This window comes from Corella eumyota, chromosome 2 (assembly GCF_963082875.1).
Source record: "Corella eumyota chromosome 2, kaCorEumy4.1, whole genome shotgun sequence".
Lineage (NCBI taxonomy): Eukaryota > Metazoa > Chordata > Ascidiacea > Phlebobranchia > Corellidae > Corella > Corella eumyota.
The window spans coordinates 3,650,024-3,754,286 of NC_137491.1; the positions used below are offsets into that span (position 1 = coordinate 3,650,024).

The following is a 104,263-nucleotide window of genomic DNA, read 5'->3' on the forward strand; positions in this document are numbered from 1 at the left end:
AATCTTAAAAAAATAAAACGCGGAAATTCCGTTGACTGTTTATTTGTATTTAAGTCAATATTATTTTAGAAATAAACGGGCATTTTATAGAAGAGGGTTGGGGTATGCTGGGGTAATAAAAGTTAACTTATTATCGCTCATCAGTTCTTGAATAAATGACAGTAATCCTAAATAAACAGTCAATGGTATTTCCGCGTTTTAGTATTTAAGATTCCGCCCTCTCCTTTTTTGCTTTCCTTCATTTTCCGGTTCCTTCATTTTCCGTTTCCTTCATTTTCCGTTCCTTCATTTTCCGGTTCCTTCATTTTCCGTTCCTTCATTTTCCGGTTCCTTCATTTTCCGTTCCTTCATTTTCCGGTTCCTGCATTTTCCGTTCCTTCATTTTCCGTTCCTTCAATTTCCATTCCCTCATTTTCAGTCGACCCGCTGAAACACGTCATAACTGTTCGAAAACACGTCATAACTGTTTCGAAGTCATATCAGCTCGAAATATGTGATAAAAATATAAAAACTTCTTTAAAGTAATATCAAAAAATTCTATTTTTGTATTTCTACCACCATTTGATTACAGCTTTATCCACGGATGATTTTAAAAATAAGAAGAAGGAATAACTAGATTTTAAATTAAATGTACATATTATGAATTTGTGTTTTTGTTTTTTTGTGCGTTTAAATATATTACGTTTAATTCGATATAAACCGCACTTTTATTTACTGTAGTTTATTGTCTTATTAATTATATATATATAATGTGTATATTTTTTATTTTTGAAATTTAGTTTCACTTTTTTTGCTTGTTTTTTTTACCATTTAGAAGTGATTTGTATATTTATGAAACCAACAAACAATTTGAAAAATTTTCGTTGGGGCAAAAGTTGATGAATTAAAAAAAAATAATTTTACAAAGCAATAATAGTTATATATTGTCATCAGTCATTGTTTGTAAAGTTACTGTTCAAAGAAACAATATTAAACTTGCGAGTTAGTATATTAGTGTAAACACTCGCCTACGCGCAAAGCGAGTTGTGTAAACCTAGCTTTGTCTTCGTTGTTTCTTTCAAAAAATCGCTATAGCGATTAAGCGAGCTAAAAAGCCAAAACGGAGCTAGCTTAAACGCCCATGTAAAAAGGCTTAACGACACGAAATAAAAACTTGTTTGGACACGTATTTTGACAAAGATTTAACTTTGTGGAGGATATAAAACATATTGTTTTATATCATAAAACATATTGTTTTATATCAAATAAGTTTAAGAATGATTATACAATACTTAAACTTTCTTTTTATTCTCGGTTGTTGAAAAAGTAATAAAATGTTGTTAATTTAAGTTTATTTATTCTGATTGTAAAACTACTTTTATAAATTCGGACGTCTTGTATTTTGAAAGCGCGCTATAAAATATAATAATATTTTCAGTCCTCTATTTTGAAATCTTGGCTTGATGAGATCATTCAATATGCACAGGACGTATACACAGGACGCAATTCAATATGCACAGGACGTATACAAACTTGTGTATACACAGGACGCAAAATGTATTGACTTTGCCTGCATTTAAAACAGGGAAAAACCCAATTCCATCTTTCTTTACATTACCGTATTCGCACGAGTAAATAACCGTTAATAGATATACCAGGCTTAACTTTTTTTATTCATTTAAATACAATTTTATAATAATTAGTAAATTTTAATTTTTTTAAGCACATACCGTCTAGAAAGATATATGTTTAATGAAGTATTTTACTAAAAAATACATACTATAAATAACACTAGTTTAATGTATTTTTGGTTATAGAACACTGTATATATAATTTTTATATAATTTAGTTTCCTTCTTCACGCATACGATTGGTTATAGAATCTCACCGTACATTGGATCCTATTTTTTTCTTTTTAGGATGGGTTTCAATGTCTTAAAACATCAAGTATATTTGAGTTACTTAGCAAGTGTTTTTTCAAGTAACAACATTTAGTAAAACTAGTCCTTATTATTAAAAATCTTTTTAAACAAAACTTACATTTAAAAAAAAAACACTTTGATGCCAAAATTATTAACTCAAAAAGTATTTTAAATGTTGTGGATAAATTTATTTATTTTTTTAATCCAACAGGGACATGAACATAGTTAATTAAATAAATAATTTATGATAGTTACAGCTTAACTTTTATTTGGTAAATTTTGTAGAATTTTTAAAAGCTTTTGTTAAAAGTCAGTCATGACAACGACATTTAAACTTAATAAAACAGCCACAGAAGAGCAAAATAATTTATTATTTTTGTTTATATCTTTAATATTCAATACTTTCACATTTTTCCTTAATATGAAAAAGTATCTGTTTTTCGAACATTATTTAAGGAGCATTTTTTTATAATTTTAAACCAATTCTCTGACCAACAAACTATTTGGAAAATATTTCTGTTTGGTGTAAAAGTTTAAAGAATGAAAGAAAGTTGTCCCATAAAAAATTATGTAACGACACTATATAATTGGGTTTGAGTAAAAAGCATATCGTCGTCGGGTTATCGTATAGTTCAGTGAAAAGTCAATTATTAACTTGAGCGTACTTAAATTAAAAAGTTTTTTCACTTACACGCGCTGAAGTTTTTGTTCAAACAAACCTTCTTTGGCAAAGGCATCAACTTTGTGAAACATATTGTTTCAGATCAAAATAAGTTTAAGAATGATTATACTATATTTAAACTTTCTTTTCATTCTCGGTTGTTGAAAAAGTAATGCAATGTTGTTAATTTAGATTTATTTATTCTGATTGTGAAACTGTTTTACAATTGACACGCGAAATTCGCGACTGTCGCTTCTAGAGCGACTCTCGGGGAATCCCCGACATAATAGAAGAAACGTAAAATTTTGCGTTGCGCGCGGAGCACGCGGTTGGTTTAAAAACGGTCCTTTACCCTTGTGTTCTTTCCCTTTGATAGTAAAGCAGTGTTTCCCTCAGAAATTACGACGCTATTGCTTACCGTTTCTTCAAAAAGGCTACCGTTTCTTCAGATGTTTATTGCTCACCGTTTTTTAGAAAGACTACCGTTTCTTCAGATTTTTTTTTGGAAATCCCTTTTTTTATTTATTTTATTACGAGTTTATAATTGTTAATTTTTTTAAAATTTTCTTAAGCACATACCGTTTGAATACATGTTTAATTAAGTATTTTAGTAAAAAGTATACATTTTGTACTTGTAATATATTGTCTTTGTGGTAATAGAGGTTTGTATGTTCTTTATTTTTCTTATTTAATTTTCTTTTCATTCTCTTTTTGTCTACATTTTATTTGTAACAATTTATGCTTCTGAAATTGATTATTAAATTTCATTGAATAACAGATTTTGAAATTTCATACTTTTTTATGCTTATAAATTTAAGAAACATTTAACGACTTTTGCACGCGTTTTTTAAATAACAACATTTAATAAAAGTAAGGTTATAGTTTTAAAAGATTTTTTTTGCTAAAATAAACATTTAAAAACTCACATTTTTAAAGAGATGGTTCGGTCGCAGAGTTTTTTTTTAATTATGTTGGAAATTTTCCAACTTGCACGAGGATACCTATCGGGATTTGCAGTTCCAATATTGTAAATAGGGAAAGTCACGTGACGCACAATTTCATCGTCGTAAGTTCATACGCTGGCAGACATAGAAAAATATTCTTTTTTGCCCTTTCTGAGCCGTTCGTTGTACCTTTTTTAAAATTTTTTTTGCTAAATATTTTTTTTAATAAAATATATTTTAATAAGGATAAATATTTTTTTACAAATATAATGTTTACAACTTGGTTACTATTTTGTTAGTTTTGTAGAATGGTGGCATAAAAGACGACATTTAAACTTAATTAAACAGACGTAGAAGAACAAAATCATTTATTATATTCGTTTAATAAATAAAAGAATTCATGCGCTGATTTTTAAAATAAGCGTGATTGTTTAATTTAAACAGAAGTAATGTTTTAATTAATTATTGATTAACAAATACAATATCGCCAGTGTACAAAATTTTTATCTCGTGATGTCACAAGGGGCGACATTACGAAACTTATTAAGATAACGATCTCGTTAGTTTTACGTCATTAGCGAGCGAAAACGTCACAAACGTCACAAATGCTTAAAAATATCTTAATATTGGTATTTAAATTTATTAACTAATCTATCGGTCATAAGGGATTTAATTTATCTTTTGATAAACCTAATGAATGTAAAGGTTTTGGTGACCATGCCATAAAATAATTAAAATCTTCATGTAAACATTAATACTTTTGACATTAAATCATTAAATTGATTCTGTCATTTTTTCCCGTCGCATTGTTGTAATATTAATTGTATATTGTATTCATTATTTACTTTTATCAATGCGCGAAAAACCAAAATAAAAAAAAATAAAAAGAAGTAAAACATGTATTTTAAAATAGTTTATATTAACAAGGTGCAAATGTATGTGTGGACTATAATATCAACAAATGGTTTCCTCTTTCAGCGTTGCTTTCTAGTACAATTTTTTTATAAGTTGTTAAAAACAAAATATTTTATTTGTTTAAGTGAAAACAAGTGTATAAACACCTATATTTTGTTTTGTCAAGTAATGCGTTCTTGAACATCATTCTTACCATAAAATATAACAATCGTACGGGTTTTTACCGTCATTATGAAAACGACAGTATAAAAGAACCCCTGTGGATATGATGTAATATTTAGTTAAGAGCGAGATAGCTATAGCTAAATTTTGACGAATCAGCGAGATCGTTAAATTTAACTTAACGAGTTTTGGTATGGAAATAATGCCACCAAAGGTATTGTTCTAATCCTTTTTATTAATTACAAGCGATTTTTTAATAACTAAGTTTGGTAAAACTGCCTTTGGTTCTTAATAGATTTTCTTCTGCCAAAATAAACATTCAAAATATTCATATTTTAATGCCAAAACTAATAACCTAAAATGTATTTTAAAGTTTGTGTGTAAATTCACATTTTGTGAGAACCCAACGGAAACATGGGCACAGTTAATCGAAAAAGTAATTTTGTTAATATAATTTTGTACAATTATAGTAATGGCAACTATTTCGTTAGTTTCGTAGAATTATAAAGGTTATTGTTTATAGGTATGGAAAAACAACGGTTGAATTCAATAAAACAGCCGTGGTAAAACAAAATCTTAAAGTACAGTCGTTGGTGTAAAATAATGTTTTATGGATTTTAAATAGAAAAATCGCATGTTGAAATTTATGTGATATTATTTGAACTCCTTCAAACATTTATTCGTTTTCATTCGTCGTTAATTATTAAAGTTAAAAATTTTTTTCTTAGCCAAACTGTAACTAAGCCAATAGCTTTATAACACAGGTACACACAATACGTAAGGGAACAGAAAAAAATCACGAGCTGAAACACGTCATAACTGTTCGAAAACACGTCATAACTGTTTCGAAGTCATATCAGCTCAACATATGTAATAAAAATATAAAAACTTCTTTAAAGTAATATCAAAAAATTCTATTTTTGTATTTCTACCACCATTTGATTACAGCTTTATCCACGGATGATTTAAAAAATAAGAAGAAGAAAATAACTAGATTTTAAATTAAATGTACATATCATGAATTCGTGTTTTTGTATTTTTTTGTGTGTTTAAATATATTACGTTTAATTCGATATAAACCGCACTTTTATTTACTGTAGTTTAATGTCTTATTAATTATATATATATTATGTGTTTATTTTTTATTTTTATAATTTAGTTTCACTTTTTTTGCTTGTTTTTTTTTCACCATTTAAAAGTGATTTGTATATTTATGAAACCAGCAAACAATTTGAAAATTTTCGTTGGGAGTAAAAGTTGAAATCAAAACAAAATAATTTTATAAAGCAACAAAATATATAGATTGTCATTGTTGCGTATAACTTATGTAAAATGATTATAAATGGTATATAAATGGTACTGTTTAAAGAATTATTTTTGAATAAAAATGGTACTGTTTAAAGAATCAATATTTAACTTGCGAGTTAGTAAACAAAAAGCCCATGTAACGAAGTGGTGTTCGCGTCTGGTGGAAAAAAAATGTTACAATCAGTACACACATCGCAAAGAGAGTACTGACTTCGCGATTTGTGTACTGATTGTAATAAATTGTTCCGCGTTGCCCTTGTGGGCCACCGTAGTAAACACTGCAACATGTAATAATATTTTCAGTTTTATTTACTGCAACATGTAATATATTTTATAACATGTAATAATATTTTCTATTTTGAACTTTGGCTTGATGAGATCATATATCGCTTGTGTTTACACAGGACACAAAATGTATTGACTTTGCCTGTAAGTAAACTAGTACTAGTACTTAATTCTGAAATGTGAAGTTATATACGTTTACAAACTTATATTATTAAAAAATACATTAACATAGATTAATTACGGGAATATTTTTTACTAAATACCTACATTAACATATATTTTGACTGTGAATGCACCCAAAAAAATAAAATACTATAAATTTTTAAAATTTACTAAAATAAATGCATAAAAGTTATTTTTAAAGAAAAATATAAAAAATTATTTAATATAAGAAAAGTTTATAAGCGCAACCCGTTCGCGTCTGGTGTAAACACTCGCTCACGCGCAAAGCGCATTCCCAAATTTCGCGTTGCGCGCTTCGCGTCCTGTGTAAACCGGCCTTAATTACGACGCTATTGCTTACCGTTTTTTTAGAAAGACTACCGTTTCTTCAGATTTTTTTTTAGGAAATCCCTTTTTTTATTTATTTTATTACGAGTTTATAATTGTTAATTTTTTTTTAATTTTCTTGAGCACATACCGTTTGAATACATGTTTAATTAAGTATTTTAGTAAAAAGTATACATTTTGTACTTGTAATATATTGTCTTTGTGGTAATAGAGGTTTGTATTTTCTCTATTTTTCTTACTTAATTTTCTTTTCATCCTTTTTTTGTCTACATTTTATTTCCAACAATTTATGCTCTTGAAATTAGTTAATAAATTCTACTGAATAACAAATCCAATTTTTAGAATTTTAATCGGACCTAATTTTCGGAACTTCTTTCTTTTTGATGCTTATAAATTTAAGAAACATTTAACGAACCTTGCGAGCGTTGTTTAAATAACAACATTTAATAAAAGTAAGCTTATAGAAACATTTAATAAAAGTAAGCTTATATGAAGCTGTGAACGGAAAATGAAGGAACCGGAAAATGAAGGAACGGAAAATGAAGGAACCGAAAAATGAAGGAACGGAAAATGAAGGAACGGAAAATGAAGGAACCGGAAAATGAAGGAACGGAAAATGAAGAAACCGGAAAATGAAGGAACGAAAAATGAAGGAACCGGAAAATGAAGGAACGGAAATTGAAGGAGAGTGAAAAAAGGAGAGGCGAAATCTTAAAAAAATAAAACGCGGAAATTCCGTTGACTGTTTATTTGTATTTAAGTCAATATTATTTTAGAAATAAACGGGCATTTTATAGAAGAGGGTTGGGGTATGCTGGGGTAATAAAAGTTAACTTATTATCGCTCATCAGTTCTTGAATAAATGACAGTAATCCTAAATAAACAGTCAATGGTATTTCCGCGTTTTAGTATTTAAGATTCCGCCCTCTCCTTTTTTGCTTTCCTTCATTTTCCGGTTCCTTCATTTTCCGTTTCCTTCATTTTCCGTTCCTTCATTTTCCGGTTCCTTCATTTTCCGTTCCTTCATTTTCCGGTTCCTTCATTTTCCGTTCCTTCATTTTCCGGTTCCTGCATTTTCCGTTCCTTCATTTTCCGTTCCTTCAATTTCCATTCCCTCATTTTCAGTCGACCCGCTGAAACACGTCATAACTGTTCGAAAACACGTCATAACTGTTTCGAAGTCATATCAGCTCGAAATATGTGATAAAAATATAAAAACTTCTTTAAAGTAATATCAAAAAATTCTATTTTTGTATTTCCACCACCATTTGATTACAGCTTTATCCACGGATGATTTTAAAAATAAGAAGAAGGAATAACTAGATTTTAAATTAAATGTACATATTATGAATTTGTGTTTTTGTTTTTTTGTGCGTTTAAATATATTACGTTTAATTCGATATAAACCGCACTTTTATTTACTGTAGTTTATTGTCTTATTAATTATATATATATAATGTGTATATTTTTTATTTTTTACAGTATATAATGTGTATATTTTTTTTACTTTCTTACATTTCAGTGTAAGAAAGGTGGAAAAAGTGGATTTTAAAAAGGGGATATTAAAAATGGGAGAGAAAAGGGGTAGGGGTAAGTTGTAGATTGAAGGATGAAAGAAATCAAAAAAGTAAAAGTTTAAGCTAGGAAAGGTGGAGTAGGGTTACGTGGAAAAAAGTGTTCGGTAAAAAGTGCAGGGATGGGAGTAAGGTTGTGTATGAAAACGAGGTCAAATGTTAGGTAAAAAAATTAGAAAGAGAAGTCGGGGTTTAATAGGAAAACGGGCTGTAGTGTTAGGTAGAACGAGTAGGTTAGGGTTGTAGGTTGGGGTTGTAAAAGGTGTAGTGTTACATAGGTAAACGAGGTGTAATGTTAGGTAGAAAAAGGGTAGTGATGCAAGTTGGGTTATAATAAAGAGGTTTTTTCTGCTAATCATGGTGTTTTTTTTGTTTTTTTTAAATAAGTAAAATGATCAACGATATTTTATTTATGAAATAAGCTTTGTCATGCAATTATGTATTTTATTAAAATGTTTATAAAATTTATTTATCTGGCTAGATGACAATGTGCGAATAAAGGTTTTCCTTAAAAGAGAGGTCATCTTCCGAGGTGAAGTTTTGGGCGATTTTGTTGCTGAAACTGTGGATAAGATATTACAAGATATAAGAGATGATCTCTTATTTTGGGTATTTTAATTTGCTTACTCTGCTTGATTAAATAGTATTTAAACGTAAAAATATATTGGATTCTTGTTAATTAAAAAAAGTTTTGACAATATAGCTTGTTTTAATTTTTTTAATTGCTGGACTTAATAGTATTTATTAATAAGTATGTTGCAAGAATTGAACTTAGAAACATGCTTTTGTCAGTCTGCCATTCTTTCAAACCGAACTCTCAAAAAATGTTTGTTTAGGTATTGTAATGTTTTTTCCTTGTGCTTTTTGTTTACTCGTACACTATAAAGTAACACAATCTCTGGCCAGTCTTTTCCCGCCAAACTGTTTTTTAAAAGTGGAATGCCAGACTGAGTATAAAAGTATATAAAAATCTTAACTTGTAACAGATATATATTTATTTTTTGATAAGCTTTTTTTTAAAGGTTTAGGCATAGTGTTTAAAAAATATTTAAAATTTATTCCTTTTTTAGGAAGCAACAGAGAACAGAATGGAATTTACTTTTTTGCTGTTTTCTCTATTTGTTGTTCTTTATTTTATAATCTTAGTTCTATTTAACATCATATTAATGTAAGATTTATATATTTTAAGGTATGCAGCCTGGTAAAGTTTTTTTTAATACTGTTTTAATATATTTGCTTGCCTGTAATCCAATCATAATTTGTCACTTGGTGTTTTTGCTAAAAACTTTGTTAAGTTGCTGCTATACAATTTTTTTTTGAAAAATTTAAAGGGTTATACTAAATATTTACAATTTTTTTTATATAAACTGTTGGTGTATTTATAGATATTATTTGAAAATGCTTAAAAATTTAAACAATATTTTTTTTGTTAAATAAAGCAAGTTTGTTTAAAAAGTTCATATTGTTGTTCTTTCTTTCAATATTAATTAAAATATTCTGTTGGTTGTATTTTAAAATAAAGTTTTAACTGTAGTAAAAAGTGTTCATTATTTTTCGTTTGTTTGCTTAGGCTGTAAAATAATCTGGTGTAAACGTAAAGTAAGGTTTTATGTTAAATAGTTCAATAGTCTTAGTTTGCTGTCTGTGAGTTTGAAGTATAATTTAAACTTTGTCTGTCTATAGATACATTGTTTTAAATTGCTTCTATACATCTATTACAATAAAAATATTTTAGACATAAAAGGCTTGCTCATATTAAAACGTTAACCGCCAGTGGGCGCAGCTTTTAAATTACTGAGATGTTGGGTTAGATCTGTACGAATTATTTGTTTTTGAGCCCTATGTTTACAAACTGCTTTAGCACGTCACAATATCAAGATACTTCCCAAAATTTATATTTATTTCACATGGATTTTTTAGTCATTTTGTTAGTATGGTGTAACGATTATTGCATATGAGCCACTAGGTTGTAGGTTTACATCAAAGCCATACTATTGGCCCTTGGATTCAGTGTTTACGAATAGGTCAAACACGTCACACAAAACCTGTCAGTTTAAAATAATATGAAAAAAAAGCCTTGCCAAATAAAAAAGTTTATGCCAAAAAAAGCTTTTAAACTTCAGCGTTGGGATTTTGCTCAAGCACTTTCTATTATGTATTTATAATAAAAAAAAATTCTGATGAGATTTTACACACATTAACAAAAATACCAAAATTAGAGTAATATTAAATAATTTGATATGTGGTTAAAACGAAAAAAGTTATGCTAGAAGAACTCGTACAGAAATAACCAGTATGGTAAATTTGTCTAAGCTTGATCCTTTAGACTAAATCAAATGGCGGCGCGCCGAAGCTTTTTGTAGTGGTTAGTAAGCCAGTGGGAAATGTGCAAATATGTAGGTATTTTAAAGAACTAAATAAACAAATTCAAGTTGATTAACATCTATGTTTAAGCCTTGACAATCTTATAATGTGATTGCAAGGTGAAAAACATTCTTTAAACTAACCTAGCAATGCTTAACTTTGAACCAGCAGCGTGGTGTAGTGGTAAGAACACTTGCTACACCAACATGGGGTCGTGGGTTTAATCACCACTGCTCTCATGCCGTAGCGTTCTTGAGTAAGCGATATAAACGGTATGAACTTCTCCTAAGCCAACATTTAAACAGCAGCATAATTCTCGTGCAATTATAACTATATATATGATATACCAAACTGTTAAAGGAAACTTGAGACTGGGTCGGAGTAACTGATGTTACTCTATGTTTAGGTCGCGCATTTGACCTTTCCACATCGAGGATAAAAATATATATACAAAAAAAGGATTGTGTGGTCCCTGTTTTTAGATGAAAATTTAGCGTGTTAGTTTTATCTGTGTTAATCTAGTCTAAAGGTATCTTTCTTTTTATGTACATTGTGTATATTAAATGTAAATGATGAACTGAATTACCAAGCCAGCAAGATGTTACCATACTAATTTATCGTTCTACTGGGCTTCGTTTCACTGTTGATTGAAGTGTTTTTTGATGTTAAATGTTATCTTAAGATAACTGTGTGTGTTATTTTAGATTATAAGTAGCTTAAATATGTTTCTTTTGTTTTAGAAACCGTGCTTTCATTGACATAACTGCTTAGTGTGTATGTACATCGTTTCCTTTTTAAAAGTTGTGTTGAAAATAAAATTGTGTTTAAAAATATTTAAAAAGTAAATACAGCCCTACATAACATAGCAAAATATTTTTTTATGCCAAGTTTATTTTTTGTAAAAAAAATTAAAAAAAAGTGCAACAAACACTTAAAAAAGGGCAGAATAAGATTATTTTTCCATGACTGCCAGCATATGAACTTACGACAATTTATCGTGCGTCACGTGACTTGCGAGCGTAGGGATTTTCCCTAATTATAATATTTTATATTCAAATCCAGAAATCTTGAAAACTACTTGATCAATTTTTAAAATAATGGTATCCTTATGCAAGTTGCATTAATTTCAACATAAATAAAAAAAAAACTCTGCGACCACACACTCTCTTTAACTGAAAATTAATGCAAAAGCACAAGACATGATCCCCCAACACAGTATATAGTTTGTTTAGGTGTAGAAGAATGTGTTTTTTGCCAATATTTAGGTTTAAATCTTGTTGTGCCACACCTGAATCGCTTAGTAACGCCAAAAAATGAAATGCTGCACTTAAAAATTGACGTAAAATTAGAATTAACGTGAACGTAAGTTCTTAACTCTTTTAAAAAAATCAACATTATCTTTAAAAAACAGACAGTGACTTATGTTAATTAGGGTTACTAGTTAGGATTTATATATCTAAAGGTGGTGAAAAGGGCAACTGGCAAGTGCTACAGTTATCTGTTTAAAAGTAAAAATACTTGTATTTTACAGTTCTTAAACGAACTTGTTGACTTTAGGCGACTTGCCAAATCTGAGAAGACCATAAAGAACTAGTGATAAAAAAGAAGTTTTTAAAAAAGAGAGATAGGAACTTGTAAAACCAGAATTTGTTCCACCATCGGTTGCATTTTATGAGACAGTAAAATCCAACAATGAGGTAAACGTGGCGTTTCAAAGTAAGGTTGTTTACATTTAAGCGCTACACTGGGTTAGAAAATTTTGATTTACATAGCCAGTTTTATTAATTTTTCCGTAAGTTATCTAAACATTTGTGCGTCCACTGCGTTTTGCCCTTTTTTTACACAATTCAAGGTTATGTAAATTAATATTGATGTCGTGTTTCCATTTTGTTAAAAACTAGTGAATATAAAACAAATTTTGGTATGAAAAAGAGTCACGATTGTCTTAAACCTACAACCTTCAAAAACATGTTATTCAGGATATTAAGAATTTAAAAAACGAATCATAACGGGGTATGTCATTTTATGTGTTTTATCGGGGTATGTCATTTTACGTGTTTTAACAGGTTTAGGACTTTTATATGTTTTATGGAAAACCTACGATTTTTGACAGGTAAGTTGTTGAAATTTGCAAAAAAATAAAAACATCTTCAAAGTTTATAAAATATTTAAGTTAAAATAACTACTACTTGTGACATCCAACAAATTAGGTTACTAAACTAAAAAATAGTTATTTAAAACAATTACATATAATAAGTCATGGCTACATTAACAAAAATAAATTACTTAAAAAAATTATAAAATCTGATTTTTTAAAAGAGCGTCGATATAATGCGATATAATGAGGAAAACGCTAAAAAATAGCAACATGTGTGGAGAATGTTTGGGATAATTTAGTTCAATTTCAACGCGTCATAATTTATTTAAACCTTATTAAATTGTATTAATTCTTTTTAAGTTAATAATGCCTTAAAATAAAAAAACAACGGTTATTTAAATTTAGTTTGCTAGAAAAAATTTTAATACATAGTTTTCAATTAAACTAACCGCTTTAACATTACTAGGGCAAAAATTTAATTTGATTACAAAACGCTGCGATAAAATTATTTAAGTGAAACGAAACAACAAATTTAAAAATATAATAGGCCAAAAAAAGGGAATAAAGTTAATTATTTATTTAATTCTTACATATGGACAGTTTTAGTGCAATTGTTTTAGTGTAAGTAGTCCTAAGTTGTTTATATTAAAAATGGCCAACCAGCCAAGGCATCTAAATGCTTTTTTTAATAATTTATTAAATCAGGAAGAACAGGTTAGTCGATTTATTAAACTCTCTAACTTCATATAATAGCCCATGTAATTTACCATGTTATAACAAGATAATGTTTTTTAAAATGGTGGTTTTAACAAAACACGTTGATCAAATTTAATTAGCAATTATATTTTTGTGTCTTTATACTAGAATATATTTGATTTTAGTTTTTACAACAACCAAATAAAACTTTTATAACAAATCTTGTTCTAGTTAAATAAAAAATGCAAAAATTATTAATAACTTGTTTTAACCAGCTTGCATAAAGCTAAAAAAATAAAATTGAAACAGTTTTTTTATAAAAGTGTGTCTAAAAATTTGCTCTCAAAGTTTAACTTTAAAAAACTGGTTATTGATTTTTGTGTTTTATTAAAATTTCGGTTTTGAACGTAATTTTTAGCAATCTAACTCTTTATTGCTTTTTTTTAAATAAAATAGCTTGTTTGTAGCCAGTTGTTACATTACAAACTTGTTGGGCGTTGTTACATGCAAAGCAAGAAAGTTCCTTGTTCAAGTTTTCAGAACCCAAACACTTTTTTATTCTTTTAACGCTGTTTCAAAAGTAAAACAAATCAACATCGATTAAAAATGTTTTAAAGTGGTCTGACTTTAAGAAAACTTGATTGGAATGAAGTTAAAAAATTGAAATAAATTTTTTACTTCTCCTACTACTTGCTTAGTTTCTGTTAATATTTTAAGTCTTCAACGCTTATTTTGGATTTATAAAACAAAATTTAATAAAAAATTTGTTTTCTGCAAATGCAGAAGCACGAAATATGTTATTTCATAGACTAGAATAAGTCTTAACATAAACCTTTTATTTTATTTTTAGGTGGATGCTTTTCGTGACCATCTCACCAACAGAATTCTGCAAGGAGATAAACATTTGTCTTTTCAATTCGGATTTAGGTAAAACATTATTATTTTTACTTTTTACTTTTTAATAACAAGGTGTAAAAAATATACAAATTTTAGAAGACAGTTGATTCAACATGCTTCTAATGGAAGACTTTTCATTGAAGGTAAGATTTAGTGATTGTATAAAAATTTAAAAAAAAACTAGTAAAGGTTCTAATGAATTAGTGATTATATAAAATTTAAAAAAACATAGTAAAGGTCTTAAATGTCTTAAGTAACCTATGTAATAAAAAATATAGCAATCTGTTTGCTGAAAAATGTTTAAACGGGGTTTAAAAAAATGTTTAAAACGAATTTTAAAAGGATATATTTAAAGCTTTTTTTGAAATAAGAAACAATTAAAACAAATTTAGTTTAAACAGATTTAATTGAAGGCTTTAACGTCAAGTTGTTTGACATACAATAAGAATGATGGACTAAATATAATTTTTAACTTTTTTTAATTTCATTTTGTTTCACTAAAATTGGGTTTCACTAAATTCTGTTGTTTTTCTGTTAAAGATTTTCCGCTTGATTCAGTCTATTACATTGTTTTTGGTTTGTTTTAGTTTTTTTGTTTTTTTTATAAGTTGTACTTTGTTTAATGCGTGTATTTTCATTTGCCAAGGTGACGGAATTCAAGTTCAGGTTTACCTGAAGAGAGAGATCATCTTTCGAGGGGAGGTGTTGGAGGACTTTATTGAGGAAGCTGTGGAACAAATCCTGGATGATTTTAGTCGGGGGCTATACTTCATGGTAAATATTTTAATAACAGTTTAAAGTTTAAATAAGATCTGTAAACAACTTACGTAATGGTTAAGTACACAAAGTTAGTAAATAGTACAAATGCTGTTAACAAATTTTAGTTCAATTTCTAGTCATTTTCAAAAAAAAAATTTTAATTTAATTTGTATTAATACTACCTAAGTTTGTTTATTAATTTGTAAAAATACTATTGTTTGTAAAAATACTGCTAAAGCTTGTTTATTAAGACAAATCCAAGTATAACATTAGACAGCTAGACTTGTAAGATCCATGGCTAGTAAACGCATAGGCAAAGCGATTTTTTTAGGCTAAGCAGTATTTTTAAAAAAAAAACAACATTAAGTTACCAATACATATGTTTAAAAAGTGGGGCTTGTGTCATACAACTCGGTTTAACATTAACAACATATATCTTGATGTAAAACCAAGTTTTATAAGCCTAAGCCCCATTTTTTAAGACATATAATAATTGCTAATTCCATGCTATAACTTGTATGTTTTTATACCTTTAAACTTAATTTTTACAATATTTTGCTATGTGTTTAAAATGGCTTAATTTTTATTTTTTGATTAAACACTAAATTTTATTATTAATAAAGCATAAAATAACTATGACAGAATAATATATTATTTTTTTTAGGATTAAAAAAACAACTATATTTTGCGTAAGCCCTTAAAATTTTTAATTGTTTTAACTATGTTTGACTACTATTGTTAATTAAATTCTGTAAGCTGTAATTTTTTAATTAAATTCTGTAAGCTGTAAAACGACCATAAAAAGTGTCCATTTCAACCATTTCAACCCCCACTTTTTTAACGTGGTATGTTTTTAATATTATTTTTTTATGAGTGTTACTTTAACTTATTACTTATCTTGGTGTATCTAATTTTTTATCGTCTTAGTTTGTCTTAACTAGGTTGTTGTACAAAAAGTAAATAAAACTTCCTAATTATGTTTTTCTCTTTTTATATTTCGTTTAAATAATTTGTTTTGTTACGATTTTAAAATAACTTTTAACTCAATGGCTGCAAACCGAGTAAACTGTTTAAAAAACTGTTGTTAAAAACTTACAAAGAAAATATTTTTTGTACAAAAATGGGATTATACATCGTTTTTTACAGCCATTTTACAGAAAACAGCCTTTATCAATTGAGGACAAATTAAGTTGTTACGTCATTTGTTACAATATGTTAAACAAATGCAAATTATTTTAAATATAAAAGTTTACGGAATACATCTTAATTTATAACAGATATATTTTTATTTTTGATAGGCTTCTTTTTAAAGGTTTAGGCATAAAATGTTAAAAATATTTAAAATTTATTACTTTTTAGGAAGCAACAGAGAACAGAACGGAATTTACTTTTTTGCTGTTTTCTCTATTTGTTGTTCTATATTTTATGTTCTTAGTTCTATTTACTATCGTAATAATGTAACAGAGAAATTCCACATGGCTCTTTTTCTATTTAATCGTAAATATTGTAATTATTAACTGCCAAACTTTCAGGTTCCAGGTATTTTGTTAGCCATACCTACTTAGCAATAAGATTTTTATATTTGTTTCTAATCATAATTTGGTTTCTTGTGTCAAATTTGTTAAATTACTGCTATACAATTATTATTGTTGCTTAAATATTTAAAAGGTTATACATGAATAAATTAGATATTTACAAATTTATTCATAAAAACTGTTGGTGTATTTATAGGTGATATTTGAAAATGCTTAAAAATTTAAATAATATTGTTTTTATTAAATAAGGCAAAGTTTGTTTAAAAAGTTCATATTGTTGTTCTGCCTTTCAATATTAATTAAAATATTCTGTTGGTTGTATTTTAAAATAAAGTTTTAACTGTAGTAAAAAGTGTTCATTATTTTTCATTTGTTTGCTTAGGCTGTAAAATAATCCGTGTAAACGTAAAGTAAGGTTTTATGTTAAATAGTTCAATAGTCTTAGTTTGCTGTCTGTAAGTTTAAAGTGTAATTTAAACTTAGTCTGTCTATGAATACATTGTTTTAAATTGCTTCTATACATCTATTACAATAGAAATATTTTAGACATAAAAGGCTTGCTCATATTAAAATGTTAACCGCCAGTGGGCGCAGCTTTTAAATTACTGAGATATTGGGTTAGATCTGTGTGAATTATTTCAGTATAGAATGGAATTTAAAGATGAAAAATCGTTTGTATGTGAAGAAATCAGAAACACTTATAAGGATTTAAAAGCAACAGAAAAGCAACTGCGAGGATTATACGACCGGTCACAAACCGCAACTTTTCAACTTAAATCTTCTTTCGATGAAATCGTAAAGGCTGAAAATGAAACAAGTTTATTGCATGAAAGATATTACCATATGCTCGAGAGAGAAAAATATGATGAAACTCATAGACTACTTCATCAAAAAACAAAGTTTAATTGACATGAAAGATGTTTACATCACAGATTTCCAAAAACTGACACATGGAAACGCTAATTACATTACAAGTTCAATTTTTTTTTTTGAAAAAAGAGAAAAATATATCAGGTCAATATTAGACGATTCTGATAAATATTATGCAGCTTGTACAAGACTTCAAGCAGAACGAGATACCTTTAAACAATCGAAACATGAATTGGAAGGCCAAATTAAAGATTTACGACATTCTATAACAAATCTGTCGACTGACAAGGAAAATCTGATTCAAAACACAACTAACCTAAAAGAAGAATGTGATAAATATGTCAAGTGAAGTGAAAAACTTACAACCAGTACAGATAATTTAGAAGAAGAAAAAAACCCGGTTAACTGTAGTTATAAGGTTTAACGACTGACACCGCTAATCTAAGGCAAGATATAAGCGAATCACAGACAACTAATAAACAGCTTATGGAAGAGGTGAAAAATTGCAATGCTGAAGAAAAACGACTGGTTGCTATTATCAACCAACATAAAACAGGAACAAATTAAACTCAACAAAACAATTAATGACTAAAAGGTCCAAGCCAGAAAGCTTACTACGCAGAGAGATATTTACATTAGCAGGTATCGAGCTCTTTCTATTGAGGTCGAAGAAACTAAAAAACTGAATAAAAAGTCGAAGAACAAAGGGATTTGTTTAGAGAAGCTTTTAAACAAGTTAAAAAGGAAAAAGATCAAATTCTGCTAAGCTGCAAAAAAATAAAAAAGGACAAAGAAAAAAAGTTTAAAGAGCAATTTATGGATCTCCAAACTGAACGTGGAATAGTTGGTAAAGAGAAGGACAGAATTGTTTCCAGGGAATATCGAACTAGATCCAGAAACCAAGATTTATCAGAAGCTCACAAATATCTTGTGAACGAATTGGAAAAAGTGAGAATCGCATACAGAAAGTCGGAAGAAAGGGCAAAGAAGGATATTAAAATTAAACAAGACTTACGTGATGCGATAAAACGATTGCACCGCGAGATAGAGGAAGAGAGACGGAAATGGGTAAAAGTTACTCGTGATGTAAAATTCAAACCGATCCTGATTTAGCTTGTAAGAACCGAGATATTGCAATCCAGCATGCTCGTTTAAAGATGAACCTGTCTTTAACGGAACGAGATCGAGCTTTAAAGGAGAATGAGAAATTAAATGCTCAGTATAATAGGCTACAAGCAATCGTTGAAAAGCGAACAAAACATTACGACCGATGTCAGGCGGAACTGAAAACACAAACCGAAAAATATCATGGTTTAGAAAAATATGTTAAAACAATTGACCAACAAATCTTATACACTAAAAACAAAGTCAAAAAGAAACAAAATCAATTGGAAGTAACGCAACGAACAGTCAAGAGTGCTCGTGCAAGTGAAAGGATGTTTAAATCTCCTTCTGATTTTGAAGAAAAACCAGTTGTTAAAACAAAAAGCAAGCACGTTCAATCTGACAATGTTATCATTTTAAATGAACACCAAAAAAGTTGGATGAATAAAATTCAAGAATCCAGGAATTAAAAAACTTGATAACAAAACAAGAAAGCATAAACGAAAAAGCGCAAAAAACAGAAGCACAATTACGAAAATCCAACTTTTTTCTAAAAAAAAAACTCAGCTACCTAGAAGACTCAATGACGTCACAAAGAAGTTACGTCAGGTCCTCGCTCTATTCTGTGACACCCCCTCCAGCGGAAAACACATCGCGGTCAGGATTGTTGTCTCCATACGATAGTAGTTGGGAAAATAAGCAGAGGATTCAACAACTTTCAATTCGTTCAGGACACAAAACCCGATAAAAAATAAAACATATTACAAAAATTAAATAGAAAAACAAATTAGTAACTTAATATGTTAAAATAAAACAAGTCAAGAGTAAAAAAAAAAGATCTGTATAAAATATTTGCTTTTGAGCCCGACTGCTAAAGCACGTCACAATATCAAGATCTTCCAAAATCTATATTTGTGTCACATAAATTTTTTAGTTATTTTGTTAGTATGGTGTAACGATTATCGCATATGAGCCACTAGGTTGTAGGTTTACATTAAAGTCATACTATTGGCCCTTGGATTCAGTGTTTACGAATAGCTCAAACACGTCACACGAAGCCTGTCAGTTTAAAATAATATGGAAAAAGAGTCTTGCCAAATAAAAAAGTTTATGCCAAAAAAAGCTTTTAAACTTCAGCGTTGAGATTTTGCTCAAGCACTTTCTATTATGTATTTATAATAAAAAAAAATTCTGATGAGATTTTACACACATTAACGAAAATACTAAAATTAGAGTAATATTAAATAATTTGATATGTGGTTAAAACGAAAAAAGTTATGCTACAAGAACTCGTACAGAAATAACCAGTATGGTAAATTTGTCTAAGCTTGATCCTTTAGACTAAATCAATTGGCGGCGCGCCGAAATTTAAAGCACTAAATAAACAAATTTAAGTTAATTAACATATATATTTAAGCGTTGACAATCTTATAATGTAGTTGCAGGGTAAAAACATTTTTTTAAACTAACCTAACAATGCTTAACTGCGAAGCGGCAGCGTGGTGTAATGGAAAGAACACTTGCTACACCAACATGAGATCGTAGGTTTAATCACCACTGCTCTTATGCTGTAGCGTCCTTGAGTAAGCGATATAAACGGTATGAACTCCTCCTGCAAGAACAGTATTACAACAAAATAGCATAACAAATATATCAAATTAAGTTCATAAAAATGTAAAATTTATATAACTCATTTGTACCGATTTTGGAAATTTTTATATATGATGTTTAATAAGTTTTGTATATTTTTATTTTAGTCTTTATGTAGACATATTGACTGCCTATACTTTTACGTGTTCCTATGTTTAAGCATATGTAGTATATTGTGGATAAAGTCATATAACCTCACTTTATTTTTTAAATGTATATAGTTTTTTATGTTGATTTAAACTGCAGCAGTTTTTAATTTGCTACAAGCGCTGGCGTATTTTTATTCCTAAACGCATTATTTTACTTAGAATAATATAATTTAAATTCTCTAAAATTAAATTAAAACAATTTTTGGGGATTTGTATTATTATAAATGTCACGCTTGCTCAGTTTTTTACGTCATTTTTCACGCTTGCTTGCTCAGTTTTTTAAGACATTAGCAGTAAACACTTTTTTACCTATAATACAAAGCCTTCTAATTTGAAAAATATACTTTCCAAAATTATTGGGGAAATATCAATTTAAAAAAAAATGTAAATTTTGTTAGTCTAAAGGCAAAATAATGCGTTTACTTCCTTTATTAAAAAAGTAAATTTATTTCACAGCTTCACTTGAAGTATAACCGTTGGTAGGCAGTAGAGAGAAGTCCTTCCTATTCGCTTTCACCAAACAGTCCGGTAATGTGGTGAACCTTGTTACACGAGCTGAAACACGTGATAACTGTTTCGAAGTTTTTAAAGACTCGAAAAGTAGTAAAAATTATGAATATTGATGTACTGTTTATTGATTAAATGTAATTGCTATATATGATAATAAGTTAAAAACATAAAAATTCTTGTATGAATTTGTTTTTATTAAATTTACAAAAATCTATTTATCGGGGACAAAGTAAAAATAACTTTTTTGAGGCTTTGTGTGCAAACTTTGTTTAGACGTTCAATACGTCATAGGCAGTAAACACTTTTTTACGTATAATACAAAGCACTTCAATTTTAAAATATACTTCCCAAAATTATTGGGGTAATTTAAATTTAAAAAAATATTTAGAGGCAAAATAATGCTTTCACTGCCTTTATTAAAAAAGAAAATTTATTTTACAGCTTTGCTTAAAGTATAACCGTTGGTAGGCAGTAGAGAGAAGTCCTCCCTATTTGCTTTCAAACTGTTCAAAGACGCACTATTATTTTGGGTATTTACCGAACGGTGGTTCCCGGAAAGTTTTAAAAAATGAGGTGGAATAGTTTTATTTCTATTGCAAATATCTAAATAAGAACAAGAAACTAGTGAGCATATAAACGTACTTGTTGTAACAACATAGAAAATGTCAGGCTTCTTTAGAAGAACTATTACGTTGCTAACTGAACGGTACAAACTAAAACCTGCCCGCAATTGCACTGGAAAAGATTTAGAAGGCAATTCATATTACGAAATTCCTCCTCAGAATTATTTTTTTGGCTTAAAATATTTTTCTAAAAATCATAGATTTGTAGAACCCAAAACGGACATTGGGACAAGAAGCTCCTTTAAAGTTACTCCAGAATGGGATTCGTGGTTGAGAAAAAGAAGAAATGATCCTCCAACTCTCGAAGAACTTGAGAACAATGTCCAAAAAGCAAATTTAATTCAGCAAAGAGTTCAAATGTTGGAAGAGAAAAATGAAGAAGAAAAAATAAAACAAAAAACTCTTATCCAAAATAAAAATATTAAAAATGAGCAATCTGATGTAGAATCCTGGGAAACAAAGTCCTGATTAATTTTTTATCTAAATTCTATATGCCCTGTGAAAAAATTAATACTATTGATACTTATTTTCTAGTATGTCTCATGTCTTTAAATTATACATAAAAAGTATATATATGTATATATGTATGGAAAAACCATAGTGTTTTTTATTAGTTTATTTTTTGAGATTTTTTACATTCACCCATGATTTGATTTGACAGTTTTAAAGTATACGAAGATATGAATTTGTTTAATTTACCTTAATGCTTTTATGTATTCTCAGAAAAAAAAAAAAAAACTGTTCAAAGACGTAAAAAAAAAAAAAAAAAAAACTGTTCGAAGACGTCGCCATTGAGCCCAGCGTTTACGAATCGCTCAAAACACGTCATAACAACACACCCTTCCCCAATAAAAAATATAAAACATATCACCTTAAGGTGATATAAAAAAAAAACTGTTCGAACCCGTCATATCAGTCCACATATTAATAGAAATATAAAAACTTCTTTAAAGTAACATCAAAAATTTTTTTTTTGTATTTCTACCATTTGATTACAGCTTTATCCGCGGATAATTTTAAAAATAAGAAGAAGGAATAACTAGATTTTAAATTAAATGTACATATCATGAATTCGTGTTTTTGTTTTTTTCAATTATATATATATATTGTGTATATTTGTTATTTTTGAAATTTAGTTTCACTTTTTTTGCTTGTTTTTTTTCACCATTTAAAAGTGATTTGTATATTTATGAAACCAACAAACAATTTGGAAAATTTTCGTTGGGGGCAAAAGTTGGATGAATTAAAAAAAAAAAGTATATACTTTATGTAAACCCGTCATTGATTGTAAAGTTTATTGTTGAAAATGTTTAAATCACTGTTTAAATCAATATTTAACTTGCGTGTTAATATATCTAGTGTAAACACTACGTGCAATGGGTAGATGTGTAAAACCTAACACTAACCCTAGCTTTATTTTCGTTGTTTCTTGCTTAAACGCCCATGTAAAAAGGTAAAAAGGCTTAACGACACGAAATAAAAACTTGTTTGGACACGTATTTTGACAAAAGTTTAACTTTGTGGCGGATATAAAACATGTTGTTTTAGATTAAAATAAGTTTAAGAATAATTATACAATACTTAAACTTTCTTTTTATTCTCGGTTGTTGAACAAGTAATAAAATGTTTTTAATTTAAGTTTATTTATTCTGATTGTAAAACTACTTTTAAATATTCGGACGTCTTGTTTTTTAAAAGCGGGCTGCACAATATAATAATATTTTCAGTCCTCTATTTTTAACTCTTGGCTTGATGAGATCATTCGATATCGCTTGTGTTTACACAGGACGAAGAATGTATTGACTTTGCTTGTCGTTTAGAACAGAGAAACTACCTAGTTCTATATTTTTCGTTACATTACCGTATTTCCCCAACTAAGTAAATAGGGTAATGGATAATAACTCCAGGCTTAACTTTTTTTATTCATTTAAATACAATTTTATAATAATTAGCATATTTTAATTTTTTTAAGCACATACTGTCTAGAAAAATTTATGTTTAATAAAGTATTTCACTAAAAAATACTAAACACAAGTTTTTGGTTATAAAAGTTTCTATATATTATTTTTTTTATAATTTAGATTTCTTTTCACGCACACGATTGGTTATAGAATCTTTAATGTCTTAAAACACCAAGTATATTTGAGTAACTTGACGAACAGTCCGGTGGTGTGATGATAATAGCTCAGACACGCCCCTAAAACGTTCACGAATAAATCAGACACGCCCCCAAAGCGTTTACGGTTAGCTCAAAACACGTCCCAAACCTTATCGAAATTTGCAGTTCAAATATTGTAAATAGGGAAAGTTCCTATGCTCGCGAGTCACCTGACGCACAACTTCATCGTCGTAAGTTCATACGCTGGCAGACATAGAAAAATATTTTTTTTTGCCCTTTCTGAGCCGTTTGTTGTACTTTTTTAAAAATTTTTTTTGCTAAATATTTTTTTTAATAAAATATTTTTAATCAGGATAAATATTTTTTTACAAATATAATGTTTACAACTTGGTTACTATTTTGTTAGTTTTGTAGAATGGTGGCATAAAAGACGACATTTAAACTTAATTAAACAGACGTAGAAGAACAAAATCATTTATTATATTCGTTTAATAAAAGAAAGAATTCATGCACTGATTTTTGAAATAAGCGTGATTGTTTAATTTAAACAGAAGTAATGTTTTAAATCCTTCTTTGTCATTCTAAAGTTTTCAGCCCACTGACTATTGGTAAAACGTGAAATCACGTTTTCCCAAAAATCGGAAGATCTAACAAAAAATATAGCTAGGTTGTAAAACACTACAAAAATAATCAGCTGGTGACTGTTCAAAAATTTAAATAAAATTTTGGTTAAGTTTTTGTTAACCATATACCTAGACAGCGTCCATGGCCTTCCTATGCGCTTACAAAGTTTTCTTTAAGTTAGCATTCGTCGCTGTTGCCTAAACTTTATTCGCCGACATTTACATCGTTTTTGGTATTGAATAAATAACAAAATGCAGCTTACTACATACTGAGCCGTAATAATTACACTAAATTCTATCCTACTTTGATTTTCCATCTCTCGAGTATTCTTAAAAGCTTAATTAAACTTAAATTAAATGTTGTAAATTAAAAGCTGTCTTCTTTGTTGACAAAAGTTTGCGCCAAATTAAAAATATCGACGTTTTAACTACTTTTAAAGTTCCGCTTTGTTTATATCATGTAAACAGAACCAAAACTAAGACATGCGCGACAATTGCGGTGACGTCAAAAATACCGATATTAGTAGCGATATAAAAATTGTCCATGTAAACAGGGTGTTCAAAATTTTTATCTCGTGATGTCACAAGGGGCGACATTACGAAACTTATTAAGTTAACGATCTCGTTAGTTTTACGTCATTAGCGAGGGAAAACGTCACTTAGCGAAAAAATCGGTATCACGAAACAAAAAATGTCACTTTTAACGAACGAGAAAGCACAAAATTTAGCGAGTAGAATTTACCGTCTGTTAACTTAGCGAGGAGTATTTTGCCTTGATTATTGCCATGTGAAACATTGAAAATATTTTTGCGTTACATAAATACTAGCTAAATAAATGCTTAAAAATATCTTAATATTGGTATTTAAATTTATTAACTAATCTATCGGTCATAAGGGATTTAATTTATCTTTTGATAAACCTAATAAATGTAAAGGTTTTGGTGACCATGCCATAAAATAATTAAAATCTTCATGTAAACATTAATACTTTTGGCATTAAATCATTAAATTGATTCTGTCATTTTTTCCCGTCGCATTGTTGTAATATTAATTGTATATTGTATTCATTATTTACTTTTATCAATGCGCGAAAAACCAAAATAAAAAAAAATAAAAAGAAGTAAAACATGTATTTTAAAATAGTTTATATTAACAAGGTGCAAATGTATGTGTGGACTATAATATCAACAAATGGTTTCCTCTTTCAGCGTTGCTTTCTAGTACAATTTTTTTATAAGTTGTTAAAAACAAAATATTTTATTTGTTTAAGTGAAAACAAGTGTATAAACACCTATATTTTGTTTTGTCAAGTAATGCGTTCTTGAACATCATTCTTACCGTAAAATATAACAATCGTACGGGTTTTTACCGTCATTATGAAAACGACAGTATAAAAGAACCCCTGTGGATATGATGTAATATTTAGTTAAGAGCGAGATAGCTATATCTAAATTTTGACGAATCAGCGAGATCGTTAAATTTAACTTAACGAGTTTTGGAATTGCAATGCCACCAAAGGTATTGTACGGTGAACATACAGAATTGAACGATTTTTTTATTGTTTACTTCTAATCCTTTTTATTAATTACAAGCGATTTTTAAATAACTAAGTTTGGTAAAACTGCCCTTGGTTCTTAATAGATTTTCTTCTGCCAAAATAAACATTCAAAATATTCATATTTTAATGCCAAAACTAATAACCTAACATGTATTTTAAAGTTTGTGTGTAAATTCACATTGTGTGATAACCCAACGGGAACATGGGCACAGTTAATCGAAAAAGTAATTTTGTTAATATAATTTTGTACAAATATAGTAATGGCAACTATTTCGTTAGTTTCGTAGAATTATAAAGGCTGATGTTTATAGGTATGGAAAAACAACGGTTGAATTCAATAAAACAGCCATGAAAAACAAAAAAAAAAACAACAAAAAGTACAGTCGTTGGTGTAAAATAATGTTTTATGGATTTTAAATAGAAAAATCGCATGTTGAAATTTATGTGATTTATTGTAAGGTTCTTCAAACATCTATTCGTTTTCATTCGTCGTTAATTATTAACGTTAAAAATTTTTTTCTTAGCCAGAATGTAACTAAGTCAATAGCTTTAGCATAGGTACACACAAGAAAAAGCGAACGAAGAAATTGCACATAAATGCAAACAAAAACAGGGTAACAAAAAAAACCTGAGAGATTGATGATTTGAGTTTGTTAGTAACAGTGATCAGTTATTATTTCTTATTTCTATTTTATAATATTAGCTTCTAAATTAGAAAAAATAAAAAAGTTAATGAAATTAATTTATTTAATAACTAAAAAATTTATTTAAAAAATACCTGAAAACCTTTCAAGAATGTTTTACAAAATTGTTAAATCAAAGAAGAAAAGAATATTTTACAGGTAATCGTAAATTAAGATAAACTTTTTAATTATTGTTAATAATGAATGACAATAGGGTATTTAAAATAAACAGTATATAACAAAAAACAAAGAATATAAAAATGTTTATTTAAATAACACAAAATCAAGTAAAATAATTCATAGGTATAAAATTTTTATAAAAATCTGAAGTTTAATGGTATAATTAAAATTGTGAATATTTTTACCGAGTGCTCAAAGTTAAACTTTTACAAAGATAAAGTGAAATGCTTAAGGTGTGTTGAACAAATCAACGGGGCACCAAGCACCAAGCGGCACCAAGCACCAACACCAAGCACCAAGCACCAAGCAAGCACCAAGGCACCAAGCGGCACCAAGGGGCGTTTAGCAATAGAGGGGGGGGATATTATGACTCTTTAGCGGCACCAAGGGGCGTTTAGTAATAGAGGGGGGATATTATGACTCTTTAGCGGCACCAAGGGGCGTTTAGTAATATATTAAAATAATAAAAGTTGCTACTTTTTATCATTTTTAATAAAACAAAAGGCCTAAAAAATTTCATGAAGTTTTTGTTAAATAAATTGCAAGTGATAAATTGCAAAGTGATGAGTCGTGAATCAATTCAATCTAATGATGTTATCTTGGGGTTATTTGGCCAAGACGAACAGGTTACTTAATTAATTTAACTATTAATTTTATAAAATAGCATATTTAAATGCAAATATTAACTAACTATTAATTTTATAATATATCTTATTCGAGTTAAATAAGAAATGCATTTTTAACGACATAAAAAACTTACTAATTTAATTAGCTTGACCATAATGCTATATAATATGATTTAAACTGTTTTTAATAATGCATATTTAAAACGCAACTTCGCGTAAAAGAACTTTTTCAGGTTTTAAAGTTAAAAATATTGATAAATATTTGCCACCTAGTTTTTTGTATTATATCACTACTTTGTTTTAAACATACTTTTCTAGCAATAAATCACTTTGTTTTGTGTAAATGAAATATCTTAGTTTATGTTTTTTACAACTGTAACCAAATTTTAACCGGCAGCGTGATGTAGTGGTAAGAACACTCGCTACACCACCATGAGGTCGTGGGTTCAATCCCCACTGCTGTTATGCTGTAGCGTTCTTGAGTAAGGCGCCATAAATGGTATAAACTCCTGCTGAGCCAGCACTTATTCAGCAGCATAATTCTCGGGCAATTATAATCTATATAATATCCCAAACTGCCACAAGCAGCTCGAGACTGGGTCGGAGTAACTGATGTTACTCTATGTTTAAGTCGCACATTCGACCTTCCCACGTCAAGGATAAAGATATATATTTTTTGTAATACCGAATTCATAAAATTAAGCAATGTGTTTTGTACATATGCATAAAAAAAAGCGCGGAAACTTTGACCATGTAAAATAGATGTTAGTTATGGTTGTCGTCCACAAATCAGAATTAGTTGTAACATAACATGTAAACACATTGTTTTAATTTTAGTGGGAGGAGTTTCGTGACTATTTTAGAAGGGGAATTCTTCAAAGGGAAAAAAATTTTTCCATTCAGTTCTTCATTCGTATAAGCAGGTACAAAATTGTTACTTTTTTGCATTGTTAATAATATAGGGCTCAAAAACTTGTTTTTAAAATTGTAATTTTTAGGGGACAGTTGACCAGCAACGCTTTTAACCACATTCCACCAATTGAAGGTAAGATTCGCTGTCGATAGTTAGGTTAACTGCTAAAAACTTAGTGTTTAGTTAACTAAGTCAGGTGTTTAATTTTCGGTGACCTTTAGGATATATAAAAAAGGGTAATAACGATTTTAGTTTATAACAAAATATGCATATCTATTAAAAGTATATTTTTTTAATTTTAATTTTATACTTAACATGCAATATATTAAATTAAATTTTAATTTTTTTAATTTTAATAACAATCGAATTAAGAAAAAATCATGTTTCTATATTTGGGTTTAACTGTTTTTCACTACTCTATAGGTAATAGTATCCTAGTTCGAGTTTACTTAAAAAGAGAAATAATTTATCGGGGTGAAGTTACAGAAGACTTTGCCGAGGGAGGTGTAAATCAAATCCTTGATGATATAAAACATGGATTATATTTTTTGGTAATTATTTTGGCAACACATTAAACATGTTTAAAAATTAGTTTATGATTTATTTAATGGCAAAATTATTGATTAATTGCAACCTAAACTTAAGACATATACAGATTGGTAACTCTATGTCAAGACTAATATATCAGATATAACTGTACTTAATTTTGCAAAACGTATTGCTTACAACGTAATGTGTAGACTTATAAGTTTTTTAAATAATGCATAAAATACAGGTATGACAGAATAAAAAAAATTGTTTATATATAGGAATGAAGCCAACGTCTATATAGGAATGAAGCCAATAAAAAGCCTTATATTTGTATATATTTCTAAGAGCCTAAAAAGCCATATATTTGTATTTTGCTTAAAAAAAAATTATAAATAACAACAATTTAGCTTAAATTATGGCTTTGTTTGGGTATATATATTCTACTTTAGCTTGATTGTACAAAACGTCTCTTAAAATTTTCCTTTTTTAAAATTTATATTAATAATCACCCTACAATCCATATTAATGTAATATATGCAACTAATTATTAATTATAAGACTGCCATACTTTAATTGTTACTTTTCTTGTTTTTATTAAGTGTTAAGTCTATTTTTTGTTTCGTTCAAAACAATATATTAATTGTTATTTTTGTTTATACAGTTGAGTTAGTGAATTTGTTTTTGTGCAATATGTTTGTATTTTGCTGTTAATTTATTGTTAATCTTTTCACCATTAAACGTACATAGCAAAAAGGGGCACTTTAAATTACAACAGAGCTTCATTGTACTGAGAAAATTATAACTTAGTTGTTTGTTAGTTTAGAACATGCTATTTAGTAAATATATAAATGAAGCGTTAGAAACTAATAAAAAGAAACAACTAGAGTAGAAACTAATGAAACAGAAGTTAATAAAATGGAATTAAGCACATTTTTTACATTGAAAAATTAATTAAACTGTTCGCTTTCAAAAACTATATCTATAGTTTTAGTTACCGGCAGCGCGGTTTAGTGATAAGGATACTTGCTACACCACTCATGAGGTCGTGGGTTCAATCCCCACTGGTATCATGCTGTAGCGCTCTTGAGTAAGGCACTATAAACGGTATGAACTCCTGCTTAGCCAGCACTTAATCAGCAGCATAATTACTGGGCAATTATAATTAATAATATCCCAAACTACCACAGGCAACTCGAAACTGGGTCGGAATAACCGATGTTACTCTATGTTTAAGTCGCGCATTCGACTTTCCCACATCCAGGATAAAGATATATACGAAAAGAAATTTTATAAAATCGTTAGTGGGCGCCTTAAAGTTATATTCATTAACCCGTTAGTGGGCGCCATGGGGTAAATGGTAAACATTAATCGGTCTAGCTTAACACTTGTCATCTATTTATTTTGAATTTATTAAATAAATACTGATTTAAAATCGAATCAAAATCAAAATTATTGTATTAAAATTAGTATAGTTACTTTTTAACATTTTAACAACGATAAACAATTAGGGATTTTTTTCAACAATTAGGGCTGTCAATTCATAAGAACCTGAGTTTACTTACTACTTTTTTAAGCATGAATTTTTAAAAACAATCGACAAGTTATGCGACAATACAATATGTTTATTGTATTCAAATGTCAAAAACAACTTGAGACTGGATCGAGGTAATACAAGTATTCCTATGTTTAAGCTGCAGAGTCGTGTTTTCACATTGTGAGTCCTAAAGCAAAAAATAATGCTATAATAGTATTTATTTAAGCGTTGCATACAAAACTTCTTTTGCAACAATGCAAGTTACTTATTAACAACAAACAACATGCGCCCCACCGTACCAATGTTATAACTACTACCAACAACTTAACGATATTAAATTATTCTGTAGAAATAGATATCAAAGTAGGTTACATTGTTTATCATGAAGCTTTTAATTTGTATTTTTCTGGTTATTTTGGCTTTGGTTTCAGGTTATGAAAGAACTGTGATTTTACCGAATAACTTAGATCATAAAGGTAATATACAATTTTGTTTTGTCATTAATTATATAACTAAAATACTTATTAAAACTTAAGTGCCAGTAGATAGAAATATATTAATGTTTTAGGCGCTTATTTTAATGAAATAATCGATGTTAAAATATTTTTTTTATTATAGAGTTGGCTTACTACAAAACATGGACTAAAGAATTTAATGTGACTGCCCACCCCGAGCATAAGAGAACCCAAAAAATGAACAATTTTGCTCACAACTTGAAGCGAATTCAAACTCACAACCAACTAACCTGGCAAAGTAAGTTTTAGTTAAAAAAGAGTAATTTGTAATTAAACTAACAGCGTTGCAAGTTAATAAAATACACTAGGTATTATCATAACACAAGGATTAGAGTAAGATTTTTATTGCTTTTACAGTTCGGGTTATAAAAGTTAACTTGGCCAAGGTTCTAATGCCTGGTTTTCTTTTCACTGCTGTGAGCTTTTTTTGCATTGCATTAATATGATAAGTTTTACGTATTTAATTAAATAGTATGCTACTAAAAAGTGTTTAAGCTACCTGTAAACTCTAAAATCGAGGTCAAATAGTGTGGTTTTGGCGCGGTTCGAACCAGGAACCTTCAGGCTCGCGACATTACCAAAAAAATCTTTTAAAGAATAAAATTAATAAATAGCATCAAACATAAAACGCTAGACATAATACAAACCCTATCGCTTGAACTTTTTTAATCTTAATTTTTTTAAATTTTAGTGGGACTTAACAAATTTTCCGAGATGTCATTCGAAGAGTTTTCACGAACCTACCTTATGGTGGCGCAAAACTGCAGCGCAACACGTGGCAATCACGTGATGTCGGGTAATCAAGATCCACCGGAGCACAAAGATTGGAGAAGAGATGGAAAGTTTGTAACCAAAGTTAAGAACCAAGTAAGAACTAAAAAACCCGATTACTTTTTACTTGATAAGGATAAAAAATATTTATATTATATTCATTTTATTTTCTTGTACTGAAGTTACAATAAATACTTGTTTTCAATTTTAATCTATACTGGGTTGTGCTATAGTGTTGTTTACCTCAAAAAATGCAAATAACTGTTTAAAATGCATACAATTTTATATGGAAAAGTCTCTTTATTAAATATAGTCAAACATGTGGTAAAGTTATTATAAAACACAGGGTAAATGTGGAAGTTGTTGGACGTTCTCCACCACTGGATGCTTGGAATCAACAACTGCTATCCACAAAGCTGGACATCCTCTTACTTCACTTTCTGAACAACAACTTCTTGATTGTGCACAAAACTTTAACAACAAGGGCTGCGGAGGGTAAAAATTTAAACTTTAAAAATTACTTTTTTTTATATTTTTATTCTTGATGTGGGAAGATTGCCTTCACGACCTAAACATAGAGTAACATCGGTTTTCCTGACTTAGTCTCAAGTTGTCTTTGGCGGTTTAAGATATTATTGATTATAATTCTTGTTGAAATGATTTCAATCTTGTGTTTAAACTTAAAATCACGTAAACACTCCGCATTGTTATATAGTAGTTAGAACACTTTATAACACCATTTATGGTTCTAAGTTGGAAATTTAGTGTGTTCGTGTTGTAGCGCTCTTAGGTAGGCGGTAGCCATGTACTTATTTTAGCCAAACCCAAATCCCAACCAGCAGGCTAACAGGTTGTGTTTGGCAATGTTATAAGGTTAATTACATGCCAACGTAAGACTAATAGTTCAGTTACTGTATAACAAACTGTTATAACTTTTATTCTCAGTCTAAGTGTTTTTGATATTAAAAATTTTTTAATAAATTATTATTTTTTTAAATATAAAGTTGTTTTGTTCGTTAACTTAGAAATATTAAAATGTTGAACTGAACATCGATAATACTTACAGTTTTATGTTCTCGTTAAAAAGGTAGATATATTGACTTACTGCACAGTTCTGCATTTTACAACATTTTTATTGTTTATATAGGGGCCTGCCTAGTCAAGCCTTTGAATATATCAAATATAATCCTGGGTTAATGACCGAAGCAGGTTATCCATATCTAGGAAAGGTAAAGCCTCGTCACTATTATAAAAATCGTCTTAACGTTTTCTTTTTTACACTTATTTGTTCTTCGACTATATGATCTGAACATAGAGTAACATAAGTTAACCCAACCCAGTCTTGAGTTGTCTTTAGCAGTTTGGGATATCATAAATTATAATTACCTGATAAATAAACTGCTGATTAAGTGCTGGCTTAGCAACAGGAGTTTATACCGTTTATATCGCCTTACTTAAGAGCGCTTCAGCATGAGAGCAATAGGGGTCAAACCCAGAAAGGGGTCAAACCCAGAACCATGTAGTGAAAACAAATGGCACCACTCTGTCGGTAAATAAAAATGTTGAATTTTTATTTAGGGTATTGTTTAAATGCGCAACAATAAAATATAATAATATACTATATATTTTTTAATTTTTTTTAATTTTTCTAGAAAGGAGTTTGTAAATTTGATGAATCAAAGGCAGCAGCTTTCGTTAAACAAGTTGTCAATATTACTATGGTAACTACATTGACTATTTACAAATTAAATGCGTAAAAAACTTACATAGATTTTACTTAAGACTGCTCAACAAAATATAATGTTAAAACAAGTGTGTAAGTTATTTCATTAAAGCATGTTGAAATATATCATTTAGGCTTAAAAACCTATTTTCTACATTTTTTTTATATATCTTTATCCTCAATGTGGAAAGGCCGAATGCGCGACCTAAACATAGAGTACCATAAGCTACTCCGACCCAGTCTCGAGTTACCTGTGGCAATTTGGAATATTATATAGATTATAATTGCCCGATAATTATGCTGCTGATTAAGTCTTGGCTAGCAAGAGTTTATATCGTTTATAGCGCCTTACATAAGGGCGCTACAGCACGAGAGCAGTGGAGATTGAACCCACGACCTCGTGGTGGTGTAGTTAGTGTTTTTACAACTAGACTACGCTGCCAGTAAACATACATTAAATTACAATATATATTATTTCTACTTTTTTTAAAATTGTTTAAAAGTTAACATTTTATAGGATGCTGAACATGAAATTGTTGATGCTGTGGCGTTTAAGAACCCAGTCAGTATTGCTTTTCAAGTTACAGAAGATTTTCAACATTACAAATCCGGGGTTTATTCAAGGTTCGTAATTTCTGCAACTTAAACTTATCAAGACCAATAAAAGTAATAGGGCATTATAGAGTCACAACTTATGTAACTTTGTGCGCCAAAACAATTTTAAAAGTAACTCTTTCAAATACTAATTTTTATACCTTGTTGTAATCACTACAATTTAATTAAATTATCATTTCATGTAAAAGCGTTGTGTCATTATAATTTACTGTTTTTTACGATTTTAACCGAGCAGTTACCATGATTAAGGGGGTAATATAGTCGCACCACAACAATATAACTTACTTTTTCAAAAGTATTTATATTTTTATCTTGTTGTGTGAATTACTATTTAGCCAAACAAAAAAGACACAGTCATTTTTTTGCAATTTTTATTGATTTGGAAGGTTATTATTAAAAACACGTTAATCGTAACAGGGTCGCAACACATTAAATATTTCGCACTACAACTTTTATGGTTTTTTAATACCACAAGTCGAGCAAAGACTGTAACTTGATGTTCTATCATCAATAATATTTTATCATTTTTGTTTTAAATTAGCCCAAAATGTGGGACATCCCCCAACCAAGTCAATCATGCCGTTTTAGTGGTTGGTTATGGGACTGACGAGAATGGGATGAAATATTGGATCGTTAAAAACTCGTGGGGGGCAGATTGGGGAATGGAAGGGTAACATTTGTTAATTTTTGTAATCGTATTTTTAATTTAAGTAAAAACTAGTGGGGTTAAATAGAAGTAGTGTAGTAAATTAAACCTTGAATTTGTTTTTATATTTATGAGTATCGTTAAAATTAAAAAGGGAGTATAAATTTTAAAATAAGTTGTTTTTTTGTTTGGAATAAAAATTTTAAAGTTTTGTAATAATGGCCGCATGATGTCTCTATTTATAGTAAAATTTATAAAACATAATTGGCACATTCTAATCTTAACTTACTGTCACCAAAGCATGAATGATTTTGCACCGTTTTTTTATTTACCCATATTTAGATTTTAAATAGCTGGCAAATAAATTTGATTTTACTCTTAATTTTTAGGTACTTTATGATCGAAAGGGGAGTTAATATGTGCGGGTTAGCAACATGTGCTTCTTATCCAGTAGTTGAATAAAATCCATCGGTTTAAATATAAAACATTTAAAAATTAATCAATATTTTTTTATGATTATTCTGTACATTTTTCATTCCTTTTATGATTTTTATCTTTAGTGTTTTTTGAGTACGGGTCATGTGCAATATTGTAAATAGATTCTTATGCATTTATATAAAAAAATTTTAACAATTAATTTAAAGCTAATAAATATAGTAATAATATGTAACTACTTTTGAACTGTTAAAACTTAAATGTTAAAATTAAAATTTTATTAAATCAATCTTATGTTGTTTATTATTTCTACATTTTAAACACAACAGTGAAAAAGTATGGCAATTTTAAGTACAATAAATTTTTTTTTTAAGTAAATTTCAAAAGTTTAACGATAATATTTAATATTGGCCTTTTTTAAATTACAATTATTTAGAATTGTAATTAGGCTTCGTACATACAACCACTTAGTCTAAAAAATCAGTTGACTTATTGTTAAGATAAGAATGCTTTTACCTGATAAGTAAAAGGTAAGGCCTGCTTTACGTCAAACTAAACCTAACAACTAGCTGTCAGTTCCAGAACAGGAGGTAAATTCTCGAATACCTGGCTTTTCTCAACCTCAGGCATCTGCTGTTCTAGTTTTATGACGTCACAAACGGTGAAATTCCAACGTTTTTTTTAAACTGTTTAAGCGTTGAAATCAAGCAACTAAAAGAAGGCAAGGTTGAAGTAACTATGGTGTAATTTTACGTGGATTTTATTGCGAAATCCTGTGTTAAAAAGAGATACTTTACTTGCTTTTTTATGCGAGAGGTTTTTCCAAAAACCAATAAAGGTTTCAAGCGCTGTAAAGTGCCCGCTTTGCCTGTGTAGTCTTGTAGTTCGTTTTATTAAATACTTGAGCTCAGTAACTTGCTGAAAAGCTCAGGTTTGCAACCTGTCAGCACGTATATATAAATATTGATTACTGAAACAGTAAAGAACGATGTGTTACAGGTTAACCAAGGTTGCAAAGATATATTGCTGACTTTTTTGTAAATATGTTTGTTGTTTATCTCAAAAATGGACGATTTTAAACTTAGAAGACGGAAACAAATTGCACCACAGAAAAAAGGTTTGTAAATAAGAGCTTGTAATAAATATTTATTGTTTTGTAATAGACATTCGTTGTTAAACTATTGTGTTGTATATAATACAATGTAGCAACCTAATTTAAGCATGATACGATATCTGAAAACCTAAGGTTAAAAATGGTGAAATAAAATTATCGAAAACTCAAGTTTTTTTTGTAATATGTATATATATATAAAATGATATGCCTGTTTTAAAGGTCTAAGATTTATATGCATCTGGAATTTTGTGCACCTTTTAATTGAATAAGGCTGTATTTTGTATTTGTACTTACCGAACTAAAATGTAATTGCATTAATAATGTATTTAAAAGTGTAGAATTTTAACTATGCTTCAGCGCAAAAGGCTTACTTTAGAAAAGGTAAAACATTGTAGTGTAGTAAATGTGTAACAAAAAGACAGGTTACTTGTGTATATCAAAAAGGTACATTAAAAAATGTCAAATAATTAGTCATTAGGCCAATTTAAATGTATTTTTTTGGGTGAATAGCGCAATATTAGTGATTTTTTAACAGTCCTTATTAATATTTATAAGTAGTTTAATTTATAGAGCAACATTAGATAGGGATTAAGTAGCTGTTATGCATTTTATCAATATTTAAAGGGTAAAAAAGGGCGTTTTTTATATTAATTAATTAAATTCGTAAGTAAATCGTTTTAAATTTGGAAATAATTATAATTGTCAGCATTTGGCATTAAACTGGCCAATGGTTTGCCCATTTTCTTATTAAGAACGTGAAGTTTATTTATAAGTTGAGTTAAAATTGGGTTAAATAAGGAATACAGGGCAAGTGACATTTACAATTTGCTTCGACATATTTGCATATAAGTTATTTATGGCAATGTTATTGTTATTCCCGTAACTATGACGTCATAGCACATAATTGTTATCGAACAACAAGTAAGTGTGAAGCAAGGGAGAGGTCAAAGAAGTTTCGAACCTATTTTTAAACGATTTGTTGTACGGTGAAGATGCATTTGATTATGACGTCATAACCAATAGCGATTATCGAAAATAAAATTTTGTTATCTTGATTTGCACCTGCTTCAAATTATGACGTCATTAACAGACTGAACGGGAAGTGACGTCATTTTCAGGTTCGCTCCAACACCTTCGCGCACTTCCGACGTCGCGATCACCTGCCTTCATGACGTCACAATGCCTAGGTAGGATCCAAACCTAGACCAATCGAAAAGCAATGTTTATTTGGTTCCATGTTAGGTTGAACTTTTAAACTTGGTTAAATATAAACTGGAATATGATAATGTCAATGAAAGTACCAGAACTTAAAAAAGGTGACCTTGTCGTTTTTTACTATAAAACAATGCGTGTAAGGGCAAACACAATGCGTTATTTTAAAAAAATTTTAAAACATTGGACGATTTTTTTTATATTTCTTTACTACTTTATTTCATAAACTACTAAAATAAATTAATTATATACTAAAATGAAGCAAGTTTTAATATATCTTTTCGTGGTATATTGAGTGAGGTTGTAAAAGCGATTACCTTGTTTGAAAATCTGTTTGCAAAATAGATATTGGCTTTTACAAAATGTAAAATATAAATACTAAATGATTTTAAATGTTTTGCCTTTGTTTATTGGTGAAATTATTAGATCATAGATGGTCGCTAAAATAGCAAATTAATTTTTTATTTGTTTTTTAAACAAAATAGTTTTAGTTTGGTTGTGAAATTTTCTTACTTTTTTAATCGATTTAAATGTTTTTACGGCAGAAATATTCCCATACGGTACAACACATTTAATTTAAGAGCTTTCAAATGATTCACTGTCCCAGTTCGTTTGATATAAACCGAAACAAAAACTCAAAAACCAGCGAATTCGACACAGCTCGCTTTTACCTTTATACGCACCGTTCTTATATCATTATGACATCACAAGGTCCCAGCGGGAATCGAACGCGATTCGTTACACCGCGGCGCTATGTGAGCCCGCCTACACCTGACCACGTTGCTTATTTCTTTTAGGAAAATAAACGATTTTCGCCTTTTGGAAAGACTCGCACAGTTTTAATGTAATGAAAGCGGTGGGGAGTCCGTTTTTGTTAACTAAACTCAGTAGAAAGGTATTTTTTATCATCTTACCGTACTTAAAAGGAGTAATATCGCCTGTTGGTTATAATTGAGCCTTAAAGGAAAGTACTTTATTTGAAATAAGTTAATGTAGTTATTCTGAAATTTAAGAGAATTAGTTTTTAGAATTTAAGATGGAAGGTAATAGTTAAGTAACTAAAAAAATTAGAAAAAAAAATTAAAATTTGTTTAAAAATGAAATAACCTTTTAAGTTTATATTTTGTTGTATATATTTAATTTTACAAATAGACAAATAATAAATATAGGACTGCAAATGTAATAGACCACGTGATATTGCATATATAATTAATTTTCGTTTAATTAAAGTAATTTAAACTTGGTTTTTGTAAGACTATAACGATTTAAACATAACAATTGTTTTTTTTGTATTTAAACCTGTTATTTTCGTTTTTTCCAGTTGTTGTTCAAGAAAAAAATTTAATCAGTTAACTGTTGACAGGTACACCAATTTGTCACGTGACTTTGAGCACGCCTTACTGATCACGTGACGAATAATCGATATTAAGGTTTACGGTTGTTGAAATAAATCTAAATTTGATAACTAATTAAAAATGGTTGATTTTTGGCGTGCAATTAATTACAACTTTTATCTTATTGCCAAAAATATTTTTTTAAATTAAATTGAACTTTTAGAAATGTAAAAAAGCTTAAAAATTGCCTTAGAATAATTTTTGGTGGTTTAATTTATTGCCTAATCTGAATTTTATTAATATTTTTTTTTAATTTCTTTATTGTTTAAGTTCATAAAATAATTTTTCATTTAAAAATAACATTTTTTATATTTAAAATTATACGCAATATTTTTATTAACCGAATTAATTAAGATTTTCTAAATAAACCCAATCCAAAATCCCGTATATGCTTCCTTGTTTAATTATGACGTCATAATCATACATCACATGTCATTGTCACGTGTCACAATGTTGGATTATAAGCAGATTAATATTCGCAATATAATAATGTGATGACGTTGCGGGAGTTAAAAATTATTAACCAATCAAATGAAAGGAGTTTATTGTTCGGAAGGTGGTCTGAGGTGGTTTCCGTATTTGTTTTTAAAATTTTATAAATTATTATTTTGGTTGAATTAAAATTTATTTTAAGAGTTATGTTTGTAAAGTTAAATTTAGTTAAAGTATTAAGAATGCTAGCAATATTTAGGTATTTTTTAAGTTTAAAAAATAGTAGTCTTCCAGTTATTTTAGGGTAGTTTAAGTTCTATATCAGAAAATATGTTTTTTTGTTATTAAATATATATATTCAGCATGTTTGTTTAAGTGAACTAAAACATATAAAGCGTACAATATATATATTTATAACTGCTAATAGCATATAAAGTATATCACCAAAAGAGGGGGTTTAATTATTAATTTAATAGCCACTATTTAAACTAAAAAATGTGAAACTTATATATATGTCAATTTTAAAAAAAATGGCATAAATGGCACAAGAAATTCAAATTACAAATAGTTAAGTATTTTTTTTTTTTGTAAGTTAAAACCCGTAAACTAGATAAACCAATACACTACTCTTGTATTTTTTAAACCCACGTTAATTTTGAGCACCTTTCAAACGATGTAGGGTGGTTTGTTAGTGCTCTTATCCGAGCCAATTTAAGCTAGGTAACAACAGGTGAGAGCGGGTCCACCTTTGTAGGAAAAGTACTTGAGTAAAAACACCTTGTTTGCCGATGCTCTTCAGCCTGTAATAGCTTGTTTTTTAGGCCTAATTTCGTGCTGTTTTTAAAGTATATCTCACAGGTATAATATGTGGAATTTTTTTTAGAATTTTAACGCCTAAATTTTAACCTTTTTATTTATTACTTGTCGACAGCAATTTCCACAGTTGGTATTTTAATTGTTGTAATATGGTCGCAATTCTTAATTAATATTTGCTGGCGATTATTTACTCAAGCATCGCAAATGGCATTTTTTTTGTAGAACCATTAAGTTTTAACATACATATGTATAAATATAGAAAAGCTGTATTATAAATAAAATTGTATTATATTGGTATTGTTATCTAAGCAAAAAACTTAAAAAGTGCCTTAGTTTTAAGACTCAAAAAACAATTTTAATTTAAGTTTGAAATGAAATTAAAAGAAGTAATGGTGTTAGAAAATTCAACTTAACCTTTTAACAAATTGTTTTCAGGTCATTACCGTTCTATAATTTATTTTGGGGATTTTTTGCTCGAATAATTAAACTTAAATTAGTTCGTTTCAAATTAAGTTACGTTTTGTTTAAAGGTACCTGCGGAAACAATTACCAGTGTGACGTCATAAATAAAACGATTTAAAACATTGTGACGTCATAAATAAAAGATCAAAAAAATTAAAAAAAAAATGTTTACTTTTTTGCAAAAAAAGGCGTTTTTTTCAAAATAAGAATCACCACTGGTAAAGTAGTTAAATAAAAAATTCGGAAGCGTTTAAAAATAAACATTTACTTAAATAACAACCTCGAATTTGAAAGGTATTTAACTCCTTGGTAACCTACAGCAGAAAGTTTTTTTTATGGAGGCCTGTTTTTTATCACAACTATTTACGTGTTTGCATTTTTTGCCAGGTTTCTTTTATCTTGGTTCTGCGTCACGTGACGTCAACACATGACGTGGTAACTATCACGTGATTAGGTAATTTGTTTATGTCCTTAAAGATAGTTGCTATCTAATATTTAGTAAAATATTTTATTAAATTATTTAAGTGTATTTTTGGTTTATATTTCTTAAGGCAGAGTTTAATTTCTTACTTTTTTTTTTAATTTATTTATTTTATGCGTTTTGTTACTTCGCTTAACTTAAAATTTTTTAGTTCAAATAGTCCTTAAAGTGATAAATTTATTTCTTAAACACATTAATGTTATATTATAAACAACTCTAGGTAAAGATGTAAAAATGGTTGTTTTTTCTATGACAATCAATCGCACTTTTAAAAATAATAAAAAATCGAAAATAAAAAAGTAAATTCATTTGGGTTATTAAAATAATATTTTACTATGTTTATATTATTTTAAAGGTTTATTAAAAATTTAAATATTTTTACATTAACATTTATCAGGTTAATTTTATTATTCAAGATTAACTCCTTAGCGATAAATAAAATATTTGCTTAAAAATAGGCACTAAATGGCGCAATTTAATTTTTATTTTATTTTAATTAAGGTGATGTTTAGAAAAATGTTTGAATTTTTGAGTAGTTTTAAAAACGTTGCAAATTTTTTTTAAAATTAAAAACAAGTTAAAAAAGATCGAAAAAAGATTGTTTTTTTGTCAAACTGTTTGTGGGAAAACTTCAAGTCATTTTGCAATTCTATTTCGGGTGTTCTACTGAACTAACCTCAAAAAAATAAATTAAGATCACAATTAACGAACGTGTTTTTGAAAACTTTGCTTTTTTAAAACTAACAGTAGGGGAGTATTAATTGCTTTATTCTATATAAAGGCTCGCGCGAGGTATTGTGACGTCATTCGGCTACTTGTGATGTCATATTTAATGTTTGTGTATTTATATTTATTTCTAAAATTATATTTTAAAAAATTTGAGATATTTTTTATTAGAAAATTGGCAGAATTTATTTTTTAAAAATTCAGGACAAAATTTTAGGCTTAAGTATATATTTAAATAAATTTTAGTTATATATTAAGTCAGCACAATCGATTTATTGTTTTAACCTTATAATATTAACATATAAAAAATGTTTTTTTTAGTTTTTTTTTTAATTAAACATTAATAAATATTTTAAACTATTTAAAAGATTTTGGATATACCAGGATATATATATATTTAATATAAGCAAATAGGATATATCTAACGTTTTTTAAACAAGATAAATATATTTTTTAGATTATTCCTTAAAATTTTTGCTTATACCTGCGTACATATATAAAATCTAAGTAAATTGGATAATTTAAATGTTTTTTTAAGAAGCAAAATTACAATTTTTGTCCTTTTTATGGTGTTTAGTTATATAAGCTATTAATTTTATAATTTTATTTAATTTTTAAAAACAGTAATTATTGAACGTTTTTAATTCGATAATAACGCTGATTACACACCTTCTGCATTTAAATTAAACTCGTTTTGACTTTGAATCAATGTCGTTTAATATTAATGGATCATTTCCAAATGGTTTAGACATTTAAAACGTTCGATTATTTGAAGGTTCATAGGTTTTTTCTTGCTGGAAAACTCGATTAATTAACTGTACCTGTCGTATTTGTAATCGATTAAGGAGGTTTTCGTGACGTCACAATGCTTAGTTTATTATATTTGCATTAGACAATAGGCTAACATTTTCATTAAAGATATTTGCTTAATTTTTTTCGGTGCAATTTTTTTTCATTTGTTAAAACAAATTACTGCTAATGGCATTTCGAACCGGTTTAAAAATTAGAATCACTATAACTTTACTATCTTCGGACAAACTCTTGTGTATATATGTATTTTTTTTTGTATATTTTTATTCTCGATGTGGGAAGGTCTACTTCACGACCTGAACATAGAGTAACACCAGTTACCCCAACCGAGTCTCGAGTTGCCCTTGGCAGTTTGGGATATTATAGATTATAATTACCGGTCAATTATACTGCTGATTAAGTTTATATCATTTATAGCGCCTTACTCAAGGGCGCTACAGCATGAGAGCATTAAGGATTAAACACACGACCTCATGTGGTGTAGCAAGTGTTCTAACTACTACACCACGCTGCCGAATAAAATGATTATGTTCTTGCTAATTCTCTCTTGTACTTCACGGTCCTAACTTTTTTCGAGAACCATAAAGTACAAGTGACCCAAAAATTCCAAATTTTTTTAAATTTAAAAAAAAATTGTTCTAAAAACGATTGTGCAATATGAGAGTGTCAATTATATCCGCCACAGTTAATAACGGAACCTATTTTCCCGCTATAACCACCCTCGAAGTATCAATCAAAAATTTGTTACCAAAAAATTTATAAAAAAGTTGCAAAAATAAATAATTAATATTTGAACGACGTGGTTCTTTATGACGTCATTTGACACGTGTCTACAATCAACAAGTTGTTAATAAACCAATTATTGCAACGTTTGTTAACCTTGAGAATTTGAAGTGTGACGTAATAAGGGGTTGAATAGCTTTTAATTAATTTTACAGATTCAAAAAAAATGGATTTAAAAAAAAGATATTTTAAAAATATGTTTAAAAGGTTTTTTTTTAGTTTAATTGCAAAAGATAAAAAAAAAACATTATTTAGCTTTTTTATAATATATTCTTAAAAAAGGACATTAAAAAAAAGAATTACGTTTGTTACTAAAAATAGAAGATAAGTTTAATAATTTGAAAACTGCAATTCAAAAGTTCACAACCTTATTACATACAAATCAGTGCCAAAAAATCACTTAAATATAATCTTAAAAAAATTTTGAAACCGCAAATATTTTGCAATATTTCTCAAATCAAATTGCTCAATTAATTGAAATTTAATTGCTCAATTGTTTCAAATACAATAGCCCGATTGTTCAGTAACAATTACACTATACCAGGTGTATTGCTACGTTTAACAAGCAATCTAGAATATGAATAAACAAATATTATGACGTCATTTAAACAGGGGTAGGGCAGCCTGACACGAGAATTTAAAATTGTGGATTTTTTTAAACTTTCAAACTTCAAAAAATTGCTCATTTTCTGATGTAGATTTGAAATTAGCGATAGCGGTTTTTTAATTTGTTATTGTAGAGTTTTTATTGTTGTTTTTTAACGATAGTTTTTATTGCAATATTTGTTTATTTAATATTTTTAGCCAGAATGTAGCAGTTTTTACAAATAAAAATATTTTTTTCAGTTTATTTTACGAAATATTATTTTATTTAATAAACAGCAAACATTATAATATTATTTGATTAAATATTTAGAATTTAATTTTGTTAACTTTTTTATTTTATAACAATAATTTATGTTTTTAGTTTAACTTTAGTAATATTAAGAAAAAAAATTTATTATTTTTTAAATAAACGCTTGAATTATATATTTAACTTTTGATAAAATTTACCAAAGATTCAGAATTAAACTTTTTAAAATTTAACTTTGACTAATTAGTTTTTATATTTCAGACCATAACTTAAAACAACAATATTGTGAAAAATATAAGGGCTTGCAACGAAGCAAAAACAACAAAAATAGCGAATTCTACAACAACAACAACAACAACAACAACAACATTGTATCTTTCAACAATTTATTTAGTGACAGTCTTTACAACAACATTGAGCATATGAACAGCAATAGCAACAATAATAATTCCTACAGAAACAATCAAAATCATCTTGATTCCACGAATAAATTTAACAACAACAATAATTTTTTAATTAATTTCAACAAATGCGTTTCCAATAGCAACCAATCAAACTCACTTATCACTCAAATGGAAAACAAGCACGTGGCCGAGAATTCTATTTCACACAATGACGTCACAATACCTTGTCCCGATCAATCGTGGTTCGAATCAATAATCAAACGTCATAAATGGACACCGGTGACGTCACAATCAAACTCAAAGAGCATTGTTGCCGATCGCTTGTTAAAAAAGATCGCAAAATCTCAAAGCAAACTTTCATCGAGTGACTGCGTGACGTCACGTGACTCCATGACGTCAAGCAAAAGCGTGACGTCACAAACTGTCACAAAATTTAATTTACGACCACTAGTTTTCAATCAAAATCAACCTGACCAAAAAACAAACGACGCAAAGACGAACTTGGGTCCTACGATCGAAAGAGGGAATTCCCCGGGTCGAATGTTCGAAAACTTGCTGACGTGTCCTTATTGTGACAGGGGGTACAAGCGTGTGACGTCATTAAAGGAACATATTAAATACAGGTAAGGAAAAGAAAAAGCTTAACTCATATTTTACTAAATTCTAAATTTTTGCAAAATTTTTAATGTAATATTTCGCTTTTACTTCACTGTTTTTTATTGTGACGTCATAATGTTTTATTGTTTCAGACACGAAAAGAACGAGGACAACCACGTGTGTGGAATATGCAAATACACATTTGCATATAAGACTCAACTGGATCGACACATGGCATCTCATAAACCCGGCAGAGATAAAGTAATTATTTTAATTTTTTAAACTATTTAATGATTGATTTATGACGTCATGTTTCGATGACGTCATGTTTAAGATCGTATTAAAGCAAGGTTTTTAGATATTGAGTCATTATTGTCTGGTAGATTGTCGCGTCATAATAATTAGTCGTCTGATTTCTCTGATTTGTTTTTAACTTAGAAATTAATCATTCAAGATTTTGCAAACAGAAAAAAACAATTTTTGAGATTTTATTTTAATTTTATTTTTTGTTATTATTGGGTTAGGATAAAATTAATTTTTTTTTATGTTTCAAATATTTAAAAAAAATAAAAAAAATTTTTTTTACAAATTAGTTTTTGTTTTGTTATAAATTACAATCTATTTGTGACATCACACTTACAAACACACTCTTAATATGACGTCATCAATTTTGCACGTGGCAATGCTGACGTAATAAGCCTCGACAGCTGCGAAAAAACACACATGTAAGATCTTGCTCACGTGGGAATCGATCACGTGACCACGAAAACCCGTAACCATAACAACGCGCGGGGAATTTTAATTAAGCTTTGTCTGGGTGATTAAAATTCAAAAACTTTGTTAAAATGTTTTTATTTTGAGTTTTTTAAAAGGGATTTTTTTTTGTATTTAGGTATATTTTTTCTTAAAGGTTAATTGTATTTAAAATCTATTTTTTAGAATGTTTTTTTCTTTTTTTTAATATTTAAAATAATTTAAATAATTTAGTTTTGACCATTTTAATAACTTAAAACTAGTTTATAAGATCAAAAAAAAGTAGTTTTTAAATTAAAATATCTAAAACTGATTTAAATTAACAGAATAGTGTGTATTTTTAAAAAGTTATTTTTTTGGTTTTACGTTGTTTCAAAATTTAATTCAGAGTTGAAAATTGATAAAGTTTAAACACATTTTATAGTTCTTAATACTTTTTAAATTCTCAGTCATTGCGTTTATTTTTTTCTCTAATTTCTCTCACTCATACTTCCTTGTTAAACAACCTATAAGATACCACAACTCTTTCACATTCCACAGTCTCAAAACACATATCAACGTTACATAAACATACTCATTATTGTCGCTTAAGAGTTATATAGGTGCGGTATATTCAATTAAGAGTCTCAAGGGTAAAAATGAAGATTTAAAAGCCTTGAATTATTATCACTTCGTCCCAGTTGCATGTTATATTGTAAGATCGTTCATTTTTTGGCTTCAGCTATGTTTCAATTCATTTTTTATGTGATCAATTCCATGAAATATTTAGAAAATTCAGAGTTATTTTTACCCGTAATTTCTACAGGTTAGGATCAGAACTTTTAGCAACAAAATTAAATTTAAAAATTTGTTTGTAATAGTTTGTTGGTAAAAATAATGGTTTAGTGTATATGTAGTTGTCAGTCTGTTAGTCTTAGTTTTTTTGTAGGTCATTCGTTCATTTTTTCCATATTTTTCGAACACTTTTCGTATCTACACGTCGTATCATTTGTCGTAAAATTTTGTCACGCCGTGTACGCACTATCTTTTAGCACTATACCTTTTAAATATTTTTTTTATTTTGTTTATTCGTTTTTATTCGTATTTTTGCATGCATTTAAAAAAAATATAAAAACTGCACGCCTAAAAAAATTACAAATCTAAAAAAAAATATAAAATTTTTCGTTTGTTATTTTTTGATTGTTTATTATGATTTCTATGTGCCAACTACCACGTGGAGATTGTTTTTTTGGTTTATTTCGTTGGAGCAAAAAAAATCAAGTTCTTAAGTTTTACCTAAGAGAGGTTATTTCTTTTTTTCTTTTTTCGTTTCATTTTGATTTTTTTAGGATTTTTTCTCAAAATTTTGTTACTATTTTTTTATAATATATGGTTATTTTTTTTATTTTTTTTTTTTTTAATAATATTTAGTTATTTTTATTTTAAATTTTTTAATAATATTTGGTTATTTTTTTTAAATATTAGTTTATTTTATTTTTTTTATAAAGTAGGTACTATTTTATGTACTTACTAAATACATTGTTAAATTCTTTTTAATATCCATAAACGCCTAGCTTAAAGGCGAATAGTGTGACATTGGTGCGACTCGAACCCGAAACCTTTAGGCTTTTGTTTTAAAACCATGACCATTTAAAACCATAAATTTTTTTTTATAAAATTCCTATTTTTTTTTGTTTTCAGGTTTGCAAAATATGTGGAAAAGCTTTCATAAATGTTTACAGACTACAGAGACACATGCTTACTCATAATGCAGGTACGTGCGCCCACTACCGGGTTTAAAAAAATCATTTGTTTTTTTGATTTATATAAATTGTAAAAAAAAATATTTAGACAGGTTAAAAATAGAATAAACTGACTTAAATAAAAATGGATTGTCACAAGTAATGTTTTTGACCGTAAGGCTACAATCATTAAAAATTTAATTTAATAATGTTAAGATTAAAGTAAAAGTAATTATGAATTTATATATCTATACTACTAAATAGGACTAGTTTTTAAAATATAATGATAGCCTTTAAGATCAATTTTGTTTATTGAACAATATTTTTTTTTTTTTTTATTTGTAATATGTGTTAAATATAAACATATTAAGTTTTGCCTACAAGATAGCTTAGGCATGTTTATTATTATAATTCAAAAACCTATTGTCACTATATATTTAATAAATGTAAAATAACTTATTTGCAATAGGTAAATGTTAATTGTTTTGCTATAAATATAATATTCTTAAAATAGAATTTATTTCAATTAAAATTTCAAGAAATTAATTTAAAATGCCAACCGTGTAAATTCAAATTTCATTCAACGAAATTTAATAAACTTTCTAAGTAAATATCTCAGGTCATATTTGGATACCTTATATCGTTATCAGTAATAGGTTAATTAGAAATTTTCTAAACGTGAATTACAGTTTATTTCCTATTAGGGTAACTTGTATTAATATATACACGTTTTTGTCCTTTTGTTTAAAACACGTTTTACATTTATTTTAAAAAATATGATATATTATTTAATTTCCTAAAAAAAAAAAAATTAAAAAAAATATTTCAAGAAAATTTTACAACTAAAAAATTTAAATTTTGATCACACTTTTTAAAGATTTTTATTTAATTTTTTTATTTATCCTCAATTAGTAAATATAATGGCGTTGTTGCAAAAATCTAATAATAAATATTGATTGCATAACGATATGACCCCTGCGTTTAATATCACGTTCTAATTTATAACAGTATATTTATAAATATTTTTATTGGGAACGTTTTTAGAAAAATATGCTGTATCATTTTTCTAATAAATGTCTTCTTTTAATTGGTCCAGTAATTAAAATTTAATAAATTGTTTTACAAACTACTTTTATTTAAATAATTTTTTTTTATAAAGTAAATAAAGGATTAGTTTTTACAAAATTGACAAATTTTTAAAGGAGATTAATGAACGTTAAATACTAGAAAATATTTGGCTTTTAGCATGTTTAAAACCCTATTTTTCCTTTGCATGATTATTACATTTATTGTAATACTAAAATTATCGTAAAATTATAATTAACAAACTTTGAATAAATTTAAATAATTTTGATTACAGGAAGCCGTAAATTTGCTTGCGAAATTTGCAGCAAAGCATTCAAGTACAAACATCATTTAAAAGAACATTCTCGAATTCATAGCGGTGAGAAACCCTACGAATGTCCTAATCCTGATTGTAATAAAAGGTTTTCTCATTCAGGATCTTACAGGTATTCAAATAAAAATTTAAACAACAATTTTACACCAAAAAAAATAAATTTACATTTTTGTTATATTTTATGCTTTTAACGGTGTAAGGGTAAAATAAAACGTTTTGGTTGTCTAATTGTCCATATTATCTCTATAGTAAGTACCATATAGTCAACTTACCTATTATTTATTGAAATTTTTTTGTTATAAAATTTGATGTAAAAAGTAAAGGTGCGAATGTTATTACATAATTATATTTTAACACTATAGACTTATGATATAAAAATGGGTTTAGCGCGACTTGAACCCACGACCTTTTGTACTGTAATCCAGTTCTATTTTAACTGACCGTAACTTTATGATTAGCTATATTTTGCATGTAATTTATAAATATAATTGCATTTGTACTAAGAATTCTAATTATAATTGGAGTTCATGCTATATATAATTAGATTTTGTTGGTTTCGGGTAGTTAAAATAAACTTATATGGTATTTAATTAATTAAATAAAATATTTAAATGACTACAGTTTTACTTAATTTGTGAAATATCTTGTATTTTTACCCTAAAAACCAAGCAAAATTAGGTAATTGTTTAACAGACGAATATTTTTTTAACGTTTTTTTATCATTTTTACCAAAAATTTCGCTCCAAAAAAAGGGAATTAAAAAAACGTTATTCCAAATTCGTGTAAATTTAAAATTTCGTTCACAAACCTTAAGATTTTAAACGTTTTAAGTTCATATAAGGCATTGTACGTGAACTGATTGCAATTAATTTAATTCAAACGGTCGACTCGTCATAACAAATTAACAGGCAGCGCAGCCTTTTTTGGAAGCAATCAGGCCTTTCAAATGCCGAGTCATTAATTCTGGAATTTTGCGCAATTCGAAACTCGAAAAATGACGAAAAAGATGAGCCCGCCCTTTTCACGTGCTTGTATTCTGATTGGCTGTTGCGCTTCGTTTTTTGTCAAGTGACCTTGCGTTGTAATTTAGGTTTGCAGCATTCGTGTTTTTAGTATTTTAAATTATTCTGGTTTTTATTAAATTTTCGATTACTTAATGCTTCATTATCAAAGCAATTTGTGATTTTAAATATCTCAAAAGAAAAAATGTTTTACTTTTTTGAAGATATAATTATTATACAATAATTTTTTATGTTTAGAAGTGTTATATTTAACACATGACGTAATAAAATTAGAATAAACATTTATTTCTAAATAAAGGGGTTTAGAGAATTGATTATTCTAAAATGCAAAACATCTTAAATTACAAATGCTTAAAATTAACATTTTACATGTTTAAAATTAAAATAAAAATTATTAAAACTGCAAAAACATTTTCGCAAGCCTCAGGTCACCAATTGATCGTGATTTTTTCCATCTATTTGTAACCGTTTCACGTGTTAAATTAGAGAAAATATCATTAAGGCATTCTCCATACCCTTTCGTGCCATATTATTAAGGGAATTGCGACAATTTAATTAACAGTTTAAAGGTCGGAGCTAATTATTCTTTTAGTTTCGTTTGCTTATTAGGTAAAGTTAAGTATCAACATGCCCTTAGAAATTTTTCATGACATTTTTTATACGTGATTTCTTTAACTTAATGTTGAAATTCTAATATGACAAAGCATAATGCTTTCCCAACAAATCGGCTCAAAATTGCACCCAATTATATACTGTATAATGATATATAAAAATGAAAGGGTTGGAATGTGTTTAATATTTCTTATTCCTTAATTACTTCTTCTAACGATAATCTAATGGAATATTAAGTTTTTTAATTGCCTCCACCCCTTGGAAATCGTGCGTCTAGACAATATAACGTTGCCATATTTGTAGATGACGTCAGCATCACGTGGTTTTGTTTTGATATTTTTTTATGAGTTCATCTGCTGCAGACAGGTTATGTTTTAAATTATGTCTGCGAAGGTTTTATTAATAATATTTTATGTCGCATTTACACCTTTTAATTAATTAATTATTTTTGTAATTTGTCATTTTAATTAAAATTTTTGCTCGAAAGTAAAATTTAAATATTTTTTTTTCTGTATTTTTTGGTTTTCAAAAATGATGATAAATTTTTTTTAAATTTTTTTTTATTGCAAACAGTTTAAAAAGGTAACGAAATTTAATACAACACCTGAAAAATTATTAATTTTACCTTTATAGTATATTGGCACATTATACAAATATTCTAAACAAATATCTTTTAATTCACGGCCGATGACTAAATTCAAAATTTGTTAAAATGTAAGCGCGCCATTCTTAAAGACAACATTTTGTTTGTTATATAAAAATACCGCCATTTTTAAGGCTACATTATTTTAACCTTATTTTTCATAATTATAAAAGTATACAAAATTTTGTATAAATTATATATCAAAATTTTTCCATTGCCTAATGCCTAAATACCTAAAAACCTGTAAAATAAAACTGATTTAAATATAGTGATAAAGATACACGATTATTTCGCAAATTAACAAACTGATCCAACTTCTATTTTTGTCTATTTTTTTGTTTTTGTTGTTTTTGTTGCCAAATCACGTTGTTGTTATTACCATATTTGTACCACGTGTTAGTTTGGTTTTCCAATTTGTGTCTGGCTAATTAAAATCTAATTAATTCGAAGTAATTACCGTTCTGAATATTAATTACTTCAAAAAAATGAAAAAACTCAAAAAACGAATTTTGTTTCATTCCAAATTTTTTTTAAATTTTTTTTTTGAAAAAAATATTATTTAAAATTTAAATTCTTTTTTAGCTCCCACATTAGCAGCAAAAAGTGCGTTCTACACTCTAAGAATCACGTGACCGAAGTGACGTCACAAATAAAGCCACCTGACAAAAACAACAACACAAAAAGCACAACTGAACTAATAACCAAAAAGCCACAGGTATTTTATTTCTATTTTTCCTGATTTTTTATTTTTTTAAAAGTACTTTTTAGACTTTCAAACTATAATGCACAAGTTAAATATTAAGATTTTATAAATTTTATTTATTTAACATATTAATTTATTTTATACCCTAGGTATGCTTAATACTAACGCGCTATCAAATTGAGAGCAGTGGGAATCGAACTAAAGACCTTTAAACTACTGAAGTTTTTTACACTTTCAGTTGAATCGAATATTTAAATAACAATTTTTTTAGGAAACATTTCAATTTACTACTCTGCCTACTGACCACGTTGTTAAGAAGTTTGTGACGTCATCGCCACCAATGACGCAACCGGCATGTGACGTCACGCTGGAAAAGAACCAAGTTGTTGAAAGTGAAAAGCTAGTGAAAGCCGAAATTAAAGCAAGGTAATCTAAGTTTTTAATAAATTGTGACTATTTCTCTATGACGTCACCGAACTGATAACGTCATAATTGTAACAATTTCTCTATGACGTCGTTGTATTAATGAAGTCACTATTTGGCTTACTAATTTCTTAGGTGTCAAAACAATTCAAAAGTTACTAAATGTTAGGTGGAGTTCCTAAAACAGAGGGTAATGACGTCACATTATCTTGACGTCATTAAAATTTTTTGAAAAGCATTCAATTTTTGATTTTCGGTAAAAAATATTGTTTTTTTGCAATACCAGAAAAATTGTTTTACGTTTATTTATTCTTGGCTATATAATAAGACAATATATGGCTGCACCGTTATGTTGGTCACGTGATGTAATTGGAGCACTTTTCGTGGCTTCCTTGAAAAAGTAAAAATTCTTTTCCGATATTGATGTAACAAGATGCTTGTGTTAATATAGACATTTGTATTAAGGTTTACTAGAAATTAACTGTTTACGTCTTTGCAATAAAAGACAGTTTAAATTAACGGTAAATTAATTCGTTTGCTTGTTTTTTGAATAACACAATCTGTAGATTAATAATCTTCTACCTTTTTGAATATTATAATATAGTACATCATTTTTTTAAGTTTAAAAAAAAAAATTTTAACAACTAAAGAAAACCTAAAAATCCACTACAAATTGGTATATTTGAAATTTTTTTTTTAATCTTGTAAAGTTTTGTTATGACCCTACAAAATGTAAAGAAAAATTTTAAAAAGTAATACTAACTTCACACTAGTTAAATAAATACAAATATATGGTTAAAACTTAAAAATGCAACATTTAAAAACTCTTATTATAATAAGTAAAAAAACTAATACATTTTTTCAACAAAAATATACTAAAACTATATAATAAAATATTCCAAAACATAAAAAACAAAAAGAAAATTTTATAAAGGTAAAAAAATTTTTTACCCGTACGTTTCATAGAAAAACAGGTTTTATTAAAGTGAAAATGGCAGAGACAGAGATATCTCTTGCCTATTTTCCGGCCCTGTATTTCGTGATATCCGATCCAGCAGCAAATACCTGTTTCCTTAGAGCGCCTGTTTTTTGTATTTACAAGCCGAAAACATAAGGCGTATCTCTCTTGTATAGAACGTGTGCTGTTTTTCTTTTACTTAGCTAAAAAATTAAATCCCTTATATTTAAATGAAATTTGTAGTTTTAAAAAAAAATTAAGGTGTTAATTGTAAATAAAATTGGTTGTATTTTTTTAAACTTAATAAAAGGTAGTATAGCGATGAGAATTTTTTAATTTTTTTTTTAAATAAAATTTGTAGTATTTGTTTATTTTAATTAAGGTGTTACAGCATCACTAATTTTTTGAATATTTTTGAGACTTTATTAGAAGTTTAAGGGGTGTATCGATTAGGGGTACTTCTGTTTAGATTAGGGGTACTTTTTAGTAATATATTCCAATGTATAATGTTATATTTTGAAATAGAAACCTATATTTTTACTAAAAATATTTGAATTTTATCAGATAATTAAAAAAATAAATTTTTACAACATTAAAATTTTTTTTTTTTAATCAAATTATTGAATATTTGACTCTACGGAAAATTTTAGTAATATTTATATAAATATATTTATTTTTTTGTATGAGAATAAGTGTATATCTATAAACTGTTAGATCACAATTAGGCAATAAATTATTTTTGCAATAATAATTAATAAAAATAATGTACATACTAAAAAATTTCGACTTTCAAATGGCAGTGGAAATTTATAGTAATTTGAAATTTAACGCGGTATTAGTTATGACGTAATAATGATAATTCGCAACTAACAGACGACCGTGTTATGATGAAATCGAAAGTTGTGGAATTTTTATTTTCGATAAAAATGTCAATTTGTGAATTCGTTATAAAAATGTCAATTCTGTAATTTTTTCAAATTTTTTTACTTTTTTAAAAAAATTTTCAATCATTCAAATTAATATATTCATAAAAGTTACAGGAATTTAACATTTTTAAATCATTACAATTAACAATTGATATCGTATAAGGTTAAGAAAACCTAATTAACAATACCCCAACAGTCAGTTAATTCAGTTTACCGATTTTGGCCAAATTTATAAATTTTTTCGGCTAATTAAATATATACGGAAATGCTTTCGTTAAATATCAAAAATCATCGGGCAAAATAAACGACAAATATGGTTATGGGAAAGTTGTTACACATTTGCGTATTAACGAATCGGACTAGTTAATTACATTTTTATTGGCACGCTTAAAATCTATTTTAAAACTAGAAAAAGTTGCTTTTTCCGCAGAATTAATTGACATTCTTACAGTAATTCTTACTGCGTTGTAAAATACGGTGTTATTAATATATTGTATCGTTGTATGATGTTATTTTATTCGTGATTTTTGTCAGTTTTTGTTAGTTGCGAACGCACGAAACGAAATAAATTACGTAATTTGATTTTTATACATTGTATATTACTAATAATGGTTTGACTATTTTTAAAAAGATATATATTGCTAATGCTGTTTTATGAGCATTTTTGGTCGTTTAAAACTGCAAGGAAATAACTACATCCTATTAATTTCTATTTTTAAATCATGTTAATTTATTTTTAATATTTTTTCACATTTCCAATAACCCATAAAAGCACACTTGTGCAATGAATAAAATACTAAGTTTAAAATAAATCTAAAAATTAAAAAACTAAAACTTTTCAATTCTCCATAAAATTTTATATTATATTTTAAAACATTATAAACACTGTATTATTTTTTAGTTATAAAACGTGTGGTAACAAATAAAAACCCATCCGGTTTATATAGGTGTTCCTTTTCCATGTAATGTGTTATAAGATATTAATATCAGGCATATTATAAATGTATACACTACTACTTATACATCATATTTGTAATACTTTAATGCACCTTGTAATATTTATATATTTCACGAATTTCTAAACCGTGCATTCAGTAATTTTCGATTTAGGATTCGTCATTTACACCAGAACGAAAAGAAAAATAAAATAAATAAAAAAATACAAATTTTTTGCGAAAATTTTTTTCTTCCATTTTTGTTTAACTTTATATATACCAACCCTAACAGTAACATACGATCCTTGATCACGTGACCAACACCTTACGAATTAACTGTGTTTTCGTATAACAGGATATTGTAGAGGCATTATATCCAGGTGTAGAATTAATGCGACATATTGCCTTATTGTATTCCCTTCTTCCAAGTAATATTTTGCGAGCTTTTGATAAAGTGCCACGTTAAATCTGGTTCGGTGTAAATGGTTTTAGGCTTACGTATATAGGTATAGATACTAGTATATATTTCAAATGCGGTGTTTTATGGGTTAGAAAGTGGAATTATTTTTGTATTTGTTGAACCAGGTTTGGATGTTCAAAATATGATGTATTAAATTTGTATTTGCAGGATTAATTTAACTGTTTTTCTACTTTAAATAATTGTTGTATAATGTATTAGCAATAGATTTAGTTAAAAGATTTAAAGAAAACGTTTAAAATGGGATTTTCTTATTCTATCGCTATACTTTTAATAAGAATTTACATTAGGATATATATCATAGGTTTGGTGGTAATAAATGTTATGCTTATGTATAACCAGTGGTTTGGTGTAGTGGTTTGAACACTTGGCTTCTCTACATGAGGTTGTTGGTTCGATTCCCACTACTTCCATGTCGGCTAGCGCTTAGTAGGATGCTATAAACAGTACAAACTAGACAGACTTATTATCATGCTCAATAATATTTAAAACCGCAAAAAGTCAACTTGAAACTGGGTCAGGGTAGCAAATGTGACTCTATGTTTAGGCCGTGAAGTCTACCTTGCCACATCAAGGTTAAAGATATACAAAAAATTAAAAATAACAACTTTTTCTTATTTTTCATGTTAAGGTTGTTGAAAATGGATAATAATTTAAAGAATTGTGTCGAACGAAATAATTTTAAAATGTGGACGTCGACTAATGATAGAAACTCTTTTCCTGGTGTTTACACACCCGGAACGGAAACGAGAGAAGGTACGAGATCACGTGACCATAAACGAGAGAACGTGGAATACGAAGAAAAAAGGAACGTCGCCGATTTGATTAAAGGTAGATTATAACTCACGGAAACTTAAAAAAAAATTTGATTTTTGAGCTATTTAAACGTCTATTGTATTGGCTCCATTTTTACTGATTTGAATTTAGGCCGCGCACCACAAACGGCAGTTTTTGTCTATTTTGAAGGCCTGTAAATTGGACTATGTTCATGATTTTAACACTTTATTTTTTACTAAATCACGAAAGACCAAACCCAAATGAAATACTAAAAATCTAATAGTCTAGTAAAGGTTTCGGGTTCGAGCCGCACTAACGCTACATTATTTGCCCTTGATCCCGACGTTTACGGATAGTTTAAACAAGTCCCAACCGCACACCCTTACCCAATAAAAATATCAAAAAACCTATTTCTTTAAGGAAATATGAAAAAAGAGTATCTAAGTCTATTAAACCTATTTTTATGTTTTATTCAAATAAATATTGCATTGTCAAAGATATAAGGCAAACATTTTTTGTTAATCAAACGGTCTTGGGTTTGATTCTTACCGTTGCAATGTTCCAGTATTTTGTAAATTAAGTTGTCTATTTTATAAATTGCACTAAACTTGTGATTTTAGTATTTTATTTCTTAATGAATTATCTAATGGTTATGTGTTATACAAATAAGCTATATAAAGCGTTAAGGCAAACGTTTTTAGTTAATCCGAAGGTCTTGGGTTTGATTCTTACCGTTTGCAACGTTGCAGCCTTTAAGATAATAAGACCTGTAATAACTTTTTAATAAAATGCTTCCTTAATCGACAGTGAAAAAAGTATATGCTACATTTATTTTTATTAAAAAACAAGTACAAAATGCATTAACGCAATTTTTCGAACAAACGGTATATTTTCTGCAAAGTTAGATTTTGTAAAATTAGCTTGTTTGCAAAATTTCGTTTTTATTATATCGTTCTAAACCGCCAATGCGTAAATTTCCTTATATTGTGTTGTATATAATTGACGTGTATTTCCATTCAACACCGAAACAAAAAAACGATCTTTTTTGCTTTAATTTTTCGATGAAGCCTAATTATAATCTTTTTACAATGGGTTTCGCTTAGCTAAAACCTTGATTGTTATTCGGTTAGAAGCTATTAAAATAAGCTTTTGATGAGGCCTTTCCTGGTTGCACTGTAAACTAATAAAAGTTACTTTTGTTTACTTCTATGCCTGGGCTATTTAGTTGAAAGGTAAATTTCCTTTAATTGTATTATATATTGAAGGAGCTTGTATTATATTACACTTAATCATTGTTTGATTGTATTAAAAAATTGCGCTAAAGTTGCGTATTTTCTTATTGTATATTTTCTTTAAAAATTGGTAATAAACAATAAGAAAAAACGTATACTAAAAATGACAGATTTTTTGGAATTTTTTGAAAAAGGTTATTTTTATATTGTTAAACTTTACATCGCATATCTTTTGACGTAGTATATTAAAATGGTGCAACAAATTTTATTGTATTTAAATTTAACCTTTTTTCCTTTGCTTTCGTGACGCATTTTAATTATTAGATTGTGAGGTCGACAATTCAAAAGTTTAAAATATCTTTAAATAACATTATAAAATATTCAACAAAAATATTGTTTTTTGCAAAATTGAAGATGACGAATTTGCATTTAAATTTTTGAACTTTTGTAACAACCTTTTCTGAGTCAAATTATTTTAGTAAATTTTTTGAATTTTTATCTAGTTCTAAAAATAAATTATTGCGTTTTAATATAAATTCCCAGAAATGACATTAATTATGCTCAGTTTTATATATCATTGATAATTTAATATAACGTAACACACAATTTTTTTAAATTTGTATATTGTTTTTAAATGACTGTGATGGTAATCGAACCCAAGACCTCTTATTTTTTAAACAAACATATTACTTTACAAATAGATTTACGTCGCAACGACTGGTACAGATATTATTTTACTTATTGATAAAAATTTATTTTATTTTTACTAGATGTAAAAACCGAGTTGATGACGTCACAAAAAATGCATTTTCAAAACCAGGTAAAAAAATAAAATTAGTTCATAAATTAAAATAATATTTAAACTAAACACGACCTAAACAGAGGCAATTTTTATTGGAAAATTAGTTTAATCCCTTTTTATATTTTAGACAAAAAATGATCACGAAATTACGAAAAATCATAACCTTAACCAAGATAAGGAAGACAACGGGTAAGTCACGTGACTTAAAAACAGAATCACGTGATTGAAACGAAATCACGTGACCAACGCTAGCAAACGTAATAAAATACTTTTTTAAACAGAGAATATTTAGTTTTTAAGACGCGCAGATGTTCTCTATTAAAATGGCTAGTCAGTAAATTAATTAAAACTAGGTTTTCTTTTGTGACAAATATTTCTATTTTGAGCCAAAAATATTTATTTTCAATGCCTGCAAAGTGGACTTTCTTCTGCTAGAAACAAATCATATTTTAAAGACACAAAAAATGCCTGAACACAGTCTGTAAGTTTCCACGTTTGTCTGTGAGGCTAAAAATAGAAAAAATCGATCATAAAAAGTTTAATTTGTGCTATTTCTGGCCTCAATTTTCAACGTATCGGGACACCTTTTCCGGTCAGCTTGAATTCCAAAAACACGATTTTAACAAGAACCACGTGACTCCCATTAATTGTGACGTCACCTTAGCAACAAGCACCTGTGACAATGTTGACCTGATTTGGGTTGTTTTAATTAACCTTAATAAAGTTTTATTATTTTGGTTTCGAGACAAAAGAAAAACAACTTTCAAACAAGTCACGTCGCGGACAATAAAAAGGCAATAGATCACAATCGCGGTCATTGTGATGTCATAGTGGGTTGCAGAAGCGTCGTAAACTTTGGAATAAAGCCAACGCGGCTCGACGATTTTAGGCTAACCCAGCGGGAGGTCGGATTCTTTTTTACGGCCGAGCGAGTCGCCGATCTCCGGGTGGCTACACCGTTCGTTTCACAATTAGTCAGGCTTTTATTGTTTGTGACGTCATAATGCATGGGAAAGTGATGCGGTGACGTAGCTCGGTGTGTGACGTAAGCAGTCTTTGCGCGCGATTAGGCGAAAGCGGTGCGGAAATAATCAGTCAAGGTATTCGCTGATCCCATCGTCTTTGCCCATTGTGAGGTAACAGTGTGTTACAATGTCGAACGCGATTTTCGTGGTAATCGATGCTGAGAAATTCGATTTTCGAATTTTTGGATTTCTCCCGCCGCGGATGGATGCGATTACAAACAAATAATGCGATTTCCCAGATTAGGTATTCATCCGCGGGTTTAAACAGTTTAATTTTTGGGTTGAACGTTTTTTTTTTAATATTTTAATGAAATATTTTTGACATCTGATATCCTGGATTAATATTGAATTACTGGATCTTAAGAATTTGTATTTTTTTATTTTTATTTTTATTTAAAAATATTTCTACAAATTAAGCATTTACTGTTTTGATAAAAAATAATTTTTAATGATGTAAAACAATCACAAAAAGTTATTTTTAAAAACTGAATTGTAATGAAGAACAAAAAACATAATTCTTGGATTGAATTTTCCATATTAAAACACGATTTATGATTATCTGACAGTTAAGTTAAGGTCATACATTGTTTTGTGGGTTATTCGATTCAATCACAATCCACCTTAACCTGTATTGAAATTAGGTGAATCCGACAACGAAAAACGACTGTTTTTTTCCACTAAATCGATTATGAAATCAACATTAAACAGTTAATATTGCTAAAAAAGTCATGAAAATTTGACCAGTTGGTTAATTGGTTAATATTATACCCAACAATAAAGTAAGAAAAAACTTTACAAAAATGAAGGTAAAAAAATCAATATTTATCAAGAATTAAAAAAAAAGTATTTTTTTACTGTTTTTAACAAAAAAAATAAGTTAATTTTGAGTAAATTTTATACAGTATTTAGTTATGAAACATAAACACAAAGTTATGCACGTTTATGTAATGTTTTTGGTAAATTATAGTTTTACTACCAGCCTATAGCAGACATTGGACTTAGGTTAAAATTCCCCCCAAAAACACAAAATCTTTTTACACCACTTTTTTCCATTCAAACACAGTCCAAATTAACACGCATTTTCTATCACAATCGAAGCATTGTTTCGTCACAATTGTGGTATTGAAATGAACGCAGGTCACCAGGTCGTCGTTAATTAAATTTTCAATGAAAACCCGAAACAAATTTTTACGCTGAATTTTTAAAATAGGTCATTTTTCTTGTAAAATTTTATTAATGTAAAAATATATAAGTTTATAACTAAATGAAATTTGTTTTTTATAGCATTTATTTGACAAATTTTCAATATTTAATTAAATAATTTTTCTTTTATCATTTTTTTATTTTTTTTGCCAAATGACATAAAAATTAAATTGCAAAATTTTTTTGAAAATTTAAAATAAAACAAATACGTTCTAGAAAACTTCCACAGATTATGACGTCATAATCAATTGATCTGTTGTCCACGAATTCTTTAAACCTTGGTGAACTGCAAAAATCAGCATAATTGTTGTCGCGAACCAGCGTGTTATAATTAACCGTTCATGCAGGCTGGAATTAAGCTTATGCAGCTTAAAGGAACTTAAAAAGAAAGTGCAAGTACGGAAATAAGGGTTTCGCTTTAGAATCTGGCAGGAATTTAGGAAATTGGAAAGCGATTTGTTAAAAAAATGTCCGACGCTTATACTTTAAATACGCATTAAATAAAGATTATTCCAAAAAAGGTTAAGGTAAATATATGTTAATGTTAACCAACTAGTTAACTGTTCCTGATTTTTTTCTATTTTTACTGTTCATTTGTTGATTTTATATTCGATTTAGTGGAAAAAAACAGTCGTTTTCCGTTGTCGGATTCACCTTATTTCAATACAGGTTAAGGTGGATTGTGATTGAATCGAATAACCCACAGAACAATGCGTGACCTTAACTTAACTGTCAGATAATCCCGATTCATTTAAATTCAATCGATTTGTCAGAATTGCAATTTTCAAACCTGTACAAATAATTGTGTAATAAGAGGAAAACAGTTTGTAAAAACATCTTTTAACAACTTACAATATTTTTATTGCGGCAATATCATAAAAATAGGCGCGATGTTTGCTTTGATGACGTCACATTTTTGTTATGACGTCATCAAACGCAGATGCGTTACATCGACAAGGTCAAGTAAATTTGCCAACGCAGCAATCAACCACGTTGACCTCTCAAAATCGGGTCACGTGCCAATGAACCTGTTACGTCACAACCTGAAACAGCGTGACGTCATCATCTGGCGACATGTGACGTCACGGACTTCATAACATTGATATTGAGAGATATAATCTAGTACAAATCTCCTTTGTTAAGTCATAATCAAGGAAAAGTAAGGATACTCTCTCAGCTGGACTTCGTTTTCTCCTCTCTCTCTCACTTTCCCTCTCTCGTTAGTTTCTTTATTATATTTGCCTTCTTCTTGTGGCGTGGTATGTAACAGAGTGGTGTGAATATGAGAGGGTGTGAGATCTCGGGTTCTACATTTAGGTAGTTGGCGGTGAGGTGTAACTAGCTAAGGTACTTCGCACTTTTTACAAGTTTTTTGGCTTAGAAATTAAATACGAGTTTTAATTTGTGTTTGGGATAAGTAGTGTAAAAATTAAGAGATTGTTTTGCTAAATTTCAGTTAATTTTTTCTTAATATAGAGGTTTTGCGTTTGCAAAGTTGCAATAGTTTTGAAGAAATATTTTTTTTTGAAAAAAATTTGCAAGTTCAGTTTAAATATAAATTTTTCACCGAAAATGTATTTTTAATTAACTAAAACCTAATATTTTTGTATCCAATTGACACAAAAACTTTTTTTAGACTATCGGAAATTTTAGACTATCGGAATTTTTTTGAATTTTTATAACTCAACTAAGAATCGCGTTTTTAGTTCACTTGTTTATAAATTTTAAAGCTTGTTTATCAGGTAAGCCTTTTAAACGGAAATAATGTTTTTTAATATTACTTAAGTATACGATATTTAATGATTAGTAATTAGTGAATACAGCATATCAGGACCTAATTCATATCACGATATTAGGTATTTAAATTTTAGGTATAATTAGAGGGGGGACGTAAACAATTAAACCTTCGCATAAAATTAAACCTTGGGTATTTTTTTAAATAAAAAAAAATGTTAAAATTTTTTTTAATTTAAAAATGTCATTAAATTAACATTATAAACTCTTTAAAAAACTAATTTTGTTTCCATTACATTTTACAAACTCGTGGAAATATAATTATTTCTTGCGTCGCGTTAGTTTTCGTATGTAATAATGTATTTAGTCATTATCGGGCACCCATATTCGTTGATTGGGTTTTCCATATTCGAAATATTCTATTTAAAAAATTGTTGATACCGTTTTTTGCGCAAATTAACAATAGTTTATGTAATATAAAACTTCGCCGTTTGACAATGTTTATTAGTTAGTTATAGTTTTCAGTTGTAGGAATGTGAATAAATTAAAATTTTGTACTTTTTAACAAAAAAATATAGTTTGTAAATTGCCTTTGTGTTTTTAAAACAGCTAGAATTAAAAAGAAAAATTGTTGTTTTTAACAATTAATAGATTTAGTTGTACTACAAATTAATTATATATATAGTGTTAGGTAATTCTTATCTTAAAAATTAGTTTTTTTTTACTAAAACGCAGTAAATTAAGATTTAATTAATTTATGTCGCATTAATTTACGAACCGTAATAATTGATTTTATTTCAACGGGTCACTTACCTCTAGTATGGTCCTAATACGCCCGATTTAATGCATCGCAAATTTTAACGGTAGCCCAACGTGAAATTTAATTGTTTAATAAAAAAATAGGTTAAAGAAGTTAAAAATTGAAAGTTAAAAGAAAATAAAAACAAAATATTTTTTATTTAAAGTATTTTTACATATTTTTGGATATGCACTTTTTTTATTTTTTAAAAACAAAATTTTTCCGTTCAAAAAACTACTAAAAAAGCTAAAAATTTCTATCTTATTTGTTTGACGATTTATATATTTTTATATCCTTGTGACGTCACCCGAGCATGAGTTGCAATTTTAATCTGATGACGTCATTAATTTCGAGCAAATCGCAAGCGTAAGAAATGAGGTCTCATGACTTCAGAAATTTCACCACAAAACCTCAAAGTTATGAACTAAAAAGTTTTATCTGAAAATTTCCTATAATGCGATATCGTAGTTAAGAATTTTGCATAAAACGCGTAAGGTATTATCGCACTCACGTATGTTTATGACGTCACAACGAGCCTTTATCGTGTTAAGGCCGGCGTTATATTGGCAGTCGCGAATGAATTTTCAGTATTCGGTATGGGAAAGTTGAGATGTTACTTAGGTCTAGAAGCTTATTAGTATCAATTTTTTAGGTTATTTTTTAAGTTTTATTTAATATTATGAGGTTTAAAACAAATTTTAATTATTTTTCAGGTATTTTGAATGCAACAAAAGACCGTTTATTAATAATAAAAAAACTGAAAATCATTTCGGAGATTTTAAAGCCTCAATACCGGAAATAAGTTCTCATATTTCGGCGAAAAAAGGTGATTTTATCCCGATCCCCAAAAACATCGATAATTCAAAGATATCTGAACACCGCGAAAATATGAAAACCTCCCCGGTCAACGAAAACCTTTACAGCAGGAAGAACTTTACAGGTTAGATTCTCTAAATTTTTTTCTTAAATTTCATTTTCACCTTAAAAAATCGAATTTTTATTTTATTTTAAGACTTACGTCCCATTAAAACTTGAAATCAAAAACTTATTGATTACATTTGGTCTGTTAACGCCCGAGTTAAAATTTAAATTATTTTTCTAATTCGAAAAACTGACAAATTTACTTTTTTTACGAGTTTTGATTTTAATTTAACGAAATTTTATTATTAACTGTTTATTTCGTTAGATTTTAATTGATTTCCTAATCAGAAAAGTGTCAAAAATAAGATTTTAAAAACTTAATTTTTTGTTTTCTTATAAAAAAGAAATAAAAATAATAAAAAACGTCAAAAATTTGTGTTTTAAAAATTATGTAAACTAAACCGGAATTTTTGTATTGAAATTAACGAATTAAATTTTAATTATGACGTCACATAATCGAATTGTTACATCACAATAACAACTTCATTTCGCTTTCGATGTAAATGTTTCTTAGAAATAATTTTATTAGCGAAAAAAAAACGAAATTAAAATAATTAAAAGGCGTTAATTACATATATTGGGGACTTAAATTTAAATGAACCGCGTATAGTTAAGGGACATAAATATATCTGCGAATGTTAATACCTATACAATACACAAATATATTTAAATTTGTTTTTTAATAAATAAAAAAAAATTGTTTTTTTTTTACCTTTCTTGAATTAATTAATTAATTAATTTTTAACTTAAACGCTTGCTTGCGAATTTCCTATTTGGCTTAAATTACCATCTCATTAATTATGACGTCACACGAGGCCCTACCTGTTATGTCATAACTGTTCGAAGTGATTTGAAAAGTTTTCGCTACTAAAAATAGCTACGTTTATGTCTGGAAAATTGGAAAAACCCAACAAAATATTTAAATTAATTGATCCGTGTTATAAGTCACATGCATTACAAATTAAAACGTAAGAAAATAAGGAATTAGTTTGTTGTTTGATTGTAATTTTACGTGATTAAGTTAATTTGTAATCGTGATTTTGCTTTTAATATAACATTTGTTATTACTCTTTTATTTTTTTTTAAATAAAAATAAATTTTTTGTGTTTTTTGTCTTTGAAAATATACTAAAAATGTTGCTAATTTTTTAACAGTTTTAAAAAAGTATTATAAACCCAAGTTAATCTTTTGATCAAATTTTAAACCTTTTTTAAACAACAACTCAATTTTTTTTTCAACAGTTAAGCAGCAAGTTCCTCGTTTGGACGAAAATATTCTCCAAGAGATTAACTGTGGAACTCTTGAGTCAGTTAACAAGAATCTTATCATGCAGAATTATCTAAACAGCATGCAGAGAGCTTTCAATGTCGCCACTGGAGGCGATAGGGAACAACAACAATGGGTAAATATATTATCATGCTATCTGGGGTTCGAATCCCGGCAAAACCCAATTATAATTTGTTTAATTTACTTAAAGAAAAGTGTTTTTTATCATAATATTTTGTGTAGGACCATAATGACGTCACAAAGTCACCCGTATCACGTGACTTAGTTCTCAAAACCAAGGCGTTGGAAAACTGGCCAAATACCAACAGCAACAACTCAGTCCCACAATACAACTTTCTTATACAACAACAACTGATGCAAGCTGCCCTCGCCAACGCTGCTGCTGGGAGACTACAAGCGTTACCAGGCAACGCTTTACAGGCCATGGCTTTGTCTTTAGCTGCTGGAGTTTCACCAAACGCAATGCAAGCTTCGTTGGCTCATTCGCCTGTTCAAAAAGAGAAGGTAATATTTGATCTTAAATTTTATTGAAGATGTGTGTATCAAAACATACCCACAATGGAGTTTAGTGGGCGATATATGTTTAATTTGTAGGCTTACAAAGTACGCAAAACTGCTGTTTGTGGTGAGCGAGTAAATTTTTGCGGGCAAATATTAGTTGTGTTTTATTTTGTATTATTTTTTTTAGGACGCAAGCCCACAAGACCAACCTCTCGATTTATCCTCAAAACTTCCACGTCGACAAAGTGAGGATAAACAACAACGACCACAAGATGGCAATAAAGCGGCATCAGGTAAACTTGAATTTATTTTTTAGTAAAAACAAAATGGCCACCGCATGCCAAAACGCACTTAAAAACTCATAACAAAATAATGCCTAACAATTAAAACACTCTAATTATGTTAGAAACTGGAAAAAAATGCGCAAATTTGAGCTTTTTATCAAATAAGTTTTTCATTTAAAAAGTTAACCCGTTTTTTTGGTGTTTATTTTAGTTAACAATATTATGGAAACAGTAAACCCGATGTTTCAACAACTTTTAAGAAACAACCAAATAGCTCCAACATTCCCTACTCTCTTTAACGGGGGTTTTGCTGGTCTTGGGGGTCAACTTAACCCCAGCCCAATATCGCCCCCTATGACAGCTGCAACTTACGCCCAACAATTTCAGGTTTGATTTTGTTGTAGTTAAAATTTTATTTTTTTTTTAATTTTTTTTTTCGATTAAATAATTTTTTTAATTTTTTTTTCTAGAATTTATTGGCCTCTGGAATGTACCCCCCACAAAACCACGTGATGTCAACATTACCCACATTCTACGGGTCCAACTCGCAAGGTTCAAACCCCAGATCGACCCCTAATAACACTGCTAAAAGGGGAAGACCCAAGAAACGATCTTATGGAATGGAATCGCCCATTACCCCAGCTGGTACGTTTAAAAAAAAATTAATTTAAATTTTGTTTGTATTTTTAAAATTTAAAATTACAACTCAAATTATTTTTTTAGGTCAAATGACAAAAAATCTTCTCTTTGATTCGATCACCAACAAAAAAAATTTATCGGAAGTTTACGGCGCAATTCCGCGGCAAAATGGTGATTTTATTGCCGCCAACACATCGCCGAAAGCACCGGGGTCACCAGATTTGCCTCATAAATGTGATATTTGTGACAAATGCTTCCAAAAACAAAGCTCATTAACTCGTCATAAATATGAACATACAGGTAAAAGTTTATTTTATATCTAAATTTGAAGGTAATTTTTGAAAAATAATGTAATACCAGCAGCATACTGTAGTGGTCAGAACACTTGACTTCACTACATAAGGTCGTGGGTTCGATCACCACTACTGTCAAGCTATAGCACCCTTAAGTAAGGCGCTATAAACGGTATGAACTCCCGCTAGGCTAACACTAATCAGAAGTTTAATTATCGGGCAATTATATTCCAAACTGCCAAAGGCAACTCGAGACTGGGTCAGGGTAGCTTATGTTACTTTATGTTTAGGTCGTGAAGTCGACTTTTTTTCCAATTCGAGGATAAATAAATGTAAAAAAAATGATATTTTTTTTAAAACGTTTTTTCCTTTTTAGGCAAGCGGCCACATCATTGCAACGAATGTGGAAAATCGTTTAAACATAAACATCATCTAATTGAGCACCAAAGGTTGCACAGCGGGGAAAAACCCTACCAGTGCGATAAATGTGGAAAACGATTCTCACATTCAGGTAAGCACTTTAAAGTTGCTTCTGCTTAATTTTTTTAGTCGTTTTTTTTGTTTCGGCTTTATGGAACTTTTTTTGTATAAAATAGCTTGTTTTAGTTTATTGTTGTTATTTTAAAATATTCATATTAGCAAATTTAAAACAATTTTCTTAGATTTATAATTTTTTCTGTTTTTACACTTTTAAATAAATTCTTAATCACAAGGCAAATGCCAAACCAAATTTTATAAACGTAACTTTATTCATTTTTTGATTAATTCTTTATTATTATATTTAATTTAAATCATTTCTCATTAATATAGGATCATATTCGCAACATATGAACCATCGGTATGCTTACTGCAAACCCGAGGATAATATTATGCACGAACTTCGACAACAAATGAAGAAAAATGGGGAATTAAACAATAAACAACAACGAAAACGAAGTAAGTAGCAGCCATTTTTATTTAAAATTTAAATTTTAGCAAGATGTTAAAGTAAATCTAATAAAATTTGTGTTTTTAATACACTAGGTCTAAAATATTATTGTTTTTCTTTTAATATTATTTGCGGCCATTTTTTTGTTAAACAAAATAAAATAAATCTTAAATTTTTTTTTTACTTTTTTAGAATCACCAGAGAAGAATCTTTACTCTGACAACACCGCACAAAAACGAAGCCCCGAAAACATCGGGAATCCCTTTCCCTCTTCGCGGGCTCACCTGCCCTCATTCCTCGGCGCATTTTTAGGCAAAGACTCGATCCCAGCCCAAAACTTTGTGGCCAATAGTCCGGTGATGAAAACCGAGACACCTAGCGATTTTTACGAGAAAATAATGATCCAAGCTCGCAAACAAATCGAAGAAGAAGGCAAAGCACAAAAAGACGATTCTGACGTCACAGAGAAGGTAGAGCCAGAAGCGAAACGCGTTAAAGTTGAATCACCGCTCCATAGCGCCCCCACCGGCCAATCTGAGCAAACCAACGAAGAGCAACATTTGAAGTCGAACGTCACCGAAAGAGTTTTCAGTGGCGTAGTATCGCCGGGATTTCCCCATTCTGATGACGTATCATCAATGTCACCCTCCCCCTCCTTATCGTCATCGCCTCCCTCTCCGGCAATGACGTCACCAGCTCGGCCAATCAGCGGCGAGCGAAATCGCCATGTGGCTTTGAAAGGCTCGGCCTCTTTTTTGCACATTCCAGTCGCAGCAGATATTTAAATAAAAACAAAAAACAAAAACACGTGACAATTTTGACCGCGTGTCTACATTTGTAACCACGTGACTACAATCGTGATCACGTGACATTTATTACTTAGTTTATATAACAAAAACAAGTGTTTTTTTTGTTTTTTTTCACGTACTACTTTTGTTTTCATTTTTGCGTACTATGTTTATCTTCAACGTTATTGTGTTACTTCATAATCACCACGATTGTCTTCACGTACTCAGTGTATTACGTCATAATTACTTCATTATTTTCACTTCAATGTTTCTTACTATATTCACTGCTTTCAAATTTTCGTTTTTTTTCTTCACAAAAAATTGTTTTATTTTTTATTTCTTCAATTATTTCCGTACGTGTCTGAAAAATTATATTCCGAATTTTTTTTTATTTTTGTTGTTGTTGTGTGTTTTTTTTTGTTGTTTTTTTCGTGACGTCATCTTTTAAAGTGCCTACTTTTATTTGTGCACGTTTAAGTTATTGTTTACGGTTGCTTAATTGTTTTGTCGACAAAGGGACCAACTGTTACGTCATAATACACTGTACCTTTTTCCGAATTGTTACGTCACGCAGTATCGATTATTACGTCATACACAAGTCATTATTACACAGCTGCTTCGCTTCATAACGCTTAGGCACCCTTACTATATAATCTGCATGGCGAAAACGGATTGTTTTTTTGCATGACGTCACTTTAACTTGCATGACGTCATAGTGTTAACGACAAACAATTTAATTGTGTTAAGTTAGGTGCGTTTTTTTACATGTTTTCGTATGGATCTGGATTATGTTGAAAGTTTTAATTAATTTTGATAATTAAAAATTAAAATTAAATTTTAATTAATTTGTTATTTCAATAATTTCAACTTCGTTCATTTTTTTTGACTGTTTCACATTAGAAGGTCGAAAATTCCTTTAGCGTTGATTTTTTTCGTTTCTTTTTCTTTTGCAAAATGTGCATAGTCGTGACGTCATTCCGGCTTGTTTCTAGCCATGACGTCATACTTTTGTGTACTGCCTTTTTTGTAACAAAATTATATACCAAGTGTACTAATCGCTGCAATATATTATTCGTTTTGCATTATAATAAAGGCTATTGCAATTGTAAAAATGAATTTGACTTAAGAATTTTTTTCAGTTGGGCATAGGGCTTTGGGTGTTTAAAGGTTTTAATTTTTGCTAATAAAAGTTTCTCTATAAAATTATAATGTAGAAACTGTATAACTGTATTGTATAAAACATTATTTTCCTCGAAATTGTTTGGTCAAATTTTGAGATAGGATTTTACATTGAGGATAACTAGTAAAACTCACCCGAGCGTATTAAATACAAACTGTGAGGATTTTAAAAAATGTAAACAAAAAATAATTTTAAAAAAGTTGTTGAAGTTGTTTTTGTGTTAAAAAGCATGTTTTATTTATTTGTAGGTTGTCTTATTTTTATCTTTTTTTTACTTCAAAGCTTTGTATAAGAATAGAAACTGCTACATTAACGTACACTATGTTGAATATTGTTTTATCTGCAAAACATTCAAGTTAAGTCTGTGAAGGTAGCAACAAGATTTAACGAAAAGAAAAGCTATTTTTTCTTGAGATACCATCAGTCTGTCAGTTAGTCAGTTTATAATATTCGACTTGATAAGTATTACTTCTGTTAGTTTGTTGGCTGTTTTGTCTACCCAGTCAGCCAGTGCCAATATCTGCCTTATTAAATTAAACAATTTCTTATTATTACTAAACCAGTCTGAAAAGTAGGGCAGTTTTCGACGATATCTCGTGCGTGCAAGCGTAAAAAAATGCGTGACCGCGCGTGCACGCGTACTAAAATTTTCGGTCTATGCGTGCACGCGTGATTTACGTTGGCGTGTTTTAGGCGTCATAACTGCGCGTGCACATTTTTTTAAGACACCAGGCGTGCAAAACGCTAATTCCAGGCGTGCACTTTTTTTATGAAAAAAATCTCGTGCGTGCACGCTGCCCTACTTTCCAGACTGGTTACTAAATTAATAACTTGTTTTGTATGAACAAACGCCAGCAACGTTTAAATAATTGAAGATTAAAAACAAATTAAACTAAAACAAAAATAACAAGTTATTCAATGAACCAGTTTATTCTTTTGCCAGCTACTTAATATAAACAGAGATTAAAAACAACTTAAAATTAAAAAAATGACAAGTTGGACAGAAGACCCTCTTCGAACAAGTAATCGAATTTCTCTTGTTAACTTAGATGTGATTGGTCAACGACCTGAGCCCATTGTTCCAGATGGAGTCTGGATTGAGATCCAACCAAATATTCTAGATAATGAGGCTGGGGTGAGAGTTAAGTTTTCTTTTTTTTTCTTTTTTTGTGGGTGTAAATTAATACAACTCGCTTGGTGTAGTTGTAAATACACTTGGTTTTACAACATTGGCGTTGAGTAGATCCCTTTTACTTTTATGCTGTAGCATCCCTGACCAATGAAATATAAATATTTCAAACTTCTGATAATTCAAAAACCATTTGGCATATTAATTATCAGGCATTTATATTTAATAATATTCCAATCTTTTTAGTTTACTCTAGACTTGATTAGGGTAACAAATTTTACTCTATGTTTAAGCCATGAACTTGCTCTTCCCATATCAAATATGAATTAAAATAAAAAAATCAAATATATAAAATTTTAATTTTGTTAGGAAAATGCAAGGTTCGAGCAAGATAAATTGATGTCGATATTAAAAGAAAAGGAAGAAAAACTGAAAAAATTTCAGAAAGATGTTCAAAATCGAGTCACAAGAGCAGCACAAATCCATAAACAACAGCTGATAAATGAGCAAGTTGAAAAGGTAAACAATCATGATTATTTTAATTTTTTTAAATCAAGTTTTTTTTTTGTTAGTGTTAAAAAAGTTTTAATTTTAATGTTGTTCTATATATAATAGTATGTTGGATTTTTAATTTTATTTATGATATTTATATTTCACTTTTTTCTGGAGCCTGCTATTTTGTAAAAAAAAACTTTTTATATTAAGTTTGACTCTTAACTCTTTTAAAACTAAATTAATTTTAATTAAGTATAGTTTTAAATTATAAAGACCAGTTTTAACAAAAAATATAAAAATAAAATTTGTTTGAATTCTAGTTGCAATTAAAATTATATATATACTAATAATTTATTATTAGATGGAAGTAGAACAAAAAGTTTTATACAGAAGTGCTAAAGCAGCAGAAAAACACACACCGAAAAAAAATCATTGTTTATATAACTCCAATCCTATTGCTATCAACTGTTGTGGGCAAATTGAAGCTGCACCAAGTTTTCAAACAAGCTACAAATCAAAAGAGGTTTGTTTACAAAATAAAAGCATAACTAAACATGTGTTAAAAGTGATTATAAAGCATCTACACAAAATAAAGTTTGGTTAAGACATATATATACATGTGACCAATTAAAAGACTAAATTTCACGGTGAATGAATAAAAGGCTAAACATAAAAAAAAAATTTTTATCCTAATTTTTTATTAATTTTATTTCGAATAGGACCCTGTGTTAAATATATGCATGGGACAATCTGAACATTTACAGCGGAAAGCCCGTAAAAAGTTGGCAGCCAAACTAATTGTTCCAGATAATAAAGTTGTTGAGAAACCCTCAGTGAGTAACAACTTACCAGGAGGGGTATGGGGTGTTGGAACTACCAGAGATGTAGGTTTTGTCATACTTTTAATTAATCAAATATTTGTGTATACAGTATTTTTATCCATGTGCATTTTTGTGTATGTTGTCTTTTTTTATCTCATTTAGATTTTATAATTAATTATAAATATATTGTTGGTTTAAACATAAAAAATATATAATATTTTGTAAAATTAAGCTTTAGTTATTAAATCCCAAAAGCCTTTATTAATTTTGTGTATAGATCTTTAAAACTAGTATTTCTAACTTTAATCGATTTATTACTTACTTAGAAATAAATATTTACTAAATTAACAAAAAAGTAATTTTTCCTTTTGTAGAAAAATGATGCTAGAATAGCAGAAGAAATACAAAACAACACAACAACTAACAACAACCTGGGCCAGAGTTTTAACAATCTTACTTTAAATGAATTTAATCAAAACAAGGACAAACTGCAAACAATTCCTGCAACTCCAGCACCACAAGATGTCGCTCTTGCCTCAGTACAAGAAGCTATTACCTGTGGTTGGTTAACCAAAGTTTAATTAAATTTGGCAAAAAAATTAAAAAAATCATTTAAAAATATAATTTACCAAAAAGTTTAAAAAATCAAATAAAAAATTTTTCTTTTAAATAATTTTCAGGGCTTAAAGAACGTAACCTTGACAATGTAACTCCGTGTTTAAGGGAAACCCCCTATGTAGATATATCAGGAGACCTTGAGTTAGCCCCCATTCATGCTTCAGCGCACATACCCAGTGTTGTCCATTTTAAATCACAAATATCATCACAATGGGAAAGGTTTAAAAGTTATTTTTTTGTTTATTTATTCTGCAGACAGTTGTATGCATTCAGCTTGTTTAATTACAATTGAATCACGTTAAAGAGTTTATATTTGTTTTATTTATTCAGCAAAGAAATAATTCCAACAGATTTAAGTCATGTTCTCAAAGACAAAGTTATTGTTTCAAGATCGTTCTCTAAAATCAATCCACAAACTATTTTGGTGCCAACTGAGAAAATCGAAAAACCTCAAAAATTAGGTAATTTTTTACTTAAAAAAGGCTTAAAAAGTCAACTCTATGGCCTCTTAAAGGTTTTTTTACTGATATTCCTAATTTTACCTATATTCAAAAAGGGTATTTTTTGCTATTTATGCCTTATACATTAACCAGTTATTATTCACTAATTTATTACTACATTTTTATCAAAAGTTTTTTAACAAAAAATTAAAATTTACAGATGAACCTTCAGCACCACCTTTTCTATATCCTGGTGCAATTGCTTATGAACAAAAACGAGCCAATCAGAAAGCTCGCTGGATGTCACGGCGGGTGTTTGCTGATGCAGAACGAGAACATTCAAGAGAGCAAGCGAGAATTAAAATCCACAAACAAAGAATTGAAAAGTAAATGTATTTAATTTAAAATTTTGCAGCTGCAATTTTTAAATCAGCAGCATAGAGTATTGATTAGAACACTTGCTACACGATATGAGGACTAGGGTTCGATCCCCACAGCTCTTAAGTTGTAGCGCCCTTGAGTTGGTATAAACTCCTGCTGAGCCGTCTCTTAATCAGCAGCTCAATTATCGAGCAAATATAATCTATAATATTCCAAACTGCCACAGGCAACTTGGGACTGGGTCGGAGTAACAGTTGTTACGATATGTTTGGGTCGTAAAATTGACCTTTAAACATTAAGGATAAATAAGTATAAAAAAAACAAATATTGTATAAATTTTACCTTAATACAATCTTTAAATTTCTTAAATTTTTAGAATCCGAGCAGAAAAAGAATTGGAGCGTGAAATTATTGAAGCAAAGTCACGTGATCAAGTGATGGAAGCAATGGTTGCCAAACAACGACAACTTGAACAATCCCAACTAAAAGAGAAAAAATTGAAAAGGAAAAAAGAGAAGCAAGTTAAACAACAAAAGATATCACAACGGTATTGCATTGTTAATATTTTCAATTTTTTAGATTTATTCTTAATGTGGAAAGGTTGACTTTAATGCTTTAACATTGGGTAATAATTGTTTTCCTGACAAAATCTCGAATTGAATTTTTTGCCCAATAATTAATCTGTGATTAGTTTTTGGCTCAGTTTTTGGTACTGTTTGTAGTGCCACACTTTAACATGGAGACAGGAAGGATCAAACCAAAGGCCTCATGTAGTACAGTCAAGTTTACAATGGATAATTTATGTCTATCAATGCTTGTGTTTAAGTCTTAACTAAGTTCTTTATTTTTAATTTTATTAATAATTTGGGCAATATAATCACGATTTTTAACTTTGCTTTAAAAAATTTTAAATTTATATATATATTAAATTTTTTTTAGGTTTTCGGTTGCTTTAAAGACACAATTAAGGGAGAAAACAGAACAAAATAAATTAGAGCTTCCTCCATTATGTATGTGTGGACCTACTTTCTGGGATACAGATCCAGATACTTGTGCTAATAATTGTATTTTCTACAAAAATCAAAAAGGTAGGATTTTGCATTTTTTTAGCTTTTCTTTTATTTAATACATATTTTGGTTTTTCTTGTATTTTGGTTTATCATGATGTCAAAAGCCAGTTTATTTTGTATATTTTTTAAATTCAAATTTAGTAAAATTAAGTAGTGTGGTATACTGGTTATGGCATTGGATTATGAGATGAAAAGTTACAGGTTTAAGTTGCACTAAGGCCACACTATTCACCCTTGAGCCAGGCGTTTACAAATTTTACACGCCACAACAACATACCCTTCCCCAAAAAATATTAAAACTTATTGTCTTAAGGTGATATGGAAAATATATATTACATGTTAACCTAATCCAAAATAGTGCCAGTATAGAATATTATTCACCTTTTTTGCCTTATTTTCTAAACCACAAAAACGCCTGTATTTATAATGCTTTTATTGTTTAAAATTACTACATTTAAACTTAGAACCTGGGCTAAAATTGAATTTTTTATAGCAAAAAATATCTTTTTTTAGCATATGACAAAGCATTAGAAGCAGTATTAAAAGCGGTTGAAAGAAACCTTGGACCGTTCCATAAAGATCGACTTCAAAAATGCAGTGTTGCCCTTTCTCTCGTGACCGAGAAAGAAAACATGGGTGATGATACTACAAGATCTGTATTTACTGATCGTTCCAATCTAAGCGGAAACACTGAACATTCTAGAGAGGGAATCACTGCTTATTCTAACCGTGGAAACTTTACTTTTCGATCCGAAGTTTCCTCCCCCAGTTTGTTATCCGTTAATGGACTTTGATTAAAAAATAATAAGATTATAGATTTTTTATTTGACTTGTAAATTAACATTTATAATTTCTTAGATACTTTATGTAGTTTTAAATGTGTTAATTGTGACATTATGTGCTTGTTAATGTTAGTTTTTTAATAAAAATATTGTTTACATATTTTATTAATTAGTTAGGCAAAAAATTAGATTTATTTTAAGTTAAACTATGGAAAAACACAAATTAAAAATTCTTTTTTGCATTATTTTTAGACAATACTTAAAACCTATATAAACAACTATTTGGCGGAAAACACAACTAATAAGTAAAATAAATTTTTTTTTGAGGATAAACATAAAAATCTACGTTCAGTTTTTCTCTGTTGTGACGTCATAGAGAAATGTTTTTACGATCAGCTGATTGTCATGCTATAGTTGAGTTGTAAAACTAAATGATGACGTTATATAATTCACTTTACAAAATAAAATACGGTGAATCATTGATAATTACGTAAGCGAAATAAGGTGTAACAAAATAAATACAACCCAAAATAAATCTGGTTTGGGGAATTTATTTCTTTCTTATTTAGGAAATCTAATTTTGTCAACTTTTTAGTATTCTGCGAACGTTTTTTAGGGTGTATATATATAATTTTTTTATAACGAAATAAACTTGTGAGAGTAATGTAGATAATTACTAAATAAACGTTACATGCTAATACTAGGCAAACAAATTATACTTAAATATAATATATGGCTCATACAATTAGTAAAATACTGTTATAGATTATTAAAATTAAACCAAGAAGTTGTCAACTTGACACTACAGCATGAGAGCAGCGGGGATCAAACTCAGGACCTCATATAGCTTTTTATTAATAAAATTTGTTCAAGACAACATAATTACAGTAAAATTAAATGTTAAAATGTAATATTTAAACTTGTTAATTTACAATGTACTTTTGACCCTTTTACTTTTCAGATTATATTTTGTTAATATTACTAAGTCAATTAAGTTAATATTAAAATTAGGTTTTATTTTAAAATAAAAGAAATTAAATTATTCCCAAAATGGAAGTGGAACCTTTTTGGTGGAAAAATCTGGAGGGAAGGGATTTAATTCATCCTGATGATGAAGAAGATAACAACCTCATGAAAAACTGGAAAGGTTTAAAAATGAAATAGCCTAATTAATAAGAAATATTGTAAATAATATAAAGATATTAAATTAAAATAATTTTGGTAAAAAAATATAATAAAAAACGTATATAACCGTTACAGCATAAATAAATTATATATATATAATTCCTAAAAAAAATTGTAAAAGAAAAACTAGCCTATATATATATGATAAAATAAAAAATTTTGAGTAGAATTTTTAAAAGCATAAGAGTAAACCAATTTTAAAAACTAATAATTTTGTAAAATACTAAAAACTACCGCCCACATTTTTTAGTATTTTTGTTAAATTTATTTAGAAAATTTACTTTTAATTTTCTTTTACAGGCAAATCAAGTGGGGAAAATGTCCCAAGTTTTGGCTGGAGAATTGCACTTAATCATAAATTTCAAAATTGCCCAAAAAGTTGGAATCTACCTCCTTTGACACAACTTCCCTCTCTCGTAGGGTTGGGTGTAAGGTAAAAGTTTAAAAAATCTAAAAAAAATTGTAATTCTTAAAAATTATGTGAAAAATTTTTGTAAAAAAAATTCTAAGTAGAATTTTGGGCAAAATTTTAATATTTTGGTGCAGACTAACAGAACATAAACTATTTTAACATATATATATATTTTTTGTACAGATATCTTTATTTTTACAAGCAAAGGGCACAGGTAAATAAGAAACCTTGCATGGACTTTTTTAATCAAATGCCACTTCACCAAATCTATGGTTTGTTTGTTTTATGTACAAGTCCACATTTTCTTTAAAATTTTTTTAATTAAAATAGATTAAATGTATTTGAATGTACTGATAAAATAATCTATTGTATGCACTTAGATTAAAGTATATATATATTATTAAAAAAAAGTAATATATTAAGTATACATTAAACAGTTAAATGTAAAGGTTTTATGTGTAATTTTGTTGGTAATTGACTATTGTTAGTTTATTTTACACAAAAACATACTTATAAGATTTTTTTACCATTTTTTTTTATTTTAGGTGTACCCCTAGGTGGTATAGGAGGAGGAACCATTAACCGAGGTTGGGCGGGAGATTTTTGTAAATGGCAACTACAACCTGGAATCTATTCTTTTGATTCGCCGACTGCTGATCAGGTTTTTATTCAAAAAAATTGTGTTGCTTGCTTAGCAAATATTGTTTTTATTGGACTAAAAATATATTTTTTTAAACTAGAAGTATTTACATTTTAAAAAAATATGAATTTTAAAGATTTATTTATATTTGAAATACGGTTTAAAGTTTTGTATTCTGTTTACCCAATTAATAAAATCAAAATTTTTAATTAATAAAACCCGAACTATTAAAAAAAATGTTTTTTAGTTTATAGTAACCATTCGACGAAAGAACAAGACCACTTTTCAGAAAGTTCTAAACACCAGACCCGCACCAACCACTCATCTAACCAGCTGGAACTGGTCTTTTGATGGTTCTTATTCATTTTATCATGGTCTTTATCCAAGGGCATGGACAGTTTATGAAATACCTTCAGAGAATGTGGTTCTAACTTGTAGACAGGTTTCCCCAGTGTTTCCAGATGACTATGAGGTAATTTTAAATAATTTGTTGGAAACACCTTTTCATATATTGATAATTTATTGTAATACAAGTTATTAAATAAATAATCTTAAATTGAAATTGAAAATTTGTTAATTTAAATGAATTTCTTATTAACAAGGTTATTAAGTTTATTAATGTTTATTTTTTTTATTCAAATTCTAACTGGGTTTAAAATCTATTTCCTAATTAAAAGTTAAAACTGAAAGTAATTTTCTATTCCAGTATACCAAATTAAATTCCTAAATCAACATTATCCTCTTTTCTTACGCTTGTTTGTACAAGACAAACAGTTATTTTAATATAACTTGGAAATTTACAAAATTTAAATATTGGTTTTTGCCACTAAACACACAATATATAATATTACTAATACAAGAAAACTTTATTTAAAATATTCCTATTATCAAACTACTGTAAGGCCCTGCTTTATTATTTTGACCAATTTTATTTGATTTGATTATTTTGAATTTTAAGCATGACTAACCACTTGACACTAAGGGTTTTTATAACTTTTTATATAGGTAACCAAACATAATAATAATATTGGCATTGCTTCATTGGTTATGTTTAATTAAATATATTGGTTGCCAATATTATCAGCCAACTGTTGACAACCTTAGGTTTATTGTTATTTTGACACCACCTTTAATAAAGTTATCTTAAAATATAATATCTTATAAAATTAACAATATTTATGTTTATTAAAAAATCTTGGCAAAAAATCGAAAAAAAATTGGAAGTATTTATATTAAATTTTGCACATATTGTAAAGAACAAATGAAAAACAAAAAATTATTTAAGAATTAATGTATTTAGGATACAAGTCTTCCTTGTGCATTGTTTATATGGGATATTGAGAACAATAATAAGGAGGAAATTAATGTGACAATTACAATGTCTATGGAAAATGGTACAGGTAATATATTGAATATTGTTATACAGCTGGGGATATGAAGTATTATAAGATATTCTTGTTCATTGTCTTATGTATTATAGAAGTTAAAATACAAAATTGGTTTTTGTGGTTTAGCAAAAATTTGATATTTTTTTGCCCTTTTACTACTTTTTTATTGACTATTGCTATAAATTATTATTAAACATTGGTTTGAAAACACTCATAGGTTATTATAGAAAGTCATTTTTAGTTGTCAAAACAATGTTTACACTTTTACTTCTCCCATTTCAATTTTTTTTTTTTATTTTTTTTTTATTGGGGTAGTATTTAAAATACGTTTTACAATTATTTTTTGTTATTGTTTGTTATTATTTCCTTTTGTCATAAATGTGTGTTAGTTATTTATATTTTAGCATAAAATTAGTTTTTTAAAAAATTTATTAAAATAACAAACTAAATGCGGAAATGACAGCATCTTGTTTTTAGTAGGGTTTAATTTTTATGTGGTCTATGTTATTTTTATAATTTTTTTTTAAATTTGTTAACATTACACTTTTATGTATTATAATTGGTCTAGTCACATTTTTTTTTAAATGATAACTGTACAAAACTTTTTTTATTTGAAATTTTAAACTTAATAAAAACACTAAAATTATATTGAACTTTTCAGGAAATTCCAAGTTATTAAAAAATGCTTCTGGAATGTTTAATAAATGTTTCGAAAGCTCGGAAAGCGAGAAAATTGAGGTTAAAAACCTTGTAAAAGGAGTTATAATGAATAACACAACTCATGCTAAAATGCCTTACACCATGACTGTTGCAGCATCGGAAAAGGTTTAAAATTTATTTGCTTTTTATTTTCATACAATTTTTCTTGTATATATAAACTTATCTTGATGTGGGAAGGTCGACTTCACAACCTAAACATAGAGTAACATTTGTGACCCCTACCCAGTCTCAAGTTGCCGTTTGCAGTTTGAATATTATTGTTTATAATTGCTCAATAATTAAGCTGCTGATTAAGTATTGGCTTAGTAGGAGTTCATATTTTTTTATTGTGCCCTATTTAAATTTTTTAGGAAAATACTGAGATTACCCATTGTACATCTTTTAATCCAAGAGGTAATGGTGATGAAATATGGGACCCACTTTTACAGAATGGAAAATTAGGAACAAAACAAGGTAAACAAAAATTTAGTTCATTTTTGTTCAAGCATATTTTGTACCATAATATTAAATTTAAACACAACAGAAATGTGCTTTGTAAATACTGTTTTATTGAAGAATATTATTAACCTAATATCACCTAATTTTAAAACTTTAAATTTTTTTAGACTATGTTGTAATTAAAAATACCGATTTCTTATTTAAAATTTTACGTAAATGTTTAAAATAATTTGTTTTGTTAAAGGTGAAAGTGGAAAATCGTTAAAAGGTGAAGCTACCGCTTGTGCTGTTTCTTGTTCAACAATTATTCAACCAAACTCTAAAAGTCAACCTCTGGATTTCTGTCTATGCTGGGATATGCCACAGGTTGCTAACATATTAAATAACTTATTAAGTTACAGCTATTTAAATACTTATTTATCTTTAATGTGGTAAGGTTAGCATCTCAGCCTAGACATAAAGTAACTTTTGTTACTTGAACTTAATGCTTCTACTATTTTAAAATGTTATTGACCTGGTATATTTTAATTTAATCTGCTGATTGTAATTAGTTTTTGACTCGGCAGAAGTTTTTTGAGAAATTTGTGATGATAGCCATAACTTAAATTTTGTTTAATTTATTTAAATTGGATTTTCGTTTTTTATCTAATTTATACTTTCAGTTATTGATGCTTTAAACATTTAACCTACCAACTGCTTAGTACTTTTTAATTATTGATGTTAACTTATCAATTATTAAAAATTTTAAAACCGATTATGTTTAAGTAGATAATAAAACAATTATTTTGCAAAATAACTTCTGTTTATATGAATTATTTATGTTCTAATTTTGTTAATTGTTACTTGTTAGTAAGCAATAACAATTTATATAATTGGAAAAACATTTATTTATTTTTAATTGAATTACAATTTAAAAATAAAGTCACCTTACTTAAAAAAAATTAATAAAATCAAATTTTTTTAGTTTAAAAAGCGTTAACTTTAAAATAATCTACCTTTAAAGTTTTTTTTTTAAATAATTATTGTTTTTAGGTTCACTTTGGAGACAAGGTAAAATTTTACAAAAGAAGGTATACTAGATTTTTTGGTTACCAAGGCAACGCTGGGCCTAATATTGCTACTTATTCACTTAACAAATATCCACAATGGGAAAAAATAATTGAAAATTGGCAATCTCCTATTCTGGACAACAGGTAAAAAAATATAAGTTTTTACTAAATGTTTTAAATTAATTAAGTTGATAAAAAAGTTTAAAATAGTATTGTAGTTTTTTAGTAATTAGATTTTTTAATTTATTAGAAATTCGTTTTCATTAGTTATAACAAATTAAATTTTTTAATTGTTTATTTCTATTCTTAAAATAAAAAAAAAATTATTCATTGATACTTTTGTTATTAAACTTGGTTTTAATATTTTTTATATCTTTTTTAACAAGTTTTAAATTTTTGACAAATATTTTTTAAATTTTGCAATCATTATCTCACAAAAGATGGTAAGTTAAAGCATTGTTAATGCAACATATTTTACTTTTCTATTTTTGTTTTAACTCATTTTACATCAATCAAGTTGTTTTAAGTTCTTTTAATAACATTATCAAAGCTTTCAAATTAAATTTTTGTTATTGTGTACTTTAATGATTAATTTACTTCTTAAAAATTTGAATGAGGAGTATTTATTTTAATACAGTTATTTTTTAGCATCTATTTTTAAATTGGGTTAATTTATTTCTTAGTTATAATAGGTTTCTAATTTTTTTTTTTTGAAACATGTTAAAAATCAAAAAAATTTTTCCAATGATTTTGTAATAATGGTACTTTTATAAAAGAATAAAAAATGGCTTTTATTTTTCAAAATGCTTTAAATTTTTTGTTTATAAAAGTTTAATATACTTTAATGTACAAACATTTAGTTTAAAAAAATATACCTATAATATCCTCTAAAAAAAATTAAATTTTATCTTAAATCTCAAAACTAATCGATATTTTTAAAAAAAAACAATTTTTTTGATTATTTTTTGTTATTTAAAATTTAAATTTTTTTTAAATTTTAGCCAGTTGCCATCTTGGTACAAATCTGCGATATTTAATGAACTATATTATGTAACCGATGGTGGTACGATATGGTTAGAAGCTGACCAGCAAGATAACCAGATTCAAACTAATGGTGTCACAAATTCAACCGATAAAAGCATTCCAAAAAGGTATTTTTAAGACTAAACTCATGTAGTTAATGGTTAACCATTTGTCTCTTTTAGATAAATATTTTTGCTACTGTTGTTAAATTTTATAATATTTGTTTAACTTCAAAATTTATTTTAAACTTTTTTTTATGCATTTTTTGTAATAATGTTGTCCTAATTATTAACCATTTTTCTTACTGACATTACTATATAAAAATGATATAAATTGTTCCATTTTCAGTTTTACAATTTTTACTTAATTTAAATAAAATGTGTATTAAAAAATGTAATTTTTTAGTACTAAAAAATTTGTTTATTAAAGTTACGATAAAAAAATTTCACTTTGTTTTAATTTTTAGTGAAGTTGAAATAAGAAATTGTTCATTAATTCAAGAATATGGAAGATTTGCTTACTTAGAGGGCCAAGAATACAAGTATGTAGTTTTTTTTTATTTAATCACATTTTTGCGTTTAAAATTTAATTTTATATCTTTAATATACAATTTCATCTGACATTTTATATATTATATATTTTGACAAAGCTCTTACATATTTTGTTATTTGGTATTATTATATAATCTATATATAACTGAGTTAAATAGTCTACATATATATAATATATGTATATGTAAAATTTACGAGGTTTTAAAATAAAACAAAAACTGCCATTTGTTATCCGAAGGCAAGTCGCTACTGGCAAATTTTTGTTTTAACAACATTATGATAAGCAATTAAAGATAAACCAACTATAAGTTGAATAACAGCCTGTAGGGCCGGGCACTTAACTAGTATTTTTAATGTCATAACTTTGTTTTTTTATTTAAGAATGTACAATACATACGACGTTCATTTTTATGCATCTATTGCCTTAGCTGCTTTATGGCCGAAGTTAGAACTCAGTTTACAATATGATATTGGTAAGATTCCTGTATTTTTTAAATCTATAGGAGATTATATTTTACTATTAAATTATCTTTAAATAATGATATTTATAACTTGCTTTAGTATAAGTAAGTTAAAACCTATTTTCGCTAATTTTGATTATTTTAGATTTAGTTTTAAAAATTGGTTACAATTTTATATAAATAAAATTTACTAGTTTTTTATTTAAAAATGTTTAATTTTTTAAATTTTTATTATTTTTTAAAATATTATAGCTGCCGCCATCTTACATTCGAATACAAATAGTCGTAAATATTTAATGGAAGGGGTAAGAGCCCCAATAAAAACCCCTAATGTGGTACCTCATGATGTGGGTTGCCCAGGTTTGTTTTAAATTTTAATTATTTTATGTAAAACAAAAAAAAATTTTGTGGTTACATTTTTTTGGTATTTAAATGAACTAAAGTTTATTTTGTTATAATGTAAAACATATTATTATTTAACTTTACTAGTAAATCAAAAATGTGTTTGTTATTGAATTTAGTGAACAATTTAATTTTTAAAAATGTAAGTTTAATTTATATGCCTGCAAAATTAACAAAAAAAAACTGCTGTCTGTGGTGCACGGGTGAATTATCACAAGCAAATATTATTTGCAAGTTGAGACCTTATTGTAATATTTAAAATGCAGCTTAAATATTTTAAATATTTTAATTTAAATAAATATTTAATAGATGATGAACCATGGTTGGAAGTTAATTCATATTTTGTTCATGACACGGCAGACTGGAAAGATTTAAATCCAAAATTTGTTCTTCAGACTTACAGAGATTATTATATTACTAAAGATAAGACTTTTCTAGAGACAATGTGGCCAATATGCAAGGTAAGATGAGTGTTATTCTATTTAACTTTTATTATTATAATAGTAATTTCAAAATTTTAAACTTTTGAAAAATCTTTTTTGAATTTTTTGATAACTTAATTTTTTTTTTATTTATGATTTTAATATTTTTTATTTAAACTTTGTTTTTGTTTTCAAGTTATATTTAAACACTTTTAATTTTAAATTATTGTTATGTAACCAGTTAAAAACATATTTGATTAATTCATTTTGAAGCACGTGTTAATATTTGAACTTGTTGAACCGAACACATGTTTTTAATTACTCGATAATTAATAATTAATTTGTTAAATTTGATTGGCTAAATAGGTTGGTGTGTTATGTGTACAAAATGTGTAAACAAAATTTGAATACTACAGAAAGCTTTTTTGATTAGAACAAGAATTGTAAAAAGTGTTTAGTTTTTTTGTTAAAAATTTTATTGTGCTAAATTTTGGATTAATTTACTTTGACATAAAATAAAATTAGTTTTTTATAATTGTTGTTTAAAATTATGTGATGCATCTACTATCATTATATTGATTTTCATCTGCATTTGTATAAGACACTGGGCATCAACACATAATAATCTAGTTTAATTGCTATATTGGTATTCTTAAAATACAAAAAAAAAAAAAAACAATTTGCTGTCCTGCTTAAAAATAAGACTTGGGTAACATAAGTTACTTTAGGTTAAGGCTGTAAAAATTCCTTCTTATATTTGAATAAATCTATATATAAAAAACAATAATTGAAAGATAATGGAGCTAAATTGACAATATATATTTGAATATACTTGTATGACCAATTTTTAGACCCACAAAAAATAAAACTAATGTTTGTTGTTTGAGGGTAAATTATCATGTCCCAATATAAGTTACAAGTTGCGACCATATTATGACAATCAAAATTGACTATTATTTAATAATATTAACAACTTAACTTTACTTATTACAGACAGTAATGGAAGCAAGTATGAAACATGACAAGGACGGAGATGGGTTGATTGAAAATAGTGGACAAGCTGACCAAACTTTTGATGGATGGTTTGTGAAAGGACCAAGGTAAAATTTTTAATGATTTTTTATTTAAATTGTATGCAGAAATGTTTATGTTCATTCTGTAAATTTGATATTTAAAGTATGTACATATAGCCTATGTACTGTCTTTATAAAAATATATTTTTTTGAAATACAAATTTTAACATAAGCTGAACACTTATTTCAGTTTTCTAAAATCATATATTTTTTATTTTATTTAACACAATTTTTAATATATTAAGAACTTTATTTCAACCCTTTTTGAATAATAAAAATTTAAATAATTTTTTTAGTCGTTTTTTCATAAAATTTATTTTGTAAAATAATATATAATTATAAAAATTTTTTACAGTGCTTACTGTGGAGGTTTATGGTTAGCTGCGCTTAGGTTTATGGTGGAGACAGCCAAGGTTTTAGAGGATAAAGTAACCGAGGAAAAATTTAACGAAATTTTGGAGCGAGCTAAAGCTGCTTACGAGAAACATTTATGGAATGGTAAAAATAAAAATTTTTTAGGATAAAAATAAAATTAAGATTGAACAAATTTTTTACTTTACATTCGTTATTAATAAATCCTTTTTTTTATTTGCAATCCTAACTCATTTTCTCTTGAATTTTACATTTTTATATTTTTGGAGACTTGGAAAAACAAGTGACCCTAAATATGTATTTAAATCTTTATTTAATTAAACCTAGTGGACGTATTGTTATATGTACATGTATGTCTGATTTATAAGTCTACAAATAAATAAAACTGCCATTTGTGGTGCGCAGGTAATTTATCACATGCAAATATTAGTTGAGAGTTGCGACCATATTAGAACAATTAAAATCTCAACCATAGAACAACTGTACGATTTTACAAATTTTTTCCAACAAAAAAAATTTAAGTTTAATTTCAGGTTGTTATTACAATTATGATTGCAATCCAAACAGACGACATAGTACAAGTGTTATGGCCGATCAATTAGCTGGACAATGGTTTCTTATGTCAACTGGAATATTTGATGTAAGATTGTAGAGAATTTTTTCATAAAAAATAAGTAATTTTTTTATGTAAAGATGTTATATACAAAACTTGTTGTATAAAAGTATCATGTAAATATGTTGTAGTAAATGGGTTTTAGGTTATTTTAAACTTATTATTAACCCCATTTTTTATTTAAATAATTTTAAATTTAATTTATTTTATCATTTTAACCCAATTATTAAATTTAACAATTTTCAAATTTTAATTTTATTTAAATGTTTTTATTTAACTTTTAATTTTTTCTTAGGTGTTACCAGAAGGTCATGCAGAGAAAGCTCTTCATAAAGTCTACAACCTCAATGTGGAAAAATATAACGGGGGCAAAAGTGGGGCCGTGAATGGGATGAAACCCCAGGGTAAGGTTGATAACTCGAGTGTTCAATCTAATGAGGTGTGGACTGGGGTAACTTATGCACTTGCATCTACAATGATGTTTAAGGTAAAATTTAAAAAAAATAAAAATTTTATATTTTTGTTTTAATTTTTTTTAAACAATGTTGTTAAATTTTTTTTCAAAACATTTATTTTAAAATTTTTTTTCATACATTCTGTTTAATTTTTTTGTGTATATTTTTTTTTGTTTTGAGAGCGTATTGTATGTTATTTATTTTAATTTTTTTTCTTTTTTGAACATTTTGTTTAATTTTTTAATATTTTTTAAGGGTTGTTTTTTAATTTAATTTTTTTTTAATTCTTTTGTTAAACTTAATTTGTTTTCTAATTTTAAACTTTTATTAATTTAATTTTTTTTAATTTTTAATTTTTTTTTAATTTTTAATTTTTTTAATTTATTTTTTGTTAATTTTAATTTTTTTTTTAATTTAGGGAATGTTTAAAGAAGGGTTTAGAACTGCGAGTGGAATTTATCGTTCATGTTGGCAACGTTACGGAATGGCTTACCAAACCCCAGAAGCATTCAAGACAAGCGGGGTATATCGCTCCCTTGCTTATATGAGGCCCCTTAGTATTTGGGGGGTTCAATATGCCCTTGAAAATAACCCCGAAATTTTTCAAAAACCTGACGTCGAAAACGGGTTGGCGGAAGAAAAACTAATCGAAACTTGAAACAAAAATAGTAGGAAATTAAATTTTAAAAAATAGAAATACCTTTACAAAACTTTTCTTTATCAAAAGAAAAAAATTATAAAATCTTATTCATGTTAGGTAATATATTTTTGTCTAATGATTTAAGAATAAAATTTTTTTTTTAAAAGTCAGTTAAAATATAAATTTACAAACACCTATTTAAAATCAACTATTTTGTAATAAAAATGAAAATTAATTTTCAAATTATTTTTTTTTACATATATAAATTAAATATATATTTTGTGGTATGCTATATAAATCTTACTATGGCATTTTTTAAATACTTGTCATGTTTAACTTAAGCCATCAATATATATTTAACTTTTTACAACTTGCCCTACGTTTAAGCACTTTATTTATATATCATACCAAAACAATTATTTTTCAAAAATATTAGAAATTTATTTAGAATGTTACATAGTTTTAGTTTATTTCTATTCTACTACTGTAAAATATTTCAAGTGTTTTTCTTTTTTGCTGCTTTTATAAAAATTTTTAGTTTTTTGCCGAAAAAATCTAGAAAATTAGCTAAAGCAATGTGCAATTACTTATAAAATATTTTCAACTATCATAAAATGATTTTAAATTATTGAAGTAGGTAATTTTGTGCTTCTAGTTTCTATTGAACAGTGTTTAAAATTGTGTTTAGTTATTAGTGGCATTTTAAAATTATCATTAACGATTTTTTCATGTAATTTTTGTTATTCTATAATGTTTTTATTACTGTTGTTTATTCTTATGTCATATACATTTGTAAATTAATGTTGTCTTTTTTTAAAATACTCTTGTGACGTCACTTTTAGCGTGAATGATGACGTCACAAAACAGTGACGTAGTAGCAAGCAGTATAATATCACTGTAGGTATGTTGTTATTAATTTTTTGTTTTCACCTTTAAAATTCGTTATTAAGTCTTCGTTAAAAGCTGGGTTAATAAAATAAAATAATTTTTTTAATAATTATGTAAAATTAGTAATTAAGGATTATTATTACTACGTTTTTTTTCGCAGTTTTTTTTATTTGTATCATATAACAACTCTTATGTGTATGTTATAGGCATATTTTTGGGATATTTCAATTTTCTTTTTGTTTTTCTCCAATTCTTCCAAAATAGCATATCAAAATTTTATCTTTTTGTTGTGACTGAACGTTTTGTTGTTATTTGCTGGTGGCCCAGACTGTTATTTTACAAATTTAACTGACATAAGCTTCAAATTATTTTATTTTGGTTAATATTCGTATTTTATAATGCTTAATAAAATTTAAAAAATGCTATGTAATTTTAATTTTTTTATTTTAGGCAGTAAGCACCATTTTTACATATACCGTATTTAAAGACAACTAAGTTTTGCCTTTTATTCTAGCCTAAAACTCGTTAATTGGCGTTTTATTTCTCGGGTAGCTATAACTGATTGTGAACTAGATTTACGTCATCATTTGCACATCTAGTCTCTAGCGTAAGGTTGTTGATGAATAAATACAATCTTACATTAAGCAAATGATTTGCAGTAAAAGAATTGTGAGGGTTTTAATTTACAATAATGGTAGGTGTTCTAAAATGTTTGTTTAATATATAAAATTAAGGTTTGATTTCATCTTTTTAATACATTGATTTAATTTAGATAATTTTAATATTTTTAAAACTATAATTTATGGATTTTTAAGATGTAAGCAGATGAATTCTGATCAATGACTGATGCCAGCATATGTCTATATCGTCAAAAAGAAACCAACGTATAGGAAAAGGTAAAAAAAAACTTTATTATTACTGGATATTTTATTTTAAATAAAGCAAATTAAAATTTCGTTTAATTTTTCTTACATTTTATATTTAGCTTGTAATATTAAAACTGACTCAAATTATCTTTTTTTTAAATAATTTTTTTTTTAGTTTGAAAGACAATTTTTCAATACATGCCTCATATTGTAACGAACATATTTAAAAAAAATATTAATATTTATAAAAATTATTATATATATTTTTTTGTAAAAATCTTTAAACCGGAAAATTGGAATTTTTTTAAATTAATTCGATGTGCATTGTTGCAAATAAAATACTAAATAAAGAAATTTGCGATAATATTAAAATTAGAGCTTATTTTTGTTTTCACGCGAAATAACGTTATGCGGTCACATAACCATAACGTCGTATGCTAGGTCAATTGTTAAAAAAAATTATTTTTTTTTAAATTTAAAAAAAAATTTACCAATATATGCCAAATAACCCCAAATCCTCATTTTTCAAAAAATTAAAAAAAAATTAATATTCATTAAACTTCCTTTTTCGAAAAAATGTGAAACTCCAAAATTGAAAATTCGAAGTTTCATTCAAACCGCATTGTTGCGATTAGAATATTAGACAAATAAATTCGCAAAAATATGTGATAACAAAATAGTTAAAAGAAATTTTGTTTTTAGCTAGTTAATCTATTTATATAAGTAACTTCTTTTACTTGTTATACAGATATGATGAAGATAATCAAGAAATCGAGATAATATGTCCACTTAAACAACTTTATTAAGATGTTTTATTTTCTATTTTGTATATAGTTTGTTACTTGCTTTAATTTATGTGTTAGGAATTAACGCATATATCACAATATCAAATGTAATAAATATAACACGTCCCTTTTAAGCTAAAGTCATTAGACATTAGTTAAAATTGTTAAGGGGGGGAGAACCCCAGAACCCCACAGATAATTGCACATTTGCTGCGTAATAATTTAAAAACATTTTTTTTTAAATTTAACTTTTAAAAAACTTTCAAAATTATTACCGTATTATATTATCAAATGTAATATGACAGGTCCCCTTTAAGCTAAAGTCATCAGACATTAGTTTAAATTATTGGAGGGGGTGAACCCCACAGAAAATTGCACATTTGCTCTTACATCTTATAAATAAATATCTTACTATTTGCGATGCGTAATAATTTAAAAAAAATAATTTTAAAAATTTTACTTTGTGTTATTTAGGAATTACCGAATTTTTACCATATCACAATATCAAATGTAAAATAAATCGTCCCTTTTAAGCTAAACTCATTAGACATTAGTTAAAGATGTTAATGGGGGGAGAACCCCACAGATAATTGCACATTTGCTCTTACATCTTATAAATAAATATCTTACTATTTGTGGTGCGCAATAATTTAAAAAACAAAATTTTAAAAATTTTACTTTGTGTTAGTTAGGAATTACCGAATTTTTACCATATCACAATATCAAATGTAAAATAAATCGTCCCTTTTAAGCTAAACTCATAAGACATTAGTTTGAGTTGTTGGGGGGGACCCCACATATAATTGCACATTTGCTCTTAAAACTTATAAATAAATATCTTTCTATTTGTGGTGCGTGATAATTTTAAAGAAAATAACTTTAAAAATTTTACTTTTATGGAAACTTTAAAAATTATTATCGAACCTGTTAACTTTTGTCAAATTGTGCCTCCGTTGATATAGGTTTGTTATCTAAAATTTTTTAAATCTAAGTTTAAAAATGCTAAGAATTTCCTCATTTTTACCATATCACAATATGTAATTTAACACATCCCTTTTAAGCTAAAGTCATAAGACCTTGGTTTAAATTATTGGAGGGGGAACCTACTGAAAATTGCACATTTGCTCTTACATCTTATAAATAAATATCTTACTATTTGCGGTGCGTAATAATTAAAAAAAAATAATTTTAAAAATTTTACTTTGTGTTAGTTAGGAATTACCGAATTTTTACCATATCACAATATCAAATGTAAAATAAATCTTCCCTTTTAAGCTAAACTCATAAGACATTAGTTTGAATTTTTCAGGGGGAACCCACAGAAAATTGCACATTTACTTTTACAACTTATAAATAAATATCTTTCTATTTGTGGTGCGTGATAATTTTAAAGAAAATAATTTTAAAAATTTTACTTTTATGGAAACTTTAAAAATTATTATCGAACCTGTTAACTTTTGTCAAATTGTGCCTCCGTTGATATAAGTTCGTTATCTAAAATTTTTTACATCGAAGTTTAAAAATGCTAAGATTTTCCTCATTTTTACCATATCACAATATGTAATATAACACGTCCCTTTTAAGCTAAAGTCATAAGAAATTAGTTTAAATTAATGGAGGGGGGTACTGATAATTGCACATTTGCTCTTACATCTTATAAATAAATATCTTACTATTTGTGCTGCGTAATAATTTAAAAACAATTTTTTTTTAATTTAACTTTTAAGGAAACTTTCAAAATTATTATCGTATCATATTATCAAATGCAATATGACAGGTCCCCTTGAAGCTAAAGTTATAAGACATTAGCTTAATTTGTTGACTGGGGGAGACCCCACAGATAATTGCACATTTGCTTTTACATCTTATAAATAAATATCTTACTATTTGTGGTGCGCAATAATTAAAAAAAAATAACTTTAAAGAAAATAATTTTAAAAAATTTACTATTAAGGAAACTTTAAATATTATTACCGTGTCATATTACATTTGATCCCATTCAAAGCTAAAGTCATAAGAAATTAGCTTAAATTGTGTAGTGGGGGCACCCAACAGATAATTGCACATTTGCTCTAACGTCTTATAAATAGATATCTTACTATTTGTGGTGCGTAATAATTTTAAAGAAAATAATTTTAAAAATTTAACGTTAAGGAAACTTTAAAAATTTTTATCGAACCTGTTAACTTTTGTTAAATTGTTCTTTCGTTGTTATAAGTTCGTTATCTAAATTATTTTAAATCTAAGTTTAAAAATGTTAGGAATAACTGCATTTTTACCATATTACAATATCAAATGTACTATTACACGTCCCTTTTAAGCTAAAGACATTAGACATTAGTGTCAATTGTTGGGGGGGACCCTACAACTAATTGCACATTTGCTCTTACATCTTATAAATAAATATCTTACTATTTGTGCTGCGTAATAATTTAAAAAAAAATAGATTTAAAAATTTTACTTTTATGGAAACTATAAAAATTATTATCAAACCTGTTAACTTTTGTCAAATTTTGCCTCTGTTGATATAAGTTCGTTATCTAAAATTTTTTAAATCTAATTTTAAAAATGTACGCATCACAAATAGTAAGATATTTATTTATAAGATGTAAGAGCAAAGGTGCAATTATCTGTGGGGTGCCCCTACAACAAGTTAAGCTAAAGTCTTATGACTTTTGTAAACACATTAATTGGACCTGTGCGGTTCTATCAGAAAAATTATTTTTTAATTTAAAATTTTCTATTTAAAAAAAAGATTGTATGCAATATTATTGGCTACAAATATCACGTGACCAAATTAAACTCAAAATATAACTTAGCTCAAACTTTTGTTCTACTAAAAATTTCCGCGAAATGTTTTATTTTGAATGTTAGTTAGGCCAATGCGCGTCTAATAAAATATATAATATTAGGTTTTGAGATTTCATCAATTTTTAATAAAATATTTATAACTTTTATAAATATTAATATTTAAAAATTTTTTTTTAAAAACACGTTAAATGGACCTGTGCAGTTTTAACAAACCAATTATTTTTCGTTTTTATTTAAAAATTGTTATGCAATATCATTGGCCAAAAATATCACCCTTATTAAACCAAAAATAATTAATTACAAATATTAAACAAAACGATAAATAAAAAATTAATTATTAAATGATTTGACTAAACACAAAAAATATTTTCCCCTTCTTGATATTCTTATAATTAAATATTAATAACACAACAACATGCTTGCCCTATTATTTATCATATAACATAATCACAAAAGCGAAATATATTTAGAATGTTCAAATCAAAATATTTTTGAAAATTAATTTTTAATATTGACATTAAAAAAAACTATTAACTGAATTTTAAACAAAAAGTATTAATCTTCAATTTTTAATAAACTTACAAGAACTAAAGTATACTAAATACAAAAAAATTACTTTTTTTCACGTTTATTTTTAATATAATAGTAAACCATCACTTAAAATTAAATTTAATAGATTACTTTTAATTTTCAAATTTTAAAAAACAATAAAGCAATAAAGTATAATAAAATTACAAAAAATAGTTTTTTGAATCGCTTTATTTACTATTTTATTTGCAAAAAATCCAGTTTTAAGTTTCGGCGATTTTTACAAAATGCATCATAACTTTTAGGAATATTGATTTTTTTAAAAATTAAAAAAAAAATGTTAATTGAATTATTAGACATGTTTCGGTAAAATATTTTTCAAATTAAAAATTTTTTTTTAGCAAATTACCTAGCATATAACGTTATGGTCACGTGACCAAATGACGTCATATTACGTGAAAACAAAGATTTTCTTAAATTTTTATATTTTCGCAAATTTCTTTATCTACCATTTTATTTGCATCATTGAGCTTCAAATTACATAAAAAAAATTAAATTTAAATTTTGGCAATTTTTACAAAAAAAAAAAATACAAAAAAAAATCAAAAAAATATCATAAAATATGTTTATTAGATTATTTGGCATGTTTTCGTAATTTATTTTTTAAATCAAAAAAAAAATCTTAACAAAAGTATTTTAATTGCAACAATGCGCTTTAAATTTAAAAAAAAAGTTTATTTTTAAGGTTTTACGATTTAAACAAAGAAACCTTTTATTTTTTATAAATATTATTATCTTTAATAAATTTACTAAAAATACGTTTATTGGCCTAGTGAGGATAGATAATTTATTTAAAAATTTCAAAATTTTTTTTTTTTTTTAAATTGGGTTTTTATTTAAAAAAACTTATTTAAAAATGATTTAAAAACTATTAACTTAGATGTAATTTTTTTGCTAACAAATGTTTGTTAAATTTGATTTATTTAGTATAAGCGATTTTTGGTATATATTACTTTACATTTTTATTAGGGTTTTCAATTTCCTGTAGGTTTATTGCTCACAAAAGTCGCTGTTGGGTCAGCGATTTTGGATATTAAGTACCGACTGTTTCATTACAGTTTTTCCATAACGTCAGTTAGCCGGGATCCTAGATATTGTGATACCAACTGTCTAAATATCAACTAATCTTCGGTTAATCATTCCTGTCACATTCATTAAATCAATATTATGAAACATATTTTTTAAATACGTTTAAACTGTTAGTCAGTTAATAAAACGTATATCTGGGTTGATATTGTTACAAGGAAAGTTCGATCGTCTCGTAATTTAGCCTAACGTTTAGGTGGCGATATAATAAAGGTCCTAATTGTATTAAACCCTCACCCTTAAGGATACCCCGCTTTAACGGTCCACCGTAAAAACCAAGTTGGCTAACTCTGTTATTTATATTAACATGTACGGTAGGTGTGTAAACTTACTTTTAATATGCAATAAAAACTACTAAAACAATACTTGCAATAAAAACATAAGGGTAATAAAACAGTATAAAAACAACGCAACTACACCTAACCGCACCCAAGTCAGCACCACTTTTGGTAGGCGCCACATACAACAGTAAACGCTACAATTAGGTTGAGGGCAAGGAATTCCGATAAGGTTATCAATTAAATCTACTAGGGCATATAACGGAATATCAGGTCTCAGGAGCCACCGACGCATGACGAAACATCTATGTTACAATATGTTGATATATCTTAATCATATGTGTTTTTAACAGAATTTAAATCAAAAACATTATATTTACCTTAAAAAGAATTTTAACACCATTTTTAGTTTAGAAATAACTTACAAACAATTTATTGTTCTATAATTTATCTCGTTCTAATTTGTTATTAATGATAATAAAATTGCAACAGTATTAATAAAGCTTGTGTACATGCATAATTGAGTAAGGACGCGCAAGCTAAATTACATCTTTTAATGAGTAGCCATGAAATTAAATTTTAATAATGAATGCTTTTACTTAAAAGAAATGTTTAAAAAACAATTGTTTTCGGTAAACAAAATTTTCATAATAATTTTTAGTTATAACTTCTTTTGTTATTACAACGTATAACATTTTTGTAGAAATTCAAAATGTGTTTTGTTTTTTATTTCTCATAACTTTGTTGTTTTTATTTTTTCGTATCTTAACTTTCTACTTTACTCGTTCACTTCGGGCTGTTTGAAATAAACGCCAAAGGTTAAACTAAAGTTAGTTTTAGTTTACATAACCCTGTTTTAAAATAGCGTATGCAAATTTTTGCTAAGCAGAGTGTGAAATGGAAAACTAAAAAACACTTGATAGTAAACCTTTAGTTCTATGTTTTGAATAAAGGCTGTAAACATCAACTCAAGTAGATGCTGTAGACCATTGTTAAGGTTAGGCCAACCTTAACAATTTTGATAAATTCTTCAAATGTTTTTAAATTCTTTACTTAAATAAAGCAATGTTAATTAGGATATTTAAATTTAATATACAATTCGCGTACAAATATAAATTCCAGAGCATAAAACTAAAAGATACGCACAAAATAAATGGCAAAAAAACTACACATGTATAGTGAAGATTCTAAAATATACAAAATATGTCATTAGAATGTTTAATCTAGAACTCTTAATATCAAAAGTTAGTTATGGCCGAAAGCTTAAAAAAATCATTTCCTAAAACTAATAACATCATTTTCTATAAAAAGACGTAAGTCAATAACTTAAATATAGAAAAGTACTAAAAGTATAATAGTGTAAAAGATAATAGTGCGAATAAACAAATTTTAAACTTTTTTGTTTTTAAACTAAGTAATTTTTTGCTCTGTTTAATGTTTCGCGTTATTAAGCCACCTAACAACCAGAAATAGAAAATTTCTTTTAAATATCTGTTTTTTTTGCCCATTTTTTTATTAATTCTGGGTTCTGTTGTATTTGGCAGACTGCCACCTTAAAACTTGAATTGTGAAAGTGTTTTCTGGAACAATCATCTGCTTACAAGTTTCGTTGGACGCGGCTTCGCGCTTTAGATTATAACCCATTACAGCAACGTTCTTTGGTTTGAAAATCTTCTTTCTTAAATCGGTGTTTTTTACACTATTTAAATCAACAGCCTCTCCACCGTCGATACAGTATGCTGTGATGTTGGCATTTATTTTCCGAAGTCGTTCAACTTTTTCGGCCATTCGCTCAACCCCGTATTCCTTTATCTAGAGTAAAAGAGGCTATTTAATATTTTGCACACAAATTAATTTAAATATAAAAATTTTTTTAATTGAAAAGTTTGTATAGAAACTGTTATACCTTTCGCCAAAGGGTTATATTAAAGTAGTCGAAAAGAGCAGCGTCAGCTTTATTCCACTTCCGCGCCTTCTGTCGAATTCTCTCCGTCTTTATGACGTCAGACCTGTCTTTGTTTCTAGCATTTAAAGTAAAACAAGCCATTTCTTCGAGCCTCCAACACATAGCCTCACTTAACAAAACCGAAGATTCAAGAAAGTGGTCGGCTACCATGACAAGATCAAATCTGCTGTCGATTTCTGCCAGAGCTTTGTTGATATATTCGTCCGCATCGTTTTGACTGTTGTAGCCAAAGTCAAAAAATGTCGGATTTTTTGAAAAATTCGAGTACATAGAAAGTAAAGTTCTGCGTTGTCAAGCCACAGTTCACTAGCATTCGGTGCGTTTTGTTTAACTCGCTGAAAAGCGGGGACAATTGACCAAAAATACTCAAACGCAGATTGAAACAGCGATCCAGGCTCCCGTACTATGCTAACATAGTAGGAGATATTTTTGGGCAGAACTGATAAAACCTTGGCATGGTTATAGCGCATATGGTGTATTCATTCATGTCTGAAATTCAAACATTAAACTTAATTTAAACTTGTTGATTTATTTTAACAAACATTGCGGATATCTTTATCTTACGGTCCTTCAAAAATTTAGGCCCGTCAAAGTAACCAAAACAATAACATCTTAATTAACAGAATTATAAACAACCTACCTATCATTATATGCTTGGTGATTATAGTGTTTTATTCAGTATGTATATATATATTACACCACATGACTCCCCCGCAGTGAGTATAAGCGAATGATACCAGAAATAAACATAAAAAAAAATGCAAAATAATTTAATTTTAACACGAGTAAGTTGCAAAACGTTTGGGAAAATGAACAGAGCGTCCTGAACGCGTTTTAATTATGTTATGCTTTTTTTTAGAACTAGCTGTTAAAGATAAATCACAATAAGGTACAGGTTGTTCAAAATATGCCGGTTTTAATCTATCAATAGAAACTTTTTCCAACCGTTCTTTGATGTTTAAAGTAAAATATTTATCGTCTCGTTTAAGAATTTTGTACGGGCCTTTATAAGGTTTCTGCAAAGGTTTTTTTACTGTATTCACCCGCACAAAACAATGTGTACAAGCGTTTAAATCATTTGGTATGTAAATATAAGTTTTCGAATTATTTATTCCAGGAACCGGTCGCAATTGGTGCATCACGGTTTGCAACTGTGTAACAAAACAGGCAGGATCGTTTTTTTCATATGTACTTGAAGTTACAAATTCTCCCGGCAACCGCAACGTAGTCCCATACACCAGTTCGGCAGATGTAGCCGAAATGCCCTCCTTAATCGTTGCGCGCATGCCAAGCAGTACAGAGGGCAATGTGTCAGTCCATCGGTCTGGACTTGTTTGCGCTTTTAATGCAGCTTTCATTTGCCGGTGCATTCGTTCACACATTCCGTTTGCAGATGGATGATATGACGTGGTTCGTATGCGCGTACATCCCGTTAAATTTAACAAATGTTTAAATAATTGCGATTCAAACTGAGTACCTCGGTCAGTGGTGATTGTTGATGGTGAACCGAAGCGACAAATCCAATTTTCATAAAACGCTTTAGCAATTATTTCTGCAGTGATTGAAGATATTGGTATGGCTTCTGGCCATCTTGTAAACCTATCTACGCACGTAAGCAAATATCGAAATCCATTTGACATTGGCAATGGTCCTACTATGTCAATATGAACATGATCAAACCGAGCACCAGGGTTTGTGAATGTTCCCAAACGTGATGACGTGTGTCGATGAATTTTTGATCGTTGGCAAGCAATGCATGATTTTGTCCAATCTTTTAAATCTTGTTTTATATTTGGCCAAACAAATCTTGCAGTTATTAACTTTTTTGTAGCTTGAACACCAGGGTGAGATTTTGAATGAAATGTGTTAAAGATGCATTTTCGAAATTCTTTTGGCACCAAAGGCCGGTGTGTACCAGTTGATGTATCACAAATAAGGCTGCTGCTGCTCGCAGGTATCAGAATTTCTTTTAGCTTGTATTTAGTTGAAGAAAATTTTGAATTTCCTTGTCATTTTTCTGAGCTTCGGCCATTTCAACAAAATCTAATATTTCATTTTTGCTTGCTTTTTCTACGTTGCAAACATCGGGACGAGACAGTACATCAGCGACGATATTTTCTTTTCCTTTGACATGACGTATGTCATTGGTGTATTGTGAAATAATGTCTAAGTGTCGCGATTGACGTGGTGAACAACGTTCTGGGTTTGTTGTTAAAGCGTAAGTTAACGGCTTGTGGTCAGTGAACACTGTGAAATCACGTCCTTGCACAAAGTAACGAAAATGTAAGATTCCGCAATAAATTGCAAGTAATTCTCTATCAAACGTGCTATAGCGTGTTTCTGCCGGAGTTAACTTTCTTGAAAAAAATGAAATTGGTTTCCATTGATCATTGATAATTGTTGAAGTACAGCACCGATAGATACGTTTGAGGCATCTGTCATTATACTGGTCCGAGCACTTTGACTGGGATGGCAAAGCATTGATGCATTGGCAAGTGCATTTTTCAAAGCGTCGAAAGCAATCACCAAATTTTCGTTCCATTCCAAATTTTTTAATCTTGTTGTTTTTGGTTTAATCATTTCGTACAAAGGGGATCCTAACCTAGCACAATTTGGAATAAATCGATGATAGAAATTTACCAATCCCAAGAAACGCTGTAATTGTTTCTGTGTTTTAGGCAGTGGAAAGTCTTTGATAGCTTGAACTTTTTCGTCAAGAGGCTGTATACCGTGTTTGTTAACATGGTGGCCAAGAAAAATTAGCTCCGTTTGTCCAAAAACGCTTTTAGCAGGGTTTATCACAACACTGAAGTTTTGAAAACGCGTAAATAATTCATTTAAATGATGAATATGCTCGGTCTCAGAAGAACTTGCCACTAAAATATCATCAATATAGGCATAGCAAAAATCTAGACCTCTTATTACTTGATCTATAAACCGTTGAAAAGTTTGACTTGAGTTTCTTAATCCAAATGGCATATAATTAAACTCAAACAGTCCAAATGGGGTTGCTATGGCTGTTTTTGGTATGTCGTTTTGTTCCATGGGAATTTGAAAATACGCTTTAATTAAATCGATTTTAGAAAAGATTGTTGATCCTGCAAGACTAGCAGAAAAATCCTGGATGTGGGGGATTGGGTACCTATCGGGTTTTGTGATTGCGTTTAGAGCTCTATAGTCCCCGCATGGTCTCCAATCAGCTCCACTGTTTTTTGGAACCATGTGTAATGGCGATGACCAATTACTGCAAGAGGGACGAATTATTCCCAGATCCAACATGTGTTGAAATTCTTTGCGGGCAATCTTTAAACGATCAGATGCTAATCGCCTTGGTCGACAAACCACTGGAGGTCCATGCGTTGTCACGTGATGAGTAACGGAGTGTCTAACGCTGGATCGAAATTTCAATGGCTGACTAGTTTCTGGAAATTGAGCCAGCAATTTTCAATATTGTGACATTTTATGATCGTTGTCAGTAAAAGGCATAAATGTTGGGTTGATTGATAGTTGATTAGATGCTAAACCGTTTACACGAAAATGTGTAGTAGCATCTATTAATTGCAGAAAACGCATATCAACCAATAAATTGTAATGACATAAAAAGTCTGCACCGATTAACGGGTGTTGAATATCAGCAACGGTAAAAATCCACTTAAACTCCCGACGCAGTCCCAAATCAATGGTCAGGGAACGTTCTCCAAACACTGTAATTGCAGAATTATTTGCTGCATGTAAAATTCTACCGTCAGAATGACGCTTTCGTTCAAATGAATTTGGAGGAATAATAGATAATGCAGCTCCAGTATCAATTAAAAATCTGCGTTGTGTAGTTTTATCAGTAATGTAAAATAGACGACTAGAAGTATTAGCAACAACGTCAGTCGTCTTTAGTTGCTGCCTTCCGCGTTTCCCGATTTCCTGCAAGGGGGTTTACATTTCCTTGCATCCGGACCGAATTTGTTGTGGTACCAACACAAGTCAGAAGATTGCGAAACTGGGTTTAAACGTGAGTTAGAACGGTTTCGCCGAAAACTGCGCCCTCTTGGCCGTTCAAAGTTGATTTTTTCCAGGCGTTCAAGACGAGCAATAATTTGGTCCAATTTTTGGTCTGAATTTTGCGTTACAACGTTCACAGACGGTGTCATGACCTCCATTATGCTGTCAGCCATTCGTGCTTGATCTTCCAGCGGCAAATTTTGATTTGGGGATAAAATCATTCGCACATTTGGAGAAAGCCGTTGTAAGAAAAGCTCATTTAACAAACCATTGTCAACAGAGTCTATACTTTGTCCGAGTAATTGTTTCATTCGACGTAAAAGCGTGGGTTTACGATCCCCCATATCTTCTTTAGACAAAAGTTGTTGAAGACGCTTTCGCTCAGAAACAGTTGTCCGTTTGATTAACTCTTCCTTCAACTTATCGTATGGGTTTTCTGTTGGTGGTGTAATTATTATATCCCTTACTTCTACTGCGTATTCGGGTGCAAGCGAGGCTATTATACATTCAAACCTATTCTTTTGGTCGACAATATTTTTGTTGCCAAAATTTGCCTCCACTTGCGAGAACCAAAGTTGCGGGTCAGCTGGCCAGAATGGTGGTATTCGAATAGATTCCGTTGATTTAAAATACGAATTTGACGATGAAGAATTTTTTGAATCCTCCATTTTTGATCTTGTTTTCATTTTCAGTAAATCCAATAAAAGATCACGTCGGGGTCACCAATAAAGGATGCCAATAATTACACAATTTGTTTGTCAAATTTATTGCCTTATTCAAATAGAATCGTTAAATAATAAGTAGTTAGTTAAAATGTTGAATAAAGAAAACAATATTAACTTTACTGTAAGTTCTACAACAGAGAATGAGAGCACGTGTTTTCTACAACTAGAAATGAAAGAAATGTGTTTGGTTTAGTAATTAACGCTTTTTTACTTGAAGCACCTGTAGTGCGTTTGACGTCGTTAATTGGAAAATTAGAAACGTGCAATTAAAGAATGTAGAACAACACAAATATAAATTATTACGATTAATTTAATGAACACCACAAGGTATATAATAAAGGTATGTAGGTATATAATAAAGATATATTAAATTACAGTATGTAAATACACTGCTGAGTACCCGAATATTTTAACAATCAAGTTCTTGTAAGCCCACGTACAAAGGACTTACGTATAGAATTACGCAAGTACCAACTAACTTACTTTTAAAATGAATTACTTGATCAACGTTAAAATAATAGGGATACAAAAAATCGTGATTATTTTTCGGTAAAACAATTTTCCAATTTTTTCTCAAAGCTTGCCTCATTAACACATTCTAAAAACAATGGAAAATTTTAAAGTGCCAAATTCTTTTTATTTTTTGCCTGTATTTAGTATTCTATGTTTGATGACCATGCCATAAAATACTACAAAATATTTGTGTAAACAATATTAAAAACATGTTTTTAATCATAAAACAATTTAGTTTTTTTTTTATGTGGTATTAAAAAAACAATTGATTTTAAAACGGCAGTACGTGTTTAAACTTCTCTTGTATTGTTTAGTATGTAAATCTATTTATTTAATCCAAGTTTTTTGTAAAACACAAAAGTATGTAACTAAAATTATTTTGATTGCAGTTCTTGAATAAACAAAAAAAATAATCTAAAATCACATTTTTATTTTTTGTAAAATTGTAGGTTATTTATTTAACTTATTTAACTTAGTGCGAAAGGCTTACGCATATAAATTCTTTTAATTTTAATTTTGTTGTTTTTTATAAATTTTAAACTATTCGCTTTCAGATTTTTAGGTATGTTGACCATTTTCTCAGGCCAATAATAAGGTATTACACAACAAATCTTACTTCTTTCAAATAGACTATACCCTTCATTTTGAACTATAGGTAAAACTATTTGTAAACTCATTCAAGCGAAAACGTAAGACAATTTTTTACTTTGAAAATGTTACTTAGATTTAGATATACACAATTTTTTTTTCTTGAAGTACAAAAAAATTACCAAACACATTGTTTAAATATTTATTTTGTTAATTTTTCACACCACATTTGATGTAGTTTAATATAATTGTGACATTGAGTAGAAAACTTTTATTAAATTCGATCACATATATTTTATATTTACAGTTTTAAATATGTTTTTTATTGAAAGAAATGGGCAAAAAACAAGGTAAAAACTTACTTGTACCGCAGTGCTGGCTGTTTTGTGCGTTTTAAGAAACATAAGATTTGGTTTTGAAGTTTTACATTCCTTGACATTAAAAGTTGAAGTTTGAAAAAAATTGATAAAGTTTTTGCTGAAATACATGTAAGAAATACTGAATTAAATAATAAGAGACAAGGTGTAGACCATATCAAAAAATAACTTATTTTAATGTTATAACAATATTTTGGTATGTCGCAATAACATTTTTAACTTTTTACGCTTTAAATAAATGTATCTCAGGCTAAAGAACTAACACCAAAAAATTGTGACGTTAACATATAAAATTAATAAATAAACTTATACACCAGTATGTCAAATTAAATTTTAAGCCAGGATTTTAATTTAAAGAACAAATTTAGTTAACATGTATATAATTTATGTTTATTATTTTTTTTGAAAAGTTAATTGTATGCAGATGATTGATTGTTTATTACTTAGAGAGTAATAGCATAAGCTGTATATATATCTTTATTACATTTGTCTGCGATATATATTTATAATTGTTTAAAAATTGTGTTTGTAACCATGCTATATGATATAACGTAAAATCGTGTATGATAATTTTAACATGTTTTTAAATTTGCAAACACAGCTGCATGTTGTCTTTTATCAACCTAGTAAATTGGTGTATCAATTTTAAAAGTCGTAGAATAACTATTATATAACAATGTATACTTGCTACAAAATAATTGTCCGACACGTTTTTTAGATATTGATTATAATATTAGAAATTAAAAAAATTAAAAGTGTTTAATGAATATTAGGTTTGCCATCTGTACTACATTTTAATTATAAGTAGACTTTTTGTCTAACATAAAATACAATATTTGCTTACTTACCTTCTCGTTTGCAGTTTAAGTTTATGAAAGTATATTGGCTTTTGACTAACCAATATTGTCAACAAAGTAAATATACATAATAACAATATAATGTTACGTTGTCGTTTTATCATTTTTAACGCCAAGACTCTAAAAACAAAAAACGCATTAATTTATTCAAATCTAGTATATGGAACAGTTTGATTTTTGTCTAGTTGAAAAAAACAACTGACTTTATGCCAGTAGACTGAATAAAACGTAAACTAACGTTGCGGTAAAAATACGTAGGCTACTTATAGTTATTTCCTTAATAAGCCAGATAAAATATAAAATAGCTAGTTTGTTGGTTTTG

At 28.0% G+C, this 104,263-nt stretch overlaps 4 protein-coding genes across 5 annotated transcripts; all 4 read left to right on the top strand.

Moving 5' to 3' along the window:
• The first annotated feature begins 21,554 nt into the window (after nt 1-21,554).
• Nucleotides 21,555-35,014, top strand: LOC145741402 (pro-cathepsin H-like). Its single transcript, XM_082558991.1, has 12 exons — nt 21,555-21,598; nt 21,716-21,874; nt 28,303-28,349; nt 30,714-30,758; nt 30,901-31,035; nt 31,489-31,664; nt 31,915-32,063; nt 32,716-32,797; nt 33,221-33,289; nt 33,809-33,915; nt 34,448-34,576; nt 34,942-35,014. Exons 1-12 carry the CDS (start codon nt 21,555-21,557, stop codon nt 35,012-35,014), a joined length of 1,215 nt encoding a protein of 404 aa, XP_082415117.1.
• A 975-nt stretch (nt 35,015-35,989) lies between these two features.
• On the top strand, nt 35,990-69,956 carry LOC145741609 (uncharacterized). 2 transcript variants are annotated; one of them, XM_082559216.1, is made up of 20 exons: nt 35,990-36,104; nt 44,332-45,097; nt 45,224-45,332; nt 47,505-47,577; nt 48,906-49,056; nt 51,804-51,936; nt 52,196-52,350; nt 56,276-56,475; nt 58,424-58,473; nt 58,583-58,644; nt 63,930-64,156; nt 65,379-65,539; nt 65,647-65,928; nt 66,113-66,218; nt 66,421-66,596; nt 66,680-66,854; nt 66,933-67,148; nt 67,518-67,652; nt 67,952-68,077; nt 68,262-69,956. In XM_082559216.1, the coding sequence occupies exons 1-20, from the start codon at nt 36,053-36,055 to the stop codon at nt 68,852-68,854; spliced, it is 3,948 nt and encodes a 1,315-aa protein (XP_082415342.1). In that variant the 5' UTR covers nt 35,990-36,052; the 3' UTR covers nt 68,855-69,956. The 2 variants fall into 2 exon arrangements, with proteins under 2 accessions (XP_082415342.1, XP_082415343.1); XM_082559217.1 differs by lacking the exons at nt 35,990-36,104; nt 44,332-45,097; nt 45,224-45,332 and adding an exon at nt 46,529-47,108.
• A 1,038-nt stretch (nt 69,957-70,994) lies between these two features.
• Nucleotides 70,995-75,785, top strand: LOC145743277 (uncharacterized). The gene is made up of 11 exons (XM_082561200.1): nt 70,995-71,172; nt 71,536-71,685; nt 72,023-72,184; nt 72,381-72,545; nt 72,857-73,043; nt 73,163-73,319; nt 73,431-73,561; nt 73,761-73,926; nt 74,298-74,468; nt 74,861-75,009; nt 75,505-75,785. The coding sequence occupies exons 1-11, from the start codon at nt 71,026-71,028 to the stop codon at nt 75,783-75,785; spliced, it is 1,866 nt and encodes a 621-aa protein (XP_082417326.1). The 5' UTR covers nt 70,995-71,025.
• Nucleotides 75,786-76,742: 957 nt separating this feature from the next.
• On the top strand, nt 76,743-88,921 carry LOC145743729 (non-lysosomal glucosylceramidase-like). The gene is made up of 20 exons (XM_082561763.1): nt 76,743-76,920; nt 77,259-77,391; nt 77,554-77,642; nt 77,916-78,031; nt 78,258-78,482; nt 79,311-79,410; nt 80,060-80,223; nt 80,469-80,571; nt 80,801-80,922; nt 81,589-81,749; nt 82,607-82,756; nt 83,095-83,169; nt 83,561-83,652; nt 83,893-84,000; nt 84,352-84,503; nt 85,458-85,564; nt 85,893-86,035; nt 86,443-86,549; nt 86,818-87,009; nt 87,396-88,921. The coding sequence occupies exons 1-20, from the start codon at nt 76,824-76,826 to the stop codon at nt 87,633-87,635; spliced, it is 2,676 nt and encodes an 891-aa protein (XP_082417889.1). The 5' UTR covers nt 76,743-76,823; the 3' UTR covers nt 87,636-88,921.
• The last annotated feature ends 15,342 nt before the right edge of the window (nt 88,922-104,263 follow it).

What these genes read in the sequence shown, in the direction of transcription:
- LOC145741402 (XM_082558991.1), top strand. Translation starts at nt 21,555, where the DNA reads ATGTCAGGCTTCTTTAGAAGAACTATTACGTTGCTAACTGAACG. An exon ending in ATTCAGCAAAGAGTTCAAAT is followed by an intron (nt 21,875 to 28,302) that starts GTTGGAAGAGAA and finishes TGTAATTTTTAG; the next exon opens with GGGACAGTTGACCAGCAACG. An exon ending in GAATAACTTAGATCATAAAG is followed by an intron (nt 30,759 to 30,900) that starts GTAATATACAAT and finishes TTTTTATTATAG; the next exon opens with AGTTGGCTTACTACAAAACA.
- LOC145741609 (XM_082559216.1), top strand. Translation starts at nt 36,053, where the DNA reads ATGGACGATTTTAAACTTAGAAGACGGAAACAAATTGCACCACAGAAA. An exon ending in AATTGCACCACAGAAAAAAG is followed by an intron (nt 36,105 to 44,331) that starts GTTTGTAAATAA and finishes TTTATATTTCAG; the next exon opens with ACCATAACTTAAAACAACAA. An exon ending in CTTACGCCCAACAATTTCAG is followed by an intron (nt 66,597 to 66,679) that starts GTTTGATTTTGT and finishes TTTTTTTTCTAG; the next exon opens with AATTTATTGGCCTCTGGAAT.
- LOC145743277 (XM_082561200.1), top strand. Translation starts at nt 71,026, where the DNA reads ATGACAAGTTGGACAGAAGACCCTCTTCGAACAAGTAATCGAATTTCT. An exon ending in TTCTAGATAATGAGGCTGGG is followed by an intron (nt 71,173 to 71,535) that starts GTGAGAGTTAAG and finishes TAATTTTGTTAG; the next exon opens with GAAAATGCAAGGTTCGAGCA. An exon ending in TAAATGAGCAAGTTGAAAAG is followed by an intron (nt 71,686 to 72,022) that starts GTAAACAATCAT and finishes ATTTATTATTAG; the next exon opens with ATGGAAGTAGAACAAAAAGT.
- LOC145743729 (XM_082561763.1), top strand. Translation starts at nt 76,824, where the DNA reads ATGGAAGTGGAACCTTTTTGGTGGAAAAATCTGGAGGGAAGGGATTTA. An exon ending in CTGTTGCAGCATCGGAAAAG is followed by an intron (nt 80,224 to 80,468) that starts GTTTAAAATTTA and finishes TAAATTTTTTAG; the next exon opens with GAAAATACTGAGATTACCCA. An exon ending in CATCTACAATGATGTTTAAG is followed by an intron (nt 87,010 to 87,395) that starts GTAAAATTTAAA and finishes TTTTTAATTTAG; the next exon opens with GGAATGTTTAAAGAAGGGTT.